This window comes from Bombus vosnesenskii, unplaced genomic scaffold (assembly GCF_011952255.1).
Source record: "Bombus vosnesenskii isolate JDL3184/JDL3185 unplaced genomic scaffold, Bvos_JDL3184-5_v1.1 scf7180000013348, whole genome shotgun sequence".
In the NCBI taxonomy this organism is placed as follows: Eukaryota; Metazoa; Arthropoda; class Insecta; order Hymenoptera; family Apidae; genus Bombus; species Bombus vosnesenskii.
Genome location: NW_022882984.1, coordinates 1,451,946 through 1,558,949, shown reverse-complemented (window position 1 = coordinate 1,558,949; position 107,004 = coordinate 1,451,946). Strand labels below are relative to the sequence as shown.

The 107,004-nt window shown below is 32.6% G+C and overlaps 17 protein-coding genes across 30 annotated transcripts; 9 read left to right on the top strand and 8 right to left on the bottom strand.

Annotated features, from left to right (window-relative positions):
• Positions 1–21,271: 21,271 nt before the first annotated feature.
• Positions 21,272–24,181, top strand: LOC117236277. Of its 3 annotated transcripts, none has more exons than XM_033499082.1 (3): positions 21,272–21,344; positions 21,933–22,526; positions 23,705–24,181. In XM_033499082.1, the coding sequence occupies exons 2-3, from the start codon at positions 22,367–22,369 to the stop codon at positions 24,154–24,156; spliced, it is 612 nt and encodes a 203-aa protein (XP_033354973.1). In that variant the 5' UTR covers positions 21,272–21,344; positions 21,933–22,366; the 3' UTR covers positions 24,157–24,181. The 3 variants fall into 3 exon arrangements, 2 of the variants coding, with proteins under 2 accessions (XP_033354973.1, XP_033354974.1); XM_033499083.1 differs by lacking the exon at positions 21,272–21,344 and adding an exon at positions 22,612–22,666 and having other exon boundaries at positions 21,937–22,526; positions 23,705–23,840; XR_004493828.1 differs by lacking the exon at positions 21,272–21,344 and having other exon boundaries at positions 22,384–22,777; positions 23,705–23,832.
• A 593-nt stretch (positions 24,182–24,774) lies between these two features.
• On the top strand, positions 24,775–28,381 carry LOC117236276 (ell-associated factor Eaf). Of its 2 annotated transcripts, none has more exons than XM_033499079.1 (6): positions 24,775–24,983; positions 25,090–25,462; positions 25,631–25,862; positions 26,134–26,367; positions 27,238–27,530; positions 27,628–28,381. In XM_033499079.1, exons 2-6 carry the CDS (start codon positions 25,312–25,314, stop codon positions 27,720–27,722), a joined length of 1,005 nt encoding a protein of 334 aa, XP_033354970.1. In that variant the 5' UTR covers positions 24,775–24,983; positions 25,090–25,311; the 3' UTR covers positions 27,723–28,381. The 2 variants fall into 2 exon arrangements, with proteins under 2 accessions (XP_033354970.1, XP_033354971.1); XM_033499080.1 differs by having other exon boundaries at positions 24,775–25,002.
• A 76-nt stretch (positions 28,382–28,457) lies between these two features.
• On the bottom strand, positions 28,458–31,896 carry LOC117236273 (chondroitin sulfate synthase 2). 2 transcript variants are annotated; one of them, XM_033499076.1, is made up of 6 exons: positions 30,561–31,896; positions 30,178–30,485; positions 29,519–30,109; positions 29,170–29,445; positions 28,920–29,103; positions 28,458–28,845 (listed from the first exon to the last, which is right to left on the bottom strand). In XM_033499076.1, the coding sequence occupies exons 1-6, from the start codon at positions 31,249–31,251 to the stop codon at positions 28,535–28,537; spliced, it is 2,361 nt and encodes a 786-aa protein (XP_033354967.1). In that variant the 5' UTR covers positions 31,252–31,896; the 3' UTR covers positions 28,458–28,534. The 2 variants fall into 2 exon arrangements, with proteins under 2 accessions (XP_033354967.1, XP_033354968.1); XM_033499077.1 differs by having other exon boundaries at positions 28,459–28,845; positions 30,585–31,895.
• Positions 31,897–32,151: 255 nt separating this feature from the next.
• Positions 32,152–33,843, top strand: LOC117236275 (evolutionarily conserved signaling intermediate in Toll pathway, mitochondrial). The gene is made up of 2 exons (XM_033499078.1): positions 32,152–33,352; positions 33,425–33,843. The coding sequence occupies exons 1-2, from the start codon at positions 32,482–32,484 to the stop codon at positions 33,712–33,714; spliced, it is 1,161 nt and encodes a 386-aa protein (XP_033354969.1). The 5' UTR covers positions 32,152–32,481; the 3' UTR covers positions 33,715–33,843.
• A 413-nt stretch (positions 33,844–34,256) lies between these two features.
• Positions 34,257–36,991, top strand: LOC117236331 (alanine--glyoxylate aminotransferase 2, mitochondrial). 2 transcript variants are annotated; one of them, XM_033499173.1, is made up of 8 exons: positions 34,257–34,359; positions 34,542–34,630; positions 34,719–34,903; positions 34,992–35,307; positions 35,409–35,612; positions 35,691–36,005; positions 36,124–36,380; positions 36,446–36,991. In XM_033499173.1, the coding sequence occupies exons 1-8, from the start codon at positions 34,290–34,292 to the stop codon at positions 36,456–36,458; spliced, it is 1,449 nt and encodes a 482-aa protein (XP_033355064.1). In that variant the 5' UTR covers positions 34,257–34,289; the 3' UTR covers positions 36,459–36,991. The 2 variants fall into 2 exon arrangements, with proteins under 2 accessions (XP_033355064.1, XP_033355063.1); XM_033499172.1 differs by having other exon boundaries at positions 34,259–34,359; positions 36,124–36,375.
• LOC117236332 (transmembrane protein 64) lies at positions 36,573–39,719 on the bottom strand. Of its 2 annotated transcripts, none has more exons than XM_033499175.1 (4): positions 39,457–39,719; positions 38,319–38,911; positions 38,077–38,238; positions 36,573–37,995 (listed from the first exon to the last, which is right to left on the bottom strand). In XM_033499175.1, exons 2-4 carry the CDS (start codon positions 38,847–38,849, stop codon positions 37,831–37,833), a joined length of 858 nt encoding a protein of 285 aa, XP_033355066.1. In that variant the 5' UTR covers positions 38,850–38,911; positions 39,457–39,719; the 3' UTR covers positions 36,573–37,830. The 2 variants fall into 2 exon arrangements, with proteins under 2 accessions (XP_033355066.1, XP_033355065.1); XM_033499174.1 differs by having other exon boundaries at positions 39,469–39,715.
• A 915-nt stretch (positions 39,720–40,634) lies between these two features.
• LOC117236304 (VWFA and cache domain-containing protein 1) lies at positions 40,635–45,637 on the top strand. Its single transcript, XM_033499138.1, has 8 exons — positions 40,635–41,109; positions 41,174–41,539; positions 41,612–41,788; positions 41,860–42,329; positions 42,389–42,590; positions 42,676–42,922; positions 42,992–44,025; positions 44,099–45,637. The coding sequence occupies exons 1-8, from the start codon at positions 40,635–40,637 to the stop codon at positions 44,629–44,631; spliced, it is 3,504 nt and encodes a 1,167-aa protein (XP_033355029.1). The 3' UTR covers positions 44,632–45,637.
• LOC117236305 (26S proteasome non-ATPase regulatory subunit 2) lies at positions 45,582–48,960 on the bottom strand. Its single transcript, XM_033499140.1, has 4 exons — positions 48,753–48,960; positions 47,852–48,579; positions 46,213–47,783; positions 45,582–46,134 (listed from the first exon to the last, which is right to left on the bottom strand). The coding sequence occupies exons 1-4, from the start codon at positions 48,828–48,830 to the stop codon at positions 45,833–45,835; spliced, it is 2,679 nt and encodes an 892-aa protein (XP_033355031.1). The 5' UTR covers positions 48,831–48,960; the 3' UTR covers positions 45,582–45,832.
• Positions 48,961–49,299: 339 nt separating this feature from the next.
• Positions 49,300–52,777, top strand: LOC117236306 (nuclear cap-binding protein subunit 1). The gene is made up of 11 exons (XM_033499141.1): positions 49,300–49,339; positions 49,455–49,923; positions 49,999–50,493; positions 50,574–50,745; positions 50,816–51,021; positions 51,108–51,211; positions 51,287–51,522; positions 51,595–51,773; positions 51,848–52,103; positions 52,172–52,285; positions 52,368–52,777. The coding sequence occupies exons 1-11, from the start codon at positions 49,300–49,302 to the stop codon at positions 52,479–52,481; spliced, it is 2,385 nt and encodes a 794-aa protein (XP_033355032.1). The 3' UTR covers positions 52,482–52,777.
• A 56-nt stretch (positions 52,778–52,833) lies between these two features.
• On the bottom strand, positions 52,834–55,357 carry LOC117236271 (odorant receptor 13a-like). Its single transcript, XM_033499074.1, has 9 exons — positions 55,345–55,357; positions 55,205–55,257; positions 55,015–55,137; positions 54,383–54,828; positions 54,155–54,319; positions 53,974–54,064; positions 53,269–53,405; positions 53,060–53,192; positions 52,834–52,985 (listed from the first exon to the last, which is right to left on the bottom strand). Exons 1-9 carry the CDS (start codon positions 55,355–55,357, stop codon positions 52,935–52,937), a joined length of 1,212 nt encoding a protein of 403 aa, XP_033354965.1. The 3' UTR covers positions 52,834–52,934.
• Positions 55,358–58,599: 3,242 nt separating this feature from the next.
• Positions 58,600–63,429, top strand: LOC117236309 (protein pellino). 2 transcript variants are annotated; one of them, XM_033499145.1, is made up of 8 exons: positions 58,600–59,038; positions 60,550–60,728; positions 61,414–61,596; positions 61,677–61,908; positions 61,982–62,182; positions 62,261–62,548; positions 62,625–62,956; positions 63,045–63,429. In XM_033499145.1, the coding sequence occupies exons 2-8, from the start codon at positions 60,694–60,696 to the stop codon at positions 63,169–63,171; spliced, it is 1,398 nt and encodes a 465-aa protein (XP_033355036.1). In that variant the 5' UTR covers positions 58,600–59,038; positions 60,550–60,693; the 3' UTR covers positions 63,172–63,429. The 2 variants fall into 2 exon arrangements, with proteins under 2 accessions (XP_033355036.1, XP_033355037.1); XM_033499146.1 differs by lacking the exon at positions 60,550–60,728 and having other exon boundaries at positions 58,601–59,038.
• Positions 63,430–63,605: 176 nt separating this feature from the next.
• Positions 63,606–70,657, bottom strand: LOC117236310 (putative RNA-binding protein Luc7-like 1). The gene is made up of 7 exons (XM_033499147.1): positions 70,442–70,657; positions 70,173–70,267; positions 67,299–67,416; positions 67,094–67,187; positions 65,241–65,339; positions 64,373–65,125; positions 63,606–64,197 (listed from the first exon to the last, which is right to left on the bottom strand). The coding sequence occupies exons 2-6, from the start codon at positions 70,201–70,203 to the stop codon at positions 64,514–64,516; spliced, it is 954 nt and encodes a 317-aa protein (XP_033355038.1). The 5' UTR covers positions 70,204–70,267; positions 70,442–70,657; the 3' UTR covers positions 63,606–64,197; positions 64,373–64,513.
• A 583-nt stretch (positions 70,658–71,240) lies between these two features.
• Positions 71,241–75,879, top strand: LOC117236307 (histone-arginine methyltransferase CARMER). Of its 2 annotated transcripts, none has more exons than XM_033499142.1 (8): positions 71,241–71,633; positions 72,239–72,379; positions 72,463–72,957; positions 73,041–73,307; positions 73,389–73,611; positions 73,708–73,994; positions 74,072–74,208; positions 74,417–75,879. In XM_033499142.1, the coding sequence occupies exons 1-8, from the start codon at positions 71,501–71,503 to the stop codon at positions 74,543–74,545; spliced, it is 1,812 nt and encodes a 603-aa protein (XP_033355033.1). In that variant the 5' UTR covers positions 71,241–71,500; the 3' UTR covers positions 74,546–75,879. The 2 variants fall into 2 exon arrangements, with proteins under 2 accessions (XP_033355033.1, XP_033355034.1); XM_033499143.1 differs by having other exon boundaries at positions 71,242–71,633; positions 74,435–75,879.
• Positions 75,880–79,725: 3,846 nt separating this feature from the next.
• On the top strand, positions 79,726–81,829 carry LOC117236308 (putative Dol-P-Glc:Glc(2)Man(9)GlcNAc(2)-PP-Dol alpha-1,2-glucosyltransferase). Its single transcript, XM_033499144.1, has 4 exons — positions 79,726–80,194; positions 80,393–80,735; positions 80,806–80,945; positions 81,026–81,829. Exons 1-4 carry the CDS (start codon positions 80,015–80,017, stop codon positions 81,761–81,763), a joined length of 1,401 nt encoding a protein of 466 aa, XP_033355035.1. The 5' UTR covers positions 79,726–80,014; the 3' UTR covers positions 81,764–81,829.
• Positions 81,830–82,096: 267 nt separating this feature from the next.
• Positions 82,097–85,095, bottom strand: LOC117236290 (annexin B11-like). Of its 4 annotated transcripts, none has more exons than XM_033499108.1 (9): positions 84,751–85,095; positions 84,617–84,675; positions 83,862–84,431; positions 83,559–83,735; positions 83,269–83,473; positions 83,034–83,186; positions 82,782–82,955; positions 82,523–82,704; positions 82,097–82,454 (listed from the first exon to the last, which is right to left on the bottom strand). In XM_033499108.1, exons 2-9 carry the CDS (start codon positions 84,632–84,634, stop codon positions 82,404–82,406), a joined length of 1,530 nt encoding a protein of 509 aa, XP_033354999.1. In that variant the 5' UTR covers positions 84,635–84,675; positions 84,751–85,095; the 3' UTR covers positions 82,097–82,403. The 4 variants fall into 4 exon arrangements, with proteins under 4 accessions (XP_033354999.1, XP_033354998.1, XP_033355001.1 ...); XM_033499107.1 differs by having other exon boundaries at positions 84,756–85,095; XM_033499110.1 differs by lacking the exon at positions 83,862–84,431 and having other exon boundaries at positions 84,751–85,092.
• A 132-nt stretch (positions 85,096–85,227) lies between these two features.
• LOC117236297 (galactosylgalactosylxylosylprotein 3-beta-glucuronosyltransferase P) lies at positions 85,228–95,074 on the bottom strand. Of its 2 annotated transcripts, XM_033499131.1 has the most exons (5): positions 94,043–95,074; positions 89,314–89,522; positions 88,844–89,237; positions 87,937–88,094; positions 87,372–87,770 (listed from the first exon to the last, which is right to left on the bottom strand). In XM_033499131.1, the coding sequence occupies exons 2-5, from the start codon at positions 89,509–89,511 to the stop codon at positions 87,372–87,374; spliced, it is 1,149 nt and encodes a 382-aa protein (XP_033355022.1). In that variant the 5' UTR covers positions 89,512–89,522; positions 94,043–95,074. The 2 variants fall into 2 exon arrangements, with proteins under 2 accessions (XP_033355023.1, XP_033355022.1); XM_033499132.1 differs by lacking the exon at positions 94,043–95,074 and having other exon boundaries at positions 85,228–87,770; positions 89,314–89,511.
• Positions 95,075–97,643: 2,569 nt separating this feature from the next.
• Positions 97,644–102,482, bottom strand: LOC117236295. Of its 2 annotated transcripts, none has more exons than XM_033499127.1 (8): positions 102,342–102,482; positions 99,633–99,825; positions 99,410–99,527; positions 99,213–99,323; positions 99,024–99,131; positions 98,683–98,949; positions 98,326–98,602; positions 97,644–98,248 (listed from the first exon to the last, which is right to left on the bottom strand). In XM_033499127.1, the coding sequence occupies exons 1-8, from the start codon at positions 102,360–102,362 to the stop codon at positions 98,141–98,143; spliced, it is 1,203 nt and encodes a 400-aa protein (XP_033355018.1). In that variant the 5' UTR covers positions 102,363–102,482; the 3' UTR covers positions 97,644–98,140. The 2 variants fall into 2 exon arrangements, with proteins under 2 accessions (XP_033355018.1, XP_033355019.1); XM_033499128.1 differs by lacking the exon at positions 102,342–102,482 and adding an exon at positions 99,995–100,313.
• Between the last annotated feature and the right edge of the window lie 4,522 nt (positions 102,483–107,004).

Genomic DNA, 107,004 nt, shown 5'->3' with positions numbered 1-107,004 from the left:
TTGTGATTCTGCTGAAATCGATAACTCGTATTAAAATTGAACACTGTTTACGTGCGAAGAACGTTTCGATTCGCGGAACTAGAGGTCAGTTGTGTCGGCTAGATTTTTTCCACGAATTGCCACGAGTACACTCTTTTTTATGCCGATGCAACACGGAATATTGGCCGCCCTCTATCTTATCGTGATTTATCGAAAGTCAAACGATTATTTCACTTTACTCGTCGACGTTTCCATTTATCAGGGTTTAAAGTCTTCAATATCGCACGTAATAATCTTCAATCTATAAAATTTATATATTCTATGTGTAGAACTAGAAAAAGGCAGGAAAGACGAGGGAGTAACTAAAAATGTGACAAAGAAGTTATCGTCCAGTTTGAATGAACGAAGAAAACGGAACGACATTGGAGGCAATCTCGCGATGGGAATCTTTCAGGACTTGTTTTGCTCAGAGAGCAATTCCTTTTAAAATCTATCGTGTAATAATTTTGAATGCGATTAAAATTTAGTTGAATCCACGTCGATATATTTTATCAGAAAAGACGTGAGAAGTGATGTCGCTTTCTTAACCAAAAGGTGCAATAGCTTAACACGGAGGTCCCCTCCGTGTTAAAAATTAGATCGAATTATCATCGAGAGTATCCAGAGAATTTTGAATATTCTTCTTTTAGGAATTTGGTAATTTAAAATTATTGCTTTTAGCTTCTACAACGATGTTTGTTTTATTTTTTTTTTTTATTATTATTATTATCTTTCGAATAGAAACCTCTTAATACATGTAGTCCTGATAAAATTTATTTAGTAAGAGATACAAACACGTTTAAGGAATACACCCTTGTTTATTTGTAGGATAGTTGGAAAAGAAAATTCTCGTAACTTTACGTAAAGTATTATCGAAACAGTTACGTTACGCTAACTTAGCTCTTTGGTTTTTTACTTTTTCCAAGACACGTAATCTATATTCCAATGTGCTGATAAGATTAAAACGACACGATCAATAAAAATGAAACTGCTGCTGACTCTACGTACAGGCAGTGCGAGACTGACTCGTGAGGCTGCCTCGGCACGAACCAACGACCGCTGGGTTCTTGGCGAGATCAAAGGTGCCTCGCAGCTCCTTCGTTTGGACACGTATATCGACGAAATGGATCGAGACGACTTTGTCGAAAGCGTAACCGCTGCTCACTTTGCTTCGCGTAATTACGTCGCGTACTCTGTGTTACGACAGGAGGCAGGCTCACGGGTAAACCTCGCACTGACTGTACATAACGTTAGACACAAAATCGCTTGAAATAGAGCGTCTTTTGCTCAACGTCGCTTTATTTTAACGTGCAATTCGAATCAGGCGTTTCAAGACTTTCGAGGATTCCTTTCATCCCAGAAGTTCGTCCAATTCTTCTTAATTGCCAAATAACATCATCCATCATTTTCAGCCATTTAAGTCACTGACGTAACCCTGTATACTCCTATTGAAAGTTTATTATGAACTATGACTTTAAGATAATGTTTTAAACTTCGCAAAGAGATACGTACTCTGAGATGAATCATTGCTAATCTCTACGTACGGTAAAATGTTTCTAATCGTTATTTTTATTTTCAAGCAACGAGTTACTTAGTAATTGTTCCCAGCAATGTATAGTGTACTCTTAAGTATGCCCTACCTACGCAATGAGATTTGCCCCGAGGTATGTCTCCGAGTATCGTTCGAGGCGAGCTCATGAGACCTACTTATAAGAGTAGTATGGACATCTTTCGAGCAACGAAATGTCATTTCTATGCGAGAAACAGTTGCAATTGTTTAAGTATAGCAGTAGATATGCGTATGGAAGAGCAAACAATACCACGTAAAAGAGGAAAAGGATCTCGAAGAATCAGCTAATTGCCAATAGAATCGCTTTTTGGTCTCAGTTCGATCAGGACAATCTCGCCAATACTTTAATGAAATTTTTATTAACGAAAATATAGAAAATAAAAAAATTTCGTCGTTACATTAGCGTTTTATCTCACTGATACGAGGGCGAAACGCGTGGCTCTGCTATGCGACACTCTCGAATACTTGAGATCAGGTCACGAGGACAAGGATGATACAATGACGGTAAAGACTGATGATACAAACAAAGCAATCTCACCCTCACCGTATCCCATCGAAGACGAAAGACCAAAAGTGACCATGAGGTCAGATAATATCTTACTGACAAATAAACGAAAGGCATCTGCTCTGCAAGAACGCAACCTACTGCTATATGATTAAATACAGTAACTTTCCGTCCGTTTTTATGGCTTTACATCTACGTCATGGAGTACAAGAAATTTAATCATGTCCAATTTATTTAACTTCAATTAGTATTACCAAAATACCTTGGTCTACCGGACTTCATCTCATTAGCATTTCCTGGCAAACTATAAACAAATTGACTTTTTATCGTTAGCTTCCTACGTCATCGAGTACAAGGTCGTAATAGGGCTTAAATTAAAGTTTATGATTCCCACTTTACGAATGAAAAGATCTGGCTGACTTCCGCTTGACTTCTGCCTGCCATAAATATGCAGTAGACCAGTTCTTTAATACATACGAGACCGTGGCTATTTTTATATCTTGACTAAAAATTATTATTAATGCGTTTTACGCTGTTATAAACATATATATGTATATATTAGTTTATTTACAGATATTTTGCTCTTTATTTTGTAGAACCAGTCGTATGAAGGACAAGGAAAGATGTGAAGCAATTATTACTTTTGTATTTGTTTTCCTCGTCTTTCATACGATAGGTCTTACAAGATAAAAGCTAAATTATCAGTCATGCTAGTGTTTTTTCGGCATATGTAAGTTAGTAATTTGCTATAAAGAATATCAAGACAGGGCATTAAAAATTATACGATTCTATTTAAGGGAACGTATATCACCTTCGTATGATCTTTATGCGCCCATCTATAAGAAAATTAATTACATCAGATTATGGTCCTCTTGAAATCATCCATTTTTTATCTGAACCATTTATTATATAACTGTCACTTTTACCAGTAATTCGTATTTATAGATTAAAATCGGTATATATACATTTATATGTTTACCGTAGTGAAAAATGCGCTCCCTTCTTCATTTCGCATTGTCGACGGCAATTAGTTTATTTCAGAAACAAATTTTCTAACGCCGTTTCACTTTGAAGTCAGAATGGATACTGATCGTAAGTAGGCTTCATGAGACCCAGAACAGATCTCATGATACCCAGAACAGGTCTCATGAGATCCAGCTCGCTTCGCATATTAGACCGAGGAAAATCCCATTGGGTAGGGCTCGCAATCATTGCAATCGCACTTTTTTCGATACGATTGCTGATTACTGTATAAATTTTCCAGTAATTCTAGTAGACAAGTCCTCGAGATTATATATGCTTAACACTGCGTTCCCCGAATTCCACCGTCTTATCCGTCACACCAATCAACATTTATCCTGAATTCAAGATTTCACGCAATCAGATATTACACAATCTTTCTTTATAAAATAGATTACAATCTTTATGTGTGTTTCAATTGCCTTGTTCTTCAAAAAAGAAAAAAAAATACGATTTCACGTACCTCGTTCTTTATCTTAACTTCCTTTCAATTTGTCAGACCTCCATTGGGGTTAGGTTGGGGTTAGGTTATAGAAATAGCTTCGTGGTTTCAGGTTATGTAATTCGATGTTCCGACGATCAATTTTTGGTACACGAATATGTAGGATTTTCCTGTAATTCGCGATAAATTGTATCATTCTCAGGAAAAAGGGCTGCTGGACTGCGCAAGATTTGCGTTTTCGTTGAAACGACACGGCCACATGGAGAGCAGATCTTTTTGATGTCCTTTCTAGCAAGATGAAAGGAAAGTCGTACGAAAACACTCTTTTTGCACGAACCAACGGTCGCTTGGACTCGAGTGCCATTATGAAAGTGCATTTAACGAAAAAGGAACAACAATGGCGACTGTTACGAGGATCCATCTGTAGCATAATCTTTTTTTGCCGCGGCATAATTTGTCGCATCTTCTTTATGGGAATTATAATTTTAATTTAAAGGTGACGATTTCTTTTCTTCCTTCTTTTTGGTTCATATTTCCTTTTTTCTCATAGGAAAAGTAGCACCTTTTTTCACCGATAAAATGATCGATCGTTGTTTGCAAAAACCAAGATAAATCAATCAGCTTTCTGTCCTAACTCATCGCCTTTCCATTTTGTCGTTTAGTGTTACTTTTCAGATAACGTATAACCACCAGTATATATGTTTGCTGATATAACTCAATGTTTATCGTATTTATCATATTTTTCATAAAAACGGAGTGAAAAATCAAAACGAAGCGTATATAAAAGCGGATATAAAAATAGCAATAAATGGTTTATTTACAGATGTTAGTCGATATCAAGCGAACGATGATACGTTCATTATTTGTAAAAATTTGATGCAGCGTTGTAAAAACTTATTTCGTGGAGTGACTAAGGATTGATATCTAAAAATCGGGAAATATAGGATTATAGGATCATTTATGTAATAGTTATTAGTTAGTTTGATTATTATTACTTTATAAAGTTCGATTCTCGATCTTCCTCCTTTCAGATTCCTCGCTAAATAACTAAATCAAGAAAATTTCTTTATTTCTTTCTGTCCTCACTATGAACGTGTCGTTTTGATATGCATAACAAAATTTGTAGAAACTTGTCCGGAGGTGGTTGAAAATGCTTCGTAAATATCGAAGAGTTTTCATCAAAGATGTATCATAAAGAAGTATATGTCGTACTTACAGTGCTAATTCGAGAATTAATAAAACAAACAACATCCAATTCCTGTGAGGGAAAATACGCGTTCTATAAATTTTAGAGGTTATGGTTAAGCGATATCGGAAATTCTATTCTACGGCTGTTGTGTCAAATTTTCGATTCTTATCTCTCTTGTAGAGATACAAAGTTTTATAGTTTTTGGGATGTATTAGAGAATAGAACTCTTAAACGAGCGTGTCCAACCCAGTGATAAATTTACACGGTACATAATAATTGTGTGATAAACATGACATGACTCACGCGTGAAACATTTCGCTTCTCTCTTTTTCTTTGGTTCGTCGAGAGATAAAGTGACTTGTTGAATTTTCTATATCGTTAAAACACGCTAACTGAGAGATAATTCTCGGATTCGTCATCAATTATATTTTTCTTTAAAACTTTGTCCGCCTAGTCAAGAGTATACGAGGAAATTTTTTAATTTAAGAGGTTAAATCGCGAATTGTCCCTTTTCATATAAATATTATTTGTTAATCAGTTACCTGCGTTTGACGAGTATAGACGTCGTTGCTTGTATTTATTTACGCACTCTAACCTAACCTAGTGAGAAATTTCTAAAACTAAATTCTGCAATTAACTGGCTAATGTCTTAATGAACGATACTTCTGCTTATTTTTACTTTTGTTTTACTTTTTGTTAATGAATATATGGAAATTTTTAATTTTACATCAGATGTCTATCTATCTAATATCTGTATATGTACAAGAATTCTAAAAGCTTTGCAATTTCCTTCGTTGATGATTTTTAGTTTCTAAACTTTCAATGTTCTAAACTTATTCATACAAAAATACGTATGCACAAATTGTAGTAATACTTGTAAGACATATCATATCATCGATAACAATAAAGGAAACCGTGTTGTGGCGCTGTTTTAAAAGCAATAAGGAATTTAATTCAGCTAAATTTAGTAGTTAAACCTTTGAAGAAATAAAATAATCCGGTTTGTTATTTTTTAACAATGATTCATATCTGAGACATATGTCGATTCATTTCGATTTACCGGATATATATCAACATACAAATCATATCAAGAGTCTTGTTTAGTGTCACTATATAATTGAATATCTTGTCCTCGATTGCAATTCATTGTTTAGACTAATAAGTAGTCGTACAGGTGTTATTAAGCATCTGACGAACATCTGAATTGTCGCCTCTTAATTATCGAGAACCAGTCTTGTTCTTGACTATTATCGAAGATTAATTTTCATCTAAAATTTAGTTGTTTAGCGATCTTAATCGTGAACGTCGTGTTGTATACAGCCGAACGTTCGTAAAAAGAATTATTTTCAGATAAAGAGAGCATGAAATGTTTTTATTCGAAATAGTATCTCAACGTTCATCATTATTGGTACAATGAAGGTTATGAAAATCAAAGTAATCATCAGGCAAAAGGTTAATTGTCAAGAAAAGTGTGTTAAGGCATTGACTACCACATTGCTAGTCATCCATGACTCATCTTTCTTTTTTACTAAATCTTTTAGAATGATTAAAATAAAAAACAAAAATTTTCGATAATGTTAACGGTTTAGATAACATTGTCAGAGGAAAAGCGAGCAAATATAATATAATGTTTTACAAGAACGAAACGTTATAATATAATATATTTCAATTTATTTCGGCTTCCAGGACAAAATACGTATATAAAATTCGCATGGCAGGCAACGCGTTAACGAAGATGTGGTCTCGAGGAAAGTTCGGCTAACATGAACGACGTAAAAATTGCTCTGAGCGTTTTGAATGCGAAACATGTTGACACAGGTCGACATTTGGAACTTCCATTGAAGGTTTCGTGGATCATTAAGTCTCTCGAAGGTTCTCGGAGGAATCGTCGCGCATAGAAACTGACGATGCTCGTTCTGTCCATGGATAGAATCGAAACGCGCGTCCGATAGAAGGAAACAAGCGTTCGATTTACATTGTGCCGGATGAATCATCGAGGGAACACGCCAGGCGACGAGAACAATACAAATGAATGAAGTTGGCCCGTTCAGATAGCACGCGAATATCTCGAAAACGCCCCGTCGCATCTGGCCGTGCCGTTCTGATGACTAATTTTTGCTTGTTATAATCTGTGATTCGACAGAATTTATTTGTAGAATGCCGTGTTAATATTTTACATTTGAAGTGAAAGTCGAAAAATTGAAAGAAAAATATCGCTAAATATCTTCGAAAAATCATCACAAGTCCATATTAATTACACGCACGTTAAAATGTGAAATCCAAGCACAATATAAAACAAAGGAAATAACGATTCGTTGAGGTAATTAAATCGAGTTATTTCCACGCTCTAAATGCGTCATTTCGAAGTCAGTTGTAAACCAAACTGGAATTTCCCCATTATTTTGTGTATCTGGGTGATGCCAACTGCTCTTGCAAAACCCCATTTCTATGGTATTCGCGAATCAACAACGCCGACAACGTTCCAAGCTCTTGAACGTTTTCGCAGCACGTTTCACACGATCGATTTCAAGGTCTGTGGTTTATTCTTCGAAAAGTGGAAGCTACACTGGTCTCAAGGTTCTCCAAATGCATCGTACTTGAAAACATCCAATACTGGTCCAAGTTAGTGAACTCGCTATCATTGATCTCCATTCACCGAAGAAAGACCATTCCACGCTGTGTCGACTCCGCGCTATTCCATGCTATTCCGCAGTAATGCCAACCTAATCTTTGATAATTTCACTACCATGATTTCATCGTGACGAATTTCATATTAATTTCAAATATGATTTCAGGTGACTCATTAAATATCGTCTAAGAGTCATTAATGTCCATAACATGTACTTATCGTAACCTACTATCATAATATGTAGTACTTAGTTTCATTCCCGTACTCACACTTCATTTTGTGATTGACAGCTTATGCAATCGATTTATATAATAAGTTAATTAATTATCGTGACTAGATATCTTAAGACTATATTATCGCCAATATGCGATCTTCAACTTGAAATTCATAGGTTGATAAAAGTACAATTTAGTAATTTTTCTTTAGAAATTAATCTTAAAAGATCGGGGAGAAGTGGTACAGTGATAATAACACGAATAAATGAAATTATGCATATCTACAATTAATATCATAAATAAAAAATATATATATCTCGTTTTTTCGTATTTCTTATTTCATTGTACAGTGGGGGAATTACGATGGAAGAATGTAACGTATTCTCGACTGCGTGTCACAATGAATAGTGAAATAGTAATTTCTATTGTCATTGGGAAATTGGGACAATCATGAACAATACTTTACCAGATTTTCTCTTTCTTTTTTTAACAATTCCATTGGCACGAATTTTTTTTTATTACTCCGGAATCGAATTCCACGAAGTGCAACGAAATCAAAGGAACAAATTGATATTCAACGATAGGATTAAATTTGTTTTGGCGAAAGTTATCGAAAGTATCGTGTTTATTATTGTGATATCTGCGGTTTTATGGCAAATTTTTAAGGTAGACGAACGAAAGTTGATGAGCATGCGGAGAAGATATGACCTGAATGATGTCGAAAAAGGAAACACACGCTCTGTCTCAGATCTAACCTAACTACTTAATTCAAGCATAATTCATACGCATAATTTAGACTTAAAGCGCTCTATTTATTTAGTTTGCGAATTATTCAGCTTTTTGTATATAGGTATATAGAAATCTGCCTCACGCGTTACGTTATTTTACCCAACCTAACACACGATATTCAAATCTATTCCATTCTAATCCATAATCCAAATATTGGACCAATATACATATATATTTACACACTTCTTCCAACTAGTTTCAACTATTATAATTCAGATAAGCAGTCTGATAATGAGTATCGTGTAAATACGCGTGCGTATAGGTACACGTGGCGTTAAATATATGGCGTTAATTAGGTAGGGAAAATTTTTAACGTTTTTTGTATTATATATTTCCTCTTCTTTACGTTCCGTTTCTATTTTTACGTAATTAATCGCTCGATTACATTAAACGATTAGTAACGACCACACAAATACAGAGGATCCAGAACTTTCGAAATTCGTTCGGAATCGATATTTCTGTCCAACGAATAACAGTTATACTTATCAGTCAATGTGAAAGTGATACGAAACCTTTACAACTTTTTTAACTCCAAGATGAGAGTCAGATTATTTTTATCTTCTTAATTGTGACTTGGCTGAGATTTTCATTTCGCGCACATATCATTCACAGCTGCTATCCAATCTTTTTCTATAAGAATTTAATATGTACATATATAATGCATATAAAAATTGAGTATTCGTGTTTATTTATACCAAATTGGCTGTACGATATTCTTCGAATAGAAAATTCCGAGTGTGTAGAATATCGAAAACAACAGAAATTTATCGATTCGACGAAGCAAATTTTCGAAGCTTACAACTATTATATGTATTAAAATTCCACATCTCGGAATCGTTTCTCGGATGGCAGGTGGGTTATAAAGCGTCCTATTGAATTTTCTTCATTAACGTTTTTTCGTAAAGAGAGCGAGGAAAAAACTGAAAAATGAAAAATCGACCAGTAGTTCGTAAGCGTGTACGACGGAAGGAAGGTATACTACTTAAGAGTAAGAGAGATCCAAAATGTGACCAAGCGGAAGCAGCTGTGATCTGCTTAAATAGGATTTCCGCGCCTTATGTAATATATGTCATCGCGAAACGTCGCTGTGTCGACGGATATACGTTTTATCGATCAATTTGTTTTTACCTGGTGGTGCAAAGCAACTTGTATTCATATGCTGCTAATGCCAACGGATTCGAGTGATTTTTACTTTTTAAAGTCTTTATACATATATGCCCATATAATCGATTTTATTTCATTTATACACGTCGGATATCCTACACGTATATAATGTAATTATTAATGTATAGTATCGATACAGATATTATTAATAATAATACGAGAAAAATTATTAATAATATGTGTGATTAATAATATTATAAGAATATTATACATATAGATATGTATGTGTGTGTATAAAGACATCAAAGACTTACCGTTGCTTTTACTTAAAGCGCTTTTTTCTTTTTGCGCCACCTGGTACATTATTTAAGTACGAACTCGTTAGTCTAACTAGTCATTCGTTCACGATGTCGTGTCATCGCGCATTGTAAAAGTCATCTTTTTCCTGTGAACCGTTTTGGATCTTACCCGGAATTGAATGACGTTGTGTCCGGCCAAGATTTAAAAGTTTCAGAGGAGACGATTCACCTGCGAGTGTGACGCCTATGCGTTTTATCTGCGAACAATTTATATCTCGTTTTGTAATTGAGTACGTCCGTTCCGGTTGGTAAATTCGAATGCATCAAACGCATCTCGCTGCAAGTGACTTTTGCCTTTGACTTGATTGTCCGACAGTCAATCACACCAAATTCGACACACACGGAATTCCCGCCAGCCTTGGAGAACCTTGAAAAGTCCGCAAAATAAAAAGTCGATTACGGATATACTCCCGACTATGAAACCAACCACTAACCTAGCCGACGCGCTTCATTTCCAAATAAAACATTCCCATGGTTGAACGTATTAAAGGCACAGATTCGAACGTTCAATTATTCAGGGCTAGTAATTTCAAAGGCCGTTCGAATAAATTGGGAACGCGTTCTATAAAATTACACGCATAATAGGCGTGTTGAAATATCAAACATCACAAATCAATTCTAAATCAGGTACGAATTCTCGTTTCTTTAATCCAATATTTACTGTAAACAAATGGAAAGAAAGGGAAGGAACGAAAGAGATTTGCAGCGAATACATCGATCTTTCATTTTGAATAGTAACTTTCATTCGATTGTTAATGGATGATCGATTGAATTTTCAGTTCGCGTAAAACGAAAGCAACAATAGCGATACAATTCCTAATTATTTGTCCGATTTGGCAAATGTCTCCCTTTCAGAGTTCTTCGCGCACGCGCTCTCGTTTGGATTATCCAGCGATCGTTCGATTTGATCCTATTATCATCATTGACGATAAGCCGCGTTAAGAGGATTTCAGACCGCGTTATTACGCGTGTGGGCGTCCATTTTCATTGAACATTCACGTCGAAAAACTTCTTTAAGCGTAATAAAAGATATCGTTGTACAGTACGCTTCATCCAAGTTCGTACGTACATTCTTATTTGGATCTCACAGATTGAAAACGTTAGGAGAACGTAAGTACGATCGTTTTTACCGGATTACATTTATTTGTATTCGCATGTGTGTGCGTGTGCGCGTCGCGCCGTCTACCATAGAACGCCATAAGTATCCATTCGCGCAAGTTTACCGCCTTCGCTTGGAGAGGTGAAAAGGAGGCCTCGTGAATATGGGTTCGATTCGACATTCGTCGAGAGGCAGCAATCGATGATTCATCGACACTTTGAGCTGTGATCCGCGGGAAATACTGCGCTGTTATTGGCTTCGATACTACGTATCTAGGATCGTTTTGATTAAAGATCGAAAATATAATATGTAAGTAGTAAATTTAGAATACGATTGTAAAATCAATCGTATAATCATTTGTCAATAAATTAGCAAGTAAATGCGATCGTTGAACACGCTGCCTGTCACAGTATACAGAAAGATATGATAACATTACTATGCATTGATAATCTGTGGTATTTTTACGCTACAAGTGTTCATTGTTGAAGATTAAAATCTACTTTCAGTTCCTTTTTATACTGTGATATCTTAAAATTTTTAATACATTGTCGACTGACCAGAGAGAACTCTTCTTTCCGAAATACATACGTACGTTACGATTACTGGCATTTTCATTTCCCCGATTTTGCCTCACGTTCTTTCCTTCTGGCATGGACTTATGGTTTTAAATTTAATCCAAAGCAAAATACGATGTTTGTAATTATTTTATAAAAATTCTGAAACGAACGAGTATACACATAAAATGCCTTGCTCGGTGATCCTTTGACTACAATTATAAAATTTCAATCCGCAGTCACAGTCGGCAATGTTTTAACAAACAAAAATATAACATAATCAGTTTCCTTTTCTTTTTTTATTTTATTCTTTGACTTTCTCCATAATAATCGTTCGTATCTAAATGCTGCATGACTGTGAGCTAAAATAAATCGAATAAGCGTAAAAATTCGGCAAATCCGCTTGAATTTTTCTTTCCATCCAATTCCGACGAGGCGGTAAAGCGGTACGCTACGCGTTACTAACGCTGCATGCATAAATGCGGTTGCGAAAGACTGTGAAGTTGTACGAGGGTTGTTTCGATTCGAGACACTACAGCAGTAACGTTCCGCTGTTACGTTAATTAACACTTTCGCTGCGATATACGAGTCGCTGGTGGTTCGTACATTAGTCTTACCGTAATTGTTCACTTTCAATGATAATTCGCTCTACCTGAATACGCAGTGTGATTTATTGCTTAAGATAGTTTCAAATGTGGTAGGAATAACTCGACGCTACAAAAATTTCTTACTGCACAAATCGAAAGACAGATGCATCTCCTGAATAATTAAACGAACTGGATCAAGAAATGTATTCGTAACGAACGTGTTAAAACAAAGTGGCGAACAAAAGTTAACATGACAACCGCTAAACATTAGTACGTAAGAACGCGTATTCTATAACCACGGTGAACAAAGTGGAACTGTAAAAAGGCAAAGCTGGCAGTTCAAACGAGGAGGTGGTAAAAAGATTGTAAGAAATTTTGTCGCTGATAAAAACAAAACACTCGTTACTTGTCTTAATAAATTTTAACGCTTCTCTATAAATCAATAAATATGCAATTTTTGTTCACCGGTATACGTATACGCATAAATACACACGAAGATCTCATCCTGTCAAACAGAAACCGTGTACGAAATTGTCTTTGCTTTTCCTTTTCTTTTTCCGTTTCCTTTCTCTTTTTTTTTTTTTTTTTGTGTTTTTGTTTATAAACGTTCCTTTCCAAATGTAAAGGTCAAAGTTTCAGGATCGAGTTGGCCCTCTCCTCATTTCCAAGCAAACTTCTTTGCGTAGCTTTGTAAATAACGAATCTTAGATAAGAGAAACGTTGCATTATCACTCTAGGTGCGTATAATTCCGCAAAATTAATTCCTTAATTTCTTTACTGCCAAATAATAAGTGGTTGAAACGCTACAATCGAACGTTGTACAACTCTGTCGACGAAATCGATAGCCTGAGGTAATATTTGATAGCAATATATGTATCTACCGTTCGTTGGTGGAGCCTGAAACGTGAATATATCAATGGGGTTGTGTGGGTGTGAATATGAGTGTAGTGTTCGGGGTGCATACGCGTGTATGTACACGTATGTACGTGCGATGTTTGTATGTAAAAAAAAAAAATTAGGCGGACGTTCGTGTATTCTACAACGGTCTACACTCATGTGATCTGGATATCAGCGAGTTAATATCATCTTTGTCAATAATCGTTGGATTATAATTTTCAAGTTTCGTATTCGTAATTATGATTTGTTAAACTTTGCTTTGTTCTCAACGTCGACATTGTCTTTAGCGAAATTTTATTTAACGCCACTTATTTACGTATACATTCGTATCTTCAAATTTTCTCACTCGTTTCGATCATCGCTGAAATTACGTAGAAGAAATTCACGCGTGCCTATTTTCCCAACACGAATGTTCGCCGAGATCGAATCTGCACCATTTTTTGCGCACTTCTGTACAATATTTTTCCGCGATTTTTGCCGCACGAATCGTACTGTGACAGAGAGACGCAGGCAAAGAAGAGATTAATAAACTGAATGATGCGTTTCGATAAACTATCGCTATCTTTTTCTAAATCTTTGACAAGCTGCAACAATCGCGCGCAATTTTTTTAGGCGTCAATTGTGGAGGGATGAGTTTGAAAAAAAAACATATAAAAAGGAAGATGGAACGATAGCAAGAAAAAAAACGAACAATTGTTACTTGCTGTAACTTTTTGTGTAACGCGAAACATTGCCAATTATAGTTTATAATAATTTAATCCAATGTGTACTAGGCGGGTTCGAAGTTGTTTATCATTTTACTGTGTTTCTCGGTCATTGTAAAATGACTCTACGAGTCCGCCCGTGTTCAAGAGATGATATATATGTATATACATATGTATTTACGTATGTATATATGTATAATATACATATATATATATATATCGTCAAATAATAATAATACGTTCAACAGAATACGTTCAACTGTACATGTTTATTAAAGTACCTGAATGGAAACCACCACCTTGTGTTTTCTCTTCGTCTTATAAAGGGCAGAACATGTTCTCACCGCATGTAAATAATACCAGCACACGTACTTTTCAGACTCTACCCTTTTTCTCACTTGTGTACATGTTTGTGTATATGTGACTGGTTTACCGTCACTTCCTTTATCTCCGGTTTCTACACCCAAATGCACTTTTCCATGCGTATACACCCGACAGGTAAACGTTCCCTCCACCCTTGTGCTTTTGTCGTTTCACTGCTTCCACATATCCGGAAGCCTGCCGTGTCGAGTATTTATCACAATACCGAGCTAATTCTTTTTTCGAAAAAGGAAACGCGAGCTCGATGTGAGAAACATCGGATAAAAGGGGCGGATTATTACTTGAAATCCACGACTCGTATCTGGCGACGATATCGTTTCCCGGTTTCCTGCATTATCGTAGATGATAAATTGTTACCGATCGGTGGTCGATACGCGACTTACGAATCGTTCTTTTTTCTTTTTGCTGTCCGAGCAAGTTATACAATTCCAATTCGGGTAATTTTAAAAGAGATAATGGTCCGACGGAAATTTTCGACGTCGATCATACACCGTTTCTCTGTTTTATTTGTTTTCGCAGCAATTGTCGTGGATACGCGGAACAAAATAACACGATGGGAAGGACTGATTCGGACGGAATACATTGATCGGCGTACCCCGTGAGAAAATGCATTACTTGGCTATCGCTACTTGGATATCGATCTTGTATCTACATCACGCGATACGTTAATCCAGGTATCGTGGTGCAGGTTTCGTATTTCTGTATCTAAGTAAACAATTTTTTACAGTCGAAGGTTCTTATACGCTATTAAGTTAATCCAAACAAGATTAAATTTGATAATGCTATTTTGCTGAATTTTCGAGAGAAATTGCAAATTTTCTAATTTGTGACATAATCGGAACAGCCTACCGTGCCAACAATTCTGCAAAGCCAATTTCTACTCGGCGGATTAAATGTTTTTATTTATACACATTCCGGATAGCATGGCATTCCCGATCGTTTCTTTTTCTTTCTCTATGTACAAGGCCGCTAGTAGATATTTAAGTATACCGTACAAGCTACATTCATTCATTTCGACAAATTATTTATGCGATTCGCGCAAAATTTATGATGCGCTAGATCTATCCAAGGCCAGAAGCTGTTATTTAAAGGAACCGCCTGTAATTCTCGAACGAATTACTCGAAGATTATACGAAATCTCGTGTTTGACACAGACAACGAAATCGAGCTTCTGAGTGCTTCGCTTTCTGGTATTTTAAAGGACCGGAATATTCGAGTTCTCGAGTGCCAAGATACCCGGGTAAGTCAAACGCTCGAGTGTCGACTTTCAAATTTCAAGTACGCGAACACTCGAAATTTTGATTTCCTGAATTCTCAAGTATCAAGGTATTCAAGTAATAGAAGTGGTCGAACAATTGCAAATTTAAACATAATTTATACGTATATTTATAAGTCGAAACAGGAAATATCATGGAGATCGATGAAATCACATGTGGAAGAGAGAACACAACACAGGTATATCTCTGAATGGAATGGATGGGAGACATCTGACAATGAGAAACTCGAGAGAAGTTTTCACTTTGTCCCCCGTCGGATTTTCTCTGTAACGAGCGCATTGAACCAGACATTAGCCAATGAAGTGAACGATTTCACGTAGTATTTAAAATCCGAAAGCAGAATTCATTAAATTTCTCCTTAATTGTTTCATTAGAGACGAGGTAATTCTCTGCCGCGACCAAAGAGAACTTTACGGAAGCTGTTTTACAATTTAAAACTTTCGAAGACCGTCTTTTATCCGACGCAATGTTGTCCACCCCTGGATATCATCGGATATTAAAATATTCTATTTTCCTGAGCCAATCTGTAAAAGTATACTTTTGCAACGAAAATACAAAATATATGATATTAAAATTAAACAGCTCAAAAACTAGACATCAAAGACAGAAGAAAGAAGAATATATTTTGCGTCGATGATTGTAACGAAATATTATTGAAAACTTAGAATGACTGTATGCAACAAGCGGAAAACAACTGGTCTGTCAAATAGTATATCAATAACCGATAACGGTGCATCTGGATTTTTTAAATATCAGGGATGGGGCAGTGCTGCGTGTCTAGGTCAACAAAGTTTCAAGATCCGACCCACTTTCAACATTGTAACTTCTCCTGCTCGTGTTTCTTTCTTTTTTACTTGCTTAATTAAACCTGAATCGTGCGACACCGGCATCGACTAAATCGTTAACAAGCCAGGGTTCCGCAGTCGCGTCTTTTCAATACGCGATAGAGCTTCATTCGGGCAAAAATGAATGCTTTTCCGGCGTTGATAAGCTGATGTTTGGAAGTAATACCGCCGATAATCGTTTCGACAATAGCGTCTTTTACTGACAAAAACGATAGAAACCGTCATATGTTATCGTTGATTATGCGTCTTTATCTACATATTCGGTTCCGTGCATAAAAAAAAAAGAGGAAAAGGAGCGTGGGTGGGGGGCGCTCTCCGAAATGAAGAGGTGGGGATGTAAGTAGTGACGCAGAGCTGTTCTCCACTCGTCCACGCATTTAATTTACTATACGGACACCCTATTAAGACCTTTAGAACACAATTCAGAATGGCGATTTTGAGAAGGTATTTATTAAAAAATTATCGAGATTGGGGGTAACCGTTTCTTTGTAAATGTCTATCTTCCTTTAATTTGTATTGATTAATAAAATAACAGTTAGCTAAAGCAACTTTTATCATTCCATTTTACTTTTTTATGCAAACGAATATGCAGATAAAGATGCATAATTAACGATAACGGCGAAACTATAGAAGGATCGTAGAATGACCGATTACTTACTATCGTGTACGCTGCACACGCTTGCTAATGTGTACGTTGCCACAGACGCACAACTATAGGCAGAATTCAATAATGCAGTAGCGGTAGTTTGCCGCGAATATTTTGGAAACTAAACGAGGTCAGTCTTTATATAGAAAAAATTGGTTGGCGAGTTGATGGAAAAACGTTGAGCTTCGTAACATATCCAAAAATCTTTTTAACAGTTTCAGCGCGATAACGTGGGTATAATAATTGTCAGCGAAAGATAATGTCGGTAAAATGGCTGTTGATGAAACGATTTTCGGTTATTTAAGATTTTATACCATAGGCTGACTTTCTTGTAATTTCTTTGAAATATTTTAATATATTATTGATAATATAATATAATATTTAGTATATTATCTATACATGATTGATTGGTCAGAAAGCCTAGCCTTACCGAAATGGAGATATTCATCTTCAAAGTTAAAAGTTTTAACATGTAGCTGCTATAGTAAGCCGCTGCGAAATTGATTTTTTCATTAATCATGGAAAAGCCATTCTCACGAAGTTGTTAAAATGTTAAATATCGGTAATTTCAGCGTTCTACTTGCGGTATACGTTATAACATAAAGTTAACGTTCTGTTCATTTTTGAACTGTTTGTTAGCGTACGTAATGCGAATTCTCAACTAATTAGCGATTAGTCAGGATGCAACTGATCGGTTGATATCGCGAACCGTGAACGCTATTAACGCTCAAGATGGAGGTAGATTAAAGATGCAGAGTAATGTGATGTTTAGTGTATTTATTTCCACTGTTTGGTATAACACGAAGAGTATGACTGTATGATGAACTGTTTGAAGACTTGTTTTACACTCCCTGAAGAAGCCTTGCCTGGTATTTATGTACTAACTCCGCGTACTAACTCGCGCTACAAATACCTTAAAAGTAACTAGTAATCAGTTTACTCTTACCACTATCCTTATTAGAAATTTTTCCAAATTTCCCAATAATCAGTTCGCCTCTGGAACAAACTGATAATTTCCATATCTCCACTTTACGCGTATATTACCTAGTTTTGCGAAATAAAAATTAGTTCTGTTATCTTGGCCAACGAAAGTGATCGTCGTCTAGATCGCTAAGCTTCGTAAGATAAAATGTGACATCATTCGTATTTGTGATATCTAGAGATCAATCAATCGTGCAATCTCACTGTCGTCATCATATTATACGGAAACGTAAAGGGTAAGAACGATACCGGAACAATTCTTTTTCCAACATGAGATTATCTTTAGATTCCAGGAGCTCTATCACGTGACATTCCTATCTTGTATTATGGCGAAAGTACGACGATGCACTTGGGACGCGAAGTTGAAAAATATAAAGTTCTTTAACGCTGAAATTACCAACCTGTTATATCGTATAATAGATACAATAAATTATATCTCGTTAGAAGTCAACATTAATTTTGCTAAAATCGCCTGTATCTGTATTTTGAAATTGAAAAAATACGAAATTTAAAACAGACCTTTCCTGCTAATTTGATAATCGAGGTAAAGCGACCTAGCATACGCTGGAACATAGGTATTGCACTGCACGCATCGACTGCTAGGTTTTATGATGCAGGTTAGTGTAAACTCGCATCGACGTATCGATTTGGAAATGGCTTACATCGATGCGTAAATCGATATACCATCCTAGCTGATGCGCAAGGCTAAATTCTTTTTACGCAATTTCGTGAAATCTAGGAATCGATGTGCACAACATGTTTCAGTGTGTGTAGGTCGTTTTAGAATATGATAATAAACTTTTTTGTCAAACTTTCTCAAGCTCGATGAATTTAAACGCTTTAAAATGTTCCAGAACTTCGTATCCTGCAATTCTACCTCCTCGTCCATGGTCAAAGGTCTAAATTATCGCCTAAATTGCAAATTTTATTAATAACTAGCTTCTTGTGTATCTTTGATTTCGATCCTACGTAAGTAACTTGCATACGTCGTACATATAGCGACTCGCAAAACTATTCGGAAGCTTATCAGAGATTTTTTTCTATGAGTATATTACGTGCAATATACAAAATTTGTTAAAATTTCGTTTGCACTGTAACGAGACACGACTATCGTGATTATACTAATAAAATTTGAAATCAATTTGAAAACATATATAAAAGTTACAAGACGTTTATTGCAAATATACTCTTAGTAAAACATTAATATATGCTACAAATAATATCTAGTCTTGAGCATACAATTAGTGCTAAAAATGATCTCAATACATACTGTGACTTATTAATATATTCAATAATAGGCTGTACAAGTACTTCGGTAATTTTTGTGAGGGGTATGCTTCAAATAAATGTCTTCTAACTTCTACATACATACACGTATATGTTTTCAGATCCGTTTCTTTAACAATAGCTCTATCTCGTTACAGTGCTAATGGGATTTCAAAATATTTTATATAATACATGCATAAAAATTTTCTAGGAGCGTTCGAATATTCTCGTATACTGCTATACATACGTACGGATATACGTATATATATAATAACCGAATATGCAAATTACCGAACATTTAACAATTTTAATATCCGCAATTCACTGGTAACGAACGTAAGCATATAAAAGGTTAGGATGTAAAGTTATTCGGAGAATTTCGATTGTGTTGCATAAATATTTCATAAGAAAACTTTTCTTCAGGAATTTAACAATATTCGTTAGAATTTTTTTAGTAATAAAATTGAAATAATGGATTATAATACGAAGGGCTGTTTCTCTTTTTTTTCTTTCGACTTTGTGTAATGTAATTACGGTGTATTAAGTAATGCATCGTGATGAACAATAAAGTATACGCAAAAGGAGAAAACCCAAATACATAGATACACATCGTTGACATTGGCAAACGGAAAACAAGATCGGTAATTTCCCCGTTCCTTCCGTCGCGTAACCTCGTTGCAACAGCGTTGTAATTTTGATCGTTAGGTAATGACTGATCTCTGACAAAACGAGGAAATATGACTCTGAATACATAGAATGTAATTAAAATCTTGCAATAGCACTGCAAATAAGGAGAAAATTAAAGTCAGAAAATATCAGGAATTTAAGATAATCGGAAAGTCATTACATAAGAAAAATGAAAGTCGTTAAAAGAGTTTATTTTCTTATACAATGTTTGTAGAAGAGAATCCTTTCCATCTTTCCCTTGTCGAAAATCGTAATAAATCGCGATAATTTTTCTCAATATCGGTTTATAAATTAAATTATAGTTCATTTCACAAGGAGTTATGCGGTTACATTTTAAAATAGCATTTCTAGTGTCCAATGTAAAAATATCGCAAAATTCTATTTTTAGTAGTTACCTGCATAGGCGTGCAGGGGAAGGGAGAATGGTTATCTAATTATAAGAAAATATCCTGTAAACATAGGAGAATACGAGAGGCTATCTCGTTGTTTCAAGGTGTAACCATCCTGTTGATGTAAAGGTTTCGTTATCGTGTAAAAACGTTTGACAAAATACATCATCATACGGTTCGTGACGTTGTTTGCCAAAGAGTGATAATAAAATCACATTGGAAAATTGTGCTAGGATCATCATGACGATTATTAGGATTAATCCTCCTATTAATGCGCTGCACTAAAAAGCAGTACTTGTTAAATAATATTGCTACTTTTTTGTAATTCAAAAGATAAATATAGCTATTTGTAAATGAGATTTTTACCATCACATCGATCATTCTTTAATTCCAAAATAAACACATACATTGACACAGCTAAAATAAATCTTCGTTTAATACTAAATGTCATATATTAAATAAGAATTATTACTGGTACTACGTATTTATTTTTCGTAAATTTTAGAAATTTGTGTATTCCATAAGACCGATTGCCGAAAAATGTGATTATTTAATTAAACAAAAGTATCACATATGTGAATAGATAGCTTTTATGGGAATAATATACACTTAAGATATTAAAATTTGTGTGTACAATCATTTTGATATATGTGTAAAACGCGATTAGCAACTTTGTCAATTAGTATTTGTCATAAGAGCGATTTTGATCTGACAAATACCTTCGAATCTTCACTCGATAGATGGCAGCACTTACCTAATAATAGCTACGGATTCATAAATGAAGTATGTACCGTTTAAAGTCAAATATTAACAGTTATAATTTATAAATATCATTTTTAATCATTATCGTGTACTTAACGAGATATGTAAGAAATTTATAAGAAATGAAAAAATAAGAAATTTAATAAATTAAGGAAATATATTTGGATGATTTTGTTCATACATACACAAAAATATGTTGCATACGAAATCAACGTTTCTCATTTGGAATGTCAAAAAATAAAAAAAAATGGATCAAATGAATTACATCTTTGCGATTCATTAAAAATGCCTTATTTGTAAATCATTGGTATAAACGATAAAATTAAAATTTTTAATAGTATGAAGTTCGCATAAGGTTTAGAGTAGTGTAATGATTTCACGTCGTCCGCGCACGAACGTTTAGCGCGATTACACGGCAAGTTGTCAAGGGTAAAAATACTGCAGTACTGCTGCAAAATTTTTAGTAGAAGTGACAACACGTATCAGTGATGTACTCATTCTTATTAGTCATATTGTCGTTCTGAACGAAGGAAAGACGTTGACCTCTAGCATATCCTTCCTCTTTATTTTTTTCTCTTTCCTTGCGTTTGCTTAAAAAACTTCTTGATCCAACGCCAACAGTTGCTTGCCAATTCAATCCTTGATACTTCCCTTCATACGCAAGTATAATTATAGCTATTTGCACTGATATTCCTCTAATCATATTTATGATTCTCATTTTTTATTCACGTTATATGTAAAATGTACATAATGTTTTTATATGTCATTTGTAAATTGTTAAAATATACATATATACATAAGCTTAAATGTCATTGTACTAATACTTACTTTCATGAGTTACGAGTATGATACCTTTCTTTATCAACCCTCAAGGATAGAGTCATCAATTTTCAATCATATTTTTGCATAGATTTTATATTGAAAATTGAATAGAATATTTGAAAAGGTGAATTTCTAATCAATCCAAATTTTTAATTAAATTATTAAATTAAATGTACTGAATCTATTAAATTTCAGATGTATTGTGATAATTAAAATATGTGGCAAAACCATTTGGAGACACAAACAAGATACCTACATATATGTACACATGTATATTGAGCTACCTAAAGAGAATACGATGTTCGTGCTGCTATCTATGCTGAGGATCGTGTTTTAATAAAGTTGAGCAAATTCAGAAACATAAATATAACTCGCGTAATGTAGAATGTAGATCAATCGTTAAGAGATAAAGTTTGATCATTACAGATCCAAGAATACATAACCTCATTCAAATATCAAACAAATTGTAAAAGAATTAGTGTTTACCTTGTCAATAAAACATAAAGATATTTGTTCGTAACGACGTATTTTAATTTTGATCGCATGGAAGTTTTCGTCAACTTTAACGTATTACGCGATCTTAAATTAATTAAGCCAGAAAGTACAGTGTCTGTAAATAAAAGGTAGCTATGATCTGTCCAAGCAGCATCCTAGCACATTTAGCGAAATTCTTCGTGACAGTTGCTTGCATGAGAACTTTCAGTAATAAGTATGATAAAACAAGCACCTGGTCATTTCATGCCTTTCAAATTCTACTTTCACACTCCATACTGGGATTACTCAGGTTTGGTAAGAATGTATCTTCTAATAATTGCCTATATTTTGCATCTTGATATTTGCCTAGTATATTTTTAAAGCAGTGTTATCTGTACAGGGCCCCCTAAAAGTACGTCTTATATGTTAGTGGGGGTCATGCAGAGGATTAGTTGGTATGAAACTACATAAGGGTATTGTACTTAATTTTTAAGTGTAAAGCTCCAAAAGAAGAAACATTACTCTCAGTTTATCATTTTATCAAAATTTCAACTTTGTTGGAACAGGTGGGAAATAATAACATAATTCAATGCACTTGTTTTTAAGCAAAATGTAAAACATAAAGAGTGATCCCAAAAAATGTCATCCTATAATAGATACATAGTATCCTATAATATATCCTTTTAGTTGCCACATAGTTTGCATAAGTATGTATATAGTTGAACATTATGAGAATTAGTATGATAGATAGATAATAACTTTATTTATGTTTTGCATGCTTATAATTTCTTAATTTTGCTTATTACAGTATTATAAATACTGCGTTTTTAGCGTATTATAAATAGCGTTGCTTTTCTATATTTATTACTTACATAATAATGAAATTCAATTATGTACTATAGCTTTCATCCTGATATTATATAAATTTTTGTAACAATTTAAAGAAGTATAAATAATATGGATAAAATTTAAACTTTTTCTCACTTATAACAAACTTTTATTCTCTAATTCAAATAGTGATTATCAATTAGTTTTGGTTTGAAATATACGATATTATTTAAATATTAATTGTTTCATAGAAATTTCATGAAGTAGAAAATGAAATAGATAATGAAATTTTTATTTTTGTTAAGAGCTAAAAGTATCCATTAATTACATTATTTCTCACAAGTTCCAACTGTGCATTTACTTTTATATCTATAACAAAATTATTGATTATTCATTTATATATCATATTCAAAAATTAAAAATTGTTACTTTTTACATCTTTTTTGTGTTTTCCTCTAAACTTCTGGAAACTGATATGAACGTAGGTAAACAGTCAGAAAAATTGACTTTTTCATAATAGTTCTAAGAACATTAGATCTAGAGAAACATTTACAACTTCGATGTTTAAAAACAACTAGTTCACGCTATAAAACATAGTGAATAGTAGCATTCATAATATGTATGTGTGGTATAGAGCATATTATCTTTAGCAATATTGTTTCCAGGAGCTCCATTTTTTACATCAGCAACCAGTGTAGCAAAGTATTTAAGAATCTTCTACAATTGGTACTCTATGATCGTTGATGTTATATCAATGGCATTATTCACTGCTGGTATCTTACAAGGATATAGGATTACTGAGAGAGTTTGGCTCACAATATTTTCTTTGAGCATTTTGCCAATATTTTTTCATCTACAACCAAGGCGAAAAGAAAACCAAATACGAAGGCATCAGTTGTTCTTGAATGTAACTATTACTCTCCAATTGCTAATGATTATGTTGGTTGGTTTGAGAAATAGTAATTACAATGTTATTAGTTTAATCATCTCCTATATATTCGAAAGATTTTTTATTGATGAATTTTGTTATTATTATGATATTCCAAGTACTGATTTGACCCAATATTCTCTTTGTTTTGTAGAAATTTTCATGGTTTTCACTTTAAATGAAGTATAAATAATACATTTTATTGAATGTATAATATTACTTTTTGTATTATATATATATATATATATATATATATATGTCTGAAAATAAATAAACATTTATATCTACCTCTTTTGGATTCATAAATATTGTGCGATGCGGTAAATTCCCTAGAATTACAAAATATCCCTAAGCGAATGAATGTAGAGCGGGGAGCGGAAAATATGGTACTTTGAGGCCGCATTGATGATTGGTTGTAATCACATAAGCGCAATCGACAATAAAAACAAAAATTAAATTGATATTTGAATTTTGAATTTCATACAATTTTGCGGATTTATGCTCAAATCAATGCTCCCCGAAAATATATATAGGCTCCCCTTGCCTATAGTAGAAGTTTATGATCGTGGTATATGAATATTGTAAAGTTACTAGTATTAATAAAGTATATGTAAATTTGTAATGTAAATAACAAATTTCATTCTTGAATAAAATATTTTGAAAGACATATGGTTTGTTTAAAATTCTTTAAATTTTATACATTCTCAAAAAATGTTAATAAAATGCCGATATACACAATGCTTCTCCTTTCATACGTCACATCCGTCAGACATTTTAATTTGTAGCCTATCTATATTTAATATAGATTCTATGATAATACTTAAATTCCTATAATACAGTGGAAAGTTAATTTTCGGTTGATTCTGCAAATCTTTGCTACAATGCTGTTGTTGAGAATTCAAGTCTTCGAATTCGAGAATTCGAAATCAATGATGTAACGCGTGTTTTAGTAATTATTAAATAAATTAATGCAGTAAATGCGGATATTGATGAACGCAGATACTCAGACGAACTAGGTCAGTGAATCGTGTTGTAGTGAATTGTGGTATTTTCGCTTGATTTTTCTTTACCATATGAATTGTTCGGATTTATAATGATAATTATTTTGCTTACAAATGACAGAAGGAACGAACGTGCAAGCAAATTAATCGTAACAGGATAAAACGAAGCAAGAGTTTACGCAGCTGTTACCAAACTGAAATGCAAATGCGCGTCTCTGCCATATTTTGGCAGGATAACGAATAAAACGTGCAATAGTTAATCTCAGTCGGCCGTAAATTCCGTGTGCCTTCAGCACTTGTTTTATTCATATTATCGAAAGGGAGATTAATAAAATCGTACCCAATGAAATCAGTCACATCTGTTCCGGAAACAAACTTCCAAGGTATCGGGCGTGACATGGCAGAGCGGCTTGGTCTGGGTCCTGAGATTCGAGAACTCAAACTGGGATCAACTTTTACCAGTAACAGATCAACGGCCTTTCACACTTTGAAATGTTAGTCAGTACATTTTTTTCATTTATAATCTACATATCCATAAATATTTTGACTATAATTTTCTTTCGTGTTTTTACATACTGCAAGAAATATCGGTGGTTAATAATATTGAAAATATAATTGATTTGTAGCTAATAATAGAAACATTAACACGTTTTTTTATTCAGATGATTTTAAACCAGCAAGTGTTGATGTTTCCAAGGTGGCAAGAGTCGATGTTGGAACAAACAACATGATGACAGTTACTGTTCCACATTTAGATGGTGCTGGAATTCCACACACCGTTTTCAAGGGTTCTCAGAAACCTTATCACAAAGAATGTGTTTTGATAATAGATAATGTCACAGGTGAAATTACACTAGAAAAATTAACAGCAAATATTCAAGTGAAGAAAACTCGGTATGTAATTTTTTTACAAGATATTAGGTCATCCAAAAAGTTTCTTTCATTTTATAAGGAAATAATGGCTGCACAACATTTTCCGTTTATATTATTTTATCGAATTACATACGATCCATTTTGTTCTATCAAAATAAAGATCACAATGTTTGACAGATTAGGTTTCATGTTTGTATAAAGATGCATTGTTGTAAAAGACATGTTTATAAAAGAAAGATACTTTTCGGACAAACTAATATATTAGATCATAATGTGTTATATCATCTTTTAGAACAGAACCAAAGTCTCAGATACATTTAGGAGTTTCTGGGGGAAATAGTAGTAATAGACCTATAACTCCAGTAGAAAACAAAAAGAGCCCTACTCACGGTAGGGCAACTGGAAGAACAAAGGTTATAAGTGGGAAAAAAAGGGAACCTAGCGTTCAGTTACATCCAAAACAATATAGTCCTCTTAGAGTATCACCATATCACAGCAAAAGTCCACCTTCTACCTCAACTAATAGGTATAAAACGTTTTTTGATATTTTTAAGTACAAATATAAATATCAACTTTGATGAAAAAAATGAAATTTGTGATGCTTTTTAACACGTTGACTGCCACGACACCCATATTCGGGTGGCGCTTATTTGACTACTTGCAAAGGATCGTCGTAGGTATTTGAAAAGATATTCCAGAGGAAATAATAGAACTGTTGAATTGTTATAAAAGTAATACGAAAATGGTTTATTAAAAAAATTATTTAGAATGTAAAACTTTAAAGCATTCTATACATAACTGAGGTTGGTTGGGACAATTTGGACAATAAATTGTTGTATTCTTCAAATTCTTTTGTGCCTTTCGAAGTCGAAGTCAAGGATTTTTTGTATTTTCAGACAACCCTAATAATTTTACAGCTAATAATTCTCTAAATATTCTAATATTTATATCCTTCCTTGTTGCAATTTTGTAAACCGTCAAAGCGTTTACAACAGAAATTCCCAGAAGGAATTGAATGCCTAGTTTTTGGTACCATTTGATTCCTTTTCTAATTGTGGTGGCATAAGAAACCATTTGTTCGGAATAATCTATACCACACTTTCCTTCATTATATTCAACAACAGCTAGTGGTTTTAATGTTGTGAACAAACGAAACGAAAGATTCTTGAGACCACCACATGAGTGACTCGCATTACTAAAATATCGATGAGAGTACCTAGCAGAGAACGCTTGGTACTGCGGCGCGCGTAGCCTGAAGGAGATTTCATTGAAAACACGCGTGGCAGTCAATGTGTTAAAGAATGTAAAATAAGTTTTTGAAAGCTTGATTATGTAATAATGTCACAGTAATATATTCAGATTTTTTTGTAATCTTACTAAAAACACGGAACTTTAGTTCAGAAATGCAATCTTCAGTGGCACCGTCTACTTTAGCCAGCTTACCAATGATTGGTTCTGATAATGATGACTGCCCTTTAACATCATCTGGGACATTCCCAACTATCAATTCTACTGCACCTTTAAGGTCATCATCCATAACTAATACTCAACCCAATATGAAAGCTTCTGTCATTATAGATAATGATGTAGGTGCTCTGAGTGATAGTACTTCGAGTAGTTCAAGTTCAGATAGTTCAGAAGATAGTGATTCAGACACTGAAGATGTTCCAGCTTCGACAGAACTTAATGGTATGCTTTCAATATGACTATTTTTACAATTTTTCTTTTTGAATATAAGCAAATTTCCTTTTTTGATCTATTTTACATTGTACATATTTCTTTTTAGGAGATTTAAATAGTACAACTCCATCTCCTCCACTTCTTATGCCAAATAATCTCCTAAATGATGATTTACAATTATCAGAATCAGAATCTGAGTGATTAAGGGTAATATATGTTCAAATTATAATATATTTATATCGATAAACGCGTTTCTACCGGAATATTTTCCAAGGACAATAGAAGATTTCCTAAAGGTCTCTCCGTCAAAAAATTCTCTATTTTTACAACGCTTTATTTGCTGTTATATATTGAAGGATAAAAAAAAATAGAAAAATTCAATTGTATTCCATATCACACACAGGATATGTGTCTAGTGAATCTGACAGCATACTCCACATATTCTGTATGTATTACAATAAGTTATGATATATATGAAACAAAAACCTTTTGCTTCTCGTGCAGTAAATATATGAAAAAAATGTAATGAATACAAATGGTAACATATGTACGTTTATTTATAAGGTATTAGGGATTGTACAATTACTACTGACCAGTATTTAGTGTAATTATATGATCTTTACTTTCTTATATAATTTAAAGCTGGAAATCTTGCCAAAATATTTTATGTAATTTTTAGGAAACTGGCTATTTTTTTTCGATTCTATAGTTTTCAATTTGATTATTTGTTTTTTTTAAATAGTTGTAAATATCTAAATGTCATGCATAGCACATCTTATTGATTTTCTCTTACAACCTCTTTATAAATATAAAATTATGTGATGCGTTACGAAAAACAAAAGAATTGAACGCTTGTATTATTTACGAACTTATTTATTTAAATAAAATGTATAAATTTAATAAAGTATTCATTATAATATGAATTTTATTTACATGCATAACATGTAGAACATTTTAATATCCTTTATATCAAACAAAATAGTAGTATTATTTGGTAATACTTCCCTTACAATTTATCTTAGTAAACTATTTTTATAAGTTTCATAGTCTAGTATTAATCTAGCAAGTTGACTACGCCGTCCTAAATGATGATTCTTCGATCGTGTACAGAAATTGCTGATATTATCAGTTGTATCAAAGCAATCAACATTTTTATACCTTACTTTGAGAGCTGGTTCTATTGCGCGTAATATATGTAGGTTACTGAAAGAAACAAACATCTCGTATAAAGAAGTATCGGGAATATTCTGTGAAAGATTTAGCATCGATGAAATATCTCGATCGGAGTGTATTATTGGGATGCTAGCCTCAGTGGTTTTTCTCACTGCAAGAAAATGTAATATATTATATGAAATTAATAATACAAAAATATACATATAAATAGGAAAATATACATACTGGTGTTATAGTCTCTAACATAAAAGGCGATATTATTGAAATTATATTCGTCGTATCTTCCATGATTGCGATTAATATCCGTGTCAACTTGTTTTATATCGTTCATATGAGCTATATCAGGATGGTATTCCATGAAAGGAATTGGACTGAATACTTGGTATTGGTTTATGGTATTCATACGGATCTAAATATTAAATTTTTAATTAATTTGTATATACGAGATTTTTGTTAGTATTAATAATACACATACCCTATTTAAATAATCCAGCCGAAGTTGTATTCCAGTTTCGACGAGAAGTATTAAACTTTCGGGTGAAAATTTTCTTATACATAAATCTGCAATAGCTATGTTCAGCAACTGATTTGTTTCAATGGTCGTTACAATATTCGGTAAGCGTACAGAAAGCCAGGTAATTTTTGACTGTTGTTTCTTATATTTATCAGCCAATGATAGTGCATATTGTTTAATCTCATAGTATATATCTGCCCTTCCTTTAGATGCAGAGTCAAAATTATATAAAAGGACCTACATATAAATAAACAAAGTTAAAAAATACATAAAAGAGATTTTAAAAAATTAGCTCAAAAGAAATATTAACCATCATAAGGAAGGTTTTGTACTTTTTTTCCATACAGTCTATAGCATAGTGCTCCAAAAAGTTCAGCGCATCCCGTTTCTTTGATGGATTTATGGTTAGTATTATATTTATTCTCGTGTTTTCTGTTACGTACGGAACAGGCAAGATCTCAACTTTTCCAAGCGGTTTGCACACTTCAACCCTCTTCCTCAATATTTTACCAGTATTAACATTGGTAAACTCCAAGTCTAATATGTAATTCATTCCTCGAGATGCATCGAACTTTTGATATCCATTCAATAATTTATTAAATTTGAATGTATATTGATAATCAGCGATTATACTAGAAGCTGTAATATTAATCGTTCGATCTATGTCAAATTTAGCATCGGTTTTTAATTCTTGTACAGTTGAAAAATCAGTATTTAGAAATATGTGAGTTTGATTAAAATATGACCATCGTAAAATATCAAAACGACCAATAGCTTTATTTCCTGGTTGATTACCGATTGGCCATGAAACATTGCGTTCTTGTGGAGGCCCTAAAATTGCCATATTTAAAATCGATTTCCGAATATTGGAAATCTTTTCTTGAATTTCCACGGACTTTGTCTAAAATCATTAAAAATTTGTATAAAATGTAGATTACAACCAATTAATTTTTAATACAACACACTCACTGCTGCAAAATAAGTGTTCAATTTGTAGGCAAGAAGGTGGTCATATATTGGATATATTACAAGTGAACTTAGAAATTCTTTATTTCTAACTAATTCCTTCAGATTCATCTCAAATAAAAATGTTGGTTTCAATTTGGTATGCCAAAATTTCTGACCTTGTATGTGATTAGAGCAAGGTGTCGAGGTAGAATGAACAATACATCGTCCAAAATTGACATCATCCGAATCAGAATAAGCATTTTTTACACACCAATCCAAATTGTTCTTTAATTCTTGTATTATTGAATTGCTCAGAAGAATTCCTGAATCTGAAAATTAGAAAAAATTTATTATTAGTGAAATATTAAAGGAAAAAAACTATACATGTGAATAAATGAACAAACAATATTTAAACATGCTAAGTTTACCCAAGGAACAATAAGTTGGAGTGTCTCCAAGAACCCCCACATGAACATTTTGACTTACACTAATCTTGGTAACGAATTTTACTAATTTTTTAACATTGATGTAGCTTACATCTTTGATTAAGAAATAGTAATCATAATTTTCCAAATAATTATCAATTATATATTTCATAGTATGGAATGGTTTCAAAATGCTTCTGGTATCTGTAAATCCAACTATACCAGGAAGAGTAACATTAGGCTTTGTTCCTTCAGGTATAGAAATGAAATATCGTACTTTGTCTACAATGTGTGCAATAGTTTTATTAATTGCTATGTCTCTACTATATAGGTACTGTTGACTTGTTATCACTCCAATGAATAATTTCTCTCTGATTCCAAGTTCTGTAGAATAATATCTTGGACGTACTAATGCTTTAGAAACTTTTTGTGCCTGTTGAGGTTTGCTGTTAATATTTATTTTTGGTTCATATTCGTCCAAGTCATCTTGGTAATTTAAATAATGCATTGAATACTCTGTGTTCCCATTAGAATTATCTACATTAACTGGTATTAACATCATACTGAAACTTAGACCCATGCTAATCCCAATTATTAAATGTATATTTGCCCAACAATGGGTTAAAAATATTTTTAGCACAGGATTCATTTTTTGATAGTGTTTGGTCATATACTATATACATGCAATGAATACATCAACATTTATTGTACAAAAATCATTTTCTTTTATATTACAGATTTTATGTTATATTCAATCTTATGAGCAATCATCCTTTACATTGGAGCATTAAATATAAAAATATAAATTCATTATCTTTAATAACCTGTAAAACAATCTGCAATTATGCAAAGTTTAATAATTTCCTGTTAGTATATTATTCATCAGCCACATCGTTAATTTATTGCAAAAATACTGTGCGTATGTGTTTTTAATTATTTACCTATTATATTTATTAAATAAGATTGACAGAGTACAGGTTTATCATTCATTAAAAATATTCTAATACTTATGTAGTAATTTTTAAATATCACTGGTTTTAATTCGTTTGTTCCTTAATGGTAAATGACATATAATGTGATATGACAATAATTTGAAATTTGAAACATTTATCCTCCATTATATTAAATACCACACATATAATTATTTCTCTAATACATTTACAACAGTGGTTCTCAACAAATTTTGCAATCAATTTCTTCTATAAGAATGTTAAACTAGAGAGGAAATTTATTCTCTGGTCAAACTATGGTTAAAAGATTTCACTAGAGTATGGATAGATAATAGCAAAGAGAAAACGAGAGTGTTTACAATTATAGCCCAATGTTCTCTGAAGGTGAACCTTCACTTTATATATACATATACATATAATATGTACAAGACCTATTTAATTCCATCATAAAAGTTTATGGTGGAACTAAATAGGTTCTTATATATGCTAGTGTGGAAATGAACTGGGCACATTGTAAATTTTGCAGGTTCTTGTATATGCCAGAGTGGAACACCTTCAGTATTTGGCCGTTGGGGGCAGCACTAGTCCGTACACACCCGGAACTATAAGCTCTCATTCTCTCTCTGATAATAAATACCAGTTAGTAGTGGCTATATATCAACATGCTAAATCTTTCATCAATAAGCACTTATACTTTTTTGTTCAATAGATATGTATTATTGAAAAATATTGTAATAAAATTGTACTAGTATTAAATACTGACTGATAAATCAGTACTAAAAGTAAATTTATGTAGAATGTTATTTGTATATTTACATATCTGTATTACAAAATTTATTAATTCTCAAGAGGAAGTTATACAGAAAAATCATTGACGACGTTTATTTATATTTAATTGTATATTTATGAATTGTATTTAAATTAAAAATTATAAAATTTTCTCTAATAATATGAATATGTTAATGAGAAGCATAATCATCTCGTTAAATAAATCACAAGTAATTAAAAAACATGCAAGTGTACAACAGACAATTGTTAACAATTTTCATAACAATAAAATTTTATATAATAAAGATAATCCCGATAGCGACATTACACCTTATCGTTTTAAGGTGCAAATAAAAGAAAAAAAAACTTTTTTGGAAATTATACGTATATATAAAAGGGATGACCATGCTAGAAAAGCACAATTACAATTCATACCAACTGCTTTAAAATATATGGATGAATTTAATGTAAATGAAGACTTAGAATCTTACAAGGCATTATTTGATATATTTCCAAAAGGAAGATACATACCAGAAAATAAATTTCAACATATGATGTATCATTATCCAAAACATCAGGATACAGCTCTATTAATACTTAACAAAATGGAAAGTAATTTTGTAATACCTGATTATGAAATGCAAAAGATGATTAAAGATACTTTTGGTAAAAATGGTTTAGTTATGAAAAAATGTTGTAGCATGTTTTATTGGTTACCAAAATTTTCTCAACTAAACCCTTGGCCACTGCCAACACCTATACCAACAGATGCAAAAGTACTTGCCCAATTTGCAATAGTAAAAATGTCAGGCGTAGATGTACAAGCTAATGCTACTGTATATAGTACAAAGGATGTACCTGATGCAATTGACGATACATGGATTGTATCTACCATGAGTGAATCACAACAAAAACTTCTTGCTGTACAACCAATTGATAAATCATTAACTGTTGAAGGTCCTTTTGCAGTTTGGGTTGATAAATATTATATAGATTATTTTGTATTAAAAGGAGAGACAATAAAAAGGGAGATCATTTATGAAAATTGTGATGGTAAAAGAAAATAAAGAATCTCGTATATTTCATATTAAACAATAAAAGTATTAATTGTTGTTTCATTTTCAGATATAACTAAATTGAAAATTCCATTTTGGGAAAAGCATAACTTTAAAATACCAGTTACTATTCATGAACAAGAAGACGGTGTATATTATGCAATGTGTGCTACAGGTACATCTTCTAAAGATTCCCTATTATCATGGATAAGATGCTTGCAAAAAACAAATCCGATTTTAGAAAAAATACCAGTAACATTTAAATTAAAATCAATTACAAATGAACAATTATACATCAAACAAGATAAAAAACCTGATGTAAAACAAATATCTGAGAATGTGGATGCAACAGAAAAATAGTTTATTAGTTTATGTAAATAAATACCAACTGTAAATAAACATGTTTGTACAATAACAACTATATAATTTTTAATATAAGTTTTCTTCAAAATGTATAATAAAAGATTATGTTTTCTTAAACTTGGCATAGTTTTCCGAATATAAATTGAAGTAATACGAATTCAATTTTAATTGAAAGTAATATTTCAACGCGGTTATCCATTACAAATATGTATTCACAATGGAACACTCTCGCCTATCAATATTCTTAAAATATTTTGACCTTTTTGATACACACAGAACTGAACGTGCCTCATACATACTTTGTGCGCGAATGTTTATATGAAAATAAATTTGCTTAACTTTTAAATTCATGCATACATAATCGGGTAACATTCGTAATAATCGTAGTGAGTGTTCGATTTTCAAACAGTTCAAACATACAACAGGAAACTCGTGCAAATAAAGATAAATATTTTTAATACAATCTAATAAAGATAGAACTTAAATTATATTAATTAAATTAAATTAATTTCCTCCAAAAGTATAAGATAGTACTCATACTCTGATAATTAAAAAATAAAATTTGTAGCAATATGTTAGTAAATAAGTGTGTTCAAGTCACCACAACTTCTGCTAATTTATCATCTTTTATAAACTTAAAATGTAAGTATTTTTTTATTTATTAAATTTCAACTAATTTATTAAATACTGAATTATTTTATTACCGAAGAAATCATTCATTATATTCAAATGTGCTATACGAGTTTTAATTTTCACGATGCACTAATTGCTTTTCAACCGACGAATTTTTTAAATCACAAAATCACATATCATTATTATCTTAGGGTTCACTATACAAACCAGAAATTTCGTCACTACGGTGACAGATGTTTCAAAAATGCCTGATTGCGAATACGTACCTTTTACCTACAAGGTGAGATCTTTTGTTTGCATGTCGAAATTATTTTTTCCATAATACAAATACATAAAAATGTCTACTATTACATTTGCTTACGAAACAGATTACAAATTATAAAGAAATTAAAAAGGCATACGAATCGATCATATCTCCTTCTTTGAAGCAATTTTACAAAGAACCATTATTAATACACGAAGGTCGAGGGCAATGGTTGTGGGACCATCGTGGAAAACGATATTTGGATATGTTCGGCGGGGTTGCTACTGTGTCTGTTGGTCACTCTCATCCGTAAGAACAGCATAAAATAGAAACTAATAAAAAATGCAATAAAAAAAGATTCATAAATATAAGAAATTAAGTGATGCATATTTTCCAGAAAAATAACAGCTGCTATATCTGAACAAGCGTCTAAATTGAACCACGTATCTTCCGTTTATATGCATACCCATTTATATGAATATGTAACCAAGTTAACAACTAAATTTTCAAACAAATTGAGAGTAGTATATCTAACAAATAGCGGATCGGAAGCAAACGAATTGGCGTTTTTAATGGCTAGGATTTACACGCGCAACCAGAATATCGTATCACTAAAAAATGGATATCATGGTGCAACTTATGGAACCTCAGCATCTACAGCCATGAGTACATGGAAATTTCCATTCGTTGCACAACCACCTGGCTATTTACATGTATACATATACAAATTCCTTCCGAGATTATTATTGGATCTTTGATTTGAATGCCTGAACCGGAAATAGATGATTCTATAATCAATGTGTAACCATTTCAGGCGGTATATCCAGATGTATACAAAGGTGATTGGGGTGGATCAAAATGTAGAGATTCACCTGTACAAGTGATAGGAAGGGAATGTGATTGTGGAGATGAAGAATGTGTAGCTTCTGAAAAATATTTTCAGAAATTCGATGAATCATTTCGTTTTAGTTTGGCAAGTACGCACAGCGTCGCAGCGTTTGTAGCTGAAAGTATACAGGTATTCTGTGCTTCATTCTCAATTTTTCTATTTATAATTATCGACAATTACTAATTACAAAGGTTGTGCAACTTTTAGGGAATAGGAGGTGCAGTTCAATATCCCAAATATTTCCTTCAGAAAATATATAATTATATCCATGAAAAGGGTGGTCTTTGTATAGCGGATGAAGTTCAGACTGGTTTCGGTAGGACGGGAGAACATTTTTGGGGTTTTGAGAACCACGATGTGGAACCGGATATAGTAACTTTAGCAAAGGGAATAGGAAACGGATTTCCTCTTGGAGCTGTAGTGACAAGTAGTGAGATTTCCGAAAGTTTGAATTCAGCATTGCACTTTAACACGTTCGGAGGAAATCCACTTGCGTGCATCGTAGGATCAACGGTATTAGATGTAAGTATATTTCACTCTATATATTTTTTTACATGTTTCCAAAATTACTTTATAATTTTTTTAATTATTACAATTATTAATTAATTATAATATATAACGATGAATTAAAATAATTTAGATTATAAAAGAAGAAGATCTTCAACAAAATGCATATACAGTCGGGACACATTTGATCGATCGCTTAAGTACTTTGTTATTAGAATTTCCCAATATCGTTGGTGATGTTAGAGGAAAGGGATTAATGATTGGAATTGAATTAATTTCGAACTTCGAAACGAAAAAGCCGTTACAAACGGAATACGTGCTTGAGATTTTCGAGAATATAAAAAATATGGGTGTTCTTGTTGGTAAAGGAGGGTTACATGCAAATGTAAGGTAACTGATGATTAAATATTTATAAAATGTAATAGATGAATATTTATGATGTTCAATGTACATAGGTGCTTCGAATAAAGCCACCTTTATGTGTAACGAAAATGGATGCAGATTTTACTTTTGCAGTTATTAAGAGAACATTGGAAATACACCAAGAAAAATATAAGCAGATTAAAGGATAAACGAATGTAATACGTGAATTCAGGTCCTTTTATTTGATATAATTATGTATGTTACATTTGTACAGTATATGTAGTTCTTTCATTTTATTCATGCAAATTGATTGTGTTTAAGTTTATTCTGTACATGGTCATTTACGATAAGCATGAACAGTGAAAATTAATAATTATATACAAATATTTGTTTCCTTCATTTGTCCTTCAATGAAGTACACTCGGGTACCTATCTAACGCGTTCGAGTATCTACCTATCGTGAACATTCGCAAACGCTGTGTGGCTGATAGATATCTGAATTAAAACTATAGTATGTATTAAAAGCAGATGTTTAAATTCAGTTTGAAAAGAATCGTAATTTTCATCCATACATATAATAAAAGGACGACAGAAATTGTAATCAACATTTTTATCTGCAGCTTCAATTATTAAACAGTCAGTCTTCGAAAAATAAAATGCGCATCAAATTTACTTGATAATTCGTCATATAGCATTTAAATATTTGATTATTCCCTGTTATTTTCATGCAAAATGCAGTTTTCTATATATTACATGTAAATTGCGGAAATTAAATACTTAAAATCACATATACGAGTACGTAAAGCAACTTGTACGAATTAAATAAGTTATTGCTTTTGATCTTAATACTTTAAAATCTCCATATTTCATATACTTGTTTAATTGTACATTTTTCTTCTATAATCTTTTCTTTCTAATCAGTTTCTCAATATGTTCTTTCATGTAAAATTCAAATTAATACATGTTTTGGAAGACTTTTTATATTATGTAAAAATACTACCCAAAGTAAATGCAAAGCTGCCAACATTACATAAAAACTATTGTATATCAACAAATGTAAATGCACTCAAATTTTTTAAATATGTGAAGACAACAATATATGGGGATTTCAAATATGTAAAAAATAAGATTTGGCACAAAATCTGTTTGTTTGAGAGAAAAAAAATAAATAAATAGAAAAATGTAATATCAACATGATACTCTATTTGCCCTTGTTATTGTCTAAAAATGCTCACTAAAGTATATTTAATAAAGCAATTATTCATTATACTGTTGCTTGTATCACAAAATACTCAGTACTTTTAGAGTAATATTATGTGGGAAAGATGCATGTATAACTCTGTTATTAATGAATAATAAATTGAATTTCTCCAATCTACTAAACATTCTTTCATTAACTAGCCTATAACAAAGTGAATAAAATAGTGTTAAATATGAAATATGTAGGCACCTAATTAAAAAATAAAATTTCCAATTTTTAAGCAATCAGATTTGTTAGAACGATTTTAGAGTCTGGTAATGTATCAAGAAGGTAATGAGAGGTTTCAGCCATTGAGGCAAGATCAGCTTCTAATAATGCCAGTTGAAGTTCCCTACGTGCTTTTTGTAAAACATATACCATCAGTGAAATACCTATTAGAATCTGAAAGTAAAATGGAAAAATTATTTGCACTTTCAATATCATAAAAAATGAATCTTAATTTTTTTTATACTAAAAATATACTTGGAAACAGAAAACAATGTAACCAGTTGCTGCTGTTGATCTATCTTCAAGGACATCTTGCATAGATCTTAAACTACTGCCCAGGTAAATATTGATGATTTGAGCAGGTAGTAAACCTAATGCACTAGCTATATGGTATCGAATACCACCCATGTTGCTTACCTAAATATTTGTGTATATTGTTAACAGTTTTTAATATGCTTTTTATCTATATTGTTAAATATTAATCAGAAAGTACATACCGCAAAAATGGTATTTTGTAGACCGAAAGGAATGGGAGTTAATCTTGCAAATAACACAACCTTGAAAGCTTGTGGTCCAGATATAACTCTGAGAATAGCTCTTGCAGTATCATTTTGTAAAAGAGCTCCAATAGGTAATTTAGATGACAATGCACTAAGGGTAACATGTGCTATAGCTATTCCTAAATTGGCAGACAAAACTACCATGACAATGCCTCTTAATATGCCAAATAAATAACCGCTAGCAATGATAAGGAATAAATAACCGATTACAATAGGGAATGAGACCACTGTGAACAATGCAATGAATATTACAGTAACAATCCATATGTTCTGATGTTCAATCCAATAAAGCAACACTTTAATATAGTCTCTGCAGATAAAAACAATTGCACCCAAAAGTGCCAGCGTGGCAATTGTTACTACAATGTAGCACACTGAATTTGAGTGGATACAGTTACACTGTATCGAAGTAGAGTTCTTAGATGGACGAACACCAGTTTCCACATCTTCTATATTAATTATATCCATGTCCAATATGTCTATTCCTCATTATGAATAAGGAAAAAATCATTCAATTCTTTTGCTATGACCTGTTTGAAAAATGTCAAATGATATGTTAGGTACATATAATACATTTGCTTCTTATCAGTTTAATATTAGGTAATCAGTAATATTCAGTAATATATCAGTAAAATATATATTATATTAAAGGATAATGTATTTGATGGTATTAGAAAGAAACATATCAGTTCATTTGCCTTAAATATACGTATTGTTATGTATGTTATATATAAATCATTTATGCAATAATTTTTTTATAAATTTTATGATACTTAAATATGTACTTCAACTAATTTATACATTTATAAAACACAAATGTTTGATTATAATGTTGCGATCATTATAGTACCATGATTATAAATAAGACCACAGAGAACTATTCAATTTTGTATTTATTAAATATTTTTATATTATTTACATAAAAACTAATTTCCTCAGAAACACGCGTAATACGGGAAAGAAACTTTCTGGTACAACAGAAATAACTCTACATTATTGTCTTAAATTACTGTAATCATAAATTCGTAAAAAAGCATGCAAATAAAAAATAACACGTAATAATATTTATTTTTACCTTATCACTTACCATAATAAACAATTTCGTAAATCGCAATTTTCTATACTTTTCCTATTATCATCAGATATTAGCAATATTATGTTTTATTTTCGATTTTTCTTTCATCCGTTATCATTCTTATCGAAAAATATAATAATTTTGTGATAAAAAGATAAGTAACATAAACTCGTAGAACATAATAATTGAAATCCGTTTATGATTTTCGTTTACGTCAAGCACTCTGTTGGTGTGAAAGCAGGAACATTTCATTTTCCAATACCACGCAGATTTATCAAAATAATTCCCATAACAATTCTATTATCTAATATTTAAATTAACAAAATTCTAAATATCATACTTAAAAACATATTTTTAATAAAAAAATTTTTCAGGATCTAGATATCTAGGTATCTATAAAATTATAATTATATTTGAAGAAAATTTATATTAAAACTTGAAATGTTAAAACTTTGATAATTAACTATTAACGGGTATTATTTAAATCATAATTTTTATTCAAATTTGATAACTCTGTTTTCGATGTATTATTCAAATCTTTTATTGTGTAAAATTTCAACTTTTTTCTTAATTACATATTATATCATGCTATATAAATTAATACATTATATGATACATTAATTTAAATTGTAATACAAAATACACATATAATAAGTATTTTTGTTATATACATTTTGTATTGTAAATATATATGATTTATATTATATGGTGCATTTTCTCGAAAATTACTCGCGGTTCACGGTTTTATATACGAAGAAAACGAAGAAGTAAAAACAAAGAAAATCATGAAGTAGAACATTGAAGAAAAAATTAATCCCGGGCTTCTAAAACCACAAGATATATTCATATAACACTAAGGACAGATTGGTTAGATTTCATTTAGAAAGTGATAGAGCTAAGAAAGTAATATTTCCAGTTGCGCACTTGTCAACCTTGTTTGCGGTGACCGCGTCGTTATGGCGGCATAACGAATTTTTGCAGGTTACAAGCTAACAGGTGTAAGCTGAAAAACAGGATGGTCGTTCATACGTTCATTTACTCGAATTAATTATTGTTGATTGAATACTGTGGTTACTAATATCAATCCACAATTTTAAGTAAATTCCAAGGTATCGATGTCACCGACACATAGTGCATTCTAGTTTTCTATGTGATATCGAATTTTGTAACTTGACAGAATGATTGTCAAGAGGATATTACAGTTAGGATTTCTAGTAACAGTGCTTGTAAACGTGCATAGTTCAGCCGATGAAAGTACGAACGTAAATGCAAAATGTCAATTTGGAAAGACCCTGCGGAAGCAAGTAAACGCGGAACCGCTTAATGGAACCTGTTTACGAGATATTGTAGTTCGACTGTCGAACGAGTTTCGGTCTATCACTGATGCCGAACTCGGTTTGAAGCCGTTCCAAAGAATGCTCGGTGAAATGGAGTTCATGAATGTCTCGAATAGCTTGAACATGAGACTGAGCTTATTAGTGGATAAATTAAACAACAAGCTATTATCCTATGCAAAGCTTGTGAAGCAGAGCTATAATATTATAGAACCTATTTTGGCAAAGAACGAAAATCAGTTTGATTATTTTGAATCTATGAATGGACTAGAATTGTTATCAAATGGATTGGCTGATTTTTGCTCACAAATTGCACAAAGTATGTAAGATAAGTTTATTTAGAACTTGTAAATTCCAATCTAATGTGATTTTATGTATTTTAGAATTGGCACTTCATCTAAAAAATCAAGAATGGAAAAACTTACATTTGTTGCCTTTTATGTATCCGGTCACCATGTGTGGTCCATCTAGTGCAGGACATAATATTGGGCCTCTTTTGTTGTCTCAGTATTGTCCAAAAAAAAATGTGCTGTTGTTGCTTGAACATGCTGTGTTTATGTCTGAGGGAGATCTTACTCTAGCTCAAATAACTGCAGAGACAATAATTGACATGTTATCTCACACAGATTATGTTAATGTTATTGGCCTCTCTACTAATACTTCCATTCATTGCAAAGATGGTTTATTAAAAGCTACAGATGTTAATAAGTTTCAATTAGCACGTTATATTCATAGTTTAACAAGAATAGGTACAATTATCTTTTTATCTGTCATATCTCCTATTTATCATTATTTATAGAAATTTTTTGTCCCAATTTTAGAAACAAATGACACAATTGAATTTGATCTTAATAAGTTATTACAGAATGTAAAGGGTGAAGTAGTGTTTATACATTTGACTAATACACTTAAGCCCACTTCACACATAAAAAAGATAAGAAACATGATTTCTGCAGAGAAAGTAAGTGGCTATATAAGAACAATATTAATTCTTTCAGGTGAGTTTAATTATGTAATTACGTGCATGAGTTGTATGTAATATATTATTAACGTAATCGTTTTTTTACAGATCAAGAATCACATTCAAACACTAAGGATTACAATGATAGCATTCTAACTCTTCCAACACAAAATATACTCGGTTTTGAAGTATCAAAGCTGTTTTCTGATTTAAAATGTTCTGAAGAACATAAGAAAGATTATTATTTATCTGATCCATACTTTGATTTATATAGTAAAACAATGACGTTGTCTATTGGGCACATTACAAATAAAGCATTAATATCTTTAGATATTAAATTACGAAATTTCCTTGATGATATAACATATTTTAATGCTGGTATGCACGCATATGCTATACTGTTCGATAATAAGGGTATAGTTTGGATTCACAAAGATTTCCCACGAATGGAAACGATGCTAGATCAACCCCTCAAAGTTAATTTACATCACATAGAAAATATTAGTTCTGAAACTGTAAGAACAATGATAGAAGAATACGAGGGTGTTATAAACGTGAAAACACAATTAGGGAGAAAGGTACATCGGCATATATAAATATACGTAAAACTCATATTGATTTAGTTTTTACATTTCAGAAGTGGTATCGGTGGAAGCATTTGACGTACATGGATTTAATAGTATGCTTAGTATCGGCAACTAATGAAAGCGTATTACCTGTCGCAAAATTAGTACCGACATTATCAATGAATATTTTGCATCATCGTCTCGATCTTTTAATGCATAGTATCACCGATAAAAGCATTCTATGTACTTATCACAACAAGCTTTTGTCCTTGTGTAAGTTAATGAATTTTTGATAATTTGAAGAAATAAAAAACTTATCTAGCATTTGTATGGAAGAATATATGTATTTATGATTTAGCAACAGGAGTGGTCTATCTTTCTCCATGGTGTTTCCAGTCTCCAATAGAACAACTTAAATTGTTAGAAACTGGAACCGTTGTAACAATGCAGAGTTACATGGCATATCTAAAGGACTTAACAGGATTACTAGCTAATCCTGGTTTATATCAATCTGTCAGACCAGATGTAGCTATGTTGACTCAAATGTTGGGATACTTTAAAGGCAGGCATATAGAAAGCACTTTAAATAAATTTATAATAAGAAGGTACATGTTATACTATTATATGGAATGAGATTTTAAAAGAATTAGAATTTTTATTTAATTTTGTTATAGATATATCGTTGGAGTTGTAAGTGGCGTATTAGAGATATATCCAGGAATTATGCTTGATTCTGGTTTTGATCCTAAGAGAAGAATGTGGTATGGAAAAGCACTGGAGCATTCTGGAAAATTAGTTTTCACACCTCCATATTTGGGTGTTGGTAGTTCTGGATATGTTGTTACTCTAAGTCACACGGTTCATCGTAATTCGGAATCAACTGCAAAGGATGATGCTATTGCAGTTGTATCTATGGATGTAGCATTAGGCTTTATTTCAAGACTTCTGAAAGAAATGTTCCCATTTTGTAATAATTCGACGGTGAAATGTTTCCTAATGGATGATAAAGGATATTTAGTCTCACATCCAGCATTATTAGAACCAACTGGTAAAATCGAGCAGCAACATTTGACTCACAAGGAATTATTGGTTGCAAATGACATATTAAATCACGAGCTTTTCGTTAAAAAAAAAGCTTGTGCAAATTACTTAGATGGTACTGTACAAAGGTATTACCAGTTTAATACTTCACTCGATGAGGTTCTTACAAACATAGTTCACGGCGAACATTGCGTCAAATACCAAGTAGCAGCTGTACCAGGAACTAATGTATTTTTAGGAGTAGTTAATGTGACTTGTAATTTATTAAGAGCATTTTGCCCATGCAGTACTATGGATCACTCATGTTTAAACTGCAAAAGAATGGAACAAACCGAATGCGAATGTCCTTGTGAATGCGCATTATATTACTCTAATTGTGCAGAATATACTATAAATGAAATGAACCTCGAATCCTGTCCGGTACCATACGAACAAGGAGGGAATTCGCAGATGTCCTGGATACAATCTACGAATTTGAAAACGTGTCCGTCCATTGACTGTAAGATATTCAAAGGAGAAAATGAGTGTCTCGGAATTGTAGGTTGCCAATGGTGTCATATGGATAATGATGGAGAAACGCCATTGCAAGCACCATTTTGTAGCGATATGTCCGTATGTTTTAGAGGTATTCTTGGACTTTTTATGCCACTTAGTGATGGCACGTACAGTAAGTATTGTATTTTTAATATATAATTTTTTTATATATATTTTTTTCTCTTACAAAATATAATTCCTTTCAGATTCTCAGTCAACAGAAGAAATTGCAGTACGCGACTGGCCATCAGTTGGGCCTGTAGCTGGTGGAATACTAGCATTTCTTTTGATATTAGGTATATTGTTATTTTGTTATAGACTTCGATCTGTTCAGTCTGGTGTAGAACATCAGTGTTTACATATACATACATCACCCGATATGCTGCGTATGACGCATTTAGAGGGTGATGCAGAACCTATGGAGTTAGAGCAAACAAAAAACAATTTAGATTCTCTGATAAGGGATGGCATAGCGCCCATTTCGCCATATAAGGTTTCCACAAATTATAGAAAACCACCTGGTGGTGATAGTGATCATGGATATAGTACAATGACACCTCACGACGATTCTGAACAACAAACATTTGCTGAACCGCTATTAGTAGTTGGTAGTAATACTGAACCCGATCTGAAAAGACAGTCCACTTGTCTTCCCTCTCCAACAACAAATTTAGGGTCCCCTTATCATGTTTTAGCGCCAGTCACGGTTCATTGTAATATGGAAGCAAATTTTTGTTAACATCTATAACAAACAATAACCTGGAAATTTTTATGCAGGTATTGTTCCTTCAAAATAGTAAAACTTCGTTTGATTGAAATCAATGTTATAAAACATAATGTAAAAAACACACCTCAACCCTTATATCTCCAACTGACAAATGCAAACCAGCATTCTACTCCAAAGGAGTAATAAGGGCTAATTTTGAAAAGAGTTTATGATTTTTTATAAGTTTTTTTTATAAATATTAAGATTATACAAGTTATATAGTGATATATGGACGTGCATGTCTATTAGTATTATTTTAAATTAGTAATAATATTTCATTCAGACAAATCATACTTAATTCAATAATGAAATTGGATATGATTATTGACTGTTATCACAACTAGCAATGATACTATTTTTTTTCGTTTCTATAATTAAGAATAATGCAGCAAATGTAAATGTGTTCGAATATTACTTAAAATAATCATATATTTTTTATATAAATCGGAAACGAACTATGTAACTGAGGTGTCTTGATATCTTAATGTAATAGCAAGATATCTTACTCCATAGTTCGTTTTCATTGTATACATTTTTTAGAAAACAACATCACAAATTAGCTATTTACGTACTATGTAATGTAAGCCACGTAGTTTAAGATTTTTAATAGAATTTATTGGTAGATATAAATTCGCGTAAGCATAAAATATATATACATTTTTATACATGATAGTACTTTTAGAAAAAGTGTACAGTGACCTTTTTACGCATAATGAAACAAACTTTTATAGCTAAGAGCTAATCTCTTAGATATTTACATTTTATACGTATATACGTGACTGACTACTTATCACTTGATCTTGCCAATACACATAGTTTATTATAAACGTAGGTTTTACTATTTTTATAACTTGTAAATGTAGAACAGTTAGTTTTTGAGTACTTTACATGTTGATCAGTATTTTAATTATTAAAGTATATAATTGCTGTTAAAAAAATGTAATTTTATTATTATGATAAGTAAAAATACAAAAATTATCAAAACTGTTTGTTTATTCATTGTTATGTGTTTCAGTGACTCGTAAAAAATAAATCCTCGGTAATTTGATTACTTTAGATCTATTTAAATTATGAATTATATACCAAAAAAATCAACAGCATACACGCAATAGTTTTCATTATATGTTATACTAGAACTTATATAAAATATTTTTTCCATGTAATTGCTTTATAGTTAAGGTATAAAGTCTGGATTCTTCCTTAAAATTACGAAACCTTCCATGATGGGTGTTAAAGGTATATATTCTTCGGTTGCAAGTTCTGCTCTTTCACCATATGCTAGTAAAACAGGTGTTGTATGTGTTTGGAAACCTGTAATCGTTTTGGGTTTTCCCGCTTGACCCACAACGTCTACAGCAAGACCTACCCTTACTGGTACAGCTAAAGGATTTAACTTTTCATCAAATGTTACTAACATCCTTGGTTGCATTGCAACTGCTAGCGTGTACAACAAATAATGAGATCGACCTAGAATGACTGAAAACAAAAATAGAGTCATAGTTATTTAATACATCTTAAATAATTACAATATCTAAAAAAGATTGATATACTTACTGTTTTTTACGTCGAGGAAACCAATTAAGGTAGCTAAAAGTCCAGCAAGTGCTACAGGACTTAATACTTGTCTATCACTGTGATATGGAGATAATGTCAAAGTTCCTTTACCAAGATGCGTTAAACCTTGTGCGATGCGAACCATGAATAAATTGTTAGGATCTTTTGCATGGAACTGAGCAAGCTGCCTTAACATTGCAGCCAATCTTGCGTTGTTTGTTCCAGCTCCGACCAAACCCATTGCGAAAATTGCATTATGCGCTACTTCCGGATCACTATCATGGGAGAATTTAGATAATGTATCGAGTATATTCAGTTTTGGATTGGAGACTGATATGAGTCCAAGTGCAAGTGGAACGGATCGCCTGATAACAGGCTCGCAATAACGCAATAAATGACCAAATGTTCTGTACGCCATCTCAGCACCAATTTCTTCTCCCATGGCAATTAAAGCAATGCCAAGCACGGCAATTGCTTGTCTTGAGCTGAGGTCCTTTGCTTTATCTTCCTTTTTTTCTTCTTTTTTATCTTTATCTTTACGATCGCTCTTGTCTTCCTTCTCGTTGGATGGTTCATAATGTTCAGAACAAATATGCAACAGATGTTGGATCTTCAAAACATTTCCAGTACCGGCGTATGCGCACACTTCTACTAAAGTCGTGGACATTGATTTGAAAGGTTCAGGTACTATTTCTAGGGCTGCTATTATAGCTTCTGCCGCTTCTTGTTTCCCTAAAAAGCATAATCCGAGGCCTAAAGGTAGAAATCGTGCGTACGTGTCTTTTAAATCTGCTTCTGACTTCTCCATGAGGGCGTGCATTATTGTTGTTGTAACGTAAGCATTGCAAGAACCTACTGCTACCATTCCTAGAGCAAGACCTGCCACGCCTATGACTTCCCAACTAGACTTGGGATCGCTAAGTACAGGAATTAAAAGACCATAAACAGCTTCCCGATTCGAACCCGCATATGCCAATCCAAGACCAACAATTGCACCAATACGCATTGTGTTACTGCTGTGTAATACATAATCAGATAAAAGTGCTAATGCAGGATCGCATTCAATTCTTACGCGGCAATTGACCAGACCACAAGCTAATAGAGCACCAGATTTGATATAATCTTCAGAAGAATAAAGATACTTGTCTATAGGTGTCAAACCACCATCAACGTCCCATAATAGTACAAGACCAAGGGATGCTGTTGCACTGAGCATTCCATGTTCTTTATTCTTATACAACCATTTATTCCCATCTTCAACCAATAGTTTATCTTGACCAAAAGCTGCATTGACAAAACCATTAACGAAGCTCGCAGCAAGATTTTGTCTTGCTGAATCTACTTGACCACCCCCAAATGGAGATCTAGAATTTTCTAAATGTGACTTGTATACATCCTCTGGTGTTTTTGGCTCCATTATGTCTAATTCACGCGCAAGATTAAGGAAATGGTAATTCAACAAAGAATTGGACATGATTTCAACTAGATCATCATATTCTGGAGTAGATTCTGGAAGTTCCAAGAAAATTTGCTGTCTACCTAGCATAAATGCTAGTTGCTTTTGAACAGAACTAAAAACGATAGTATATATTAATACAATTTTTTTTAAAATATTTATTTTAATAGCATTTTAACTTACAGATCAGTGCAGTTTGTAAATATATCTTCAATAAGTGGTAAATCATTCAGCTGCATTGCCAGCCTAACAGCCTGAGGGTACTGGCCAAACTTCCTATATAATTTGGCAGCAGCATGAAGCAGAGTACTATTTTCTGGATCTGCTACATATGGTACACAGCTTGTTAAATATAAACAAACTCTTTGATACGCACTTTCATCTACGTATTGCTCCAATAGATCTAGCCTTTCAATTTCCATTAGCAGATCACAAGCTTCCGTTTCAGCATTGTGGGCCATGTTATAAGGTACAATTTCATGTACCAGAGCTATTAATTTTTTACTAATAGCTTCTGCATTGTCTGTTGGCTCATCCCATTCACCAGCTAATTCTCCTGATAGATGCCTAACATATTCATGTCCCCATTCTCCAATGGCTATAGCAGACCCAGTAAGTCTATACTTAAGACATTCTCTACCTTCACCCATAGTCATAGCAAGGACAGAAATGACATCAGAACATAATTCCTTAGACTTTACGTCTGTTATCTTTTCATAAATAGATTTCATAGTATCATAATGAGGTCTCATAAATTTAAGAGGTTTTGGAACACTAGTCATTGATGTTGTGGATGCACGGATATGGTTACGTAGAGACTCCAAAGCTGGATAATATAAACTTGTATTAGGATCTTGCAAACGTTCAACAAGGTGAGTTAACTCTTCTTGCAAAAGTTTGTCCTCTTCAGACTAAAAAAATATTAGAGTAAATAAATGTTATAATATTAAAGCTACATTTTTTTATATAGTGAGAATTTTATCTAAATTTATAATAAAATCAGATACGTTCTCTTTTACTTTTCGTATTTTCTACTGTTGAAAATGTTTTTTTTTATAATCCTGCAGCAAAAACTACAACTCACCAATTCATTTTTATCTTCTTCTTTTCCGCTTCTGACTTCTTTGTTTGTTTTTGACTCCACTTTCACACTTTCAGGCATTTTGTTTCAATTATCACTTAAAATGATTGCAAAATATAAAACTCAATCCACCCTTCGACCCTAGTTGGAGCGTAGGTTAGAATAAATGTAGACCCTATTTGCGAGTCACCACTATTCATCATGGGTTAGAGATGTAATAGAATTGTGACATCAATTTCTGCATTTCTGACGAAGGTTTCCAGTTCCTCCACCAGATGGGCGTTCGACTTCCACGACTGTACAGTGCACAATTGATACTGTGAATATACAAGAAATATAGTAATCTATGTATCACTTTGTGCTTAAGGGTATATTTTGTGTAACGCTTCGCTTTGCGACTATCTGTAGATTGAACGTGGAAAATTGAAGAGTTAGTTATCCAATGATAATTTATAGTTACGGTATAATTGTGTAAAATATAATCGTGTTGAAATAAATCACGTTGTAAACGTTGCGACTGATTAACACGATATATTCAATTTTCTAAAAAATGAGTCGCAAAAGAATACATGAAGAGGAAGATGGATACGGTACATTCTCGTTTTTCTTATATTACCATTATTTAAAAAATTAAAAATTGTATATGTTGAATGTTACTTTTTTTTACTCATGAGGAAGTATTATATTTTTATATAAATTTTATAGAACGGACGTATAAGAAACGTAGGAGGGTATCAGAGAATCAAGAGATTGAAGATCGACTTGAATCTCTCATCCTGAGAGTAGGAGAAAAATCTACATCATCCTTAGAGAGCAACCTTGAGGGTCTAGCTTCAGTGTTAGAAGCTGATCTTGGACTATTTCGCAGCAAAATACTTAGGATTCTGACTGAATGTGCAATTAGGATGCCAGAAAAATGTACAATTTATACCACTCTTGTTGGATTGTTGAATGCAAAGAACTTTAATTTTGGTGGTGAATTTGTTGACTACATGGTAAAGAACTTTAAAGACGCATTGAAAGCTTGTAAATGGGATGTAGCTAGATATTCATTAAGATTTCTAGCCGATTTAGTAAACTGCCATGTTTTATCTTGTGGATCTTTAATGCAATTGTTTGACAATATGTTAGATGCTGCTAATGAAGATGGTGTACCCCAAGTAAGACGAGATTGGTATGTAAAATATATTCTATGTGATTTTGTGGATGAGTGTAACAAAATATATTAATTTATTATTATTTATTATAGGTATGTCTATGCTGTATTATCAACATTACCATGGGTAGGAAGAGAATTATATGAAAAAAAGGAACAAGAGTTAGACCATTTGATGGTTACAATAGAAATATTTTTAAATAAAAGAAGTAAAAAGCATCAAGCAGCATTAAGAGTATGGTCAAGTGACACACCTCACCCTCAGGAAGAATATTTAGATTGCTTATGGGCTCAAGTGAGAAAACTTAGGCAAGACAATTGGGCAGAAAAACATATTCCTAGACCATATCTTGCGTTTGACTCAATATTATGCGAAGCATTGCAACACAATTTACCTACTATAATGCCACCGCCGCATCATGAATCTTATTCCTATCCACTACCTACAGTTGTTTTCCGCATGTTTGATTACACAGATTGCCCAGCTGAAGGACCGTTATTACCTGGAAGCCATGCTATAGAACGTTTTCTTATAGAGGAACATTTAAAACAAATTATCAACAATTACTTCTTTGAAAGAAAAGATTGGTACGTATTTCCTACTCTTATCTAGTTTTTTTTTCGTATTTCTGTTCTGTAATTAAATATTCGCTTATAATGAATTACAGTGCAGCCCAACTATTGAACTTTCCATATAAAGCAAAAATACCATTGGATTATTGTATAGTTGAAGTAATATTTGGTGAATTATTTAGACTACCAGCTCCAAAGCATTTAGAAATATGTTATGGGTCGATTTTAATTGAACTTTGCAAATTACAACCATCAACAATGCCACAGGTAAAATGATAAGCATCATTATATTATAAATTCAAATATTTATCAGTACTTTTACTTTATGTTGATGTAGGTTTTGGCACAAGCAACAGAAATTTTATTCCGTCGCATAGACAGTATGGCTGCTACTGCTTTTGATCGTTTCGTATGGTGGTTCGCGTATCATTTAAGCAATTTTCAATTTCGTTGGTCCTGGGAAGATTGGGATTCTTGTTTGCAACGCGATCCAGAACATCCTCGGCCAAAATTTATTCGAGAAGTACTTCTAAAAGCTTTACGGTATATATGTTAAATTAATCATGGAAACGTTTTAGTGATATAAATAAGTTCATAAAAATAATATTTTATTTGTAATTTATACTTAGATTATCATATTACCAAAGAATACGGGATATGATGCCAGGATCGTACGCTGACTTAATTCCAGCACCTCCAGAGCCTATTTATAAATATACTTCAGAGGGTGCCAGTAAATACAAATTTTTTAATAATATTATTTATAGATAATAGATGAAAATCCTATCTAGAAAAAATTGTTCTATAGGTTCACTTCCGGGCACAGCAGCAGCTCATGAATTGGTCGTTTCTATAAGACGTAAGTGTACTCCAGAAGAAGTTCTCAACGTATTAAATACGTTACCAGGTCCTAGAGAAAATGAAGAAACGAATAATTTCAATCCTTTGAAAATTGATGTCTTTGTACAAACATTATTGAATTTAGGTTCAAAAAGCTTTAGCCACAGTTTTGCAGCGATAGGAAAATTTCATTATGTTTTTCAAGTAAGATTTTGAACAAAAAATATTTATAATCTGACAAAAATAATTGCAGATGTAATAAGTTTGTATTTTCAGGTTCTTGCTGAAACTGAAGAAGCTCAAATATGCATTTTGAGAAATATGTATGCATTATGGAAGAATCACTATCAAATGATGGTAGTCTTGACTGATAAATTCTTAAAAACTGGTATTATTGAATGTAGTGCAATCGCAAATTGGATATTTTCTAAAGAAATGGTATCAGAATTTACCAAGTATGTATAATTTTATAAACAATACTGTTTTAAAACATTTAACAACATTTATATTTACTATATCGTCTTTATAGATTATATATTTGGGAAATTCTTCATTTAACAATCCGAAAGAAAAACAAACATGTAACAAAGTTAAGCACAGAATTAGCGGAAGCTCGTGAGAAGTTGAGGAGAGCAGAAAGTAGGTCAGGTTCATCGTCAGAAGATGAAGACAATAATAAAGACAGGAATAGGGAAAAACCTTCGGAAGATGTTGTAGAAAGAATGGAGGAAAAGCTGGAAACAGCTCAAGCAGATCAGAAAAATTTGTTCCTTATCATTTTCCAGGTACATATAATTATCTTATTATTACTATTATAGAAATAAAAAAGATATTCACTAATATCTTTTTTCAGCGTTTTATAATGATTCTATCGGAACATTTAGGACGCTGTGATACTGACGGTATAGATTATAATACTCACTGGTACAAATGGACCATTGGCAGACTACAGCAAGTGTTCCTAACTGTAAGCTTTTTATCAAATGATAAAAATAAAATGTATTCTTTTGTTTGCACACAATGTTAATTGTTTTTTCTCTTATTAACAGCATCATGAGCAGGTTCAAAAGTATTCATCAACATTAGAAACTTTACTTTTTACTCCAGACCTGGATCCGCATATTTTGGATGTTTTCCATCAGTTTGTTTCTCTACGAGCATGAATGTCATTTTCTACAGTAATCGTTATGTTAAATGTATTTTATGTTATCGAAAAGTTGGGAGACTAATTTCCAACTTTTGAATATTTTATATAATCATTGTTAGACACATTGTGACTTTTCATGACGCGATTGGCGAATTAGAACTAAAAAGAGGAAATTTTTATATTGCAATATATTCTGTGACAAATTATTTGATTTTCAGGACAGCATAATATCATGTAATATGTAACATAACATTATGTGTAAATGCTAAATGCGTTATTACGCGTGATGTAAATATATTTATCCAGCTTTAAGTATATTTCTTTTCAACAAGGCATTACAGTATAAATGATAGAATTCATTATTTCATCATACGTATGTATTGTAAATAAAAATACAAAGAACAAAATATATTATACTGATAGTTTCTATTAAATATATAACTAAGATATATTCATTTTTCATTTAAGTTTATATAGTCGATAATAACATAGTGAAGTAACTCATTGTGGTTTGAATAATCTGAAAATATAAATAATAATAAAATTACGTATACTTTTACGATTATCTAAAGAGTTACAATAAGAAATGTTTACCTCGAGAAACGTTTCCATTGACATGACCGCCATTTTGAAAGCTGTTATTTTGCTGAATTTCATTGTCCTTGCGATTAATAACATATATAAACTATGAAACTTTTTAGGGAGCATATACCACACTACCTCACATCTAAAGTAATTGGTTATCAATTAATCGTTGGAATGTAAAAGTTGAAAAACATCAAAGAAATATAAAATATTCTTACGTCGCGACATATACTTCTTCACTATGATTTAATAATCTTTGTCCAGGAAGGCAAAGAATGAATATATGTATAGCTTGTGCCAATGCAAGTGATCCAAATCGCGTCATTTCGTCCGTATTACCTAAGTTCAAGACAGTCTAAAAATAGCAAAGCATTTCGTTATTATTTATTATTATATAGAATTAAGGAAGAACTTTCTAATTTACAACGGCGTACTGGCGATATTTCTATTGATATATTTGTAAAAAATTTAATACGAATCGAAAGTACATCTAAAATACTAACGAATCCAATCTCCTCCATTATTGATTACAGTTTGGCAATACAGTTTCAGCATACTTTCTGTTAATTCTTCGGTGTACGGTACAGATAATGACCTCCATATTTTTTGAACGCGATCTATTAAAGTGCTTAATTTTAAAATATGTTTTTCTTTCAATTTGTGTTTTATAATAGATCAAACATTTTATATGGAATTTACGTCAAGCTACGAACAGCCAGTCCGGCAAAATACCGCTTCAAATCGCTTAACATATACAGTATTCATTTCGAATAGCTCTATGCTTTTCAGTAATATAAACTATGGTAAGATATTATAAGCCAAAGCGTAATAACCACTCCCTCATTAAATATCAATTTTCGTAGATATTGCCAGTACGGTCTTGTGGGATAGACTGTAGTTGCATGTAAAAATACAATACCTACTCCAACTCCACCAATGCTAAGACAGATAATGTGAAAAAACATTTGAGCTAATATAAATTTGGCGAACAATGATTCCACGAGATTTGAGTATCTACAGAAAAAAGGAAAAAAAAAAGAAATGGATTAATTTCTCACACGAACGAAATAAGTAATGACTGTACATTAACAATAAACTATCGACCTTATTGCATTTTTATGTTCTTTTATACAAAGTAACAGTTTTCTAAAAATCTTCTCCTTTTCTTCCTGTGATAATTCGACATTTTTATACTTTTCGAGTAAATGATGATCCTTTAAGTTTATCAAGCTACTTGTATCCAAAATGTGTATAGTTCTTAATTGATAACTGTAAACAAATTTTTGAGATCAAATGTCACAGAATATTTGAATCAATAGAGATGAATTTTACCTCACAATTGCAAACAAAGCACAGGCATGTTGGACGTATAATATGTAAGCGCTATAGCTAGTAGAAACTACCATAGCTACTATGAATATTGCTATATATACAGGTATGAACACATAATAAAAATATTGTTGTGTATCCACGCCATAATCGACTATGACTGGTAAGCTTTTCTCCTTGGAATGATTCGATTGAATGAGATCAATTACTAGTGATATGGTTGGACCCAGTAAGAAAGCCAAAACTGTTGAATAAAGGTACGCTAAAATGGAAAATGCCTTTAAAGTCGATGAAAATAATTTCTCTTCATTTTGAACTAACGCACTCTTACAGAGATAATATAATATAATTTTGTTTCCTTGCGTGGTATAAAATTGAAGAATCTTATTTTCTGGCCGGTTTATGTAATAATTATGATCATTTTTAATGAATAAGAGTACATCTTTGACCTGTAATAAAAGAAACCAAAAAAGGATCATTTAATAAAAATAAAAAGAGTTTATTATAGAGTACAGAAAAACAAGTTGCTTTCATCCTGAGAATATTATTCCTTACTAAAGATTGAAATAGAATTAAATGAATTAATTGTTTTCAATTCTGAATATTCGTAGAGTAAACGAGGCAAGAGACAGTACCTTCTCTGTGTTACAAATTAGGTTCAAATGCGACGACAAGCAGAGAGAGATTGTCACCAACGGTGGTATGCATTCAATGATAGCATTTTTGTTGACACTCCACTCGTTGGATAATCCTCGAATCTAAAACAAAAAAAGAAACGAAGTATTGAATTACAAAAGCAAATAAATAAAAGCTTATTCGAGATACTAGCGCTTGAGAAAAGTACGAAATTCTATTCCATGCCAAATTATCGCATTCTGCTATAATAATTACAATTTTCACTGATATATAAATAATTCATTAAGCTCAGGGAATTATTCCTTTAATTTGTTGCCAACCGATCATACGAGATTCAGACATTTTTCATTAGTTAAGTGATCGCGAGCAGATTCGTTTCCTGATCATTCATTCAGTGAAGTACTGTATATACTTCGAGAAGGACAATTAAATAATTTCTATATCACACTTTTTATTTGTAATTATAATTGTAGGACATTTTATAATATAAAAAAGAAAGAGAATATGTGAAAAAAATGTTATACGCTTTAAAAATGTCAACGCGTAAGAATAAAACTAGTTCACACATCACATTGCCAATTTTGTCTACTGCACATCGAAGACATCGAAGAAGTTCTCCGCGCGAAGGGTTTATTAAAACTTACTATAAAATGAAAATCGTTCTAATGCGGAGAATCAATTTTCTATAGTCTACTTTTAACAGGACGTTTAGTAACAGTCGATCGTTTCGCTTATTAAATAGATCGTTCTGTGTAAAATGATAAAAGGAAAAGAAGAAGTACTAATATTCTTTAATTAGCTATCATTCTACGAATCTATCATTTTAACATTAAAGGAATAAAACCTCGAGGGAGAGCTTTTAAAGAACGTAAAAATCTCGTTTTTTTTTTTTATTGAACGAACGCAGGAAGACGGACGCTGTGACTGTTTAAATAATTAACTAACTTGTTAATAATTTAACGAGCAAATCATCGTCGATTTTCCTTGTGTTTCGTTCGACTTTTTATTACTCGCCATCGTCGCAGTATATTATACTATGTCTTCGTCTCTTAGCTTCAATTATGAGTCGAAGAAATGAAAGAAACGCGACGATAATCGACATGAATTTCTTCGAGCAGCCTGCCTTTCGATTGAACAAGCGTCTTTTGTCCATCATCGGAGTATGGCCGTTTCAGAGTACTCTATCGAAAATATTAACGCAAGGCATCGTTTACTTATTCTGCGTCTCTCTCTCCATAGCCGAGGTAATCCTAAAAATACGAATTATGTATAAATAAATTGATGTTACTAGAACAAAAGCCTAGAATAATACTTTCCTCGAATGATAGGATGAAATTGTAAAAAGAACAATGGCATGAAATTTATGTTTAAAAAGATATTTAGTGGTAATAATACACGATAGGATATTATGTAAGATTGTGTTGCAGTTTTATCAATGATTCAAGAAATTCACTATATTCCATGCCAAATCATTGTAAATCATATCTACTTACATATCTATGTACGTGTGAATTTGCATTATATATTTATGATAGCAAAAATCCATCGTTAATATAATATTTACTACTGGATTGAACTAGTATATAAAAATTGCCAGAATTATATGATAAATTTAATGCTTTTCTAACTATGCAGTGTTAATCCAATTTATGATTTAACTATCGAAACGTACCGACAAATATAATTCTTTATCTTATAACTGTAAACAAGACAGTCATGTTACTACGAGAATACTAATGTATGGCGATGACGATAATCATAACGAACGCCAGTAACGTCTATAAATTTGTATAAGTTTCACTACAGCTGAAATTTTAAAAATTAGATCTTCGTATAATTACACGCCTTAACACGCTTCAAGAAATCCAAAGGGGGAAAAGTAATAGACGCAAAATTTATTAAAGATGGATGAGGAATATCAAACGATATTGGTATCACAGAATGACGAATTCGAACGGTGGAAATACATTTTCTTCCAATAGTCTAGACATCCATAATTACGCAGGTCTTGCATAATGGTAATTCATCATTCCCAAAATTTATAGGAATTCTGTTGTTTTGTAAAGGATACAATTATTCGGAGATGGTTAATTTCAGTAACACTTCAATACTAATATTAAGTACAATAACAATTATTGTTTTTTAAATTGTTGAGGACAGAACAGTGAAATACGACGAGATTGTCTGTGTGTCCTATAAAAAGAAGAGAAATTACTGCAATTGTCGATACACAATTGATGAAGAGAAGTATGTAAGTATTGAGGCGGACGTTTGCACGTTCAGTTATATCATTTTTGACTAATTGATAAGATCTTACAGTATTTGCACTCAATTACCATGATACATTAGATGTTGGTGTCATAATCTATTCCGCACGATTCGATCGATTTACTTATCTGAGAACATAGGGTAACTTACATTTTAAAAGATATCGCTTAATCAGAGTCGATAAGTACCAATATGTTACAAAAAATATTAAACAAAAATTATATTTAGTATATAACGTCAAGCAGATTTCCCCTTATTCAAAGACAACTGTTTGATGATTGGTGTTGCATTAATTTTAGAAAAGAAGTTGTTAAAAAGATAAATAAGACGTCCATGATAGTCGAATTATACGCCATGATACTTGTAAGGCCAAATCCTAGTCTTGCACAAAATCTATTTCACAAAATCTCAGGTTCAATTTTAAACCGTAACCGTTCAAACAACTGTAAATAGATTTTAAGCCTTAATTAATGGTATTCATGGATCATTTAATGGAGCATTCTGTTATTTCAGACAATTGATGATAATGTGAAATTATTATAATTATTTACCATTTCGTATATCAATCAAAGTAGTTTGTGTAGTTTTCTGCAAAATTTTTTATTTCTGTCCGACGAATAACTCAATAGGATACAGGAAATCATTTATGAAGAACGTAAATCTCCTCATCTCGTCCTTTCCTTAAACAATTTCATTTTATTAATTGATATTCAACAACAACGTCAAAAAATCAAAAAGAAAGAGGTAAGTAGTAAGTAATTAAATCGTCGCTTTATCGGAAGAGTGATACAAATAGAAAAGGTATATTTTTCAAGAAATCGGTTTTATTACTTTTTCAGCGAATCAAAAGTAACGACTTTTTAGTCGTTTCTGCTAGTTTACTAGTTTCTGCTAGCACCGATTAAATGTGTATAACATGTATATACATGTATATAATGTATAGTGATGTCTCTAGAATGTTTTGAATCGTTTTGAATATATGCATGTGGCGGAAAATTCGGACCATTTCGAACATGATTTGATACTTCAAACTTTCGAAGGTCTTGACAAGTTTTAAATCTTAAGTTTTTCGATAGTTATTGAGTATTTAAATTTCGGATAAGTCTTGTTGTGAATTTTGACAAATTTCAAATCACTCCAAAATTAAGATCCAAGTGTCTATCACTAATAATACGCAATCTACACATGTAATATAATAAAAAGCTAACGATTCTTAATTCGTTTGAAACTGGCGCCATGTTAGTTATATAGACGTAGATTATAGTAAGAAACAAGGGAATTTTTTTCCTAGATTGGTGGCTATAACGCCTTCCACTCGTATATCTTTCGGTCGTGTCGTGATCGGTGTCGTGATTGTTCGATGAGTATAGTCTGGTATAGTTTATGCGAGGTACTTACGAATAATCGGTGCGTCTAGCGATTATCGGGGAGAAAAAATATCGGTGTCTCGTTTATCGTCAAATATTTATTCATAGAATTTTTTTAGTTAGGGTGATTTTATCCCGATAATATTGGTCCGTGAATCCGTGTGTGCCGTAATCATGAATAAGAGGATCATCAGCGCGATACTATTCGAATATCATGAACATAGTAACAGTGTAATCTAGAAATGGAAAATTAAATTAAGGCATAACAGTGGACAAATGATTTTTATACTTCGTTAGTTTTTGTGCAAACGATCGGTTGACTGTTGTTGCGTGTCTCGAACGTGCGGCGATAATCGTTTCTGAACGCAGAGCTCAGCATGGTGATACGGTAAATAGACCATCGTTTCTGAATGCCTAGGTTAATTAAAGTTGTTTGTACATTGTGATTCCTTTACGATCCATTCGTGCTCGATATTACTCCCTTTCTTTTTCTATGTTCCAAATCGGTAGATTTTTTCCCAAAGTTTTTAGTTCGCTGTTCGATCAAATAAACATTTACCTACATATATATTATTATTATTATTTTTAAATGTAACTTATAGAATGCCATCCAAATAATATTTTTCCAAAGATTGAAATCTATTGCTAGAGTTTAATATTCGTTCTTAATATTTTTCCATAGGTTACAATGTTAAATATGATGTAAAATTAAAATGAAATTTTCTTTGTTTATTATCAATTTATGTGCCATAGACGGTTATATATAAGACGTTTATATCGTGAAAACGATGGATAAAAATAAATTGGCAGATATATTCTACGTTTAATGAAAACATTTTATTTAAAATGACGATTGAATATACAATAAATATTTTTATATTTTACAAAAAGCGTTTTATTATTTTCTCCAAGGAAAAATATACACAAGTGTGTGTGATAGAAAATGATGGTATTAAGGATGCCTTAGCATTTATATAATGGTTGTGGTACTATGTTTATGATTTATATAAAATCAAATTAGAAATACTTAAAATAAGCACAAAAATGTAAATACATTATTGAATGTTTGTATATTTCTACAGTAATATGAAATAAATTAGAAGTATTTAGATTTAAGATTTAGTGACATAGAAATTAAACATTAGAAATTAAATAATGGCAATTAAATATTACTTTAAAAAAAGAATATTTAATTTATTTAAATGAGAAGCACGTATCATTTAAATAAATGTTATTTGAATAAGTATGCATGCATCAATTCTCGGTTATAGTAATGTTTAATGTAATATATGTACTTGTTTATATCAATGCAATTGATGGGTGCAATATTTTGATAAAAATGAATATATAGATAAGATAAAAGAATCAACTCTTTGACCAATACAATCAGATGAAATCAAGAATAGCTATATCAATTAAACAGTCTCATATTGGTAATATATTTTCCTTAGAAGATATAATGTATTTTTTATTTCTTGCTTGTAATATCTGCTGTTCTAATTTAAATAAATATGTTATAACTAAATTTTATCACGAGGGTATATTTTTTATGAACAAATCTATCTTAGAAAATATCTTGACCATACTGTATGACATCATGTATAGGAACAGACAGTTTTTCCTACAAAGCAATATCAATGTATAATGTTACAGTTATGTATAATTAATAAAATAATAAATTAATGTTCGCATAATATAATATAATATAATATTCCAATATACCAATTTATTATACCAGGATAACAAATCCTTTCTTAGTTTTCTACTATTACCGGATTTTTTATCTTTTCTTAATCAAAGAAGTAACTAGATTGTTTGAAACTTTTATTAAATCTAGGAGAATGCTAAACTATACAATAGTATAGCAATTATTATTACACTGAATGTTTCTTATTGCAGATTATAATTACCAATTCACAGCATCCCATGTTGCACTTGCTCATGTTTGCTCAACTTTGCAAAGATACTTAAGACTGTCTGTCCTTATGAGTATCTTTTGAAGTACAGTGGAAGTAGTAATCTGTTAATTTTACTCAAAGGAGGATGCCAGTAACTAAACGTATTCCATGCCCTTCGCGGTAAGTAAGTGGTTTACGTATTACATACTGTAGGACAAGAAAAAACAGAGATCTACAAATAGGTGACTTATATTCTATCTTTATATTAATTTTCAAATCTTTCTTTTTGTAATTCAAATTATGTAATCCTTCTTAGGAAGGTTTCCCCCTTGTGATTTTTAAAATGAATTACAAAATACTGTTATTTCTATCATTTTAAAAATAACAGGTTTATTTTCTGAATTTTAGCACTTATGTTACTGACATCCACCTTAAAGCTATATACTACTTATAATGTGTTAAAATATATGGAACAATTAATTTAGTTGTCCATTTTTATACATAATGACTGTATATTTTCTAGCATAAAAAGTATAAGTAAATAAAAACAAAACTAGATACTTCCACACCATAAAAATGTTTTAAACCTATGAAAATATTTGTAAAAATATCTATGTTTAATACTAGGCTTAAGAATACCAACAGTGATACAATGTGTAAGGAACATAGACATTATATTGCACTATACAATATTGTAAGAAAGAAAAAAGGCAAAGGTGGCAGAAATATTAATCATTCATTCTTTCCTCAAATATTTCTCAATCTTAAAATAAAATTATTACTTGTAGTGTTATATCAATAACTATCATAAAAATAATATCAGTTACTAGTTTTGCTATTAATCATTACATTACATTTATTTCAGATCTGACGGTGGTAGCAGTGAAAGTCCATTACTTGTGGAAGAAGGAGAAACAGTTGGTGCACCTCACAGTCCACGCAGCAAACATAATCACAATCATACACATGCTAATCCTCATAGGTCCCACAGTTACCGCCATGAAAAACCAAAACAGCTAATAAAATATGGAGAATTAGTTATTCTTGGGTAAGAAGCTAATTTTTGTCTCTTACATTTGAATAGAAATATTAATGTACGAAAGTATAAGTTAATTAAATATTTTTTAGTTACAATGGATTCCTTCCACCAGGGGATAGAGGAAGGAGAAGAAGTAAGTTCGTTTTGTTTAAAAGACCTGTACCAAATGGCGTGAAACGCAGTAAACATTACATCGTTAAAACACCTCATAGTTCACAAGCTATTCTTAATACAAAACAACATTCGATATCGTATACTCTTTCTCGAACACAAGCCGTTATCGTGGAGTATACCGAAGATGAAGGAACTGATATGTTTCAGGTAAGTTTAATATTGTTTAATTCTTTTAAATATTGGAATATTCTCATTTACATCAATGCATTTATAAATATAGGTTGGACGTTCTTCCGAATCTCCTATTGACTTTGTTGTCATGGACACATGTGCAGGCGGTAGTGACGGTTCGAACGAAGGACGCGTTGCTCAAAGTACAATTAGCAGGTTTGCCTGTCGAATTCTCGCCGATCGATCGGATCCTAGAATCGCCAGAATATATGCTGCAGGTTTTGATAGTTCAAGAAATATCTTTTTAGGGGTAAGTTTCCTTTTATACCATATACAAATATTTGTTTCAATGGGATTATAAGAAAAACATAAAAATTGATTGTTTTAGGAAAAAGCAACAAAGTGGCAAGAAAATCGTGAGATTGATGGGCTCACAACAAATGGCGTTTTAATAATGCATCCGCGGGGTCAGTTTTGTGGCGGTGAAGCACAGTGTGGTTTTTGGAGAGAAGTCAGCGTAGGTGGAGGAGTTTTCTCGTTAAGGGAAAGTCGAAGTGCCCAACAAAAAGGAAATGTCGTAGAAGATGAGAACAATATTCTGCAAGATGGAACTTTGATCGATCTTTGCGGTGCCACGTTACTTTGGAGATCAGCGGAAGGTCTGGCAAAGTCGCCAGTAAGTGCAAATAATTTATAATCCTTACATTCGTATGAAGATTACAAATCGAAAATATAAAATATGTTTTACACAGACAAAGCATAATTTAGAAGAACTAGTTGATGCTATAAATGCCGGAAGACCACAATGCCCCGTTGGTTTAAATACATTAGTTATACCACGTAAAGCAGCTGCAGATTCAGCACAACAGCAACCATATGTCTATTTGAAATGTGGACATGTACAAGGTCTCCATGATTGGGGTCAAGAAAAAGACAAAGCCACTAGAAGGTGTCCAATGTGTCTAGTAGCCGGTTCAGTAGTTAAACTTTCTATGGGAATAGAACCTGCATTTTATGTGGATTGTGGCCCGCCTACTTATGCATTTAGGCCTTGTGGACACATGGCTACAGAAAAAACTGTCAAGTTAGTATTAAGTATACTACAGTACTTGTGGGTTTTCATTCGTTTAACGATATATATTTATAGTATGTAAAATTGTATCGTGTTACAGATATTGGGAGAAAGTTGCAATTCCACATGGTACAAATGGTTATATTGCAATTTGTCCGTTTTGCGCAGTCCCTCTTGAAGGAACACCAGGATATGTAAAACTGATTTTCCAAGATAATGTAGATTGAGGTTCGTTTATTGTAAGATCGTGAGTATGTGTAGAAACTATTAACTTCTTATAAAATGCAAGGACTATTGAAATTAATAAAATGTAAATAATCTTAATACGAATATATATATATATAATATATATATATATATAACAAAGTTCTATCTTCTTCCCACAAACATAAATTTAAGCAAAACTTTTGTATGTACAAATAGCTCTGCAATACTTACTATGTACATGGCTCTTAAAATAAATATCCCTTCTTAAACAGTATTAATTATATATATTTTTTATATATCGTGGAATTTCTTAATTTAATAACGCAAATTTTTTAGTTTTTAAAGTCTTAACATCTTAATTTTGTAGCTACTGTTTTAAAACCAAAACTTCTGTTTTCTTATATGATTTCAATTTTTCAACTGGTGAAATGTAAGGTTATGAGAAAATGCATGGTTGCAGTGTTTGAATCAATAATTATTTAAACGTATATATTTTTGAACATATTTTCATTCTTTATGCTCGTATAATATTCACATAAGATCATGTAATCATGTTATAAATATGTAACATTTCCAAATATTATAGAATTACGCCTGAACTATCTATATTTACACGAAATAGTAACTAGATTTAAAAGTATACTTAATATATCAAGATCAAATAGAATAAGTATATTAATATCTAATAAATTTATTCCTGTTTTTATATTGACAGGTAAATATGTTTAGTTTTACACAAAGATATTTCGAAATATTGGTGTCTCGAAAAAGTTGTGACGGACAATGTATAAATCTCAGTTTATTTTATTGAGAAAAGATCTCTATTGAAAAAATGATGTTCAACAAATGCGATCCTGCTTTCTTTTTTTTTTTATTCTTTCTCTTTATACGTAATGTGCATAAGTAAGCACGTGAGAATTTATACGAGGAAAAAATGATTGAGCATAATTAAAAATGGTAATTAGTTTTATCTTTTCCGATCATTGGACCCACTACGACGAGAACGGGATCGACGGCTACGGCTACTACTCCGTGAACGTTTCGATCTGAAACAAATCAAACAATTATCTTTAATAATCATAACGTAAGCACTAATTATGTTTTATTTGTTTACAGATTCAACTCCGTAAGAACAAAAACTTATACCATCTAATTTTTACGCTAGAGAAATTGTTAAGAATTGTTAAATTACATGCTAGTTCTCAATCAACTGTAACCAACCTTTTTCCACGACTGCGACTTCGTGAGCGAGACTTTCTCCTATCTCTATCTCTGCGTTCGCGATCTCGATCTCTGTCACGATCACGATCACGATCGCGGTCGCGGTCGCGGTCGCGGTCGCGGTCACGGTCTCTATCGCGGTCACGAGATCACGATCAATCGATCACGATCTCGATCACGATCACGATCTCGATCTTTGTCTCTATAACCCAATCCTCCACGTCGACTGTCTCGATCTCTGTCGCGGTCATCTCTATCTCTGTCTCTGCGTCTGTCTAACAATGATTCTCTTTTTTCTTTACGTCTTTCCTCCACGGTTTTTTGAAGCTCTGCCAATTTCTCACGGATCTTGATAAAGCCCAGATGTAATTTTCCACCGAAATGATCCGCTAATCGTCGATCGTTATCATGAATTCCAAGATATGCACTGCAAACTTCACAGACTCTTAGCTTTTGTTGTTGATAACTGGATGCTGGCATACTGTTACGATATTCTTGTTCAGCCTCGTTCTTTTTCTTTCGTAACTCGTCAATCTCACCCATAAGCTTCATCGATTCTTCGACAAAGCCTTCTTCTCCAAGTTGTTCAGCTTTCGCCAACTTTTTGCCGATTTCTTCTGCGAGTACGTGAACGTTATTTGCTTTCGCCGCCACTTCGGCGCTAAGCTCTTCCTGCGTTTCTGCGAGTCGTTGTTTTGCTTGTTCTGTACGACGATCGCAATCGGCGATAAAATTTTGTAAATGTTCCATAGCCTTGAAACGTACGGTAAAAGAAAAAATTCAATTAAAAAATAGGCTATACGGCGTAAGTAAAAGTAAATTTTCTATTCAACTTAAAAATTTGATAACAGAAAGGAACAGAACTTACATCAATGTCGTAGAAATGGTCCTTTTTCTTTTGTGCAGCTTCATAGTCAGCCCGTAAGGCCAAGTCGTGAATCTGGGGGCATTCTCCCAGGTCCATGCGCTGCGATTTACAAATCATTCGATATTAGCTTATTATTACATTCGATCCTAAGAAGCCTTATTGGATTTATTTAATATATACATATATGTGAGACACATATATATATATATATATACACGCATATATACACATATAGTCCCTCCCGACTTGTTTTATGAAAGATTATATTACGACAAGAACAAGGTTTCTCAACTGGCTGTTCCGTAAATAGAAAACCGAACTGGATAAATCGATAGCCAACTAAATAATTTAAAACGCAACAACCATAGAAGTTAAAGACCCTAATTATCCAGAAAAATACGGTCCAAGGATGTTCTTTATTATTCTTTTTTTTACGAGAACTTACAAATTGTAGACAAAGTATACAAATGTACACTTCCGGTATAGACATACGCGCTTACAAAGTAATTATATATACTTGTATATATATTTTTATCGAATAAATAAATATACCAATACATATTTATTTATTCTTATATACATACACGTATATACGCTTACATTCAATCGATATTATCATTATTTATTTTTTTGATTCACAGAAATTTTAAAGTAAAAATGCAGTTCAATTTACAGATAAATATTTTGTTATGTTCACTTACAGAGTGGCAACACCTCTCCGCCTGACACGACAATGCGATGGCAATGAAGCTACAATCAGCACACACCTTAAGTTCATATGTTCAATGGTCTATGAAACAACTTACAACCTAATAGGTTTATTATACTATTTACGGTAGAACACGAAATTGCGATATGTGAATCAATTCTAGACGATTTAGAAAACGAGTTCAATACGTACATCCAATGCTGAAGAAAATTTTTCTAACAAAACTGCCGTGCTGTATAGTTTCCCCTAAATAAATGACTCTCTCCCTCTCGCTCACTGTTCATGCCACTTTTCACTCTCTTTTTTCTCACCGATGACTTTATTATCTTGCAAATTGCCAAAATAAATGTTTAATCATTAACAATTAATGTACGATTTTCCCTTTGATTTTAGTATCTCATTTTATTACTGTTATTGTCGTTTTCAAATAAAACGGAGATTTAAAGTTAACTGCGTATGCATATCAACCGAAAGGTGCGCGTTACGATAGTACGGATTAGAATTAGTTTTGATAATAGTTTGATTATACATAAATCTCCCTAGTGGTACATACGTTTGAAATGAACGAATGAAAAGAAGAGTTATAGTATGTATATCTGATGTCAAACATCACAAGACTAACATACAATGAAATCTCGATTGAACATTTCTCTAAATAATTTTTACGCAAATCTTTAAATTAATCGTTTACATAAAACAATAATATTCTTTTCTTTGTAGAAAAGAAAAATCGATATTATAATATTTTTCATAAATCGAAAAATTAATAACACAGTGAATTTTCATAAAATGGCCAATCGAAGTTTCATCGCATTTCAAATTGATTGAAAATTTATTGAAAAAAAAGTTTAAATATGTTGAAAAAACATTTACAATTCCGAGACTCGAATTCGTAAAAAATTTAGTGTTCTTGGCAATTCGCATCCATTTTTATTTTTTTCCTTTCTCCTTTTTAAAATCTTTTTCTTTCTTTTTACTTACAGATCACTGCTTCATTTCCTGAACCCACTATATCTCCGAGGATGAATACGATTTTCACACATACTTTCAAAGTAAACTTGATTTCTACCTGCCGTAAACGGCATTATTAGTAAGAAGCGACAATAAGACATCGTCTCATGAGAATCAGCATGGCGCTACTCACCAACTTTACACTGGCCTTTTGGGGTCTCGGAATTAATATTCGACACTCAGCCTCGCCACCGTTGACCGGTAGAGGGGCTGAGGTAACCGCCCGCCTTTATGTATCATTAATCAAATTAATATACCTAGTACTTGAATTATGTTAAAGAGATAATCAAATTGTAGAATTGTAATACGTACGTCCTCTTCGCTTTTTCAGTACTTACAGTAACGCGCATGTGAGAGCGACAAGTACAACACGACATATGAGCGGACAATACTCGCAACAATATTGTACAATGGATCTGATTGGAATTGCTTTTTCCAGAGACTCTGGAAATAGAACTGTAGGTACATTGACATTAGTGAACTTGTATATTCATCATTCTCGCGAGTATTTGCCAGAAGTATTTCGTTTTTTTTTCTTTCTTAACAATTTCATTCATATAATACTCTTTATTGTGTTTTCAAATCAGTCTTTAAATACTTCGTTTTATTTATTGTTATTTTTTATATCTTACGTAGCTATTTTTAATTTTACCGTAATAAACCTGAGCGTAAGACATATACAAGGGTGCTTGCTAACTGCGATAAGAGACGCCACCCTAAGCACCGAATGCTAGGTTGTAAGTCTCCTTTTATCATCTCTCAACATGCTACAGTACTTTTCAGCGGTTCAATTTCTTAAACACAAAATAAAATATACTTTTCTCCTTTTTATTTTTAGATCGAATTATTTAACAAAAGAAAAAAAAACAAATAAGAACTAAAAAGAAATTCAATGATTCCCAGCCAAATGATACTATAGATTATAAACACTTAATGTATATGCTTTATATAAAACGCATTTTTTACATTTTAATGAGAAAAAATTTTTTAAATGGGTAAAAGTTTTCTGGCCCTTCTATAAAGAAATGTGATATTATGATATACCAGTTACTAAAAACATTTTCAATATCACTTTAAAAAATGTGCAATCTATTCGAACCATCACAGAAATGCAGTTTACTTGTTAAGATTTTATTTTTCTAAAAAAATTCGCGTGAATATTTAATACATGAAAAAAGATTCATAATGTCGCCTTATTGCAAGTAATTGGGCGGATATAGAATCGAAAAATCTGAATTTTTAATTTTTCTTTTAACAAACACCCTTTAGACCAATTCGCACAAGATGACAAAGAAATGCGCGAAGCAGTACTAATATGATCGGTATTACGCTTGTCGTACGGAAAATCATGTTCTCACTGTAAACGTAGACGTCATACGTTCGCGATTTCCTGCATGTAGATACGTTCCGCGATTATACGGGGCCACTAGACTAAATGTCGTTTTAATTTCTAAGTTTCATGAAGAAAAGAAGTAAAATGAATTTAAGAACTTTTAGAGTATTCTTAATATTATTTTGAGCAAATACTAATTTTTATTTACTATTGAAAATACTATATTATATCATGATATTTCATATATTGATAAAATTAATAAAATTGATAAAAAACAGATTGTTAATGATTTCAACCATAAATATTCCAAACTAGATATTAAAAGTTCTGCATCTCACTTCTTCCCTTTTCTGAGGAATCTGAAAGGCTTCTCCTTATTTATCATAAGTTGCTGCCCCGTGTTGCACTTCAACGCCTATCTGGTGTGAATTGATCGGAATCAATTCTCCGAGTGTATCACACAAATGTTATCCTATTATTTGTATGCCATAAGATTGACTTGTGTTGTTCAATTATTTGATATAATGTGTAAAATCGATCCGACCAATTGGCACAGATTAAAAATGGTATGATTCACAATATATGTACTTTGAACGATTTTTTTATGATATTCAAAACTATATAAAAACTACCATATGATAATATATGAAAAGAGATTTGTCAATGAAAATATATGTTGAATATAAAACAGTTTAATATATTATTAAAATAAGAAACGCTTCACTTTTTCCAATTGTCCAAATAAGATAGGCAACCATTCATCATTGAAAAACTTGACATAATGTGTACATAAAACTTAATTATGATAAATAATATCAATATTAAATAATTATTATAGTTACAGGATCCAAAATATACGTAAATATTAGATATAAATATGGATATTACATATATTATTTTGATCATTCAAATGAAATGAAATAAGTAATGCATAGGAGCAATAAAATGATTTATAATATTTGATTATATCAATATTGAATATTGAAAATATATAACACATTTATGTGTATACATGTATGCATGTCTATGGTATATATAATTGCTTATAATGCATTAAATATATGAAACATTATGTTTTGTGCTCTTATAATATCTATACACTTATCTATAATTACTATGTTTTACTTGAACATCTTATAGCAAAATATAAATGTTTGCTTAATTATATAAAGCTACAATACAAAGCTTTTCTTTAGTGCACTTTTTTTATTCAAGTTAAATGCAATATTAACTCTAAATGGTGCCATTACTAAAGTTTTATATAAGAAATATACAGCTTTTCTTATAATTTATATATTGTCATTGACATTATATGTTATCATTTATATCATATTAAAAACATATCTTATATGAATCATAACTCGTATAAAACACATACCTAATGCTATTACAAATTACAGGTATGCAAATTGAATGATATTAATGTAACAACTGCATCTGTAATCATCTTTGTTATGTATTACTCTCACTTTATATCAATATAAGAAAAAAAACCAAATGTTCTTTACACATTGAAAATATATATAATTTGATCATTAAATTATTATAGCTTTTGAAAATGATATTAAAGCAATGTTACATGTGAGTGTGGAAAATGTATTAATGTTTTACAATGTATGAAAAAAAAGCTCAAAAGGAAGGCAAATGAGTTTATTAATAAAGTGAAAGCAATTGATTCATGTAACCAGAAGAGACTGAAAAAAATACAAATATAATGATGAAATAACTAACTGTGACATCAATGCATACTGATGTCTGATTGCTTTCATATTAATGCAAAGACGTATCAAAAGAGAGATACGATAATGCTCTATTATAGCGCAGAAGTGCCAATGGTATGTCATCGATATTCAATATGTAATAATTCAAGTAAACTCACTGTTGATGATAGGATTTCGTGTGGGCAGCATGCCAGCAAAAAGCTCTTGCAGACCTTTGGATCGGAGTATTTCACTTGAAATTTGTTATTTTCTCCTAAAATAATGATATATTTGTTAGTAATCAAGTCTCATAAACAGATGAGTATACATGTAATAGTAAAAGGTGTAAGCCACCATCTTGTATTTTTGTACGAGATTTCAGATAATTGTAAATAATAGTGTCATACGAAGGATAGTTAAATTCCATTTCTGAATCAATAATACGTACCATTCCGTCCAGTTCCCATCAACTGGTCAAGCATAGCACGCATTTGATCATGAGCAGTCATTTTTTATGGAAGTACAATATCTAAAATGCACTGTCAAAAATGGGGGAGAGCAATCAGCCACGCCGCCAGCCTTCGAGATTCGAGTTATTGTCCAACTCGTACTTATCGATCAGAATATCGTACGTACACCACTAATCGTGTGCGTGTGGCTCGCACAGGTCGTTCTAGACAATATATAAAACTTCCGAGCATAAGTCAGTAACCAATAACGTTTCAGATCTTATATTCACATTCAGAAATTGTATTTGATTGGTAGTCCCGTTAATAACAATTCCATAATTTAGCCATCGATTTAATATATAATAAAAATAAGACAATATACGGAGTTGTTAATATTTGATATAAACCTTTTTAAAATTATCTATATTTTCTACATTTCCAATGTCTTTCTGAAATATTTCTCTATATGGCTTTAAGTTGGTAATAGAGCAACAAATTTTGCGAATTTCTTTCAAAAAAGATACACTTAATAATTCACAATTATAAAAAGCTATATAAATAAACGAACAGTATAAATTATAAAGAAAAATATTACCAAATTTAGAAAAAATTCACGTCTAATATACCTTAAATTCTAGATAAAATACGAAAATATAATAAAAAAAAATATGATACGGAAGATGCAATTATATATGAAGTTGCGTCGGCGCAAGAGAAACGCATTTCATTAGCCTCCGGAACGATCATCTATGGTCATTGTGAATCTAGGGAGTTCAATTAACTGCTATACATATATTCAGTGCACTAGTAACCCTACTGCGCGTGTGTAAAACGCGCCGGGGGTGGTTAGTCGATGGTTCAGTCTACGAACGTGAAAAATTGCTATTTCAATCAAGGTCCGGTTATATTGTTTGTGTGATTTGTATAAGAAGAAGCAAAATCACATACTATATTCTTTTCACTGATAATTTTTCGAATAACGACGTTAGAATAGACGACAAGCACGATAGAACCAATTTGCGGAACTGCAGCGTACAATACGCACGCGGTGTCTAAAAATGGCGAAGGTGTTTCGCGCGGTGACAGTATCGACTTTGTCAAACAATGGACAGTCAACAGCAAAATTTAACAAGCCGGTCACGCTTAATATCAATTATGATCCACAAGGTCTCAGTGTTGAATTCCTTGCAGGTACTGGTTCACTGATAAATAATCAATTATGAATTATGTTAGCGTCGTTACAAAGTAGACAACATAACCATACTTAAATGATCGTATAAAGTCTCTCTTTTTTTTTTTTTTTTTTTAATCAAAACTTAATGACTACTCCTAATAATATACCTCGTAATCATCGAATTTTTTTTTAAAGACTTTTCTAATTTGTCATACAAAACGATTGACAAAATGTAGGATACTTATCTTTCGTTAAGTATCCATTTAATTCGATAGAATTTGTATTTACGATGTGATTGTTTTGCTACATAAATATAATTTTCATTTATATTAAATGATAATAAATAGATTTCAATAGTCTCTTTTTTAAACATTTGAAATATTTAAAATATTGTGTTTCCATTATTTTCTGAGAGAGAAGATGCATACTTTATAATCTCTTTGTATTCATTTGATGTTTTTAAATATTCCCTTTTAATTATTATCAATTAATGAGTTTATTTTATTATAGGAAATTTTTTATATAAAAGGAGAATATTGATAGTAAAAATTGCAGATGATTGTAAGTTATTTTGTGTATGTGAAAGACAACTTTTTATGTTCTTTTTATTGTTTCATAATAGGAGAATCAACTGGCAGAGATAAAACAACACTATTGGAATTCCCAGTAACTCCTAGTACAGAGTGTTCTAGAGTTTCATCTAGAAGCTATGTATTCACACTTGATACCGATAGCTTACTTATAACATTTGTCAGTGAAACCGGTGAGCTAACAAATAGTCATGATTTAAATTGTATTGTTTAATTTAGTTTCTTATATTACACTAAAGATGGTATATTTTCCTAGATTTTAGAAATTTTCATTCACAAATATTGAAATTAAAGAACGGCAAAGGTGTTTCTGCATTTAATGAAAGGACTGAAGAGTCATCAGCTATGCAATATTTTCAATTTTATGGTTACCTATCTCAGCAACAAAATATGATGCAAGATTACATTAGGACTAGTACATACCAGCGGGCAATCTTGGGAAATCTGTCTGATTTTAAAGATAAAGTTGTGTTAGATGTAGGTGCAGGTTCTGGAATATTATCATTTTTTGCAGTCCAAGCTGGTGCAAAAAAAGTATATGCAGTAGAAGCAAGTAATATGGCAAATCATGCAGAACTGTTAGTTGCTGCTAATAACTTGTCAGACAAGATTATTGTCATTGCTGGTAAAATAGAAGAAATTGATTTACCAGAAAGAGTAGACTGCATAGTGAGTGAACCCATGGGTTATATGTTATACAATGAAAGAATGCTTGAAACGTATCTTCACGCAAAAAAGTGGTTAGTTCCAGGTAAATGTCATTCAACTGTTCTCTTGTTCCAATTTATTTTCAATAATTGTTATAGTAGAAATAATAAAATAATCATTTCACAGGTGGGAGAATGTTTCCCTCTCGAGGTGATCTTCACATTGCACCTTTTTCCGATGAAAATCTTTATATGGAGCAATTTAATAAAGCTAACTTTTGGTACCAAACATGTTTTCATGGTGTAGATCTCTCAGCGATGCGAAATAATGCGATCAAAGAATACTTTAGACAGCCAATAGTTGATACCTTTGATATAAGAATTTGTATGGCTAAATCTATCAGACACATTGTAGATTTTCAAACTGCTAATGAGACTGATTTACATAAAATAGGTGAATTTGTAGATCATGTATGATTTTTGCAATTAATGTATTTAACAATCAACATATTACATCATTTTATATATTGCTTAGAAATTGATGTGGATTTTCACATATTGGAAAGTGGCACTTGTCATGGTCTTGCATTTTGGTTTGATGTTGCATTTATTGGATCAACGCAACAGGTTTGGTTAAGCACAGCTCCCACAGAACCTCTTACTCATTGGTATCAAGTTCGTTGTCTTTTGGAAAATCCTTTGTTTTGTAAAAGCGGTCAACTGTTGTCTGGAAAAGTCATTCTTATTGCGAATAAAAGGTGAAACAATATAATTATAATGATGGCCTCTAAAGTTTGAGAATGTTCTTTTTAATATAGAATGTATGCGTAATTTCGTATAAAACGATGTTTCAGACAATCGTACGACGTAACAATAGAATTGAAACTAGAAGGGACGAATATGGAAAGTAGTAGTAATACTTTAGATTTGAAAAATCCGTACTTCAGATATACAGGAGCAGCTGCACAACCCCCACCTGGTTTAAATAATACGTCTCCTAGCGAGTCCTATTGGACTACTCTAGATGCACAAGGTGCCAGACAAGCGGTAAACATGGTTAATGGAATGTCTGTGAACGGTTTAGGAGAGGTTTCTATGGATGCGACCGCAGCAGTAAATCCCAGTAATTTGCTTGCAATAGGTAAAAAAAATGTTTGTAAAAATGGCTTTTTATTTTAAGAACATAATATAATTGTTATTTGCGTGATTGTAATCTAGGAGGCCAACCAAATATTCATCCCGGTTCGATTTCGAGTACAGGGCGGGGTCGAGTAGGGGGTACAGCGACGAGTACACAAGCAGCACAGTTAATAGGTGGTGGAATCACTCCAAATATGTTTACATCTCCCGCTACGGTAAGTGTAAAAGTATCTGAATTAGACTTCGAGCGAGCTACTGCCAAAATGTGGTACTAAGTGTACTAAGATATTTATATGCTCCGTACTCATGTTCAATATGTGTAAACATCTGCACCAAACAATAGCTCGCTAAATACTCGATTTATAAATCTAAAGCAAAAGGATACTAAAGTGTACGCCTGCCTGCGTGTCTTTCGCGCTACAGCTTGGTGTTACTTTCCAGCAATCGCTGGTCCTTGGCAATACTTCACATTATCCAGTGAATCCCAGCTTGATGATTGGAGATTACGTGACACCTGGTAATGGCATATCATCTCAAACGTATCGACAATGATCAATGGCTAAATCATTTTGCACCGAGTATTCTCATTCGGCAAAACAATTAAATGATCGCCATAGCTCTAGCAGTAGCGGAGATATCAGCAACAACAATAAACAGAGCCGCAAGTTGGTGTTTAGTTCCCCAGCAAGCAAATTACGACTCTCATCTGCTGTTCGTATCTTAAACGCGGTTAACTTGGCCAATCTTAATACGAACGTTGGTCACGTTAGTGGCAACAGCAGCAACAACTTCGCTTACTTTAATAAAGTCATCATTGGTTCTGGTTTTGGATTTGGATGGAGCGTTAGAAGAAATAAGTCACAATGGGAAGCACGTTGGAGGAGAGTGCGAACCGTCCTCTCGTAGTTGTCATTAATTTCTAATTAGCCTTTATTTAATTGAAATCCCTTGAAGGTTTGATCTTCCAGATCGAGAAGTGCATGCTTGCCAAATGTACCCAAGAAAATAATATTTTTTAACGACAATACAGTTTACTAAAGCGTAATGTTCCACGCGACAACTATTTTACGGGATCCTGATACAACATCGATTGTACATCAAAATCAAATTAACGGAAGCAACAGGAGTAATCACAGTTGCAATCTTTTTCCCCCTATTTCCTTCGATGTACACTGTTTCAAAAAGGTTTCAGTATCGGATTAACCGTGCATCTAACGATTAAAACTCTACTGTGTATACAGGTTTGATTGAGTTTCGATCTTAAGCGATTTTTACACAACGTTTAGGTATATATAGCGTAATAACGTTCCGAATATTTCGAAAAGTGCAAAAAGCAATAATTCGTTAGGGATACGATATGGAGCACTCTGTGGCATTGCCTGTTATTTATATCGATTTTATTTTCCAAGTGGTTATATTCAATGAATCCTTCTTATACTTTTCCTCTATTGAAAACGAAAAAAAGGAAAAAAATAAATCGAATATGAAAAATTCCGTATGGTTACGTCCACCATAGTTTCATTTAATTTCTGAACTGTTATTTTTTATTTTTTAGTACGTAATACTTCCGTTAATTATTTATAACTTAGAGAAGAACAAAGAAATTGTATATAATTAATTACGTAAATCGATCGACCCGATGATATAATTTGCATTAACAATAAGAGAAAGAAGAACATATTCCAATAAAACGATGATAAATTATGTTGCGATTCGTATGTAGCTGATTTACTGTATTGTATTATTGCAATGTACAGATACTAGAATAGCATGTATAGGCACAATTTCAAATTTGTGACGTTTGTATTACATATCGGCCTTCGGTCAATAGGATTAATTCTATACTTTTAGTGTACTTCTATTATAGTAGAATTCTACATATATCATCCCCATTTGTCTCATATTGATTGCTCATTTCATTGAGTAACTAAATTTTCATTTGTTGTAAATTGAAAGGAAGTGGATTTTGTTGTTTTAGTAAAATATGACTTATAATATTCTAATATTTATAAATTTATGAAATAAGAATTACGTAAACAATATGTAACGAAACAAAAGCTTGTTTATTTAAATAGGTTTATTTTTCTTTTACTTGTTTCTCAGTATACATATTTTGTCTATTTCTATAAAAAGCATACATTAAACAAGATCCATTTGTTTCATTCTCCAATCTTAACAAATTTTTTTACGCGGTATATAATAAAAGTAGGAAAACATTTTTTTTATAGTCTCGAAATAACGAACGACTTATTTAATTGAATGGGTAATGATATATTTCTAAATTAAAGATTCAGGTAATCTTCTGATAATAAGGTATCTTTGTGATATTTGTAGAAATGGAGTAAACACGTGTAGTGATGTCAATGCGATTTTTACATCTTTCTTTGCTACAGTTTAAAGATACAGAGTTATAAAATCTTTCGCTTTATTTTATAGCAAAACCTGAAAAATATATAAAAAGTATTATATTTTTTTAGATTCTTGTTTTTTTTTTTGCATATTTATGTATTCATTGTCACGGTTTCATTCTATATATTTTGGTGATCCTAAATTTTATTATTCGAAGATTATCTATTCATAACATAATTGTACATATGATACTCTTAATTTTTACAAATTGATTATATTCAGATCTCGGTAATAACGTTTAAGTCTCATTAGTTCCTAAGGAGTGCTCTTTAGTTGCTATTTGCACAAACTTGCTTTTCATTTTAAGATACTTGTTTTTTCTTTTAATATATCAGTCCTATATATCTCGGAAAGTACTTTCAAACTTAATGAACCAGTTAGGTATACATTGCTCTCACAAAGAAGGGAATCGTTTGGTTTGAGACCAGCTTATAGTCTTGCAGATTAAATTTGTCGGATTTGATGTGTATGATATAAACCTTTATTTTAACGTTTATTTTATTGATTTATTGTCATTCTTACAAAGGGTTTCCTTTATCGACGATGTAATGTTAGATGTGTAAATAATTTGCTAGTATTCTTTGATGTTTGTTTAAGGAGTGGTTGTAGTTGTACGTAACGGAGCATATAATTTTTTTAGTGTACGTATTTAATATTTGAGATCACATTGACTGCAGGCATTCCACAAGTGCTGATAACATTATACAATTCGTTACTCTATATAAAACATGAACATGCCTCTTCCAATCTCGTTCTTTCTCTATTTCTCTTTCACTCTTTCTCTTTCAGAGAAAAAAAAATTGGAAACATTAAAAGCAATATTTAGAATCGAACGCGTACAAAAGTATTAGTTACCGTGTGTTTTAAGTTTCAATAGGAGAGACAAAAGATTGAGTAAAACTAAGCATATACCTTTTTTGATATTTTTCTAGATATTGCTTTCAGTGTTAGCGCGTGTACTTTCAAGCGTATGTTCTTTCTTTTTTTCCTTTGCCGTTTTTATTTCTCCTTTTTTATTATTCCATTTTAGAAAATTTTTAACGACTGAAAGATACAAAATATCTCAGGTAGCCAAGTAAGTTTGAAGGATACTGTTTTTATACATTTTCTGCCACTTTTCAATTGTGCGCTCGGATTTCGGAAATTTATGGTTACGTGTGGAAGAGAAAAAAAGAATAAGTTCTTCCCGTTTACTCTTCATAATATTGAGTTTAATTAATTCCTTTCATCTAAATACGAAATATTTGCAAGTAAAGAAAATGTACACGTATTAGTTTGGACAACAAATAATTGACAAAATGTTTGCGTACCACAAAAGATTTATTACACAATAATGTCATTTCTGATATTGTTTCCTAGTTCTCTTGTAATGTGTGATAAATGAAGAGTTATTAGATGGTGTAGAAAGTATTAAGTATTAATCGATTTGCAGCAGGAAGTATAGTTTTAAAATTTGAGATAAATCGTTTGTTTTAATTAATCAATAATTTATAAAGCATTAAATTTTATAGAGTGACATTCATTCCTAACAGCAATTTCCTGTTGCTAATGGATTAAACATTTTTCCATTTTCTTTTGAGTGGCCAAACTGAAGAGTGATTTATTTAATTATAAACATTTTGTAACTCGGTTTCGATTCTTTTTTCTACATTAAAATTTTTTACAATAATCGAAACACCCTGATTTCAATATTATTGCGAAGTATTTATTTCATAATTAATCGAAATTTTTTATCCATTCCAGATATCAAAATCTTAAAATACATGTATCGAAATTTTCATTCTTGGACATCAGAAAAATTGCTTTTTAAATTATATTTAAATTATATAATTATAGGCTTAATTTAAAGACACGTAAATTATCATTATTCATTTAGAATTTATTATAATTAGATAAGAATAAGTAATTGTACATAAGCTCAAAGGTGACATAAATTTTTGTTTCACAAGCGATTGTTTTAACATATAACGTATAATCCACATTATGCTTTGTTTACCGTAAACTGATTAAGGAAATGAAAAGAGAAGTAAAAAGAGATTGATAAGTATGCACACTTTTTACTTAAGAAATTAGACCACACTAGAATTCCAATAAAAAGGAAATGCTCAGCTTTGTACAGTGCATACATATAAACGTATAAATTCGTGTATGCATACACACTCGTGATATATACAGTTTGCCTATGTCTTTTTTATGTATAATGTCTATATATGTATAAAAGAATCATGTTTTACATATACGACAGTCGCAAGGAAAAAATCTGCTTACACACACGTGCATTGTACTTCAACAAAACTTCGATTACTTTATATTTAGTGCATTGACAATTTATCCTGTAATTATTCTCAGGTAAAAAATGCCATAAAGTTCGATATGTACGGTGTGAATTGATTTCCCTGAACGGCCAGGAAATCATCAAATAGAATAGAAACAAACTGAACGTTGATATATGTTATACTAATACATCATCGCCTTTGTAAGCCCCATCTAATGATACATCCAGAAGAAATTATACACAAAACGATCATTCGAGAACTGACGAAGAAATTCAACTTCAATAACTGAACACGATACATAATTCGACTTAATCGATTTGTATTGATACATTTAATAGAAGCATTCAACGTCAGAGTGAATTATATATTCGCTTTTAATTCTATTTGAACATTTCATGATTCTGAAAATTCGTAAAATTACTTGAAATTTTGTCTGTATTATTATATACATATTATTTTAATTTAAAAATTTATTTATTGCATTGCAAATATTTGTAAGGATTGGTGTGTTGATAAGTTGATTCTTAATTCCTGTATAACATATCTCTAAAGAAAAGTACAGTAAACGAGCGAACATTAAACATTTGTTCTCGACTATATATAATATACTCATCTTTTAACATTTTTTTGATTGAACAAGATAGGAAGTAAGCACAATATCTAAGTAAGAAGCGTAACATATTAGAACAAATTTGCCTAGTATTTGCAATCTACTTATTTGTAAAATATTAATATTTGTATTCTGCCAACGTTTCTACAGATAAACGGAAAACGAGATTGCTCAGATTATTTCACCTTAAATCTGAGATTAAGTTAAAATAAACTTATTTACTTCAATATCATTGTGAAATTCATTTCCAAATGTCGCGTGACAACTTATTTTTCTATTCTTAACATTTTAAAAGTTTATGTTATTGAAATAAATACATAATTTTTTAAATTCCTTTGTTTTCCCGCCTTTTTCTCAAATCGTAGTTTCTATGAATCGATATATCAACTCGTTGATTTGAAAATATTGATATAACGTTTACTTCACAATGAAAACGTTCTAGTCGTGTTCTAATTACAGGATGTTCTTAACGTCATATGTCTTAAATTACATCGCTTTGGGATGAAAATTAATCATTAAAGTATGATTATTAAAAAGTTTGACAATACGGTGTTATTTAATAATATGTATGAATGAAATGATCATCGTAATAAATGAATGTCTTTAATTAAGTGTGATTAATTAAGTAAATTGTTAGTGGTCAATGTATTATAAATGGTTCTATTTTTTATCATTTGCGAATTATAATCACATTTCATTTTTATTTGATTTCATTTCATCGATGAAATGATGAACCAAATCTTACCTAAAGACACTCAATATGTACAAAAAGTTCTGATGTCGTTAATTTTTTTATGTATTACACAGTTATTTATTTATTTGAACCATGTACAACCTTATTATTTCATTGATGAGGTTTTTCATGTACCTCAGACTTTGCGATATTGCGCTGGCAATTTTACACAGGTATGTTTCAATTGTTTGTAATTAATCTCTATTTTTCATAACAAATTATTACAGTTTTTCTGCTTATTGAAGAAATAAATTATTTTCAAACTAAAAATTTAATTTTGATGAACTACGTTTATGAGATATATTACTGAAAATAAAATAAAATGTATTTCGTTATTTCGTTGAACTACATTTGAGGGATGTTATTTTCAGTGGGACCCTAAAATTACCACTTTACCTGGGTTATACCTAATTGCAACTCTGATATTATCACCCTTAAAACTCTGTAATATTTTTTATATGAGATGCATAAATTTGTTTGGAACATTTCTGAATCTCTATCTTGCTCACAGCATAATTAAACAAATTTCAATAACTCATTGGACGCAAAGATGGAATGATTGGATGAAATTTACTGTGGCTTGTAACATTATGTTTTTTCCACCGTTATTTTTTTGGCATTTTTTATATTATACAGATGTCGCATCAGTTAATGCAATATTACTAATGTTATTGTTACATTTATATAAAAAATTTAAAATGGCAGCTTTAGTAGGTATGTATAAAAACCAATGAACAAGATATATTGAATTTCAAAAGTAGCAGTTATCATTTATATCATGCAGGTTTTTTGTCTGTGTTAATTCGACAGACAAATATTATTTGGATTGCATTTATTACTATGGAACATTTATTTGACTTATTAGATCATAAAATGCACAAACCAATTTCACATGAACAGTATACTTCAATAATGTATTTAAGAGTGAGTAAATTATTGTTGAAATATTTGTCAAAAGTCAAATATTTTGCTTATTTAAAATTTACATTAAATGTGCTTTTTAGTTGTTATGGGAAAAAATAATGCAAGAAACATGTCACGGATGGAAGTTATTTATGAAGTTCATCATTCAGTTGGGTGTACAATTGTTCCCATACATTGTAGTATGTTTTATGTTTATTGCTTTTGTTGTATGGAACAAAGCAATTGTAGTTGGAGATAAAACAGCTCATGTTCCCACTGTTCATATTCCTCAATTGTTATATTTTTCTACTTTCCTATTTTGCTTTTTATGGCCACATATGATTATTTACTGGAAAGATTATTTAAAGTTTATTAGTAAACACTGGGTGTTTGCAAGTTGTATCTTGATCCTTTTAACTATAATTGTTCATTTTAATACTCTTGTACATCCATATATATTAGCTGATAATAGACATTATGTATTTTATTTTTGGAATAGGTTAATGGGAAGATATAAACAATTTAAATATCTTTTGGTACCAATATACTCATTCACTTTATATACAATGTTTCACGGACTTAAACATTTAAGATTTATGACACAAATTAATTACATCATTATGGTTTCTGTAGTACTTATTCCTCAGTTACTAATAGAACCACGTTACTTTATTATTCCATATATACTTTATCGGTTCCTTGTTAAGGAACCAAAGAAGTGGCAAATTATTGCAGAATCAATAACTGTAATTATAGTAAACTTTTTACAATTCTATATCTTTGTCAATAAAGTTTTCTATTGGAATGATCAGATTTATCCTCAAAGAATTTCTTGGTAAATTAAAGGATGAAATTTTATGACTACAAACTTGTTATTTGTTTAATAAATTCTAAAATTTCCAAAATGTATGTATTTATTTCCATCCTGTATAATTCTTACAATACCTTTTAAATTCATATTTATTTAGAAGAATATCTATACAATATATTGTAGATAAGAATATAATATAATAAACATGCTTACGCGTGTGTATATAGCACTTATATATATAGCTCGTATATATATATATAATAGAAAAATACATCATATAATAATTCATTTTAAGATTCACCTTTTATATCATTTTTATAAGTCATTAATACTTTTTCTTTTTTAATACTTTTCTCATAAATTTTTACTCGTAGAATACTTTTACAGTATTTAACAATAGCGCTTAACAATAATTGAGATTCAATGAGTGGAAATATAACAATTCAAGATTTGAAGTAAAGCTTGTAAAATTTCGCGTCTTCTGTATTGTATGTAGATTCTTATAATCTTCTTTCGTTTCTTAGAAACATATCAATATAATAGCGTAAATCATTTGTAACACATTAAGTGAATAACAAGTAAATAAATAAATATATGGACATTAATATTCGACAAATTGGCCATTAAATGCGATGAGATATAATCTCACATTTTTTGTTAATATAGTTTTAAGAAACAAGTGCTAAAAGACATTTCTTGTAATGTCCGGAACAATCACCCTGTAAAAAACATAGTCATTAGACTTAATCAGTTAATTTTCTTGCATTTTTCTGTTGAATATACTAACGGATATAAATTCTTCTAGCGATTCATTATATAACTGTCTGAATGTTTCTTTGATTTCTCCCATGTCCACTTCGCAACGTGTGACAACCAGTCTGATTAAACGATCATCATCTGTACCAAAACCTTTCATGCTTTTGTATAATTGTTCAGCGAAGAAACCAGCTCTGTTTTTGACGCACTTCACTGTGGTGAAATTAATTCAATATCAATATACCGTTTCAATCAAGATTATAGTAAAACATAATATATTATTTACATACCGATGGCTAGAAGACCTTTTTTGATATCACCCGAGAATTCGTTCTCGATTGCATCTTCAATAGCATGTCCCGTAATATTTTCATATTCTTGGAATACCTGTTTCAATTGTGGAACATTTCTTTGAACCAGTATCGCATTAAACGTTGATTCATCAGTTCCGAAACGGAGTTCCCCTGAAAAGCAAAGGAAAGTGCAAATACCATATATTGATAACGTTATAAATCAGTTGCGTTATTTATAACATTACATACCAGCTCTGAGAAGTTCTTTGGCATCTTCTATAGCGGCTGCGTGATCTATGTCGAATGACTCATCTCTGTTGGCACAACATAACGATACCATTAACCGCTTGAAATTCCCGGAAGTATCGTCTGTTAGATCATCCTCTAATGTTCTTCCATACACTAAACAGTAAAAGAGAAATAATTATGATTCTTCAATAAGGAAATTTGTAATTCTAAAAAAATTATGTCTAGTGGGACTTACTCGCTTCGTAAGCTTGTTTAATCACGCGAATCTCGTGATTGGACATAGTACACAATACTTCTATGAGGACGCATTCGTCGGTACCGATACCCGCCATTGCGTCATGTAATTCTTTGGCATAAAATTGCGGTAACGGCATCATCATAGCAAGAACTAATCTTTCGAAGTTGCCCGACAATTCGGACTTCAAATCTTTTATAAGATCCTATTAAAGAAAATTTGAATTAATTTAAAATAATATATACATATTAGTCTTTTTATAGCCTATAATTAAATTTTAACGTTTTTACCTTCCCATATAAGGTTTTGAACTGGACTGCAATTTCTTGGCGTTGCAGATTACTGCGATTGGCAAGCACATGAATAATAGCTTTTTCATCCGTCCCGAAACCCTTCATTGCTTTCCTTAAAACTTCTGCATCTGCTCTGGCATCAAAATCGTTGTATGGTACAACTGTAGGGGACAGCTGTAACATAAACCAACGATCATACTTAATATCTCCATTGGAGAAACAATGATTAAAGTATATTTTTTGTATATTAAATCATTCTTTGGGCAATGTAGGCTTTTAGACATCTTTTGTTAGTCTCACCTTAGGCGTAAACTGATTTCTCCGGGGGGCTGGGGCTGGGCTAGGTTGATAGGGAGAAGATCTACTTGTGTGTGGAGAATAATATCCTGTACCCTGCCCCCCAGGATAGCTTCCGCCTTGATAGGAACTTGAATTATTTGAGTGAGCATTGGAAGCAGAGGTATAAGGAGAAGGAATATTAAAACATTCTTTTGCATCTGGTGCATTCCGAAGATTTGGATACATATTATAATTTTGCTGTTGTGGATATACAGAAGGTTGTCTTGGATATGGTTGCTGCATTTGTTGGGATGGGTAAGGGGAAGGGGATTGTGGCATAGGTAAAGGTATTTGTTGAGCAGGAGCTCCTGGTGCTGGAGGAGGACATTGGTTTGATATAGGATGATTAGGTTGCACAGGATATGGAGAATAAGGTTGTGGCATACCAAAAGACACAGGAGCGGGACTTGTAAAACCTATGTTGCCACTTTGAGGATAAGGCAGAGCACCGGGGGCAGAGGGTGTACCAGGTGGAGCCCCAAATGATGTTGGTGGTGGTGCATGGCCAGGAAACTGAATCACTGGTGGTCCCTTTGATAGCAAGGTGCAAATAAAAAATAATACAATCACACTTTCATGTTCATTTGTTTTCTGACTGTAAATATTTCATGCTATTTAGATGTGTTTTTAAGTCGCACAAAGATATGTGAATAAAAACATATTTAAAAAAAAGATGTAAGAAGTATCTGTAATAGTAAGAAAAAGTAAATACTCACTTGATAACCGTAACTCATCTTAGTTGACTTCTTGCAAAATGATCACTAGGCACAAAAATCTGTAATTAAATAATTATTATTCCAATTAAATAAAAAGCGTGATGTTTCGATGTTAATCTAATTGTAATAATTAACAAACCTAAGGATAAATAAAAGACGAAAAAAGGAAACTGTAAGGTTGGAAACGCCCAGTAAAGACGCACTTGTTATGAAACAATGACAAACAAATCGTATTTCTTCAAGCTTATATCGAAGTTATTTCTGTTGCACGAAAACGGTTTAGAACTGCTTAAGGTTTCGTAGAATTGTCGCACTCTACAAGTACCGGGAGATTTTATTTTTGTGACGTATTAGTAACGGGACTTGGAACCTAAGCAGATGTTACAAATCCGAATTCAAGAGAAACGATGTTTCATCGAAAGGTATACGTATAATGTAAGTACGTATACGCAGTCATGGGATTAGTGGGAAAGGATAAAAAGCAATCGTTTACCAGTTACTGACGTCACATCGAACTGACGTAGCGACAGCGAGTTAGACGGAAATGGCACGATCAAAGTACGCATGTGTGGTCTAGGCGCGTAAAATTCAAAATATTTTCATCAGCCGTCCAAAGCTGTTTTCACTTTTCTTTTATTTTGCCATGATAAAGATTAAATGTATCGTTCATTTCCTTTTTTTATGATTGTTAAAGTCATTAATATCCACGCACGCAAAGACATGATTCGCACAAAGCCAACATTATCTAACAACGAGTTTATTGCTTTCATGATATAGTATCTCCGCTTAATTAGAGTACGAGTAAATTGCAGGAAATTGCAGACTTGGTTTAACAATTTACACGTTGTGCTCGATACGCTTTCACAAAACTATGTTTATGTGTCGACAAAATCTGGCTAATATATATAAATATATTTATAGTTTGTAACATAAAGATTATAATAGTGCTTCGCTAATTGGCCACGGGTTGGGACTTCTGGCCAGTTATTAAAGGAGGTATATTTCTAGAAAATTCCAATTATCCTTGATGTTCAAAAATGTCGGTCAGTTAACGCAGCACTACTGTAAAATCTTCAATATCGAATATTTTAAAAAATTATAAAAAATGAATTTGCGTTTGTCCTGTGAATTTTCAAAGAAATATGTAATATACAATTATATTCGCTCGACACTGCGGTAATAGATTTTTTGATAATTTTAATATTCATTACAACGTTGTTAGACTAGATAATAACGTCCCAGATGCGTGCAGCATTCTAAATTATTTTTCTTATTTATTTTGAGCAACAAGAGCGCGGAGAACTTAAACGTTTTGATAATGAAACATCGAGTTCCAATAATCAAGAACTAAAAAATATCTCTGTTTAACTTAGATTTCTTTTGTATATCACTTGCATTACTTTGGTAGGTTAATGTTGCATATTAAGATGAAGCTTCAAAAGGTCTATTAAAATTTCAAAATAACTTTTTAATTTCCATATTATACTCTACTTTCGACTTTAATCGTTGATCATTTAAAAGCCTTTATAGCATTTCTTTGCGAGATTTGGTTACAGACCTTTTGAAACGCTTCGTTACATTTCATTTGTTTCCTATCTACGCATGCATTCGATATGAATTCACGTTCGACGATCGAAGTTCTTCCTGCCGCGAACTATATATAATCTTACGATATTTCATACAATCCATTAAAAACCGGTGTGCATAATGTCTTCCTTTATCGACGTTTTCTTTTTTTCATTTAAGACTGACTAATTTCATAATACATTATATTATACACGTAGGCAATCTCCTTAAAAGTAACACAAAATAATATGAACTAATAATATTAAGGATCCTAACTATAAAAACAGAACGTTAAAATATTAAGGTTTCCTATTTGCTATTTCGCAAAACACTTTGTATTTGTTCGTTGTTTCATAAGACAAAAATATATTACGCTGTTATAGAAATATACTATAAAACAATATTTGTACAACAACGATAAGTATAAAAGGTAACTTGCATTCATTCTGTTTCATTAAAGATTTGATGAACGCTATTCACTGTGGAATTCTAAAAAAAATTGATCCGTTGAACACATATCAAATTTAGGGTACCTACACAGAAAACAAGCAACTTGCAAGGCGAAACGGAAGATAATGCAAGAAGTTGTATATACTGAACAGTAAAGATCTTTCTTTCTCACAGTTCTCTTAGTTTTATCGTAACTCAATCGAATTACTTTTCTCGCGCTAATTGGTCTTTACCCTACGCATTATATATTATTCATTGCAACTAAAATTAATACGTTAATATGTAAAATAACGCTCTATACTCTATGCTATACAGAAACATACCACTGCAACAAAGTTTAGTTAGTTCCCATTTTCTTCGCACATTAGCTTCTTTTAAAAATTTTGAGTTATAAAGAAAGCTATATTTTGTTTCAAATCTATCAGTCGCTCAAGATTAAATAATCTACATAAGATGGAATAACATGAAATAATCTAATATGATTCTATCATAGATCATAATCCCACTTTACAATCTGTTTAAGAAAACAGCAACGTAAAAAGATAGCCTATATAGTGTCTTTTTATAACAAGGGAAATAACTTTGTTCAACCAGTCAACCAATAAAAAACCAGAAAAGAAGATCATTGCTACGCCAATCGTACTTTACAATACTTCAGGCACTGAATCACTTTGTTTGTCATACTTATTAATGATTAAAATCAGATCGAACTCGGAAGTGCAATCGTAGTCAGACTACATCATACTATTTGTTGTTTCAGTTTAACCAGGTTCGTTTCACCATATAGTTTCATATCAAGGGGCACACTTGGTTCATTCTTTTTTGTTTGCGTGTGCCAAGCGAGCACCTTGGTGCAGTTGTCGGCCAAGAATTCGATGTCCTTTGGTTCGAATGGCGCCAAACTTTTCAGAAAACCGTCTTCCTCGTAGCCAGCTTTAAACGGCATCGATGCATTTGGCCTCTGAAGTAGAAACTTCACGCTTACCGCGAAACCTGCCATATCGACCGGGAATTTTCGTCCAGCGATCCAACCGTCGTAAAATCCAACGAACTTCTCGTTTTTAATGATGGGAGAACTTAAACCAAATTTGGTGCATAATCCAACGGGGAACATGGAGACTCGTTTCGTTTTACGGATCTAAAATACATAATTGCATTTCTGATTCTTACAATAATATTTTGAACTAACTGTGACCGTGATAACTAAATTACCAGAAGTAATATACAATTTTGTGCATTGCTTTAAATCAGCAATACTCGCACTACGTAAATTAGAAAGAATTATATGCTCGCAGAAATAATACCTCGTCAAAAAGAGTTATGTCATAGGTATTATCGTCATCAGCAAAATAAAAAACGCCATTGGTCGCATTCGCTCTGATCCATTGCAAGCCACGATTTCGATTAGATACGCCTCGTGGTTTGGCACCCTTTTTCTGCTTATACTTCTCAGGCATTGGAGCTGGAAAAGAAAACGCGAAAGCGTCCGGGTGAGGCAACATCGTCGAATTTTGTGTCACGATCCAATATAAATTAGCTTATGCAAAGACCGACATGATACCCCGTTTGGGAGAATCGGCCATTACAACTACATATTCAAACACAGACTGGCCTGGCCAACAAAATCGATATAACGCTTTTTCATCGAGAGCTTTGCGGCTGTTTCAATTAATTCCCGACGAGACGGCAGTCGATCAACGAAATTAATTCTCACCGGAACTATTTACAGCGCGTGTGTCGACTCGATGGCGGGATATTTTGAAAAGACTGGAAATTACTTCTTTCGATCATGTCAATAAATGATATATATGAACAAATACAAAAATAACACGATCTTTAATTTTGACGGTTAGTGACGTATAACGAACGAATTACAACGATATAATACGTAATGTAAATAATTAATATATCGTTGTTCCAATCAACATCTTTATGAGTCGCCCAGTTGCATTATGTTTTTATCACTCTGTAACGATGTCGTTACGAGAATCTCGACCGAAATACGTTTAACTTGGAACGAGAGGTACAAAGCGACGCGAAGAACATTTTTCCTAGGACAGAGTAACTATCTCGAAAGACGCTTGAAACATAGAAAGGAAATGGAGAAAGTATGGTTGAATAGCCGACAGATTTCGCCCAGGCTAACGATTGATACCATTTAGTCGCAGCTCCGTTTGAATTCCGTTCCAATTTCTAATCTATTGGATTTACCCGTCAGATGCTCGAACTTCAATCCTGTTCGCTCCAGCAGCCTCGTGACTTGTTTGGTAGCAACGGTCGCGTCCTCGATAACGAGCCAGTAAATGTTCTTTACCAACATCAAAGTATGCGACATCCTGGTGAGCTCGGGTATTTGTTCTGGTCGGCGATACGTCGGCGTGATTATGTACAGCGGTTCCGGTGTTTTGTTCAACTTCATCGACGATTCTTGCTGTTCGTTCGATGTGGCGTTTCGACTAGGTTCGAATCGCGCGATCTTCGAATTGTTCTCGCCCAGCTCGAAGATATTCTTGTGCAAATGATTTATCAGCTGTTGCACTAACATCGACGCTATGTCTGGACTAAGTCCGTTAATCTCTTGAACTCTGCGCACAGCGCTTTTGATCTACAAATAGAAGGACTGTGTTTTAAACGAGCGATTAAACGAACCCGAGGCGAAGCTTTCATCTTCCAACGTTTACCATTTCTTCGCTGAATTTCGACGTCCTTACGTAGCGTTCTACTTCTTCCTGGGATAGAACGGGACCATCTTCCGCGGATCCACCCGTGTTAAAGTCACTTATCTGATCGAATCTCACACTGGTAGACAAATGATATTGGTAGAACACCACGAACAGACCTATTATGGCTACCACACCCATTTTCATGGATGACTTCATTATACCAAAACCTGCGAACAAAAATTACCATTTATATACCATAAATTTATATACAATATTTTATTTTAATTAGTACAACTAATAAGCCGAGCACTCTGAATCTCGTATAGGATTAGAGAATCGTACAAGCACGAAAGAGATAGTTATATAATTACTTAATGGCTATCGTAAATTGATCGTGAGTTTTGTAACGCTAATTTATTAGCTGTTCGGAAGGTCTCGAGCATCTAGATAACGAAGTCGTACAGTCTTCGTTTTTCTCGCTTCACTGTCTTTCGTTTCTTCTTCTTTTTTTTTTTTTTTTTTCGATCAAGATGCTTTGCAAATGAACGAGCTCGTAAAATTAGGGAGTGTGTACACTGTCGTATACCAAAGCCGTTATAAAGGGGAAACGATAAGATATATGTTTCCGGTGATACGCATGCTCTTTTATGCATACATGATTTTCAAAAGTCATTACGTTTTATTAATTTTAACATACGCCAGAAATACGTGATACATCGTAAGTGTTTGTGATCTTCTATCGGCAATTATCGAGCTGCAACGTCCAGTTGCGCGTTATCAAGAATGAAAATTATCGTGGCTTACCGTTTCGCTCGAAGAGTAATGCATCATGATACGTTAAGGAACCGACAGCGAATGCAATTCTATTTCGCGAAATTATCTCGGCGATGGTATTTCCGATCGATTCGTTTCTACTTTCGCAGGCGATTCAAAATTGAGAAATAAATGAATAATGAGAATTGAGAATATCTTTGAATAAATGTTCCATTCGAAAAACTGTCTCCACGTGTATTCATATATGTTCTATTTATCGGTAATCTTCTTCTCTCTAGATTCTCACCATTCTTCGATTAGTTTAGTCCAAGTTGCGTGAAACTTGCTTCGGTTTATTAATTCGTTACAAATCGAACCGATGTTTCGAACAACGAGTTTAATGCTTGGTATTTAAGTAAATTCGCGAACACGTCGTGGGTTCTCCAAGAGGTTGTTTCGATACGGATTCGACGGATGCTTAACGTCGACACGAATATACAGATTTTCAATCGTCGATACAATTGTAGTTCCTTAACTGAATTACCTACTGCGGTTTTTTAAATATCGTGAAAAATTTCAAGGACGTAACTTATCTCTATGAACAAATAATAAACTGACGAACGTCACGCACAACATCCGAGTAATTTATTACGACGTTTTAAACATATCGATCAACATTTTCGTTCTAAACACAGAAACGATCGTCGTCTTATTCCTAGTCGATAGAAATCTGTATAAATGTATCCGCGCGATTAAAAGAGAAAAAAGGTAAAACAGAGACACCGATCTGCGATCGAACCGATCCGATACACATCAATTGATTTAGCAACTGACATACCTTTACGCAAGTGTTCATTCAATTCTTATATGATTCGATAAACTAATCTATTCGCTTTTATGACGATAACGTGTGTTTTCTAGAATTTAGCAAAGAAAAGAATTTACGTATCTATAATATTTTACTTACTCGGTTAGTGTTAGTAAGATTAAACTTTGATAACGTTGGTACATATTTGTACGTAACTGTCTCTTTCGTATGGTCGATTGATTTATATTTTCTATATCTCTTATAAACGGTGTATAGTCTAATAAAGGAAACGAAATAAAAGAAGTTAATGCAATGGAAGAGAATGTCTTTGCGACGATTGGCGATAGTAAAGTAGACGTTTAACACAACAAGTGAAACAAGTCGAAATTGTATCTTGTATCACCTGACCGTCTTACACTCGGCAAAATGATACAGAAACAAGCGTAAATATAAAAACTTCTGTTTCTTATTGCAAGTACGCCGATGATGGCGAAAGCGTTGATCAAATATTTATAATTACGCTCGATTGAAGATAACATTGACAAAAGAGGAATAAAAAAAAAAGTAAAGAAATTCGATATTCGTGTGATACGATTGGAAATGCACCGAGGCTGAAATAATCCGATAAATTATGTATATTTCCACTAATTGTGTTTAATTACTACGGCGAAGAACCGCAGGCCTTGTCTGTTTTCGTCCAAAGTTTCGTTTAACTATCATTTAAATTTCTAAAATAATGTTCGATCGTTTCGTTGGAAAGAAACAGAAATAGAGGAAAAATTATTGGTATTTTTACACCGTTGAACGAAGTGCGTCGAATTTTATGGTTGTGCGATTATTTGAGAAGTAAAATTAAAATGGATTATATACATATTATTACATATAGTTAATAATTTCAGCTCGGGAACTATTTAAAATAAACAATGTGTAAAATATATTAGACATATTAAATACAACGTAGAGCAACCATATTTAATTCGAGCCCAGAGTGAATTGAGTGAAATGTAAAATAATCGCACATAGGCCCGTCACCATTATTCCTTGATGCAATATCAAAGATAGTTTCGATGAAAGCGCGCGTTTATTTCACTATGCAGAGCCGCAAATTTGCCACGAGAATGAGAATAATCTTCACGCACGGAATTCCATACAATTTCATCTGCAAGATAAATTACGCTCCGTTGCTGCTTCCACGGAATTTGCGGAACGAATACATTTTTTAAACGTTAAGTTTTCTTCAGCGCGTTGTTGCTGATTGTTGTGTATGATTAATCGATCAAAGATAGTTTCTCTTTCATTCAGAGTTTTGCCATTTAATCTAAACTTTTGGTCTTGCAATACATAAGCTGCATAGAATACAAAAGCTGCTCGAACTGGAATTTTTTAGTTGAAAAATTATTCAACCATTCGTCCGATAAAATATGCATGTCTACGTTTTTGAGGCTGAAGAATTTATCATCTACTCGTTCATAATATATCTCACGAGTTAATTGTTTTTCCAAACATTCTTTTCGTAACTTTGTTTGTTCAAACAATCGATGAATTATCGACGACTATATTTCATCGTTACGCTGAATTACTTTTTCTCGAGCCCGAAAGTAATACGGAGCAGCTTCAATCACACTGGATAACAAAAAAGTTTTCACCAAGTTTGAACCAAAATTTCTTCCTCTCCGTGTTATCAGCCACTAACTCGAACGATCCCATGCGAGTATATGTGTTTGTAAATATATATAATCTGTCTATTCTTTACCACCTGGAATTTCATTTATCAAATTATGCTCGAATATAATAAAAATAAATATATAGATCGGATTGTTCGAACTCAGATATGTAGAAATAGTTTTACCATGCATATACGAATAGATATACCAAAATATAATGATGTATTATATTATCGTTATTATTAAATGTATTATTAAAATTATTAAACGTATTATTAAACGCGATATAAGTTTATCAGAACGACTCCGCCTGTATGTATCGAAACCCAAATAGTCGATCGACCTGCAGAATATATTTCACGTTAATAACGATACAATTAATATGTGTAATTAAATTGATCGTAAAGAGTCCTGCGTGATTCTTGAAAAGTGGATAAGAATGCAAATAAATTAAAACGTGACAACAACTCGGGGCTTATAATATTACCGTTAAGTACCTTATATGTGAGCAGTTGGTCCAACGTAAGATGTCGATGCTCGGCAGTTCTACAAAAGCTATCAAATAAAGTGTAATATCAAGAAAATAAGAAAAAGAAAAATAAGAAAACATCTGTGTTGAAATAAAGACAGAGTGGAAATTGTAACGTGCGCGGCATTACATAATCAAATCAGAGGATTGCAAATAGTCTACTAAAGGATCGATTAGACTTAATTTAGCGCCATGACAGACGTACATCACTTGCTGCAGTATCAACTTCGGCCATATATGTAGGTCACAAAAAGCTGCAATTCTCCAACCCTTTGTTAACCCTTTCAATTTAGTGGCGCCACTTTAATGGCACCGGCGAATTTTCCTCTGCTTTTGAATGAAATCGTGCCTTTTCTTTTAATCAAAGAACTCCATCTATGTTCAATGTATGTTTCGAACGTTTCTAACTCAGTTTCCCCTCCTTTTCTAGCCGGTAATAAGCAGCAAAGTTACCGACACGCAAAATCAAAGTAGTTCGGTGGTTATAACCTCATCGCCTGGTTAACCCTCGGATACCGGGCCATGGGCTACTTTGTTTGGGTTAATTCTAACTTATATGTAATTTTTTCAAATAATTCGCAAAAATAGGAAAACAAAAACGTATGTGTCCTCCATCGATCAAAATCAAGTATGGAACATCAAAATATATTGCGTGGACCGTTAAAAATACATTCCTTTGCTTTTCTCCAGTAGTCAGATCTCGTATGAGTCAACCATAGCCGGACAAAACGTACGAATAAGCCTGGATTCTTGTATACTACTTTTTAGTTATCAAAATTAGTTGTGCGAGCGTTAAACTTGGTTTTAATTTAATAATATTTAATCAATAAAGTTCAAAGCTACCAGTTTTAAGCATTTTCTCGAAAGTCCTCTTTCCACTTGATTTCTGTAGACTAACATGAACTTTCACGATCGACTAATTCATCTTCGATATTAGTATCGATCTAACGAACCATGAATGCCCCCTATTCAATCGAGACAATTAAAACTTACCTGATAAACGGTGTTCATGCTCCGCTCACGAGTAGTAATTGTTCTGCTTCTCGTTTATGTAACTTGTATAGAATTCGGCTTATCGCACATGTCAAATGTTCGCGCGTTTTTTACAAGACGAGAAACAATGGCACGGTAGCTATGTTACTGATATCGTTTAGTAACATTATTGATGGGACGTGGGGAGTCCCGATTGAAATTCGACACTAGTGATTTTCCTGCATACGTATGTTCCGTGATTGTTTCACCGTACCATGCATCCGTGCATCGAATTTAATGCGTTCGATAAAGGGAACAGTATAAACGACGTTGTTTTCTCATAATTTTTACCAACAAATTTCGTCTATATTTTCACAACGAATTCGCAAGTTTCGAATATAGTTGTTGCTACAAGGAGAAGATCCATTTAACAACTGCGACGGACTCCATCGATGCGCGATGATGTTTCACCGAATCGCGCTCGTTTCCCTGCGCGATGCAGATAGACTGACAAACGATCACGAGGCTTTCACGGCACGTGAATAACTAAGGGGATAATCAAGAGATTGCTGTCTTCGGTTGAGTTTCATAAATTTTCATGATATCACGACTACGTTCGAAAGACCGGGTGACGGAAGCACGTTGTCACTGACATGATTCAGAAAAAGAACGCCTTTCATTAGAACGTATCACTGATCTCTGCTTTCACTCTAATCTTGTAACACTTTGATAGTTTGGCAAATGTATTTTTAGCGAAGAGTCTTGAGCCGCTTCGAAATTTTGGCCACATGTCGTGTGTCTCGAACGAGAACTGATCGTTTTGAAGTCGACCACAAACCGACTGGATGTTCGTGACGACGTCGAACCCTAGTCGATTGTTTCATTAATCACGTGCCTGTCCACCGTACGTTTCATTCGTGTTCTGTCAGCGAAAAGCGGAAACAGCATAGTTGACGGAGAATTCGATCGAACAACGACAAAACGACACTCCTCCGTCGGCTGATACTGAACTGTTCCTTCGTCGCATTCCCCTTGTGCGATCCGTCTACGTTCGCATATCCCCACTATTTCGTTTCAGCTGGCGCAGCAGCCGACACGCCGCCGTCACTGCTCTTATATGTGTACATATATACATTATACATATACATCTATCTATCTATATATATACATGTATGTATGTATGTATATATAATACATATGTATATCGCGATATATATGCGCGCTGCACTGAATCACGTGGGAGAATGTACTTATTTGACGCAGAGTAGGTGTTTTTATCGATCTTTGAAACATCCGCGTGGTGACTGTTTCGGATCGAGCGATCAGATGGTCAATTGAATTTTGGTATCAGTTTTCCAATACATCCTCTACCTTTGTCGCCTTAATAAGTACAACTACCATACCCAATAGTCAAAATGACGAACTATGAATATATTTTTACAATTATCAAAAACATGTAAGTGCTTTTGGCAAAATGAACTTTAGTTTTATTCAGATATGAGTATAATTATGTACATCCATTTACATCCATTATACCATTGTAATTATAATCATCTATATATAGGTTTATGACGTTTACTACTTGCAATGAAAATTGTACAATTTTAAAATGCACTATCGAAGTTTATCGAAGATAAGTTATTGAAAAAAGTGTTAAATCCTGTGTCTCCTCGATAAAATATAATAACATCGATAGATTATACATCATAAATAGCAAATATATAAATCAAACTATAGATTAGATTGAATATAAATCTCTATCTGTAAGTAATCATCATACATGATAAGTACATTATTTACAATGTAAAATAGCTTTTTTTTCTTAAATCCTTACGGCAAGTTCTAATTTCTTTGACTTTATTTCTCTTGATTACAAATTCTCGTGAATCCTTACCAACTACGATGGAAAGTTAATTTAGAAATGTAATCTCCGTCAAATGAAAAACATTGTGATGCAACTATCTGGATTAAACGTGGAGTTACATTACAAGCTATTGTTTAAGTGGGGAAATATGTTTTGTTGGGTACGATACAACGTGACTCAACTAAACATTCGCCGGTTGGCTACGATAGCGACTGGTATTCGAGGGTTAAGTTCATATATCGATTAAGCAAAAATATAGATCGATCATCGAACGGATAAATCTTTCAAGATATACCGATTCCAATTCTTAAGTTTAATCTATGACGTATTTAATGAAGCAAATAGATCGACCGGTTTTGTTACCATCACAGAAATGTAATGAAAGAGTGAGAGAAAATTTATTTGGCGGATTAATGAATCGGTTTTTAAAGCACTTTTTCGATCAAGTTGTTTAAACAAATTAGTTGCTCATTATTGTTTGTATACAGTGACAAAGTAAACTCAATACGAATTTTCCCCAATGTTTTTAACTCAACGGCCCCATAACAAGTGGAATCGCTCGATAACCATGCTCAACAGACACCATGCGGTAGTCTCTCTCTCTCCGAGTATCGTCGTTTCCACTACCTCTCACCTCGTCTTTCAGCGACCGGAGTATTGATCCAACCTGGCAATACTTATACACTATACACACGGTAGTGTGTAGTATTGTAAATGGCCACGGTTGCCTACGAATCTCGAGAGGGACTTGTAAACGATGTTGTCCGAACTTCCTTGTGTTTTTGGTCGTATCCTGCACTCGTTGCGGTTAAAATGCATAATGCAGGAATTACGTGTTCAATTGTCAAGCGTTGTTGCGTGAAATACGTATGAAGAGAGGAATAAAGGAAAAGAGGAAAAGAGAAGCATACAGTAAAGTCGAGCCATGACCTACACAGAAACGAACCATTTTATAAATTTAGAAAGTAGGTACTTTCGGCTTTTGCATTACCTAATCAGCAGAGTTCGAATGAGTTCGCGTGTAAATTCGATTATCAACGATCTAAAATAGAGCATGGAACTTCTATTAGCGTGCAGAATTAGGAAGGAAACGCTTGTTTAATTATCTGTATTTCTTATAATGCCTGTCACTGATTTTTATCGGCAGATGAGATAGGTTAGGAGAACAATAGAGATACGACATTTTTAAAGGAATCTCTTATCACGCAATTTTAACAATATATATTAGAATTGTTTATTTATTTAAATAGGTGAACGTCGTATCCGTGTTCAAAGAATGTTGCAACATTGAAATATGGACATATTATGTAAATTACGTAATAAGTAGTTATAGAATGAAACGTATAATTTTACGTTGACTTAAATGTAGTCGTTTCTACGTCAACATTTAAAAAGTAGAACGACTGGTTTCAGTGGGTAGTTTAGAAGTTGGCTCGTGTCTTTGACAACGAACGTGGAATTTGCTCAGCCCTCGGAACTATATATAACATATAATTTTCGAATAGGTAAAGAACGGAAATATAATAATGTACAGTTTCATTATTTGTAAAATAAAATATCTCGATAACCGAATGAATATAGTTCCGGATTTCTGTCAAAGATATCCTAATGTCGATTTTACGTATTTTTTAAATAAAAAATTTAATGTTTATATAACTATTAATAAGGGTTCTAATTATTCATGTATGAATTTCATTTTAATACCATTGAGATATTAATGAAGGACAGTGACAAGTAAAAAAAGAGAACAGGAAAGGATTCTATAGTTATTCTACTGCGTTAATTTAACAACGTATCTTCGTAAATGAAAAATGCAAATCATACTTTCATACAATGCGAAACGTGGATTATTTAAAAAAAGAAATATGTACTTAGTAACAACGCGCGTTGATGCAACTTCATTAGCGCGTTCTACTGCGTTCACGACAATGGTACTTCTCTTCAGTCTTTAAGGTGCACAATGCTGCGAATTTAATACAACAAAGTATTATATTAAAGCTAGATTATCGATCGCACTCAGTGGATCCACTTTAATTCTCCTCATTCGATGATTTGCTGAAATACGATCTTCGAAATGTATGTTCGATTCTAACATTTTTCCTATTCAGTTATCAAACAAATAGTCGTTTGATCATCGATCGATCAAAACAGGCTATTTCACAGAATCTGACAAGCTTATCGATTTAATCGTATCAGTCATATCACGCAAGCGCGTCTTCTTGCTCATTTACGTGATTTGACACGCGATATTGCCATCACAATTCGACGTTAGACCCGCTACGACGAACATAGCGGTTGAAGTAATCGGGACGCCAACACTTGCAGCTTCCTGGCACCAGGAACCAATCGTAGTACAATCTTACCTGTATCGCATACAAAACGGGGTCAAGAAACTGTTAAACAAAATTTTCACTTGGAACATTTTAAATCGTCCGATTACCTGGAAACAACCCATTTCGTCGACACCGTCGCAATGATGCTGGGACGATCCGCTGTTGCGAGCTTCATTCTCCCCGGCACGTTTCTGTAAATATTGTTGATAATTCTGGAAATCGTGAACAGGCGGCGGTGAACCGGCAGTATCCCTCAGGCCGTTGATTCTAGAATTTTGATTTTCTTCCAAAAACGTGTCAGGATAGAAGATCTCTGCTACTAGCAAACTAGTCCATCTTGGCGACGACAGACAGCCACCATCCAAGTAATGACATCTTGATTGCCTGTGAAAGATCGATTAATATTAAAAATCGCTCGACGATAACAATTGGTTACGATAATTGCATATGCTCTGTCATATTACATGCATCGGGTTACTTCGATCGTCTGAGTGAAGTAACCCTCGTAAGGGATTTGCACCACGTAGCGCCAAACTCCTTGATAGTTCTTGGCGAACACTGGTGTAGCGTACTCCACTTTAGCTGGACAAGGAGTGGGTGGACCGGTGTATTCTGGCTTCTCTTGTGGCGGTGTTCGTTGACGGTACTCAGGGGTGGAGGGCTCGTCACGGCGTTCAGCTGCTGAGGTAGCCAATGGTTCACCTTGTATAGCCTTGTACAGCATGCAAACTCTTTGGCGTAAAACAGAAATTATAGTTCAAAATTCAAACTTGTATTTTTGAAAATAATTCGTTTAGCGACTTACACTCCTCCGCCATTTTCGCAGAATTTACGACCGTTTCTGAGAGTATCCAAGGCGCTTTCTGAATCGGACGATCGCTTGCTTCTACTTCCTTTCTCGTCGGTGTCGACACTGTCGATATTAGGAAAAAAGAAGTACATTTTACAAAACGACAACCCAACGATAGATTTACGTTTCTATATAATTACTAACGAATTCTGGAAATAGGATTGCACCGTGGCGACCTTCGGCAATGAATCGTCAGCCTTGAGTATAGGCAACGCTTTGCTTAGAAATTTCAACGTGTGATTTTTCAATAGCGCGCTATAAGAAAAAATGAGAAAGGATATCAAATCACGGTTAGAATTTATCATGACATTTCATCATATAAATAATTTTATTACACTTACAAAGGATACGACGAGCCATTGAAATACTGATTCATAGGATTTCGCGGGATATAACCCTTGTTAAGATCCCCGCAAATATTGTGTATGGAAACGTAACCCTTTCCCTGTTTACCGGTGTCTAGAATCATTCATGTACGTTTATTTGGAAGTAGCAGAGAGAATAATTTGTATTCCTTCTTTGCTGACGCATGATATTAAAGTGGCACAACTTTGAAATGCGTACCATAGCATTCTTTGTCGCTATCTATATAAGGTGGCGGCCTCACTTTAGGCGGTTCTGCGTTCGGTGACTTCACGAAGGCGTAATATCCTTCTGGAGGTTCGTTAGATTCTGTCGTCGAATCGACGTCATTTGGTTTCGATTGTTTCGTGTCCGAATATTCATTTGCGTGGCACAAAATGCATAAAAGTACCATCTACGAAATTCACATATGATAAGTACAATACCCCTAACCTCTTTCGCATAAATATTTACACTGGTTCCCTTTATTTACGACATTGCTTAATCACAATAATCATCTTTTTATGCCGTTTGTGAAATTAAATTATATAATCATTGTTATACATTGATTTCCTCTATTTTACCTTTTCGTCTGGATCGCGTATTTATCAGTGTCTCAAAACTACGAAACTTCATTCGACTTAATCGTTATTGTAGCTTAATTAAAATCTTAACTCAAAGCAAACAGACGGTTCGTGCCAACATTTCATAGATCCAACAAGTTGGCTACAACAGAAGGGAAGCTTTATTCGAATGGAAGCCAGGATCAACGAAATACAAACAACAAGTTGTTTGAACTAGCTTGTCGATGATCCTTCGTCTCTACGCGTTTCGGTCTTACAAGGTATTCCCCGTTAGTAAGATACCGACGTGTATCGTATTCGGCCTTAACGGTACTCGGTCCACGCTCCGCGGACTATTAATACCCCGAGACTATAGTCTTGTATACTGACTGCCCCACTAAGCGTGCACGTTCGCCAGCCGTTACATTCTTTCGGCTGTTTAATCTTCAGGAATTTCGAGGATAAAAATCGTCATGTGGAACTATCAGAGGATATTTCATTAATCGTGTAAGCTACCATAGATCATTTATTTTACTGCCTCTTTGACTACACATTTGTACAGATTCACAGAATGATTATTCGTTTGACCAAGAAAATTGTGATAATCGAATCGACGAGAAATTTGGTTGCCCAAAAGGTTTTTTCAAATTTCTACGCACACTGTACTATTTGTATCATTATTATATATAAGCCGCGGATGTTTATGCGGATTCGTATCTTTATAAACATCGATAAAGGAATGAAATCTCTTTATAAGAAAAAATGATTTATACTTTAAGTGCGAATATTCTCAAGAAGAATATTATGAAACTACTTGAAAGATTATGGAGGAAAGATAATTGTTGAGTAAAATATCTAATACTACATTATCCAGACGCTAAGGTTTGTATCTGTGACATGCATGAAATCTACCTTTAAATTTCTTTAAAAATATACCCAACCTAACCTAACCCCAACCTAATCCAATACATATACAGGGTGGTTGGTAACTGGTGGTACAAGCGGAAAGGGAGTGATTCTACGTGAAAAAAGAAGTGGAAAATATAGAATAAAAATTTTTCGTTCGAGGCTTTGTTTTCGAGAAAATCGACTTTGAATTTTCGCTCGGTACGCGTGCGGTACGTTATAACGGATCTCACTGTAGATCGTTGTCTCGATGGAAAAATTAAAAAAAAGAAAAAATTAAAAAAAAATATTTTTATTCTATATTTTCGACTTCTTTTTTCACGTAGAATCACTCTCTTTTCGCTTGTACCACTAGTTACCAATCACCCTGTATATAGTATTTTTGTGGTTGTTACTATCAAGAGTACATTTATTGGCTGTATCGTATGTTTTATCAGGAAAATAATACCGAATTAAGATTTCTGTGAATGAGTAGCATTTTCTTTCTATTATTTATCTGTTCTAATGCCTAGGGCACGATTAGGAAAGGTAGGATGCCAGTCCCCTGTCACTCGGTATGGATATGACAGGCAAAATTTGTATTCATAATTCGTGTCAAATTAGTCTATGGTGATGCTTTGTATGATTGTTAATCGAAATATTTACTCCATTCCCAGAATTGGAAAAATATTGTTTCAGCAAGAGTTACATAGTTTTGAGAGAGACATGTGGTTGAAAAGATCTTAGGTTTCTATTTTGTTTAATAGGTTATGTACTACTTTCTTTTTAGTTGGTGACAACTCTCAAAAGCAAGTTTTAATGATAAACTAATAAAATGAGATAGAAGTCATCGTTAGATTCCGTTACGATTTCCGTTGATTTTGAAAATTTTGTTCATTGTAAAGTAAAATCATAAATCATTTTCAGAATACCAAGGCAAGGTATCAGTCAGATTTGTGATTATTTAAATCGCGTTCGATTAACATTTGACATTCCATTGACAAGAGGCGATATTAAAAAAAGACGTAAAAGTATACTTTTCCCGCCATGACATTTATTACGCATTTGTGTAACGGTATTACTTTATACCGGTTCCCTGCGATTACTGAATGCGGGACATTTCTATAATAAGCATCGACTAACGTGAAGGTATTGAATTTATTGAACCTTTTCCGCTACAGTTCATCTAGAATGCGCACCGATCGAGTATATTTGGCGCTTGATTCCATAGAAATTGTAATCAGTTATACTTGTACGAGGTCAGTTTTGAGAAAAAGCGATTTAAAAAATATTATGGTTCTATATTCACTTTTATATATAATTCGTTCCAAATTATTGATTCATTATACTTACATGAAAATAATTTATTATTAAGAAAGCAATAGGATAAAAATAATATGGTAACAATTCTTAGTGATTAAAAGATAAAAGTAAAAAAAGAAAAAGGAAGAGAAAGAAAATAACGATTACATTGTCAACTCACGATAAATGTTCGATATTCCATTGTAGTGTCGCTTTTTTTTCTTCTTTGACAGGGAAACAAAATGTATTAAACTCAAAATAGGGGTTCTACCTCGGAGATGTCTCGTGACCAGTCGGCGGTCATAGCAAAACTGAACACATCGAACCCGTGCTATGGTATAAGGAGCCACCTGTCTTCGGTCCCGTACTCATCACCACCAAAGCCATCCACCATTCCACTTCAAATCACGCCCCAACGCACTTCAAAACTTAGTCATTACGTTTAGAATTTTTCGATATGCTTTAAAAATGCAAAGACGTTAAATTAAATTTTATAAACCCACAAAATTAAAAATTCGGAAATTCCAATTACAAATTTTTTTTAATTAAACGAATTTTTATATGTAATCTGTTAAACATAGACGAATCACTGTTGAATCATTATTAAAATTATAATTTCCATTTCCGCTTCTTACGAATATATAATTAGAAAAATTTTTTTTCCCATATGTATATGTATAGTATAGTGTTCCTGTAATTAGAATAAGTAAAATTTATACCATGGCGCGCCGCGATCTATCGCGCATGCGTACGCGCGAGATATGCAAGATAGAAGTGACGATAGCTGGAAGTGATTCTGTGAGATAAAGATACGAACAGCTTATAAGCTATAGGTAACTACAGGTTATCAATGTTACTGTTACTCATCGCCATTTGTATATAACTGTCGCGACATTCCAATATAATCATTACTTTCCAGAAAGGACACAGTTTTTGAAAGGAATTTCTCTTGAAATCTGGATAAACAAATATGCACAACCATTCATATTAAGATTATATAAATAAAGTAACTAGAAAATTGTATACTTACATTTTAATTTTCCAACACTTCTATAGTTTTATTTTGTTTTCCGCTGGTTACAAATATATTTGTGATTTAATAGTATGAATACAAAATCATAATTTCGACATTTATTTAATGTATTATAAATTTTCCATTTATTTTGTTGAAAAAGTATCACATCGTAATACTATACTCCGTTTTTTAATAGAACATTCTTACCAGTTTTCTTTTGAACCACTATTTTATAGCTACATGACTTGTTACATAGAAGAAAGATCTCATGAGGCGAGAGCAAAGCATTTCCGGAAATGCACGTCGCTATAGTAGTTGGTCAAGGCCATCGACTCATTGAACATCCTTCCATGGCAAGGGTACAAAGAGGAATGTGGAACGGCAACCTGTCGATCTACGCATTGGCGTATAAACCGTATTTTTTATTCTTCACATGTTAATACGTTATGGTCATCCTAAAATTTTATAGTTACGCTTATCGTATTTAGGCGAATGATTACATATGAAATACTTGCCCTCTTCGAATTTTGGTTAAGTTCAACTTATACCGAAGTTTAACGATAAAATACATTGGGAAATGAATTTTTTTAAATTTCACGATTCGGAATCTATCTCACAACGTTATATATTTGGAAAAATCGTAGATATGAAAAAATTAAAGCGCAAAGTTTGTAGCACGTTTCGTCGAAATTTAAACAATCGTGTTTACGACATTGGCGAACGAATGTATCAAGTTTACCGCTTGGAGCGCTGCAGGTCATTGATTCGTGACTCCATAATAGTTCTTGATGTTGGTTTAAAAAACGTCAACAATGACCTAATACTATATGAGCTCTAGAAAGTTTAACTGGTAATGTAGGAAATCCGTATACCGCGTCATGCTGCTCTCACATACTTAACCTTCATGACACAATGAAACTGAATTGCATGGATTTTCTATTGGGATCACATTAAGCGATATATGTATAATTTAACAAACTTAGAGAATTTAAAATCAGTTTAAAAACCATCTACTATTACTATCATTCATCATATTTTCTATTTTGAAGATTAACTGTCAACCATCACAACCATCGCAATATTGTATTCGTTTTCCTTTCTTTTTTTGTTTAAAAAAAATATAATCATAAATAAAATTACCAAATTATTTTCTCCAATTTTGTAATTCAAATAAAAATATAATATATAACTTACCAGCAAAAATAAGATACAACTAAATAACGAACGTTCTCGAGTCTTCTAGTATAACGATGTCGCCTTCTGCAGAAAATAGATGCATAGTAGAATTTGCTAATAAGAGCGGAAGGTATTATACAGAAAACAATTTGGACACTTGGTAGGATAGATGACATTTATTCCATTATTTTATTGTTATTACTTACTACTTGAATGCTATACTCGTAATAGATATCTATAATTATGTCTATAATTATGCGTGAATTTAAAGAATACGTGAGGTCAGCCGCAAGATGTACAGCTCGTGTCAGTTACAATTGTCATAGTTATATAGGTAAATAATTATAGAAAGAAATTTACGTTTTTAATTCTGAATGCAAACATTCGTTAAAAGGGTTGGGAACGATGGCAGCTCATTGATTTCTGTTAATCTCTAGTTTTTCGCTATCGATCGATTTTATAATTTACACACACTTCGATTCTTTTTATCGCGGCTAGGATATTCTTCTGTTCTATTATTTTCCTCTTTTTTTCGTTTTAATACGTTTTTAAAAATTACTCGATCACTGTTTTCCTGCCAACCTAACACCCTTACTTATTATAAATTCCTAATTATCTTACGAAATCGTAACGCGCAATAATAGTACACGAGATATCATTTCTTTCTTTTCCTCTTACTTCTTCTCTAATCACGGCAAGTTCAACTCTCATTTTAAACAATATACAAATATCTTTTCTTATATATATCCTCTCGACATATCGATTAAACTCGTGATCTTTTACAACTTATTCTGCGCTAAAAACGATCAAATACAAACTATATATTTCTTTCGTCTGAAAGTTTTTGGTCTACATTTAACGCAACACATCCCTCTAAATTTTTTTTACATTAAAATTTTGATCATAATACTTATCTATACCATAAAAGAAAAAAAATTGTTTGCTATTTCGTTGGAACGAATCGCTATGGACGACGAACGAAATAACAGAAAAATAAAAAAAAAAACTCGTAAATTTTTGGTGACCATACAAAAAATGATCCCCATAAAAAAATTAAATATACATTAAAAGTAGACGCGCGAAACGTTCCGAAAAGTATTGAGATCCGAACGTGTCGTATCTTTAAATTCGGGTAAAAAAATATCACCATATATAATCCATCAACTTTTCCATTCTTCCGCTTTGCCATGAAATTCTTTCGCCCAGCTGTAACAATACACACAGATGATAACAAAATATATTTACCCGAATTCAAAAATTTCTTAACGATAAAATGGCGGATGTCAATACAGTTTTGATGTTTCGCGCAATTAGCAGGAACACCGTATTCCGCTGTATATGTTATTTTAATCCGAATTGCACTCGACATTTTGTACAACTTATACATTTATATTTAATTACGCCGGAATAGTATACACGTGTGTGTATATACACGCCGCCATTCCCAGATTTGAGGCACGAACTAGGAGATAAACAGGCGAACGTAAAATTTATACACTTTATTCAATTTTCTTTACCCTTTGGACGAGTTACGATCGTACTTTATCGTGATTCTACGGTGACCAGGATTATTCCATCGAATGAGGATCGGATTTCAAACAACAAGTTAATTCCTGTTCCATCCTGTTATATAGTTACGTTCACGTTTGTCCGTTGCGCAATTCGCTGCTTTTACGCAGCTTCATATTTGCGAATGTCGCTTTTTATCAAGCGACAAACACGATACTATATGTGATTAAAAGAATTAACTCGCCTATGTACCGAATGCATAGTCGATGAAAGAGATATAGCGAGGCCGTAATTGTTAATAAATCTTTAACTAATTAATAATTACTAATTAATAATTACCAATTTAAGGATTACTTAATCGTTATCTATTCATCGTCGTAAAACCGGATCTGATGAAAAATATTTATGTAATAAAAATAATTAATCGCAGACACCGATTAACGCAGCGGTATCTAAACTGTGTCTGCGTTATATATTACGAACAAGAAACAATTCTACATTCATCCATGTCGAATTATTGTTTCACCTTGTTAAGACTTGACTGATTTTATTACCACCCTGTATATATTTCATCAACAGTAAGCACCTTCATTCAACGTGAACGTAACGTTGCTATTGCGAATACTGAAAAATTCAATGGTAAAAGAATGAAATCTATAGGAAATAAAGGAAAAAAAGAACAAATTCCATTGGCAGTTACACATAACTTGTTTTTTATCCGTAATCGACAAACGACGATCGTCTCGAATGAAAGTTCGTTTCGTGTGTACTATCGACGCACACTGGCCGGATTCCCACCATATCGGATTAAGTCCTAGGGGGAGTTTTAACAATGCGTTCTCTCGAGAACCGTTTCGTCGGGTTCCCCTCGTTCGGACACAGATAATACAAGCGAATTCTCGCGAATTCCCTAATAACCGAGTGTTCGATTTTTTTTTCGAAATAATGTTATTGCAGCCTTTCAGTACTGTGCGCTTCTCGAGTTAAATAAAGATCTGATCCAATTGTGCACAACACAATCGAGACTGCAACGTCTGTGCAACTGTTAACAATGCCCGTGAAGTCCTCCCTAAACGCAAATGTACCGATGTGAACAACGCTATCGATGCAATCGCTTGACGTTGCATCGCATTAGTCAATTTTT

Excerpts from the sequence above, each read along its gene's own strand:
- LOC117236331 (XM_033499172.1), top strand. The coding sequence starts at position 34,290 with ATGTTAGTAAATAAGTGTGTTCAAGTCACCACAACTTCTGCTAATTTA. Across the intron at positions 34,904-34,991 it reads TCTGTTGGTCACTCTCATCC|AAAAATAACAGCTGCTATAT; the intron begins GTAAGAACAGCA and ends CATATTTTCCAG. Across the intron at positions 35,613-35,690 it reads TTGTAGCTGAAAGTATACAG|GGAATAGGAGGTGCAGTTCA; the intron begins GTATTCTGTGCT and ends TGCAACTTTTAG.
- LOC117236277 (XM_033499082.1), top strand. The coding sequence starts at position 22,367 with ATGATCTGTCCAAGCAGCATCCTAGCACATTTAGCGAAATTCTTCGTG. Across the intron at positions 22,527-23,704 it reads ACTGGGATTACTCAGGTTTG|GAGCTCCATTTTTTACATCA; the intron begins GTAAGAATGTAT and ends TATTGTTTCCAG.
- LOC117236332 (XM_033499175.1), bottom strand. The coding sequence starts at position 38,849 with ATGGATATAATTAATATAGAAGATGTGGAAACTGGTGTTCGTCCATCT. Across the intron at positions 38,239-38,318 it reads TACAAAATACCATTTTTGCG|GTAAGCAACATGGGTGGTAT; the intron begins GTATGTACTTTC and ends ACAAATATTTAG. Across the intron at positions 37,996-38,076 it reads ACATTGTTTTCTGTTTCCAA|ATTCTAATAGGTATTTCACT; the intron begins GTATATTTTTAG and ends TTTTACTTTCAG.
- LOC117236307 (XM_033499142.1), top strand. The coding sequence starts at position 71,501 with ATGGCGAAGGTGTTTCGCGCGGTGACAGTATCGACTTTGTCAAACAAT. Across the intron at positions 72,958-73,040 it reads AAAAAAGTGGTTAGTTCCAG|GTGGGAGAATGTTTCCCTCT; the intron begins GTAAATGTCATT and ends ATCATTTCACAG. Across the intron at positions 73,612-73,707 it reads ATTCTTATTGCGAATAAAAG|ACAATCGTACGACGTAACAA; the intron begins GTGAAACAATAT and ends ACGATGTTTCAG.
- LOC117236305 (XM_033499140.1), bottom strand. The coding sequence starts at position 48,830 with ATGCCTGAAAGTGTGAAAGTGGAGTCAAAAACAAACAAAGAAGTCAGA. Across the intron at positions 48,580-48,752 it reads AAGAAGATAAAAATGAATTG|TCTGAAGAGGACAAACTTTT; the intron begins GTGAGTTGTAGT and ends ATATTTTTTTAG. Across the intron at positions 47,784-47,851 it reads TTTACAAACTGCACTGATCT|TTCTGTTCAAAAGCAACTAG; the intron begins GTAAGTTAAAAT and ends TATCGTTTTTAG.
- LOC117236276 (XM_033499079.1), top strand. The coding sequence starts at position 25,312 with ATGAAATCAGTCACATCTGTTCCGGAAACAAACTTCCAAGGTATCGGG. Across the intron at positions 25,463-25,630 it reads GGCCTTTCACACTTTGAAAT|ATGATTTTAAACCAGCAAGT; the intron begins GTTAGTCAGTAC and ends TTTTTTATTCAG. Across the intron at positions 26,368-27,237 it reads CCTTCTACCTCAACTAATAG|TTCAGAAATGCAATCTTCAG; the intron begins GTATAAAACGTT and ends ACGGAACTTTAG.
- LOC117236308 (XM_033499144.1), top strand. The coding sequence starts at position 80,015 with ATGATGAACCAAATCTTACCTAAAGACACTCAATATGTACAAAAAGTT. Across the intron at positions 80,195-80,392 it reads GCGCTGGCAATTTTACACAG|TGGGACCCTAAAATTACCAC; the intron begins GTATGTTTCAAT and ends TGTTATTTTCAG. Across the intron at positions 80,736-80,805 it reads TAAAATGGCAGCTTTAGTAG|GTTTTTTGTCTGTGTTAATT; the intron begins GTATGTATAAAA and ends TATATCATGCAG.
- LOC117236271 (XM_033499074.1), bottom strand. Across the intron at positions 54,320-54,382 it reads GCTTTGTTTGCAATTGTGAG|TTATCAATTAAGAACTATAC; the intron begins GTAAAATTCATC and ends ATTTGTTTACAG. Across the intron at positions 52,986-53,059 it reads CAATGGAAACGTTTCTCGAG|ATTATTCAAACCACAATGAG; the intron begins GTAAACATTTCT and ends TTATATTTTCAG.
- LOC117236295 (XM_033499127.1), bottom strand. The coding sequence starts at position 102,362 with ATGGAATATCGAACATTTATC. Across the intron at positions 99,528-99,632 it reads TAGCGACAAAGAATGCTATG|ACACCGGTAAACAGGGAAAG; the intron begins GTACGCATTTCA and ends GAATGATTCTAG. Across the intron at positions 98,249-98,325 it reads ACGAAATGGGTTGTTTCCAG|GTAAGATTGTACTACGATTG; the intron begins GTAATCGGACGA and ends TATGCGATACAG.
- LOC117236306 (XM_033499141.1), top strand. The coding sequence starts at position 49,300 with ATGAGTCGCAAAAGAATACATGAAGAGGAAGATGGATACG. Across the intron at positions 49,924-49,998 it reads CCCCAAGTAAGACGAGATTG|GTATGTCTATGCTGTATTAT; the intron begins GTATGTAAAATA and ends TATTTATTATAG. Across the intron at positions 50,494-50,573 it reads TTCTTTGAAAGAAAAGATTG|TGCAGCCCAACTATTGAACT; the intron begins GTACGTATTTCC and ends AATGAATTACAG.
- LOC117236309 (XM_033499145.1), top strand. The coding sequence starts at position 60,694 with ATGCCAGTAACTAAACGTATTCCATGCCCTTCGCG. Across the intron at positions 61,597-61,676 it reads GGAGAATTAGTTATTCTTGG|TTACAATGGATTCCTTCCAC; the intron begins GTAAGAAGCTAA and ends AATATTTTTTAG. Across the intron at positions 62,957-63,044 it reads GCTACAGAAAAAACTGTCAA|ATATTGGGAGAAAGTTGCAA; the intron begins GTTAGTATTAAG and ends ATCGTGTTACAG.
- LOC117236304 (XM_033499138.1), top strand. The coding sequence starts at position 40,635 with ATGATTGTCAAGAGGATATTACAGTTAGGATTTCTAGTAACAGTGCTT. Across the intron at positions 41,540-41,611 it reads TCATAGTTTAACAAGAATAG|AAACAAATGACACAATTGAA; the intron begins GTACAATTATCT and ends TCCCAATTTTAG. Across the intron at positions 42,330-42,388 it reads AAACACAATTAGGGAGAAAG|AAGTGGTATCGGTGGAAGCA; the intron begins GTACATCGGCAT and ends TTTACATTTCAG.
- LOC117236273 (XM_033499076.1), bottom strand. The coding sequence starts at position 31,251 with ATGACCAAACACTATCAAAAAATGAATCCTGTGCTAAAAATATTTTTA. Across the intron at positions 30,110-30,177 it reads TGAACACTTATTTTGCAGCA|ACAAAGTCCGTGGAAATTCA; the intron begins GTGAGTGTGTTG and ends TAATGATTTTAG. Across the intron at positions 29,104-29,169 it reads GGCTGGATTATTTAAATAGG|ATCCGTATGAATACCATAAA; the intron begins GTATGTGTATTA and ends TTTAATATTTAG.
- LOC117236275 (XM_033499078.1), top strand. The coding sequence starts at position 32,482 with ATGAATATGTTAATGAGAAGCATAATCATCTCGTTAAATAAATCACAA. Across the intron at positions 33,353-33,424 it reads CATTTATGAAAATTGTGATG|ATATAACTAAATTGAAAATT; the intron begins GTAAAAGAAAAT and ends TTTCATTTTCAG.
- LOC117236310 (XM_033499147.1), bottom strand. The coding sequence starts at position 70,203 with ATGCTGCCCACACGAAATCCTATCATCAACA. Across the intron at positions 67,417-70,172 it reads ACGAAATCCTATCATCAACA|TTCTATTTCCAGAGTCTCTG; the intron begins GTGAGTTTACTT and ends ATGTACCTACAG. Across the intron at positions 65,340-67,093 it reads AAAAGGCCAGTGTAAAGTTG|CGCATGGACCTGGGAGAATG; the intron begins GTGAGTAGCGCC and ends TGTAAATCGCAG.
- LOC117236290 (XM_033499108.1), bottom strand. Across the intron at positions 82,956-83,033 it reads CAAAGAACTTCTCAGAGCTG|GGGAACTCCGTTTCGGAACT; the intron begins GTATGTAATGTT and ends TTTGCTTTTCAG. Across the intron at positions 82,705-82,781 it reads AAAAGGTCTTCTAGCCATCG|TGAAGTGCGTCAAAAACAGA; the intron begins GTATGTAAATAA and ends ATTTCACCACAG.
- LOC117236297 (XM_033499131.1), bottom strand. The coding sequence starts at position 89,511 with ATGAAGTCATCCATGAAAATGGGTGTGGTAGCCATAATAGGTCTGTTC. Across the intron at positions 89,238-89,313 it reads CGAAATTCAGCGAAGAAATG|ATCAAAAGCGCTGTGCGCAG; the intron begins GTAAACGTTGGA and ends TTCTATTTGTAG. Across the intron at positions 88,095-88,843 it reads GAAGTTCGAGCATCTGACGG|CTCCAATGCCTGAGAAGTAT; the intron begins GTAAATCCAATA and ends TTTCTTTTCCAG.